The sequence below is a fragment of the Pinus tabuliformis genome, chromosome 4_2, assembly GCF_031772625.1.
Source record: "Pinus tabuliformis cultivar Carrire ecotype Pingquan chromosome 4_2, CPIR1, whole genome shotgun sequence".
In the NCBI taxonomy this organism is placed as follows: domain Eukaryota; kingdom Viridiplantae; phylum Streptophyta; class Pinopsida; order Pinales; family Pinaceae; genus Pinus; species Pinus tabuliformis.
The window spans coordinates 388,476,276-388,620,454 of NC_142304.1; the positions used below are offsets into that span (position 1 = coordinate 388,476,276).

At 38.9% G+C, this 144,179-nt stretch overlaps 1 protein-coding gene across 1 annotated transcript; it reads right to left on the minus strand.

Annotated features, from left to right (window-relative positions):
- Positions 1-15,902: 15,902 nt before the first annotated feature.
- On the minus strand, positions 15,903-95,755 carry LOC149169595 (uncharacterized). Its single transcript, XM_089425267.1, has 6 exons — positions 95,365-95,755; positions 94,882-95,171; positions 94,188-94,682; positions 16,679-16,786; positions 16,250-16,434; positions 15,903-16,146 (listed from the first exon to the last, which is right to left on the minus strand). The coding sequence occupies exons 1-6, from the start codon at positions 95,753-95,755 to the stop codon at positions 15,903-15,905; spliced, it is 1,713 nt and encodes a 570-aa protein (XP_089281393.1).
- Positions 95,756-144,179: the final 48,424 nt, after the last annotated feature.

Consider the following 144,179-nt stretch of genomic DNA (forward strand, 5'->3'; position numbering starts at 1 on the left):
TTCTTGTTTGAGTTTGTTGTCCTTTGTAGAACCTATGACTATACTGAAGATGAGCAAAAGCTGAAGCTTTTCCCTTCCACTCTTAAGGATGCAGCACTACGCTGGTTCATGGGATTACCTGGGAATAGCATCGCTACTTGGGCTCAGATGCAGCAAGCCTTCAATACCAAGTATAGGGATTATTGTAGGTCCAAGGAAACCAAGGGAGAGATCTTTCGAATGACCATGGGGAATGATGAGTCTTTAGAGGATTATGAGGAGAGGTTCCAACTTAGCTATAAACGGGCCAGGTGCACACTTGACCCTGAATCCCTCAAGTTGGTTCTACTCCGAGGAGTCCCTGAAGATCTCTTAGACACCCTTCACATGTTAGCTGGGGGGGACATTTACCAACTGCCTTATGAGGACATCAAGACTGTATTTCGAAATCATTCCAGGGCAGCTAGAAAACGAGGTAGAGGAAATCTCCTCTCCACTGGTGTCCCTTTCTCCAAACATGAGTTTACAAACCAATTAGAAGACCTTAAGAGTGAGGTGAGACAGACCATTGCCATGCAGCTGGACACATTCAGGATCCAGCAAAAGAAAGAAGAAGCTGAGAGAGCCTTGGCTGTCTTCTTTTCTAGGTGCACCAGAAGACACCCTAAGAACGAATGTCCATTGCATTCGGTTGAAGTGTGTTTCGTTTGTGAGGAGGACCACCCAACAAATCAGTGTCCAACCTTACCTGGGTTTAAAGCCATGTACCAAGGAACCGAAGCCCCCACTGAACCTCTCTACTTCATCAACCAAAGGAGGCCTCAAGGATCTAGACCTTATCAGCAGGGGATGCAAGGGGCATCTCAAGCTTATTACAACCCCAACCACTCGACTCCCATGCCTTCCTGGGGTCCCCCTGCTCATCCTTCTTGGTCCATGCCTCCTCCATGGTCTTATCCACCTCAGTACCCTACTCAACCTACTTCTCATCCATATCACTCACATACCCAGTCGCAGCCTCAATGGAGTGCTCCTCAGTCGGGGTGGAGGCCCCAATACAACACTCCTCCTGCCATTTTGCCTCCACCACCAGCTCAACCTCAACCTTTACCTCCTGCTCCTCCAAGGCAACCTCAAATGCCTGCTCAACCGAACCCGAACCCCAACAATAGACAGGCCCAGCAGGTATACACTGGGGAAACATCATGTCCTACCTATGCTGTGGAGATCCAGGAGATCAACCTTCGATCTGGAAAGACTCTACCAGATCGCCAACCTCCTCCCCCTGAGGATGAGGAAGATCTACAGGAAAGTGAACCAAAAGCTATTCCACCCTTTCCTGAGAGATTAACAGCCACCACACAACCTAACCCCGAAGAAGATGAGCTGTTGGGTGAGCTCAAGCAGTTGTGTGTAAAAATCCCTCTTCTCCAAGCCATCAAGGATGTCCCAATATATAACAAGCTGGTTAAGGAGAAGTGTTTCAAACACCCAAGCAGACGGAAGAAAGATGCCTCAACTATCAATGTCATAGGACAACTGTCTGACCTTATGCTAGGACAAGTCATCTGCCCAAAGTACCTAGATCCTGGAAGTCCTGTAGTAGATGTTCACATCAATGGCACCATTATCCCCCACACCTTGATTGATCTGGGGGCGGCCATCAATGTGATGACCAGGGATACCATGCAAAAACTCAATCTCCAGGGTTCTTTGAGGAAGACCTCTACAGTACTGCAATTAGCAGATCGCTCCACCGTGACTCCCGAAGGGATTGTGAAGGATGTCCTGGTCTCTATTGGCTCTTGGGAATACCCTGCAGACTTCCTGGTTCTGTAACCAAAGGCAAAGCTTACTGGATACCCTCTCATCTTGGGAAGGCCTTGGTTAGCTACTGCAGATGCTTACATAAGTTGTAGGGCAGGAAATATGACCATCAAAAATGGTCCCATGTCCAAGCAGCTAGTCCTATACCCTCCTGCCCAACCCTCCTTAGAGCATGACTTACCACTTTGGCTAGAAGAAGGAGAGGAAGACGAGGTGTACTCTGCACCTCTGTGTACCCTAGATACCACTAAAAGAAACCCTCCTACCGAGGATGATTTGATTGAGACCCTGATCCAGAATCCACCTTCCAGTGCACTATCTTTAGAGAAGTTGGTGGAGGATGCCCAAGCTAGCACCTTAGTGGACCTTTGTACAACCAGCCCTGTCACTCCCAGAGTCAAAAGTGTGGAGTTCAGCCCTGAGAGAGCATTAAAGATCAGCTCCTCCCTATCTCCTTCCCAGGAGAAGGAGTTATGTAGCCTATTGGCCAGCCACTTAGATGCTTTTGCTTGGAGCTATAAGGAGATGAAAGGAGTCCATCCCTCGGTCTGTACCCATCATATATACATCAAAGAGGATTGTAAACCAGTTAGGCAACCCCAGAGGAGAATGAATCTAGCCCTTAAGGACATTGTCAAGGAAGAATTGCAGAAACTGTTGGATGCTGGATTCATCTACCCCATCTCAGATAGTGAATGGGTATCCCCTCTGGTTTTGGTTCCCAAGAAAAATGGGAAATGGAGAATCTGTGTAGACTACCGAGAGCTGAACAAAGCTACCAAGAAAGACCATTTCCCTCTGCCTTTCATAGATCAAGTGTTGGATGGACTGGCAGGAAAGAAGTTCTTCTCTTTCCTGGATGGGTTTAGCGGGTACAACCAGATTCAAATCAGCCCGGAAGACCAAGATAAGACCACCTTCACTTGTCCTTGGGGTACCTTTGCCTACCGTGTCGTTCCCTTTGGGCTATGCAATGCTCCTGCTACCTTCCAGAGAGCTGTCTTGAGCATCTTCTCGGAGTTGGTCCATGATGCAGTAGAAATCTATATGGATGACTTTACTCCTTATGGGGCTAACTTCCAGGAAGCATTGTCCAACTTAGGCAAGGTCCTAACCAAGTGCATCGAGATGAACTTGTCCCTTAGCCCTGAAAAATGTGAATTCCTAATGACTGAAGGGACTGTGCTAGGCCATACCATCTCTCGCCAAGGGTTACAGGTGGATCCTAACAAAATCGCTCTAATCAAAAAGGTTCCACCTCCACAAAAGGTAAGGGATGTTAGGAGTTTCTTGGGATTAGCAGGATATTATCGAAGATTCATTAAAGATTTCAGCAAGCTAGCCTCGCCATTGTTCGGTCTGTTGGCAAAAGATGTGGAGTTTAATTGGACTGACGATTGTCAGAAGAGTTTGAATGAATTAAAAGACAAGTTAGTGTCAGCTCCAATCCTGAGAGGTCCAAACTGGGCCCTACCTTTCCACATCCACACTGATGCCTCGAACAAAGCCATAGGTGCAGCCTTAGGACAAGTTGAGCAAAAACTTCCATATGCCATTTACTTCGTTAGCAAAAACTTGTCCAAAGCAGAGCTGAATTACACTGTAACCGAGAAGGAATTCTTAGCTGTGGTCCATGCACTGAACAAGTTCCGACATTATATTACTGGTTACCAGACTTTTGTACATACTGACCATGCTGCTATTAGATATTTGATGAATAAACTAGATGTGAATGCTCGTATTATTAGATGGTTACTTTTATTGCAGCAGTTTGATCTAACCATTGTTGATAAACCAGGGAGAGAAAATGTTGTTGCTGACTTCTTGTCTAGATTGGATTTGTCTGCAGATGAAGATGGGACGGTGGATGACCAGATGCCTGATGAGCATCTGTTTACTATCTCAGTACTCTCTCCATGGTTTGCTGATATAGCAAACTACCTTGTTTCAGCTCAGTGCCCTCCGCACCTCTCTTCAAAAGAGAAGAGCAAAATCATCAGAAAGAGTGCCTAATTTACATGGATTGGGGGCAATCTGTTCAAGCTTGGCCCCAATCAGATCTTAAGGCATTGTGTAAGGGAGGAGGAAGTCTTTGACATCCTCCTCACCTATCATGATGGGCCTTGTGGAGGACATTTTGCAGCAAAGAGAACTGCCTTCAAGATCCTGCAGGCAGGCTACTATTGGCCCACACTTCATCAAGATGTCAGAAGATATGTCAGCCAGTGTGACCAATGCCAAAGAATGGGGAAACCGACCCAAAGGGATGAGATGCCTCTCCAACCTCAAGTGACTCTTGAGCCATTTGAGAAGTGGGGCATGGACTTTGTGGGTCCAATCAATCCCTCTTCAAGGCAAAGATCCTACATCATTGTGTGCACTGACTACCTGACGAAGTGGGCAGAGACCAAAGCAATCAAAGCAGCAACAGAAGAAAAAGTGGCCGAGTTCCTAAGAGAGAACATCTTCTATAAGTTTGGCTATCCAAGAGAGCTGGTCACCGATCAAGGGAGCCAGTTCACCTCCCACCTGGTTGAAGATCTCCTAGCTCATCACAAGATCAAGCATAGAACTTCCACTCCCTATCATCCTCAAGCAAATGGGCAGGTGGAAGTCATCAATAGAGCATTAGAAGGGATCTTGACTAAAGGGGTGAGCAGCAGCAGAAAGGACTGGGCAGATCGCCTGGTTGAAGCCACATGGGCTTACAACACCACTTGGAAGACCACCACCGGCTTCACACCTTATGAGCTGGTCTATGGGAAGAAAGCTTTGTTGTCCATTGAGCTTGAGTATAACACTTTGAGGATGGCAGCTCAGTTGGATCTAGATCTCAGCCATGCATAACAAGAAAGGCTATTGCAGCTGAATGGACTGGATGAGCACCGCATGCAGGCCCTCCTTCACTCAGAAGTGGTTCAACTTCAGAGGAAGGTGTGGCATGACCAGCATCTCCATGACAAGCAATTTCAGCCGGGAGATTGGGCTTTGTTGTATGATTCCAGATACAAAGATTTCAAGGGGAAGCTGAGAACCAGATGGCTAGGGCCATATTCAGTGGAAAAATGTCATGACAATGGATCTGTTCTTATCCGGACCATTGATGAGGAAGCCATCCCCATGCTTGTCAACGGGCATTGATTGAAGATCTACAGGAGGCCTCCCTCCAGACAAGAGTTCATCAAAACTATGGAGAAAGCAGTATTGGTCATAGAGAAGGGTCCTGCCCCTGCTTTGGGCACACCCTGAAGAATCTAAAAAAAAAATAAAATAATAAAGATCCTTGGGTGAAAACCTTTCTGAGGCACCCAAGGCAGGTGGTAGGGGTGAAAACCTCATCTGAGGCGCCCCTGCTATCTTTCAAAAAAGAGAAAAAGGAAATAAAGATCCTTGAGTGAAAACCTCTCTGAGGCGATTAAGGCAGGTGGTAAGGGTGAAAACCTCATTGAGGCGCCCCTGCTATCTTTCAAAAAAAAAAAAAAAAAAAAGAGAGAAAAAACAAGATCAATAAGCTATTATGTGAAATTTGCATGCAGATTGCAGGTGTTCTATGGAGGAGAGGAAGCCTCTCAAGTCAAAGTCAAAGGTCCTTCTCATGCAGCCAGGACACCTCACAAGCTCCTCCTCCAAGAATGCTTATGTTTTTCAAGGTATGTGCAATTTTATCATGGTTTGAATCTTCTACAGGAAACTGTTGTCTTTCTACAGGAAGGCACAGTTTTTCTACAGGAGGGCGCAGTCTTTCTACAGGAAGGCGCGGATTCTCTACAGGAAAGTGCAGACTCTCTACAGGAAGGCCGAACTTTCTATAGGAAGCTCTGTGTCTACAGGAAACTTCCTGTAGGAGTTTTGGGCGGCCAGAATTCGTCGTAAAAGGAGATTTCACGACCATGGCTTGGTTTGGATGCATGCAAGCCTCTGTTAAGCATCCTTGCATGTTGCTGTCACCATGCTCCACCACCTGTGTCGACATGCGGCCAAGTCCCTACACAAACAAAGGAAATCGATGAGTTCTCGTGAGAAAGCCATTTCCAAATAGAAAAATGATGGGATCTCATACCATAGGCATCAAGAGCTCCGGGATCGTGATCAGAACCACCATCGTGCAGCATGCACCCAAGGAGAAAGGACTGTTACGAGACCCCTCGCGGGGATCCTGTAACAGTTCAACCTGCTCAAGTGGATGCCATTCACAGCACCGTCATCTGAGATGAAACGCGGCCGCATGCAAGCAAATCCGTCCACTCCAGCGTTGGCATCAGTTACCACGAGCTTCCGGGTCTGTGTACGCCGCATGCAGCAGGTAGATCCGCTCCCCGTCGTCCAAAAACCGAAAAATCGTGTGCAGCCGCGCGCAGGTAAGTGTCTTCCCCTTCATTCCATCAAATCGCATGAATCTAACTTTGAATTTGTTTGCAAAGCGTAAAATTGAATGGTTGAGCGGCCGTATGGCCAGTCGACTGGCCACGTCAGCTAGTTAAAGTGTAATTGGGTGATTGGGTGGCGGACATGACAAAGAGAATGAACGGCATGCACGTGGGAGCACTCTCGTCAGAAGCATGAGTTTAACAGGAAAGGCGGCGGCAAATCTGAGGAAATGAATGCAGCAGTGAGTGAGAACGCAGGCGGAGGATGGATGACGTCGCCCAACGGTCCACGGGGACAGCTCATCCCCCCGCGCCATGGATTGCGCCGGTTCAAAATCCAATCGGCTAAATCAACCGCACGCATTTATCATCCAACACTTCAACTCGGCCAGCCATTCTGATTTCTTCTGCATTTTGATACGCCGAGTTGTTGGCTACCAGAACGCTGGTCAAGCACACAGTGAGCGCGGCCAACTACAGTCCTCCCCGAGAATTGCGCGTGGCTTCTACAGGAACGCAGTCCTACAGGAAGCAGTCTCTACAGGAACGCGGTTCTACAGGAAGAGGAATTCCTCACGTAAGAAAAGGTGGCAGAAAAAAGGTAACCCTGAAACTCCTTCCGCAATTGGCTTTCAAAGGTGGCAAGATCATTATTCACAGTCTGGTCATAAAAATATCGGATTGTTGTGCCTATACTATCGCTTCTACAGGATAGCAGTATCATTAGACTGTGTTTTGTGAATTGTATGCATGCTCTGCCTGGAATAGACCGAATCTCCTTTGCATTTGTCACCTTTAGTCAAAACCCCCGTGTCCATCATGCCGGGTGGGTTTATAAGATGGGAGCCCACTGATTCAAATACATTAAGGAGAAACCCGGCAGTGGTTAAGCTCTTCTCCAGAGCACAATGGATGCCTTTTTGTGATAAGCTACAGGGCTACGATGATGAAGTAGCTGAGGAATTCTTGCAGGCTCTGCAGCCTAAGTCCCAGACACTGGCCACAGTAACCTTCAGAGGTCTAAGCCTCAAACTCACCCCAGAACACATCAGTCGGATCACAGAACTTCCTATGGGCCTGCCGTGGGACAAAGACGAGAGAAAGCTGAGTCAGCAAGCCAAGAAGGAGTTCTTCCCACCTGAGGAAGAATTCTCTGAGGATAAAAACGGGGTGAGGAGGACCAGCCTGTCACCACCTTGGAACGAAGTCAGTTTGCACATTATGAAATATATCACTTGTGAGGGGCGTTACAGCATCATATATGCATATCACTTCCGGCTGCTCAGTGAGCTAAGACATCGGCTTGATCTTCCCGCAGAGCAGAGGCTGAGCATTCCTTACTTTTTACTGCAGTCCCTAATGGAGTGTGCTACAAAGCTAAGACAGGGCATCCCTGATCAGATAGCCCATCATGGGTTAATAAAACTGCTTGTGGAGGACGCATTGCACTCATATAAGGTACCCCTCTCATGGGAATCCTTTCGCAATCTGACCAAAGACGGGGATATTAAAATGTTGGTCGAAGAAACGGGCTCCTCTAGCAGTGAGGAACACGAAGCAGTGGCCGAAGAACAAAGGAAGGAGCATGAGGAAAAGAAAGGCCAAGAAAAAGGTGGCACACCTACCCCGTCAGCAAGGGAAAAGAGGATGAAGAGAAGAATGGACAAAACAGAGGTGGCCCACGTCAGCCCAAGCACCTCAACAGCACTTACACCCAAAGCAAAAAGCAAAATTCAAGCAGGCAAGCAAGCGGAAGTAAAGACCCCTGTGTCTACAGGGAAGCAAAAACAGGCTTCTACAGGAAGCCCAAAAATCATTGAAAAATAGGCTTCTACAGGAAGCCCGGAAGCAAAAACAAAGGCTTCTACAGGAAGCCCGAAGATCAGCAAGAAGCAGGCTTCTACAGGATGCCCAAAAGCAAATACCAAGGCTTCTACAGGAAGCCCGAAAATCGTTAGAGAACAGGCTTCTACAGGAAGCCCGAAAATCGTTGGAGAAAAGGCTTCTACAGGAAGCCCGAAAGTGCAACCACAGGCTTCTACAGGAAGCCCGAAAGTGCAACCACAGGCTTCCACAGGAAGCCCGAAATCTGAAAAGGAGGGACCCTCTACAAGGAGCTCTGAGAGAGCAAAACGCAAAAAAGAGAGGGCTAGCATTCTCGAAAAGAAGGCTGCAGCGGCGCTGGCTGCCCTCAATACACCTCCGAAACCGAAGGAGAAAAGGGAGAGGGAGACCCCTCTACAATCTGAAGCCAGGAGAAGCAAGAGGATGGCCATGGGCAAGCCACAGCCTCCACCCAGCAGCCAAACTACTTCAGGGGACGTCCCTACTTCACCCAGTGCAAGAACCCCTTCTAAAACATCAGCCACCCCCGAAAAGGGGAGCCCAAAAATAACTTCCTGGACACGAAGGATAGGCCAGTCGCCTTCCGAAGCCCGGCTCAAGGAAATAGGAAAGGAGAAGGAAGCATCACCTTCGTCACCACCAAGGGCAGCAAAGGCAGGGCCGCCAAAAACGGGAAGAGAAGAAGCGCCACCCTCGACAGAGAAGGCAGCACCACCAAAATCAGGGAAGGAAAAGCATGCTCCGGGCTCTAGTTCTTGGCCAAGGACGAGGAGCCAGGGCAAGGTTGCTCAAGGATGAGCAAATGGTTCAGCTGGGGGGTGATGATGAGCCCCAATTTTGGTACAATTCGGGCTCATTTTGGCCTATTCTATTTGCTCAAACCATTCACTTTTTACTGCTTATGCATGCATTTCTTAGTTTATTCGTGTTGTTTGTAGGAATAAGGGTAGACACTTTATCTACGTGACTAATGCATTATGATTTCAAGTTTTTTGCATTAAAAGGGAGAAAAGACCACGTGAAAAGGAGACAAGGAGGCAATGAGGTGGCACTGCTGTTTTTAGGAGAGGATGTCCACGGTCTTGGGGACATTCCTCGTGATTCCCACCAAGAACTCCGAGCTCCAATCCATCTTCCCTCCGAGCTTAGAAGCAGCCAGCTGTTCTACAGGAACAGCAGTTATAAACTGCTCTACAGGAACAGCAGTTATGACCGTCCTACAGGATCTGCAGTTGAACTCTAGTTGGACAGCCGAGCTCCTAAAATCAAGGACACCTATTGGATAGTCGTTTTTGCATAAATATTGAGGCCGTAGCCTTGTAGAGAAGCTTTTTGAACCTTGGCATTACTCTTGTAATTGGAAAGTACGAGCTAGAGCTCAGTTTTTGTTCCTTTTTGTAAGCCAATTTGGCATAACATCAGATTATGAATAAAGAAGGCAGATTTTGATCTAGCTCTGAGTTTTCTTAAGGAGACTATAGCTCTCAGGTTAGGGCCCAACCTGAGAGCCATAGATCCCCTCTGCTGTAGTGTTGTTTCCATTTCATTTCAGCACTTTGAGTTTTCATTTTCACATGCAATTCGAATTACAGGTTGCTAATTTAGTTGTTTTCATGAGTTTAGATAGGATTTTCTTATGGTGAATTGGTTTACTGTTGCTTAGGTTAGAAGAGGATAGATACAATCTCTTGGAGTTCCAGCAAAAAGGTTGTTAAGGCTCACTGCCATCTCATCTGGGATTGGAGTGCAGTCCATGACTAACCACCAAAAATACGCATTTATTTATTCCATGATTGCTGCAAACACAGTCACGTTATGTTAGATGCTTCCACGTGATTCACACCTGCACCACACTCCTTTACCACAGCTTCATGCACATTCTCCTTCGCATTTTGGATTGCTGTTCATTGAATTTACAAGCATAGGTAGTTTAGGTTAATGCATTTTCGGTTTGGTGATAGTCACAAGCATTTGTTCCATTTACACTGCTCTCTCTCGTTCCATTACTTCGTCCTCCATCTTGATCACACCTGCAAACACATATTTGACCTCTGCTCCGCTCTGATATCTCCCAAAGTCTTTCACTTCTCACGTGATTCCATCCTATAGCCCTTTTGTTGACCTAGCCCTCTATCTTCCAACCTACTCCCTACACTCACTCCCTATCCCATTCCTCCACTTCTACAGCCATCACCAGCTTCATTCCTACCTTACACATCTCCCCTTACCATTTCATCACTCCTCCATCACGCCAAACACTCACGGTAGGTCATCCTGTAGCTGTTTATAGACATCCTGTAGAAACCAGAGTATCCTGTAGGATCCCCTGCAGACTTCCTGTAGGAGGCCACTCACTCGGTTGCCGAGCTTCTGAATGTGAGGAACCTCTGTGGATGGATGCTAAGGATCCCTAGGGACCTCTCCTAGCCTCCCCAACCTTTCCCACGCTTTCCTTCCTTCTCCATCCCATCTGCACAACCAAACCCTAGTTAGCACAAGATCACAATCATTCCACACACTTAAAGGAAAAATACAAAAACATATCTTTCACGATGCAAGTAGTGTAGATCCATGCATTTGCACTTATTAGAGGTAACAGCAGCATTGGTAGAAGTTTCATTCACATTCTTTGCATTATAGAGGTTAGACTAGTTAAATTAGGGTTTCCTAGGTTTACATGCTTTGATTTGCTTTCAGTTCATTTTGTCAAGTCGAGTAGCTTTCCTTTGAGATTAGCTTTCGTCCATCAATTAGCAAGCTTCTTCTGAGAGCCTATAGAAGTTGTGAGCCCTAGCGGACTTGTGCCAGCTGACCAAGTGACAGCTGCGACAAGAGCTAGTACTTGTGCATACAGCACCGTCGCTTCCAAGTTTGTACGAACTACCGGGTTGATAAAATTAAGAGACAGGAAGCCCCAGGAGTTGTAGCATTATTGCTACAATACTGGAGCTCACCACTGAGAAACTGATAGAAAGGATTTATGTGCCTTTGACAAACAATCGAACTGTTGTGAAAAATTTAAAATTTTTTTCCTTGAGTGATAACAGTGGCTCCACTTGGGATAGTGTGCTCCTGTAGTACACTAAGAACTTGTAGCTCCAGTGCTTTATCCATTTTTGACAAACTGAAATTTGCTCGACAATCATCCCCTTCAAGCTTCTGGGGCCTTCACCTCGGGCTTAAGCTTGATGATCACTGTAGGAGAAAGAAATCTACATCTACTAAAAAAAAAATGCTCAGTCAACCTTGAGCTTATTTGCCTTTTCCTACCTACCTACCCTATCAGCTGCAATCTCCACTTGTAGCTCAAGGAACATGAAACTTCCAATGAAGCCAGTCATCGATCTGATCTAACACTTGAATCCTTTGGCTGTGCTTGAAACAAAAATAAACCAGATACTGAAGTAACCAAGGCAGTATGAGGTGTAACTGTTCTTCAAGATGAAAATATAACTGGAAGCCTGAACAGTAAATCTTTTCCATGTATTCAGCTATAGGGTCAAAAAACACATGGTTAGTTTGATGATTTTCAAAACTTTCTGTATTTTTAGACAACTTATCTTCAGCCACACCGAATTTATTTGATATGCTATCCAACTGCCTTTCTGAATGATGCTCACAAACAATGTAATTTTCCTCACTATTATGATTATTATTTGAAGTAAGCTGCTGCAAGGAATTACAAAATTGAACAAGCTTTTCCTCTGCCTGAGGGTTGTAAAAGCTATCTTCCACTTCTTCTTGCTGTGTGTAATCATTTTCATACTCTTTATGACCAAAAGACTGGGAAATCTGCTGCGTCTCTTCATTCATATCAAAGGATGAAACATGGTTTTCACAAGTAAACCCCTGCTGCTCCTCATGCTGCGTTTCATGGGATGTTATACCTTCTCCTTGGTGCTGGAATGCATTGTTATGAAGAGCCTCTAAAATTTCTTCATCCGTAAACTCATCATCATCATAACAATCCTTCAAATACTGAATAAGATTTAAAGAATGCCTACAGCAATCTTTAAGCAGCAATAAGGAAGGATAACCTTCTTTATACATTTCACAGAATTCATCATGAAAACTAGCAAGCGAATATATTGAACCATTTTCCAGACTTTTATACCAAGACCATGCTTTTCCTTCTAAAGTGGTCATAAACATTTTCATGAGACAATCTTCAGGGAAATGAACCTTAAGACTGCGTACATGCATATGGAATTTAACCAAATGGAGAGCAGCATTATCCTTCTTTTCATCTTTGAATATTGGAAGATCATCTAACCAATCAACCTTTGGCATAGGATTTGGAAAACCAGGGATATGAGACCGATTCATAGGAGCATACCTGGCATTCATTCTTGCAGTGGAATTCATCTTGAAACTTCATCAAGCTACTGATCTTCTAGCAGTGGAGTCACCTTCCAATTGTTATTTGATGTGTGGAGTCGCCAAGGTAGTTTTGCAGCCTCAAAAAGATGTCCGAGCTCCTGCTACCTTCAGAAGTTCAGCCATTGTAATTTCGGGAATGAGTAATCTTCAGGCTCCCGGCAGACGCACCAAAATGTTATCACAAAATCAAGAACTGAAAGGCTGCTGATCAGGTAGACTCTGTGTAACTGTTTCAGACCAATCTTTTGACTAAGGCTTAGCCTCCTTAGCCTGAGAGGGCTCTCTCAAAAGTTATTGATTTTGACTATTGAAAAGATGGCTAACTCTTGTAAAGTGAATTTAACAAACATGCTGGCTGGACAGACATTACAAAGACTTCCATTGGGCTTATGGAGTTAATCATACTTCAGTAAACTATAACACTGCTCATTCATAGAAGTCAGGGCATGTGATGTTTAAATACTCAACACATCTCATAGAAAACCTCAGTTTACAAATACACACAGGAAATCAGAGCAGCTTAAGTGAATTCTGAGTGAATGTGTATTTATACAACTGTAAAAACATTAAAGATAAAGCAAAACCACATATCTTGAGCATTGAAACACTGTATGAGTCCTGAGAAGAAAAGCAGCAAATTGTATTACTGAACTGAGTTTTACACAAGCCAAAAACAATACTCTGTTTTCTCAAATATCCAACCCTCATTACATAGATATTTCAGCTATATATAGAAACATAACTCTAACTACTTTGAGCTTCCTCCTCCAGCATGAGGGGAGCTCGATGACTGTCACTAATGACCCCTATCTGCTTTGCAACAAACTATTTAATACAATAAGTGCTAACTGAAATTCTAAAGAGTCCTAATTTGATTATAACTCTAAGTCTATCTCCTTCGTAGAATGATTCCTCCTTGCAGCTTTGACACCTGGCTTCCTTTCCGTTTGGCTGAGATGGCTGAGATGAGCAGTTAATGCTCCATGCTGGCTTTGAATGATGAAGGCTTTAATCTGCTCAACGATGTTAGGGAATATCCCTTGCTTTCCGGTTCTGGTCCCCCATCACTTCGAATATGCAGCAGCATGTCTTCTAGCCCTTTAATAATCCAAGGTATGGAACGCTGCCATGTTTCTGATGTGCTGTAGGCTGTATTGATGGACAGGTGTCTCTCTTTCAAAATTCCCGCTCATATTATCAAAATAGCTGCTCTGCGTTTAAAATCACCACCTACAGCAGTTTCGTAGCGCGCTACGAAACTGCTGAATTGTTTAAACCGCTTGTCTTTGCCCTGAGGTATTTACTTACCTCTAGATCAGACAATACTTTTTTGTCAGCTCAGCAAGAAAACGACCTTGAATGAGATTGTCTTGCTTTAGGAAAATTTCTCTGAGTCTACTTTGTCCACAGGGGTTATACTTCAAATTAAACTTATCAAATCGATGAAACGTATTCAGTGTCATCTGAGTAGCTGGTTCACCAATGGATTGCGCTGCAACACAGCCAATCATCTCACCTGGAGCAACTAAGGACTGCAGAAAACGAGATTCTATCTCACCAATTACCCATTCAAATGCTTCCCTTGTAAGGTGGTACTCCTTCAGCACACGTTTACTAGCAAATGTATTTCGAAGCAGAATGTTGAAAAAACAGAGTGGCATTCTTCTGTGCTTCAATACTCATGGGGTCATCACCGAGTGAGTTCCTGACAGTCCCATCATATTTAACCATGATATCCTCCATAGCTTTCACAAGACGCCTCTGTATGTACCCTGTTTCTGAAGTCTTCATAGAACACGGTTTCCATCCATTTTATATCCTCTTGCTGCTCAGAGTTGCCTTCACCATTGTTATCATCAGAAGAAACCAACTGCCCATCAGTCATAGTAGATTGGTTGGCACTCTGAATCTTTTTGTGAAAGAGGAAGTTTTTTCAACAAGAAGTGCACTCCAATCAAGTCTTCTGATTGGATCAGATATTTGACCCCCGAAAGATGAGGAAAGACGAATGTTTGAGCTCAAAATACTAAGAGTAGTCCCAACAGATTCTCGTACCTGAGCAACAGAATGATCCAAGCAATTCAAAACCTCCTTTAATAATTTATCTTGTAAGTTGATTTCTGAAGTTGACATGGAGGAAGGAGACACCTCTACTAAAGTCGCACATAGAAGATCAAACCTTTTAGCCACCATGCGAGTTGGAACTGTACTAGGTAATGGTTCAGCAAGGCAATCCATAATTTTTTTGCTGCAACAATGGTATAGTTTTCCCATCCCTTCCTTTTCCAGTAACTCTTCTAAAGGGCTCTGCAAGGATTGGAGTACTGTTTCTCCACACTCTTTAACAAGACATTTAAATAACTTGGCAAAACCAGGTACAAATGCTTCTCCTTTTAAGAGGTCAATCCAGTTTCTTGAGCGTGGCCATGGAGCATAAAAAGCTTCCAACCATCCATTCACCGATTTATCTCGAATACTTTGGGACATAGTCATTGCCTGGCTGTTTGGGTTGTTTGCATCAGGAAAAACATGATCATAAGATAAACCATTCAGCATGTCATTGACAAAACCTTCTACCTGAATGATTGGATTCAAAACACCCTTAAAGGAAGAACTAGCAATTGCATTTGACAATCCAGAATGCAACATGTTGTCACTAACTGATTTCCTGTTAGGAGATGCTTGCAGAAGAAGAACAAGGGATGCAACCGCAAGCACCCTTACTGGGGGCAGATGGCTATTGAGAAGCAAGCAATTTCCTCCCTTATCTTTGATGGCAAATCAAAATTATTACGTGAAGGAAGTGCCAGCAGCAAAAGCATTCTATGTGCCATCAGGTTATATCACCAATTCACACTATGCATATCACTGATGAGGGATCTTATTTCGAGTGATCAAATTCATGCAATCAGAATTGCCAGATGCCTCCCCAGGAAATCGATATTTGATACTCGGTATTCCAGTATAACGTATGTTAAACACAAGAAAGAGCTTATTAATGGCTTTTTGAGCTCTCAATGATCCCTGATGGGAACTTCCAAGTATTGCCAAGACAAAAGATGAAAATGCATCACAATCCTTCATTATGTGCCTCATTACAATAGCAGTATCTATTAAACCTTCACTGCCACCCGTTTGCGTGGAAAAAGAACTCTTGTGGAGCTAGGCCACGAAGATAAGAGTTCTCTACAAACCCACGACTTTCTGGGCCTTTATCATCCTTTAAAAACTGGGGAAGAGTTCTACCATCAAATCCATATGAAATTCGTTTCCCTTCCACATTTTGTTGTCCCACACAAGCAGTCATCTGTGATATGTTAATAAAACTTCCTTTTTCTGCATTTCAAATAATAACTTGATGTTATTCTCTGTCACAACACTTGGAGCTGGATTATTTTCGCGTCCAGTGATGATGATGCTAAATGTACAAAGTCGAAACAAGCCCTTTGTAATGCACCGTCTCCATAAGCCAGTAAACTACAAGATGCAGACATGAATGATGAGCTAATAAGGCCTTCCACTTGAAACCTCGAGAACTCTGAGCATAACCTGCAGCAATTTCAAGGCCAATGCAACTACATCTCTCTCTGGCATTTCATCAAACACTTGTGCCCAAGACATAAATGCTATTCCATAGGTGCATCCAACACCACAGTATTTACCATATCGAATTCCGAGAGAATTACAGTCCTGTACGACGCACACCCTGCTACAATTTGGCTGCGAGGTTCTGTTGGCCTTGGAAGCCCTGACAATTCCAAAGCAATGGAATACGTGAGAGGATAAAATTGTGACAATAATTATAATGAATATGTACAGTGGTTTGGAATAACTTGTGCCATTCCTCGCACCGCGTCCCAATTCCATCCTCCGCCTTATGCCTTGCGCTGTCTACCTTTTCCTTGATTGATTGAACAAGAGCCTTGTCATGAAACAGCACCAAGGCCCACCGAATTCCCCTACGAATCTCTCCAAAAAGACACTCCGAACTCCAACGGAAGCCTAGACCTGTTTGTTGAGAAGTCCGAACACGCAGCTACAGAGTTGTAAGCCTTAAATTTGAGAGTTGTAATATGAAGCACACAGACAGAGAGAACTTCATCAGTGAATCTCTAAAAATAGAGGTTCATCCAGGGAGCTTTCCCCTGTTTGTGTTGAGAAATTCACACATGCGCAACAAGATAGCTGTGAGGCCAGGGAAAGACCCCATCCTCGCCTTTTAGCACCTGGAACTGTTTCTAACACACGTGTTGTTTTACTGCCCCATGCATTTGGCAAACCATTCGCCACAGATCCTCATTTTTTGTCAACTGATAAAGACGCTTGCAAGCTGATCCAGCACTGTGACATGTTGAGTCAGATATTCCCACAGAATCCATAGGAGACAGCTGTGAAATATTGGCTATGGATTCGAACAATTCCCCAATTTCGTAGTGCAGCCAGTGCAAAATATGAATTATGCGCTACGAAATCACTTAAAACATGCTGCGCTGCGAAACTGATAGAAAGGATTTATGTGCCTTTGACAAACAATCGAACTGTTGTGAAAAATTTAAAAAAAATTTCCTTGAGTGATAACAAGTACAATCCTCACAGATGCTCACAGGAAATCTTGTCTTCTCTCTAGCCTTCCTCTCAGCCCTCCAAGCTCCTATTTCCTTGCGTTGTTCCTTATGGATGATTCTCCTTCAACCAAGTGGATGATCTCTTCCAAAACTACGCAATCCTCAAGGATTAAATCCTTGACTACATGCATAAGTTTTCTCTTTGAGAAAACACATGCAACTGATAGTACACTATCCTTGAGTTTAATCTCAAATGGGTCTTTCTCAGAATAGACATGCATGAGTTTTTGATGAGGGAATCTTAAGTTAACTAGAGTAGCACTAGTTGAGTGCATGGATGCATCAATAGACTGTTAACTCACTGTTAGTTCCTCAAACAGTTTGGAACTAATTTAACTGTACTTAACTCAGTAAACTGAGTAAACTAATTACACTCAAATATAACTCATTCTTATCTCCTTGATTTAAGGTATAACTCTTGCATGACTTCAGAAAGACTTCTAACTTGAATTTCTCCAACTAATTAATTTAAAATTAATTAATTAATTATTTCCAAGTCGCTGTTAAGACTAAATTCGATTTTAATTCACAATTTAATTCAAGGACAAATTAAATTGGAATATTCTTGTTGCCATTTTTCAACACTCCCTCTCAACAAGAAATGGATTATCTACCACCTCGATCATGTCTTTATGGAACTCGAATTTACACTTTGACAATGCCTTTGTCAAAATGGCAGCTTCTTGCTCCTCTATCGAAATATACTGCAACAACATGATCCTCCTCGCTATACAGTCTCTGAGATGATGATACTGGATGTCAATGTGCTTGGACCTATCATGAAATACTAGATTCTTAGAGAGTTTGACACAACTCTGATTATCACAATAGATCACAGTTGGATCCATCCTCTGATCAAACAAACAAACTAGGATTTTTTGCATCTAGATGGCCTCACATGCTGCCTAACGTGCAGCCATGTATTCTACCTCTGACGATTTGAGTGTAACCGACCTCTGTTTCCTGTTGTACCAATAAACTGCCACTAACCCAAGGTTGAAAATCCCTCCTGATGTGCTCTTCTGATCTGATGGACTCCCTGCCCAATCTGCATCAGTGAAGCCTTGTAGCTTCACTCCCTCTATCTGTCTATACCATAATCCATACTGAGATGTGCCTTTGAGGTATCTCAATACATGCTTTACCACCTTCCAAAACATCTTGGTAGGCTGAACCATCGCTTGACTCAACTGGTTCACCGCATAGCACAAATCTAGTCGTGTGTTCACTAAGTACATCAGTGAACCCACAAGCTGCCTATACACAATAGCCTCTTCCACTTCTCTTGGAGTAGCAACCTCCGTCCTCCAGTTACCTGCTAGAGGAGTCTGCATGGGCTTGCACTTCTCCATGTGGAATCTCCTGAGGGTCTCGTTGTCATACTTGCGTTGAGACACAAACAACTCCCTATCCTTTTTCCACACTTCCATGCAAAGGAAGTAATGCATGAGACCCATGTCTTTCATCTCGAATTCTCTTGCAAGGTCCTCCTTGCAAGACACGATAAACTGATCATCACCAGTCAATATGAGATCATCAACATAAAGTACGATGATCAACAGCTTACCTTTCACCACGATGTGGTATAGGTTTGCATCCGTTTCACTCTTTGTGAAGCCCAACCTGGTGAAGTAGTTGTCTATCCTGGTGTACCAAGCACAAGGTGCTTACTTCAGCTCGTACAATGCTCTCTTGAGTCGGCACACATGTGACTCATGACCGAAGGTCTCAAAACCTTCTGGATACTCTATGTACATGTTGGGTCCCTATAATACTAGTGATTACCCCATTACTATTGTAGTTATACCCCCTATTTATATTGTTGTGCCCCTATTACCCCCATATTTTTATTTCTGTGCCCCATAGAATCCCTCTATTGTTATTTTTGTGGCTTTATATTATTATTGTTAGGTCGGCTGGATTATATTGTGACTCCTTAGACTCCTATATATAGAAAGGAGGTTTTGTCATTTGTATCATCCAAGAATTGTTCATTTATGTAATGTAAAGGAGGTTGCCCCCTCGAAGAGGCTGAATTCTAAGGCGTTGATCTCTCTTTTCTATCTTTTCTTGAGCTGGTTTCATAACATTTGGTATCAGAGCTTTGGATTCTAGGGTTTCGCTGCTCCAAATAGGTCATCGTGGCATTTTCGCTATAACGTTTTTTCTGTGACGTTTCAGAAGTCGTAAAAAAAAACCCATTTGAGAAGAATTGGCGCTGAACTTTGGGTCCGAATTTCAGAGCTTTTCGCGCGATATTTTCGGAGATATGATCTGAGGAATTTGGCCTTTTTGCAGACTCCTGAATTACATTCAAAACAGGTGACCTGGGGAAAATCGTCATAACTCTCTCTCTGAGGATCGGATTGAAATTTCGTAAAAAGTTAAAGAAAGAGGACAGACTGTAGTTTCTTGTGGGTGAGTTTCAGATTAAAAGGTTGAAACAGTGACTCGTGGCACATCGTACAAGTTCGATCTACTGAACCAGTCTAAAAGCAAGTCACTGTGGGAGATTTCACATAACTCTTCCTTGGAGAATCCAATTTGGCTCAGACTTGTGGCATTGGAAAGAGGACACAGAAGGCTACTACAGATAGCAATTTCAGAACTGGATGATCCGAAATTACAGAGATACATCAGATTCAATATCAGGCTTCTATAAAGTGAAAAAAGGTGTGTAGTTTTTTTTTAAATTTTTGTGTAAGCTTGGTTTAACGGAATTCAAAGGGCATAGTAAAGCATTATTATCGGTAACTGATGCCCCGAGGAAAGAAAATTCAAACACCTAGTAAGGAACCTGAAAGCTCTAGCATGACTCATGAAGAAGAGGAAGAAATGCTACATGATATATCAAAATTACAAGAACAAGTGCAACAAATGTCACGCTCACAAAAGCTAACAGAAGCTAAGATAAGTGGCGTGGAATCTAAGATAAATGGCGTGGAATCTAAGGTAAATGGCGTGGAATCTAAGATAAAGGGCATGGAAGCTAAGATGGATGGCATGGAAGCTAAGATGGAAGCTAAGATGGATGGCATGGACGCTAAAATTGATGGCATGGATGATAAGATGGATGAATTGAAAAAGTTGCTACAAGAAAGGGTCACTAATGGTGAAAAGGTAGTAAAGGAAACTCATGATGAGAACAAAAGAAATGTTAATCATGATTCCATAGACTCTAATGTTGGATCGAAGACTCACCATGTTCCAAAAATCGATATGAGGAAGTTTGATGGCAAGGATCCCGCCACATGGATATTACAGATGGAGCAATTCTTCGATCTCAATAATGTGCAAAACCACAAAAGGTACGTATGGCAACTTTATATTTGGAACCAAATCAGTTTGTATGGTATCAATGGCTTTGTTCTCGTAAACAATTTATCACTTGGGCAATTTTTACGGAAGAATTGATAGCACATTATGAGGATACAAAAAGCAACACTTTTTTTAGCCAATTGATAAGTCTCAAACAAAAGGGTTCAATAATGGAGCACATTGAGGAGTTCCAAAAATTGAACATAAGGGTAAAAGATATTCCAGAGGAGCATAGGATTGATGTGTTCATAGGGTCTTTAAAGGATAATATCCAACATGATGTGCGCCTTTGGGAACCTGATTCATTAGAGAAGGCATTCAGGTTAGCAAGAAAAATGGAAAGCAAAATTATGGCAACTAGGAAGCATACCGTTCACAACTATAAAGACGGAAGTGTTGTTGCCCATAGTCTTCCACAACCTACAAGGTTGACACCACAACAATTGGAAGAAAAAAGAGCAAAAGGGCTTTGTTACAATTGTGATAGCAAATACACAAAAGGTCATAAGTGTGCTGAGAAGAAATTATTCTACATAGATTGTGAAGAGGAAGAAGAAAAGGAGCAAGAAAGGTCAAAAGAAGAGGATATATTCCAGGAACAAAGCCTAGATGAAGAACAAATAAATCCGACCATATCTTGTAATGCATTGGCAGGAATTACCACTCCTCAAACCATCAAGATAGAAGGACAAATCAAGAAGAAAAAGGTAATAGTGTTGATTGATTCAGGAAGCACCCACAATTTTATTCATTGTAGGGTAGCAAAAGAATTGAATTGCTTCCTATATCCAGCACCAGAGTGTCAAGTGATGATTGCAAATGGAGGAACAATAAATTGTTCTGGAAAGTGCCATAATATCAAGCTATCCATGGGAGAATATGTATTGACTAGCCCAATGCTTTCCATTCCAATGGGAGGTGCTGATGTTGTACTAGGAGTCCAATGGCTACAATCCTTGGGTACAATAGCTTTTAATTTTCAAGAACTTTTCATGAAATTTTCTGTGGAAGGAAAGGAAGTTGAATTAAGGGGTATTGCAGGGAAACCAGGAAAGATAATCAGCTCTAATGGCATGACAAAGCTTCTAAAAAAGGAGCAAAGAGGTGTAATTGCACAATTATGTTCGCTAGATGTTTCCACATTGGAATCATCTATTTCTCCAGATCTCCAAAAAGTCCTGGACAATCATTCCAAGGTATTTGAGACTCCCAAAGGTCTCCCACCTATGCGTGATCATGATCATGCTATTCATCTGATTCCAGGAAGTGTTCCTCCAAACATCAGGCCGTACAGATATCCATATGTCCAAAAAAGTGAAATTGAACGTATGGTTGCAGAAATGCTAGAGGCTGGTATAATTCAACCGAGTCAAAGTTCTTTCTCAGCTCCAGTAGTATTGGTGCACAAGAAGGATGGATCATGGCGCATGTGTCCAGATTATAGGGAGCTCAACAAGCTCACTATTAAAGATAAGTTCCCCATTCCTGTTATTGATGAATTACTGGATGAATTGCATGGATCAATTTACTTCACCAAGTTGGATCTTCGTTCAGGATATCATCAAATCAGAATGAAGATTGAAGACATTCCGAAAACAGCATTTAGAACTCATGAGGGTCATTATGAATTTTTGGTCATGCCTTTTGGCCTTACCAATGCACCTTCAACATTTCAAGGTTTGATGAATTCAATTTTCAAACCATTCCTTAGAAAATTTGTGTTAGTATTTTTTGATGATATACTAATCTACAGCAAGTCTTGGAAGGATCATGTTGAACATGTTGACAGGGTGTTACAACTATTGGAGGAGAAACAATTATATGCAAAAAGATCCAAATGTTTCTTTGGAGTCCAGGAGGTGGAATATTTGGGTCATATTGTATCTCATGAAGGAGTTAAGGTAGACCCTAGCAAAATTAAAGCCATTAAGGAATGGAAAATCCCCACATCCATAAAGCATCTGCGAGGATTTCTTGGGTTGACAGGGTATTATCGCAAGTTTGTTAAGAATTATGGGAGAATAGCAGCACCTCTAACAACATTATTGAAGAAAGATTCATTTTCATGGACTTTGGAAGCAACAAAGGCCTTTGAACATCTTAAAGAGGCAATGTGCCAAGCACCGGTCTTAGCTACACCGGACTTCACAAAAACCTTTATTGTGGAATGTGATGCTTCAGGAAATGGAATTGGTGCTGTTCTAATGCAAGATGAAAGACCCATTGCTTTTGAAAGTCGTCCAATCAAGGGAAAGTTTTTAAGCAAAGCTATTTATGAGAAGGAAATGTTGGCAATACTCCATGCACTTAAGAAATGGCGACCCTACCTAATGGGAAGACACTTCAAGGTAAAAACGGATCATGATAGCCTTAAATACTTTTTAGAACAAAGATTATCCTCTGAAGAGCAACAAAAGTGGGTCACAAAGATGTTGGGTTATGACTTTGAAATCATCTACAAAAAAGGGAAGCAAAATGTGGTGGCAGATGCACTCTCAAGAAAGGATGAGGATGTGGAAGCATTGTTGTGTGCCATTTCTATTATCCAACCAGATTGGATAAACGAAGCAAGGGAGGAATGGAAGAACGATGAAGAAGTGTGGGCACTTATTCAAAAGCTACAACAAGATTCCAGTACTTCTGATACATTTAGCTGGCAAAATGATTCGTTATGGTACAAAGATCGCTTATACCTCTGTAAGAATTCCCAGCTAAAACAAAAGATTCTTATGGAATTGCACACTTCTCCCTTAGGAGGGCACTCAGGATTTTTAAAAACTTACCACAGGGTTAAGAAGGAATTTTTTTGGGATGGCCTTAAATCAGATATTCAAAAGTTTGTGGCGGAATGTTTGGTTTGCCAGCAAAATAAAGTTGAAACAATTAAGACACCAGGTCTATTACAACCTTTATCCATTCCAAGCCAACGTTGGGAGGAGGTTTCAATGGATTTTATCACAGGTTTACCCAAGTCTGAGGGAAAGAGTGTCATCATGGTGGTAGTTGACAGACTTACCAAGTATGCACACTTTTGTGCATTATCACATCCATTTAAAGCCAGTACAGTTTCTACTGCATTTATGGAAACAGTTCAAAAGCTACATGGAAACCCAAAGATTATTGTAAGTGACAGAGATCCCATTTTCACTGGAAATTTTTGGACAGAATTATTTTCTTGTCTTGGTACTCAGTTAGCTCATAGCTCATCTTATCATCCTCAATCTGATGGGCAAACTGAGATAGTAAACAAATGTTTGGAAGGATATCTTCGTTGCTTTGTATCTGATAAACAGACACAATGGGTCAAATGGTTGCCTCTGGCTGAATGGTGGTATAACACTTCCTTCCATACAGCAACAAAAATGACCCCATTTATGGCACTTTATGGGTATCAACCACCATCCATCACATCATATTTAAGAGAAAATTCTAAGGTTCAGGCAGTGGAACATCACATCGAACATCAACAACAAGTCCTCCAACTCTTAAAGGATAACCTCGTGTTGGCACAAAATAGAATGAAACAACAGGCAGATCAACATCGCAGTGAAAGAAGTTTTGATGTAGGTGATTGGGTATTCCTACGGCTACAACCATATAAGCAAATGTCCCTAAAGCAAGCTAAGAAGGATAATAAATTATCACCAAAGTATTATGGTCCGTACAAGGTGTTGGAAAAGATTGGTACTATGGCATACAAATTGGAGCTTCCTGCAGCTTCTCGATTGCACCCAGTTTTCCATGTTTCATGTTTAAAGAAGGTTATAGGTGACAAGCTCCCAATTCAAACAATATTGCCAGAACTTGACGAGGAAGGAAAAATTATATTGGAACCGGAAGCAGTCACAGAAACAAGAACTCGACAGCTACGAAATCGATCAATTTCAGAGTATCTTATCAAGTGGAAGAACTTATCCGCTGAAGATTCCACATGGGAGGATGAGAATTTTATGCAGAAGTATCCAGAACTGCTCAAGCGTTGAGGACAACACTTTTTTGAAGGAGAGGGGCATGTTGGGTCCCTATAATACTAGTGATTACCCCATTACTATTGTAGTTATACCCCTTATTTATATTGTTGTGCCCCTATTACCCCCATATTGTTATTTCTGTGCCCCATAGAATCCCTCTATTGTTATTTTTGTGGCTTTATATTATTATTGTTAGGTCGGCTGGATTATATTGTGACTCCTTAGACTCCTATATATAGAAAGGAGGTTTTGTCATTTGTATCATCCAAGAATTGTTCATTTATGTAATGTAAAGGAGGTTGCCCCCTCGAAGAGGCTGAATTCTAAGGCATTGATCTCTCTTTTCTATCTTTTCTTGAGCTGGTTTCATAACAGTACACCTCTTCCTCAATCTGGCCATTGAGGAATGCAGTCTTCACATCGATTTGATGAATCTTCCAACGCATCTGTGCTTATAGTGCCAACATAGATCTGATAGATGAGTACCTTGCGACAGGAGCAAAAGTCTCATCATAGTTAATCCCCTTGACCTGTGAAAATCCACGGGCAACAAATCTTGCCTTATTCTTCTCCACACTACCATCAGCAGCTTTATTTACCTTGTAAAGCCAACAGGAACTCACAATGGACTTGTTCTCTGGTCTCGAAACCACGTCCCAAACACTGTTACGAACTATGGAGTCATACTCCTCCACCATAGCATCAACCCAAATCGGCTGCTGCATTGCTTCCTCAAAGGAGGTTGGCTCAATCTCAACACATTCCCTAGCAAGGTCCATGTATCCAGTGTACCTCTCCCGTGACCTCCTCTGTCTGCGTTGAGAAAATGGTGCTCCCACATTCTCTCTCGCATCCTCGAAAAATCTGTCAACTTCTCTTGTGTGCTTCCGTCCATCTCTGGAAGACTTTGCTTGAGTGGATGTCTCCACTCTTGGAACCTTTACATGTGGATGCTCCACATCAGCCTGAGGCTCCTCCTCCTTAGGAACCAACAGTTCCTCCACAGCCTGTAGTTGGAGCTCCCTCTCAAGGGAAACTCGCATGGCCTTCTGCTCATCAAAATTGAGATCTCTGTGAACCACTGTCCTCCAACTAGTAGGCAAGTACACCCGATAGTTATGAGGTGTATCAGTGTACCCCACAAATATTCCCAACTCTGTTGTCGGCTCAAGCTTCTTCCGTGCATCCTTTGTCACATGGCAATATAACAATGAGCCAAAGATCTTGAAGTGGCCCACATCTGGTCTCTTACCGAAGAAAGCTTCCTCTAGTGTCTTCATCCCATGTATGTGATGTGGGCTTCTATTCTGCAAATAGACCATTTCGTTGCATGCCTCGGCCCACAAGTGAAGTGGTAGGCCTTGGTCATGTAGCATTTCCCGTGATGCCCCCACAATAGTTCTGTTCTTCCTCTCAGCCACCCCATTCTGTTGTGGGTTATGAGGTGCCATAAACTCTCGTTTAATTCCTTCCACTACATAGAAGTCCTTAAACTCTTGAGAGACATATTCTCCATTGTTGTCGCTTCTCAAGGCCTTGATCTTCTTCTCTGACTCTTTCTCGACCAAAGCTTTGAACTCACAAAACTTTGTGAAAGCTTGGTCCTTCTTCTACATGAAATAGATCCAGCATTTACGAGAATAGTCATCAATGAAAATCACATAATACCTTTGATTCGTTGTAGATGCCGTCGAGAATGGTCCACAAAAATCAATATGAACTTGCTCTAAGATAGCCTTTGCTCGACTGTCTCAATCATGAAAGGAAGACTTGGTGTACTTTCCCAAGGTACAATGTTTGCATGTGTCAACTTGCTCAAGTTTACCTTTGGGAAGTCCTATAGATATATGTTGCATTATCTTCAAAGCCCCATGATGCAAATGGCCCAACCGCCTATGCCACAACTCACCAATGTCTTGGCTTTGCACCAATTCTGCTTTCGTATTGAATGCACCTGAATCCCTATCCTCTTGGTCTAACCCATGGTTATGTGTCTTAGGAACGCCTTTCCTTTATTGAAGACAATATCATAGCCTTTGTCCTCCAACATCACGACCGATACCAAGTTCTTCTTCAGTCCAGGCACATACTTCACATCTTTGAAGGTGAGAGGAGCTCCATGCTCCCTCTAAAAAGCAATCGTGCCCACTCCTAAAACACTATACCTTCCATCGTCACCCATCTCTATGCTCATCTTGAGGTCTTTCTCCTCCAAGGCACTGAATAAATTTTTATCACCGGTCATGTGGAATGAGGCTCCACTATCAAGATACCAGACACAACCCATCATCGATGACATCATGCATGCGATGAGGGTAAAGTCCATTTCGAACTGAGAGGCTAATGCCTCACCTTCTGATCCTTCCAGGGATCTCTTCTTGGACTTCTTCGATGGGAAATTAGTCACATAATGTTCCATCTTGTGACAATTAAAGCATCTTGCTTTAGACATGTCACCTTCTTCCCTCCATGAGAAGAATTCGATTTGAAATGGGAAGCCTTCCCCTTCCCTTTCCTTGCCTTACTTGCTAAGGCCAAATTTTCTTCATCATCGTTCTTGGATGAAGAACCATCTCATGTGCTCCTCCTGCATATGATCCGACCATAGGCGTTACCAATCCAATAGTTTCTCTCTTCCATTCATAGAGTCCTGGTAGCTATTCCAACTCTTTGGAAGGCCAAGGAGAGTGAGGCTCACCATATCATCATCGGTAGTAGTCATTCCCACATTGCCAAGCTCATCTCTACAGGTGATGAGCTTGTTCAGAGATGTGGAAATAGTATCGCCCTTCTCCATCTTGATTCTTTGAAGCTTTTCCTTGAGCACCAATTTCCTCTAGTTGCTACTATTCTCGTAGAGGTCCTTCAATGTCTTCCACATTGAAAATGGAGTATCCTTCCCATGGAGACTCAAGACAATATGGTCTCGAACTCCCTCAACGATGATCCATCTCACCTTCACCACACACTTCTTCCACTCAGCCAACTCTTGTGCATTAGTTTAAGTTTGCTTTAGGATTTCTTGATCAATGAATTCCTTCAAGCCATTGTCTTCTAATACAGTCTCCATTCTATCTTTCCATGCTATGTAATTCGAGCTACCTTCCAAGGCATACTCGAGTCTCAAGCCATAGAACGCCATTGGCCAACCTTGAAGTATGATATGAATTTGATTTGCACCTACAACCCCAAACTTCAAACTTCAAATTCTCTTCTTATTATATTGTTCATAGCTCCGATACCATGTAGAATAATTTCTACAAATCCTGCTCTGATACCGTGTAGAAAATCTGTTATAGGTAGGTTAACCTGATAATGCAATATAAATCAAAGAAGAATACTATAACCTACTTCTAATATCAATCTGCGAAAGCTTAAAGATCAAGTTGAACAATATAACCAGAAGAAGAAGAATCAATTGCACAATACACATGAAAATACTTTGGGGAAAGCCTCAACTAAAAAACCCCACACTATTGTATTATCATACACAATGGAAATACATAGGAATTATACAAAGCCTTAGCTCTCACAACTAGCCAGCTCTTAGTACAATCCTGACAGATGCTCACAGGAAATCTTGGCTTCTCTCCAGCCTTCCTCTCAGCCCTCCAAGCTCCTATTTCCTTGCGTGGTTCCTTGTGGATGATTCTTTTTCAACCAAGCGGATGATCTCTTCCAAAACTATGCAATACTCAAGGATTAAATCCTTGACTGCATGCATGAGTTTTCTCTTTGAGAAAACACATGCAACTGATAGTACACTATCCTTGACTTTAATCTTAATTGGGTCTTTCTCATAATAGACATGCATGAGTTTCTGATGAGGGAATCTTTAGTTAACTGGAGTATCACTAGTTGAGTGCATGCATGCATCAACTGGCTGTTAACTCATCATTAGTTCCTCAAACAGTTGGAACTAATTTAACTGGACTTAACTCAGTAAACTGAGTTAAATAATCACAACTCAAATATAACTCACTCTTATCTCCTTAATTTAAGGTATAACTCTTGCATGACCTCAGAAATACTTCTAACTTGAATTTCTCCAACTAATTAATTCAAAATTAATTAATTAATTATTTCCAAGTAGATATTAAGAATAAATTCGATTTTAATTCACAATTTAATTCAAGGACAAATTAAATTGGAATATTCTTGTGCCATATTTCAACATTGATAATCCTCTGGCAACACTGGCAGACACTAAGGCTGCTTTAAACAAAGAGTTTAGTAAGCCCAAGTCTGACTCACAGTCAGTAGTTGGATTTAAGGAGATCACAATGAGGGTTGATGAGACACCTTGGGAGTTAGATCAAAGGCTGAAATGTGTAATTCGAGAAGCTAATATGCAGCTCACAGATGGTCAGCACCGCGAGTGGTTTATAGCTTCACTTCTACCCCACCTGAGGATTTCTCTATCACAACAGAAGATAGGAACTCAGGCAGAAGCCCTAGAAATCGTGATGAGGTTGCATGCGATGCCTATTCAGGATGCGACCTTAGGGGTACAACAAATTCACTCTCAGTTACAGAGTCTATGCTTAGAATTGCAGAGATTGAAGAAAGACAAGGAGGCTAAGCCAGAGGTGCGCGCGGAAGTCTGGTGTCTAAAGTGTAAAAGCTAGGGGCATGATAAATACCATTGTCCTATATTTGCGAAATATATCATAGGAGGGGGACCAATTCCCTTGAGGCCAGAAGCTCCAACAGGGATGAGCATAGGGGCTATGCTATGGTGTGCTATTTGTTAGGTTGTTGGACAGAATGCAACGAATAACTGTCATGCTTCAAAATTTCATCCAAACACCTCAAAAGTTGTTTTGTAACTTCTACAAATCAGTGGGCCACGATGAATGCTATTGTCACAACTATGAGCTAATGATGGAAAGAGCACCCACCTACCAAATGCAAGCAGAAACTTGGCCTCCAGAGTAGGGCACTGGAGGAGCGCGTGGAAGATATTAGGAACGAGGAGGAGGACTTGGTAGAGTTCGGGGACAGGTTATCTGTTACAACTGCGAAACACCAGGGTACTACACGCGAGATTGTCAAAATCAGGCACGCCCATCATGTCAATATTGTAGCCAATTTGATCACACTATAGAAGAATACTCAATATTGATAGCTAAGATGTAGGAGAAGACGGCGCAACCTTAGGAACCTAGATAGGACTTATAGATGATGATATCTGAGCCCTGCGACAGGGATCAAAGAGTGAACATAGTGCTAAGAAGCAGAATAACAACTAGAGATGATAAAGGAAAACAACCTGAAGAGGACGGATGGGTCCACAAGGACCTAGAAAAGGAAGTTTGTTTTGAGATGGATCGCGCGAAGGAAACATTTATGGAAGCCAAGAAGAGCTTCGTTGAGGCCTCCACCTTAGGAAGCCAGAACAACGTACAAGAACCCAGCGTGCCTACAGAGGTTGATCCCTCTATGCTTACCACATTATTGGAGACCTGCATGAAACTACTATGTGATAGCAAAGCTGTGAAAGGTCTGTAGGAGTTAATAAAAAAATGTGCCAGCAAAGAGAATTTCCTCGATGGACACCGAGTAGTTAGAAAAATTGGAAAACATAAGGCTAGAACGGGGCGCGAGATGAGGCTCACCGCGTAGATAGGAGATTATGAGATGGACCAAGTCATCTTGGATCTAGGGTCCAATGCAAACATTTTTCCAAAACAAACATGGGAAAGAATGGGGAGACCTGCATTGCAGTGATCTCCGATTCAGCTCAGAATGGAAAAATAGAAAAATATCATTCCTATCAGACGAGTATATGGAGTAACAATTAATATAGAAGGTGCAAGCGCGATGGCTGACTTTGAAGTGATAGAGATCATTGATGATAGTAAACCATACCCTGTGCTCCTTGGAATTGACTGGGCCATTGACATGAATGGGTTCATCAACTTAAAGAAGAGGACAACATCATTTGAAGGGAAATCGATGTGGGTTGTAGTGCCACTAAACCCTACAGAAGGAGCACACTACACTGAATCGGTCTGCAACTATGAAGAAAGTGAGGAGGCTAGATCATATCTACAAAATAATAATGCGAGACTAGGACAAGATCAATCCAATGGTAGATGGACAGATTGCATGGGACCGCGAGAGTTCCTGTACCTCTGATTCAGATGAAGAGTTGGAGCACTAGCAAAATTGTTTGCATGAAGTATCTACATTGCGCTGCAGCATGATGACTAAATTGAGGCATTGTGTTTCATCAGAGGTAAGGAATTTACCTTATTATGATGGTTTAACTGACGTGAATAAGTTTTTGGATGCATTTGAGTGTGAAGTCCCCAAGCATATTATAAGGCATGCGATGTGTGTCAGAGAATGAGCAGATCATCGTGAAGGGATGAATTTCCATTACAACCTCAAGTATCGTTGCAGCCATTTGAAAAATGGGCGATTAATTTTGTTGGGCCAATTCAGCCCCTAGGTAAGAAAACTGGTGCGCATTATATCATCACCGCGATAGAGTATCTAACCAGATGGCAGAGGCATAACTGATTAAGGATTGTACAAGGGCTACGATAGCAAATTTTTTGTTTTAGTATGTCTTAACTAGATTCGACTACCCTGAACTGTTGATGAGAGATAGAGGTATGCACTTTTTGAATGAAATAATCAGCGTGTTAACAGAGGAATTCTAGATCTACCATCAGAAGAGTACACCATATCACCCATAGGCCAATGGAATTGTTGAGGCATTCAACAAGATTTTGCAGAACATGCTGACGAAGATCTGCAATGTGCAACAAATGACTAGGATGTGTGCATACCTGCAGTACTATGGGCATATAGGACTACTTGCAAGAAGATGATAGGACAAACGTTGTTCAAGTTGGTCTATGGGGTAGAAGCTATAAGACCAATGGAGTATATTGTGCCTAGTATGTGCATAGCAGCTCTCACAGGTATGGCAGATCATGAAGCCTTGGAGGAACGACTAGCACAGCATATGGGGCTTGAAGAAAACTAATTCTTGGTTGGATTCCATCAGTAAGTAAATATGGAGAATGAAAAAGCATGGCATGATCGCCATATCAAGCTTCGCACGTTTAAGGTAAATGGCCTTGTCTTGTTATATGATTGTAAATTCACTAAGTTTCTGAGAAAATTCTAGATGCATTGGCTAGGGCCATACATTATCATAGAAATTACAAATGGAGGCACAGTTCAACTCGCGAAGCTGAATGGAGAACCTTTTCTGGGAAGAGTGAATGGAAGTCGGTTGAAGTTGTATATAGGGGATCCTACGCAATGACTATATGGTGGCAGGACAGTATTAGTGCTCCAGGTAGTTGCAAGGGAGCGCGAGACTATAAACTACACTGCTAGGATTGGAGGACTACGCAACAGGTGGGTTGTGCAGAAGATGATGAAGATACAAACTATGAAGTTGCACACAGGAAGCTCCACTATGGAGGGAGGTACCACGCAGCACAGCAGAAAAGTGATTGTTGGAGTCATTGTTCATGACTTGACAGCCAGAAGACGGTTAAGAGGAGTAGGTTGGCGGCATTTAAGGCAAAAATATTTCAAGATTTGCCACCAAAACAACATTAATTGTCAGAATTTGGGGGGAACGGTTGGATTTGAATTCAAAAACCCCTATAAATTACGCGTGCCAATCCAACAGAGAACACTTTGCACCCTTAGAGTTTTTGTTGAGATGTGTTGTCTGTCACCTATGAAACGCACTGACATGCTCATTCATAGGATCATGCACCTACCATACGAGGGATTGAATCCGACCAAGGAGTTTGGCAGAAAGATGGGAGAAAAGGACTTAACGGAAAGTATGAAGAAAGAATTTGACCTCCTGAAGAAGGCGTGAGGATATTCCATCACCTCAATAAACAACCCCGTAGTTCAAATTTCTACCCTAATTTTAACTAGGAATGTGATGAGGAAGTGTAGCGCGAATGAAGTTTCGGTGCCTGTTGGGTGAAAATATTGTCGTTTAATTCTATTGTAGTATTTGCCCAACTATTTAATTTGTCAATCCGAGGTTCGTAGGCTTACGAGGCACATGCACTATATATGCAGGACCGAAGTGGAACTAATCCAATCTAATCTAATCTAAATTACTGAAATCAAATTAATCTAGGAAGGCATTGAAACATTAACTATAAAAGCAAGAAATTGCATAAGGGAAAAGCAATACAACATGTGAAGAATTTGAATGACAAACAACATATGTGAGCTCACAACAATAAAGATATCTTAAATTATATTACAAGAACCAAATAACAAATCATGAAAGTGTAACAATAAAAGAATATGAATCAAAGCTAAGAATCCCCTTCTCCTAATTACAAAACTATCTCTTATAGCTAATCTCTATCCTTTAAAATGAAGAGAGAGCACTCTCCTATATACATGAAGAAGATAACCATCTCATAATTACATATCCAATATTCTCTCAAGCACTCTCAACTACTTTCCCATTATTACAAAATATGATCCCTTTGAATCCTCCACACATCTCTCACATATCTTGGATAAGATATGCCAACCAAATCCTCCATGATCTTCTCCTTAGGAATAGACTTGAATAATTATCTCCTTAATATGGTGGAGGAGATATTTGAGAAGTCTCTTGGAATTAATTCTTCACATATTTCCTACACATCACAAAACTCACATATTCTTGAGATATATATAAAAATATGTATATTTTCTAATATTTAATCATAAATTCACTTGTAATACAAAAATGAATAAAATGGAAAATAAGAAGGTGAAACCAAAATGTTTTTATGAAAATGATATGATAAAAGGTTAAAAGGATGATGAAATGTAAGGAATAGTGAAGAAAAAGGTGGATGAAAATTTGACATTTCTGAGTCTCAACAGTGCCCATAGTCTCCTTAGCTACACAGTGCGCGAAGGGTGTGCAGTTCAACTAGTCCAGGTACCTGTGCCAAGAATTCCTCACGAATTTTCGTGAGGCCTAGGATGAGAACAAGTTGTTTCATTACAATTTCTTGTTGTTATCTATTGTTTTGGTTGCATCGGAGTTGTTGGAGGATAGTCATTTTCCTCCACTGAAAGAAGGACTACCAGAAGCGGCACAGTCTGCATCTCTATGGGCTACAAAGGACCCCGGGCAGATCACAGAGACAAAGATATTTTGGGTCTTGATGGAATCAAGCCTCTGCATGGCCATTAACCAGCACCCAAGGTTGTCCCCGACCTTTTACACACAGTTGTCAGCCTATGCAGCATTCAAGGTTGACTTCCACCAAGTATACATTTAGGCGCGGAAGGATCCACAACAGAAATGGCATGACTTGCCATATTTGGTAACGGAGACAGACATGCAGGAGGTGATCACGCGATGGCCAACAGAGTGGCACGCCCCCTCAGACTTAGATGTTGGAACCAGTAAGGGCACGGGAAGTTTAGCAACACAAAATAGAAAGGAAGCAGCTAAGCAGGCTGCGCAGAACCTAGCCACACAGAGAAAGAAGGAAGTCATAGAGAAGGCTCGAATGGAGAAAGAGCGTGCTGCCAAGGAGTAGATTGAATAGGAGCAACACGAATAAGAAATAAGTGGAAAATCACCTTCGCCAGAGACCGAGGAGGAAGAACTATCCAAACAAGGTGGCGGAGAAGATGAGGGATAGATCACCTCATTTCTTCTAAAGAAGCATAGAAAGGGGTAGAAGGAAGTGCCCCGGAAAAAGAAAAAATCGGACAAGTCGCAAGGTGATCCCATGGTCTTGATGGAGGGCGATCTCGATGAGATTAGGGATAAAATAAGGGACACTACGACTGAAGTGTTGCAGCAGTTTGAGCAGCAGTATATGCAGACGCTGGGGAGCATCCAAAAGGATCTACACGAGCTACAGATCCAGGAAAATAGGATACAAGTGGGCGCAGAACAAGTGACCTAGCCCCGAGGATGAGTCAAAAATCTGAGTTGGTAAGGACCCTCGACCTTAGAATAATTGCATTACCACAAGGGTCCCTTAGCGCAGATACAGTTGATGATCGTGTCATCCTAAGCACAATCAAGAACATTGGGTTGAACATGGCAGTGCTCCCCAATGAGATCCTCCACGCGCTACATGCAGGAATCAATGAGGAATTGAGAGCTCGAGAGCAGCACACTCTCAATCTCATAAGTGAATACAGGGTGAACAATGAGCAGATGTTCACCGAAAACACGTAGGCCTTAAAATAAAAGGATACGTTGTAGGCACAGATTTCCCAACTGGAGCCTGCAATCACAAAGGCAAGCAGAAGAATGCCTGAGATGCATATTCCTGAGGATGCACAACGAGAAGTGAAGATTAGAAAATTAGCCGCTGGAGTGTGCAATGCAAAGGAGGAGGTTGACTAAGTTCAATTTGAAATCAATATGAAAATAACTGAGCTACAGTTAAAATTTCATCCCACGACTCCGCCTAAGATCCGGGAACATTGTGGAGCCGCCATCAGAGAAGGAATGGCCACCCTAGATGCCACAGTCGTTGATTGTTCGTCATTATTTGAGCAAGCAATGGAGTTGGCGAAAACTCTGTAGGAAGACCCAAACCTACAAACACTGAATACAGTGGTCAAGGAGCTACAGAGGTAGTATGACGAAGTCAGGGCAATGGCACACTCCATTGCACCAAAGCAGCGCTTAGCCAAATTGCAAGAGGGGAAGCAGCTCCTCGCGCGGGTAGAGGCGGAACAGAAGAAGGAGACCTTGCTTAAGGTCAGACTATAGCCTTGGTTAGAGGAGGCTTACCAGGTCATGACTAATATTTAGGAGAAGCTAACAGACTTGAAAAAGACACAGTAGTCAATGAGGTTGGTCGCAGAAGGACCAGCTACAAAGAAGCTAGTCGAGGAGGTCAAGCAAGTAGCTACACAGAGCATTGCTGAAGTTGATGTAGTTCAAGTGGAGCTGAGGGATCTTCACAGCAAGATCACAACGCCAGCTGAGTGACTCGAGGGCAAGTCACAACCTTTGTGTTGGGGGCTTGTTGGGATGGGGTTCCCCGGGTCAATTTTTGGGTTAAAATAACCCAAGTTTCGATGTAATTTTTGTAAGTAAGGTAAAGTCTCCACTATTTTTGGATGCGGAGTGCGTAGATGATTAGGAGTCAAAAGGGGTTTTAGCCCCTTGTTTATGTAAATTTTGAGTCAGTTTGGAGATCCACCCATGGTCCGCAAACAATGCGATTGTATGTAAAAGGCTATAAATAGGTGTGTCTTAGAGAGTCTAAGGCATAATGATGGATGTAATGGGTCAATAGAGAAAAATATTAGTGCAGAGAAGTGGGTCACATAGGAGAGAAAGGCTCTACAATTGAGTTTGCATAGTCATAGGTAGAGTCTGCAACTGAGTGCGTGGACCCCTACAGTTGAGTGCGCAGGGTAGTTTTGAGTCTATAATACCATATTGAAGATCAATAAAGAAGATTATTGAAGAATTCCTGTGTATATCTGTTTATTTCTGTTTACTTATATTTACGATATATGATGTGGATGAATAATTTGTTTATGAAATATTGATCTAATGATGTGCGATTCACTTGAATAAGTCTTAATAGATGTACGCAATACACGTTAAGTACTTTCGCGAAGACTGTGTTGAATTCTGTTAAGTTTTCTAATTAACCTAAGTAGATCTACGCGAATGCTAATCTATAATTGTCCTCTAATGCATGTAAGTGGATAAATCAACTGATAAGGGTCCGAAAAAGCTAATCGTAGACCTTCACGAAGATCTAGAGGCTATTTCAGTAAAGTTGCAGTACCGAACCCTAAGTGCTTATCGATCTGCACAAAGGCAGATCTAAGGCATTAAAAGACATCACACTCATCTCTAGATGTAGAAACTTAGTTCTTTCATCCCCCCATACTTATTCGGGTGACACTATAGCCTGTGCTACATGGGTTGTTGCCGAAAGGGCTAGTAGTGTAGGTATTTTTTGGTTGGCGCAACTAACTCTGAACCTAGGTCAGGACCCCTTAGGCTAACACATGGTATCGTGACATGTCTATTCATTGTGTTGTACTTTTTGTATGTATTGTGTTGTGTTGTATAATGGATGTAGGTGTATATATTTTGTTGTGTTGTACACTGGATGTAGGTGTATGTGTTGTATGTCAAGTGTAGGTGCATGTATTGTATGGTGTTGTATGTCATGTGTGGTTGTATGTGTGTGATGCACACTATGTGTATGTGTACGTAGTTGAAGAGAAGGCATTGGGTGTTTTTCAAGTGTGGAAACCGATTTGGTGTGTGTGCAGAAAGGAAAAAGGATAAAGGTAGAAGCAAAGAACCGATTAAAGGATAAGTATTAGTATTTTATTCTAGTTTTACTTATGCATGCGATCTATGATTTTGGTTCACGATGGTTACATGTGATCTACGAATTTGATTATGATGGTTTCATTTTGAGCTAACCGGATGTGATATGTTTATACATGATGATTCGATCAAACCACTGGTTTGACTTGTTGTTATAGGAAGTGAACAGAATTGTAAGTGTACCTTGTTGACGGGCCACCAATGAGGTATGATGTGAATTTATTTCAATTTATTTTGAATCTAATGGAAATTATGTGCTTGGTACAGGAAAGCATAAAAATTCCCTGATGGGTGGTTGAAAATGACTGCAAGAATTAGCCGCAACAGCAAAAGGAATTGGAACATGCAACAGTATGTTTGTAAAGAATTTAGGAGCAAGGCCATTGTGGGACACTGGTGCCCAATAGTTTCCATTGATTTCCATGAGCATTTTAAGACTGGTATTGTGGTTGTGAGGTAGGTACATGCCTTGATTTCTTGATCTTTCGATGCAAGGAAACCTTGCAAAGGGAGGGGTCACCTGAGGGACTATATCGCAAAGAATGGGATGCCCGCAGAACTTGGAAGGTGTGTGACTGCACAGAAGGGGGTAACCAGATTGCATGAGGGACTATGTAACAGAGAAGGGAAGACCGAGGATGAATTTTTTTTTGTCATTAGCATTTCCAAATGGAATCAAATGCACATTGGGAGTGTGCCCTAGAACAATGAGTAGCTAATTGTTCACTGAGAGGAAAAGTGGCACAAGATTGTAGCGTTGGACCTTGGATGCAACTTTGAATTTTTCAATGGATTTTGGACATCCTGGGAAGGAGGTGAATCCCGATATTACTTTGAGGGTGGAGTTGTGAGCCTCTGGATTCCCTTGTTACTGATACGAGCATCATATCCTTATTTACTGGTTGATAAAATTTTCATATGTGTATATGTTTATATTATTGTAAATATTGTACCAAGTTGTGTTTATAAAACTCCATAAATAGTATGTTTATTGGCTGGTTGAATTAAATGTGCATAAGCATATGTATTGAGTTGTGTTAGTAAAGCTCCAGTATGTGGTATGTTGTCATGTTTTTAGTTGATGATATTTTAAATACTGCAACGAGCTGTGTTATAAAGCTCCATAGGCAATATGTTTTTTTTTCAACAGTTTGTTGGTTTATAGATGTCACTGAACAATGAGGACGGTGTTCCCCCAAGGGGGAGGGTTCTGTAAGAGCCCCAGTTAAAAATTCATGTAAAAAATATAAGACCGAGGTCACGGGACACATATTCCAAGATGAATTGTAACCATCCTCCTTCGATATCTACCCAAGTAACCGGTAAACTGGGGTAAACATGTGACGAGAGGCTACTATTATATGATTCAACCTCCTAGGTGTCCTTAAGGAAGTGGAATGGATGGAAACACATCAAACATACCTTCCAGATCAGCAAGAACACTCCTAGGATCCATCCAAACCACACAGGTATCATGTCCCCGGGTCCCACTGAGTTTTTAAGCTATTAAACCTCTGGACGCTCCCATACTATGGGTATGCCAGCATCCAGAGAGCTCTGGATTCTCCCACAAGCCTGCATTCTTGCATCCAGGGACTATTTCCAGTAGACCTGTGCTAGAGTCTGCAGGATTTAAGGCACTTTTCAAGCCCAGAATTCTAGCCACTACCCAAAACTTGTTGTAACTTCTGGAATCCATTAAACACATGATGATAAGACTAATAAACTAGAAACTAACTCCAGGACTAGGCCTGACAATCCCCAACCGGGACTGACATTTTGTCAACACTTGGCACCAATACAATCTATAGTTCTAGGATACAAAACAGAGCATGAATGGATGAAAAATATTATAAGATGTGACAAGAAGGATCACCAACTTCTCCTTTGAACTGTTATGACATCAATTAGGTCTTGCATACATTATCCTTTTAGTTACAAGTAAAAACCTACAATAACCATGACAATAACCACCCATATAACCATGCTTATAACCACGTACCACTCGACCATAGATATGGATGAACCAACTCTTTCAGCCAGTCACTCCCATGCCGTATTCTAAGCGTGAATGTGGGATCTCATGGATAAACCAATCCAAAAAAAACCAAGGGAATCTATAGGTTAAACCACCTCCACCCTCACCAAACTTTTATCGCACCAAAACCAGTGCTCTGATAAAAAACCGAACCGAACATGGAATGCCATATGAAATCCATCACTATCCTTGAGGTATTTTCCATCTCCTTGTCTCTCAGGCTTTACCACAATCCAATCCCAAGTCACTAGGCCCTAAACTGAGACACCTCCCTCAAGCTTTACCATGTAACCCACCAAAACCGATCAAGGGATTCCTAGGCCTTTGGGATTGAACCTTGAGACTAACTCTGCCTTGGATTCTGAAATCCATCCGGCAGTTCCAAAGCTCAAAACTGAGATCAACATCCCAGCACGCCATGACATTCAGAAAAAGGCAAGGCTATGCAGAAAACCACTATTATAACTCGACAAAACCATGCCACTAACAGCAAGAGAACCATACATCAACAGGAAAAGCCATGCATGTCAAAACCAGCTAGGAAATCACACATGCAATATGTTACCTGAAAGTCTTCCTGCTGAAGTTGCTTGATCCTGCTCTTCGTTGTTTGATCCTTGCTTTCTTTCCTTTCCCTTTTCTTTATTTTCCTTCCTTACTCCAAAGTTAGAGTGCTCTAAGAAAATTATGTGTCCAAGAGTGAGAGAGAGAGAAAAAAAATAATGAGAGAGCTCCAAAACTGAACTGACCAAGCTTGCCAACTGATCCTTAGAAGCTTTTTTATCAATGAGGCCTCTATTTTCTTAAATTTCCATTACTTTCCTTCATTTTCCTCCTCACATGCAACTTGTGACCTTTCACCTCCCTTTTCTTCTATTTTGCTTTATTATCATAAATAAATGTGCCAAAAATGCCTTTTTCCTTTGCCAATTTCCTTTAGACATAAACACATCTAGTGATTCCCACTAGGATATCTTTGCCCAACATTCAGCTTGGAATAAGTGTCCCTTAACGATGGTCTTATTTTGCATTTATTAACTTTTATTACATGGAATTTTCACCAGGGCTATTATAGAACCCTTCCCTGTGGGGAACACCATCCTCGGTGTTAAACCACACCAAGACCTCAACAAAACTATTGAAAAGAAAACATACTGCCCATGGAGCTTTATAACTTATCTCGTGCAATATTTACAATGAATGACCTGCTCAAAAGAAAAACAACATGACACCATGACAACATACCACATATTGGAGCTTTATAACATAGCTCATTATGGTATTTACAATAACCACATATACACATATGCACATTTGCTAAACCAGCAAATAAAAGAATATGATGTTCATATCAATCAACAAGGGAATCCATAGGCTCACACCTCCACCCTCAAAGTAATACGAGGATTCACCTCCTTCACAGGAAGTTCGGAATCCACCGCTACAATCAAACTACATCCAATGTCCAGCACTATAATTCTGTGCCACTTGTCCTCTAAGCAAATAGTTACCATCTCATTGTTCCAGTGCACACTCCCAATATGCATCTGCTTCCATCTAGAAATGCTAATAACCAAAACAAATATATCCCTGACCTTCCCTGCTCTGCTACACAGTCCCTCGGGAAAGGCTTCCTCGCATTGGAAGTTTAACAGCCAAGGCATATACCTGCCTCAAAACTATCATATCGGTCATAGCATGCTCATGGAAATTAATGAACACTACTGGGTACCAGTGTCCAACAATCGCCCTGCTCTTGAATACTTTACCATCATACTACTACATGTTCCAATTCCTTTCACTACTACTTCTAATTCTTGCAGTTGGTTTCAACCACCCAACTAGGCATTTTCGTGCTTCCTGCACCGAGCATATACCTTCCATTAGATTTAAAATAATTTCACATCATACCTCATTGGTAGCTCGTCAATAAGGTACACTTGCAATCTTGTTTACTTCTTGTTACAACAAGTCAAACTAGCATCTTTGACCAAACCATCATAACATATCACATCAGGTTAGCTCAAAACATAACCATCATAGAACAAAATCATAAATCACATGTAACGATCATAAACCATTATCATAGATCACATGTAATCATCATAGACCAAAATCATAAATCACATGCATAATAAAATTGAAATAGAATACTTATACTTATCCTTTAATCAATCATTAGCTTATACTTTTGTCTTTATTCTGTACGCACACTGGCTTGGTTACCACACTCGACAAACACCGAATGCATTCTCCTCAACCATGTGCATATACACAGTGTACATCACACACATACAACCACACATGACATACAGAACCATGCACCTACACCTGTCATACCACACATACACCCACACCTAGTGTACAACACAACACATACATACACCTACACCCATTGTACAACACAACAAAATACATACATACACTTACACCCGGTGTACGACACAACACATATACGTACACAAAGTACAACACAATGAATTCATATGTCATGATACCACGACTACACAATGCACATACATAGTACTACATGCTCGCAACCCAGCGTGTATCACATGCACACAATACCACATGTACACCAGTGCCATATGTAAAACATGTGCACAGTACCATCTGTACACAACACCACTTGCACAATATGTACACAACATCACATGTACACGGCACCGCCTGCACAGCGTGTACACAATGCCACATGTACATCGTACCACCTGTACAACATGTATGTAGTGTCCCCTAATAATAATAATAATAAAATAAATCATAAATAATATAATATAATATCAAAATATAAGAAAATAAATGATAAGTAATAAAAAAAAATATAATAATAGTAAATAAATAATGAAGAAAATATAATAATCTTAAATAAATAAAATAGTAAATAACAATACTAGAGTTCTAAATAAATATAAGTAAAATAAACTATAAAAATAGTAAAAATAAGTAAAGTTAACAAAAAGTAAAATAAAATAAGAAAGAGTTAAATTAAGAGAACTATAAAAGTAGTAAAATAAGTAAACTTATAAAAAAAAAAAAAAAAAAAAACAATTATATTAAGAGAATTACTAAATTAAGTTAAACTTAAAATAAAGAAATAAAAGTTGCATGTTGACACATGTAATGTGTGCATGCGGTTCCCCTTCCAATATTTGTTATATGTAATGGACCGTGAGGAAGATGAGAGATCATTCCATGATTCCATCATCCATTCTCTTGGGAGAAAAGTGTTGTGATACAAAGGATTCCCTAGCAGTAGTATGTTGATTAAGAGCTCGGGGGTGGCCAATTGTAGCAAGATTTTGTGCAACTGAGCCTACGGTTGGGTGGAGAGTCATCCCCAAAACTTTGTTGTGGTTAGCAGGATTCAAATAGCGTTCAACTCCGAAATCACAAGGAATATCATTGCCACAGGTAAGTTGTCTCTGCTCATATTTCCGAAATTTTATGTTAAATAGTTGATAAATTGTGTGTTGATTATAAATCGCATAATTAATCTAATTAGTTGCCTGTTTTAATTTTGAAATTGTTACATATGGTATCAGAACCAAGTTGCAACTCTATTGGACCTTTAAATTATTGTTTTCATACTTAAATATTACAAATATTTTTTTTCACAATTATTGAATTTCTTTTATATTAAAAAAATAAAAAATAAAAAATTCAATAAAAAAATAATCTATTTTCAAAACTTATGATGTTGAGTGGTTTACCTCTAGATAATCTCTTTATATTTATATGAAAACTCAACCACAATTTATTTAATATTTGGGTGAGAATCAAAAAATAAACGCATGGTTCCATGATTCCACTCCATAATCTTGAAATTAAAACTACATCGTAAACAATGTGTGATCTTGTGCCAAATAAGATATATGTTAGTGCCTATTTTACGATCGCAAAAAAAAAAAAAATATGACCTTCGTGCAAGTATTTCCTATATAATTTTTTGGGTAAGGTTATACCCATATTACACCCTCCTTTAAAGTTTTAAGTGAATAGCATGGATATGCTCTCCGATATAGCCTACAGGCATACGCGTATGGGCCACGGTTATTGAGATCAGAAGCTAACATTAAAGTGGTTTTATTCACTTCATACATATGAATGAGCCTAAAATAAATAGGTAACCAATAAATCAATAGGTTATGCATGTGGCTTCGAACTTCAGAAATTGTGTGATGTAATTCGCATTTAACTAACACGTGTCGTTGTAAACTTCAATTTAAAAATAATATGCCATGAAAAAAAAGGGTGTGTAACAAATAAAAATTCATCGACCAAATTTTGTATTTTGGGAAATTTTATAAGGTTATTTTTTGACTAATGTTATTTTAATAATTTTATTTTCTCTAATTTTTATATTATTATTTCAAGTAAATCAATTTCTTATTAATTGAACGAGTGTGACAAGTAGATTGATGAATAATAAATAGTTATTTAAAAGTGCGTAGTCTAACGAGGTAGAAGAGTTGTCCAGAAAGTTATAGAAATTCTGGTTATATTTAGAGAAAATACGACAAGGATTTTTGTAAATCCAAGTTATAGTTGTTAAACTTCAAAAATTTAAGTGTTCTAGACGTTTTTGATGGTGTTGAATTTATTTCCACCATCAAAAACACAATTCAAACATTGCCTCTACAAGATTTTTTGAAATTTTTTTGTCCAGATTCCGGCCACTTTTGGCCGCCCAGGCAATTCCTCTGCCTTATTAGATGACTCTATTTAAAAGTATAATATATATTTACACCTGCATATAAAGGTATACCATTATAATATTAATTTTTATTAGTGAACAATGTGGGAAATGTAAATGCTTATTAAAAGTATTTCTAATATTTTAAGAGAGATAAAGTATATATGAAAATAAAATATATTATATGATGTTTGAAATAATAATAATAATAATAATAAAGATGATTTGAAAAGAAGTATGTTATTTTTATTAAATTTTTGTATAATAAATTTGTTTTTTTTTTATTCTGGTTTGAGATAGATCATTATTTTAATAGTAGTATTATTAGCAACTAAAATATAGTTTTATTAGAGTTATTGTCTCTTCAATTAGTTGCAATAAAAAAAATAGTAATGGTGATTTTTTTTAGAGTTAGAAAGTGTTTTTTCTTTTTTTTTTAATAAATTTATGTTTGTGATGAGAAACAATATATTTACATGAGTTAAAGAGGTAAGTGTAGTTTAGGAATTCTTGCAAAAGTGGATGTAACTTAAAATATTAAGTAAATTCAAGGAAAACAATTGGATGAAAATATGGTAGTAAGTGAATTTATATATTTGATCATATTCGTGCTCGAGAGTAAGTCATATATCAAAGAGGGGAAGAATAACAAGTAATAAATGAATTAAGAGGAATATCAAAATCATAAATGTACATATAGTTAATGATTAATTTTCATTAATATTTTTCTATCTTCAAAAGAAATTAACTAAAGTAAATGAGTTGTTGTTTTAAGGATGATTATTGTATTTATGAATCTCTATTACTCATTTGGTGGACCAAGAAATTCCAAAACTTTATGATGATAAGTGAATGATAGAAGCAACCTATGCCCTTACAAGATAGGCGTGAAACAAATGAAGATACGAGTAGACTTGTAGACACAAAATACAATAAAAGAAACTTATAGGAAAGAAGCAAAATCAACTTATCAATTTTCTAATGGTGATAATAAAGGGTGGCCCTAGTAACGATGACCAACTTGGAATGATGATATGAATATAGAAGAGTACAAGATAGGTACTAAGGGCAGACAGTGCAAGTTTCATAAAAGAGTGTAAAAAGAAAAGAAAAAGTAGTAGCATATCCTAGAACATTATGGAGGATTTTGGAATAACTTAGCACTTTAGAGGCATTTTGTGAATGAAGAACCTATGGTAAATAGATGTGGAATCATAATAGTATTTCAATAATAAGAATGTAATAATGATCTCCATTAAGTCCAAATAAGGACAATGCCTATTAGGAAGAAAATATTGTCAATAAATATTTATAGTCATGATGGACATTTTATGGAATTGTAGGAAATATGGTGACACTAAATTACAGAGCTGATAAACCAATGAAAATGAATAAGATAAAAGTAGAAATTAGGAATATTCCACAGGCGAAAAGGGGGGAATTTCCTTAGTATAAAATATAGTACTTTCCTGGTAGTTCCAAGATTATTGATAATTGAAGAGGATTTCAAATTTTAGGATTGAATTAGCTATTAAAAATCCTATATGTTTCATTTAAGGCTTATAAATTGAAGGGTGAAGGGAACTATGGAAGCATAATAATATCTAAGGTTAATTTATGTGATAATACTAAGGGGTCTCTCTATCAAGTGGAAAGTTATCTTAAGGATATTGATGAACGGATTGAGAAACATGATTGATGAGGTTCATAGTGATGACATATACAATTATAAGGCGTCAAGATGGAGAATTATGAAATGGAAACACTCACAATAGGCTCGAAGGTTTAAATAATAAAGGATAAGTAATTGTCTACCTTTTGGCAAGAGAATAGACTATGTAAACTAATGAGAAAACATCGAGTATGAAGTGTAGGAAGAAACATTGTTAGAAATTATATAATGAGACCTTTAGAAGGATTAAACATAAATTGAGAAAAGGAGTCAGAATCAACAAATAAAAGGTATACGTGACTAATTTTTACTCATTGTTTCATGACTAGATTGGTGATATATTAAGGCTTTTCATGGGTAAATTTATCAATTTTGTTCCATGGTAAATGGAAGAAGTTATTACTAAAGCAAACAAATCATACAAAAAAATTTCTATGGATGATAATGGTATTAGTGGTTCAAGTGTTTCAATTCAAAATTAATGATATCCTCCACAAGCCAGACGTGAGAGGGAACAATCTCTAGCCCAAATTGAATAAGGGTGAATCTATGATAAAAGAGATCAAGTGATGTTGAGACGAGAAATTGATGAGATAAGAAAATATTTTTTGAGTAAACAACAAAAGGACCAAGTGATGGATAAATCACTAACTACCCCATGTACAAATGGATTATGCATGGTGTAAGACTTAAATAAGGATGACCTCGTATATGTATGCCATTTGGATAAGCACAATATGTATAGCGATCATGAAATTTTAATTTGATATTGATGAGTTAAATGATTGTAGAAACAATAATATCTTAACAATGAATTTCTTTGAAGAAGGAAGAATATTTGACAAGAGATTAAGGCTCAAGATGATGAGACTCATTTGGAATTTAACAATGTACTTAGATTAGTATATCTATGGTGTAAATGGTTAACATCCTAATAGAAAGAACAAGAAATGATTATTGAAAAGTAACTGGTACCTTGATGAAAACATGACACTAATAGTACTCATGAGATAACATAGATCCTAGAGGGATGTTGAATAATCTTAATTCATAGTTAGCATTCATTGTTTATATAAGTAAATGAAATTAATTCATGATAAGAATGTTTATAGTGTATTTTTGTTCTATATTTGATAAGTATTGAGATGATTCTCATATTAATGATGTTTCATGATATGATGGTATGTGGTAAATGGATATTGTTATGATGAGAGGCTAATGTTGTATATGTGGTGCTTATTTATTTATTTATTTGTTATGATAATGATGTTGAATGCTCATGATGATATGAAATGCATAATGTGGCATATGGATTATGATGTTATGATATGAGGTTATATTGACACGTGGTTCATTTATTATGTGATGATATGTCTTTGATGTTGATATGTTGATATTATGATGTGAAGCACATGGTAATTATATGTAGATTTATGACATGCATAATTTTGTGATAACAATGATGTTATGTTCTCATGATGACATACAAGACTTGACATGTGGATTGATTTCTATGATACTATGGTTATTGCTAATTCATTGGATGCATGTTGAGATGTGGTGATGGACAGGAAATCCACAAATGGGCCGAGAGGGCCGGTTTATTTGATGATCTCGTAGGAGCCCATACCTACGAGGGAAAATATGTAACACCATATGGGCTAGAGACAAACACAATCAACACTACATATGCCAATGGTTCCTTTGTCTTGTATAACTCTTGATGGATAGCTCTTGAGGAGCTATGGGACCATCTTGAGGAGGCCAAGTGCCTGAGATTGTAGGCTAGGTGCCTAGTATTGGGTTGGGATGCCGAAGTCTGGTGGGGGTGTAAGGACTTCAATGCTTGGGGATGTGCGCCTTAGCAGTTGTGGAGGGAGTGGGTCAGCCTTGCGAGATGCCCGAAGTCATTGAGTACCATACCGGATGCCTGCCTTAGGGCAGATGAGGTCTGAGTTGGGCACGAGCCTTGGGGCCAGCCTTGGACTAGGATACAGACCGAGGAGGCTTATGCCTGGTTCCGAAAGTGGGAAAAGGGATAGATATTCCTTGAGATTTCCCAGGTGTTGTGAAAACTTTCAATGCCTGCTAATTATACTAGTTCAGCAAAGGGTGTAGGGCAAACATGAAGTAATAAATAGCTAAATAAATAAAATGTTAAATAATTTAACTTAACTTCGGGACGAAGTTCCTTAAAGAGGGGGAGTATGTAATGTCCCCTAATAATAATAAAAAATAATAAATGATAAATAATATAATATGATATCAAAATATAAGAAAATAAATGATAAACAATAAAAAATATAATAATAGTAAATAAATAATAAATAATGAAAAAAAAAATAATATTAAATAAATAAAATAGTAAATAACAATACTAGAGCTCTAAATAAATATAAATATAAATAAACTATAAAAATAGTAAAAATAAGTAAAGTTAACAAAAAGTAAAATAAAATAAGAAAGAGTTAAATTAAGAGAACTATAAAAATAGTAAAAATAAGTTATAAAAAAGTAAAAAGGAATAAAATAAGAAAGAATTATATTAAGAGAATTACTAAATTAAGTTAAACTTAAAATAAAGAAATAAAAGTTGCATGTTGACACATGTAATGTGTGCATGCGATTCCCCTTCCAATGTTTGTTATATTTAATAAACGGTGAGGAAGATGAGAGATCATTCCATGATTCCATTATCCATTCTCTTAGGAGAAAAGTGTTGTGAGACAAAGGATTCCCTGGCAGTAGTACATTGATTGAGGGCTTGGGGGTGGCCAGTTGTAGCAAGATTTTGTGCAACTGAGCCTACGGTTGGGTGGAGAGTCGTCCCCAAAATTTTGTTGTGGTTAGCAGGATTCAAATAGCATTCAACTCCGAAATCACAAGGGATATCATTGCCACAGGTAAGTTATCTCTGCTCATATTTCCGAAATTTTATGTTAAATAGTTGATAAATTGTGTTCATTATAAATCACATAATTAATCTAATTAGTTGCCTATTTTAATTTCGGGGTTGTTACAATGTACACATTGTGAGACGTACACAAAACCACATGCACGACATGTACACAACACCACTTGCACACAACACCATATGCACATAGCACTACCTAAACAACATGCACACAACACCATATGTACATAGCACTGCATATACAACATGTACATAGCACCCTATGTGCACAACACTACATATCCAATATGTGCACAACACCACATATCCATTATGAACACAATACAATATGTACACAACACCATCTATACTCGAGACTACTTATGCAATATGCACACAACACTATATGTACCGCCCTGTACATAACATTACAAAAACAACATGTACACACACTATATATACACAACACCACATGCGCACAATCATCACAGATGGCAACATGTACAACATATGCACAACAATAGTACCACACATCCAAAACCACATTGTCTCTACCAAGAAACCTTGCTTCCAGTGTCTTATCCATGCTTGTCCTAGCATGTCGCAGACCACATTGCTTTCATTTCACTGATATATCCCTTGGTATAGCTTGTCCATAACATAGACATAATAAAATCACATAATATCAACTCATAACCACACGGTACTGACCTCGTAGATTTGTCAAGACTACTCTTCCTACTTGATTCCTCATATGACCAAGAACCTCTTCATGCCATTCACCTACATAAGCAATCATTCCTCAACAAGAATGATCCATGATGACCCTATCAGATAATGACATAGATACATAGATACATGCATATATATAAACATTAGCATAAAACAATCATGATTTGGTTAGACAATGACATGCATACACACATATACATATAAACATTAGCATTAAACAACCATGATCCATGATGACCCTGTTAGACATGAGATACATACATGCATACATGTATACATATATAAACATCAACATAATCATGATCACAACATAATTACCAGATAGAATAAGGTCAAGGTTAAGAGAACTCCTTTTATCTGTGCACATCATGCACAACATTGAGAACAATCATTCCCAATATAGCCAAGGAATACGACACCTCAAATCCATTTACTTCACCTTTCATGTTACCTTTCCCATGATTTTCCTTCCATCGTCCATTTACATCAATGGACCCAACCAGTCCAACTGGCTATCATACTCTTACCTTTAGTTTCCCTTACACATGCACCAAATCATCCAAGTCTTTCATTACTTGTTGGGTTCCACAAAACTCTCCCAGAGCTCCACTCACTTTCCTCTTTTCCCAACCAATTCCCATGACTCTCAAAACATACAAGGAAATACCAAGAAGCAAGCAAGAGAAAACCAATAACAATACGACACCACAAAAAAAGTGGCATGGCCATGCACAAGACGTAAACAGAATCATAATCAAGGACAACAAATCACCAAAAGACCAAAAGCACAAGACTAGCATGACTTCATCCCCATGGTTCCCAAAGCCTCCAAGGGAAATCTCAACCTAAACCTTCTTTGAGATTTCATGGTAGCCAATTTTCCATGCAATCCCTTGCATCATACTGCCATCAACACATAATTCTCAGTGAATAAATAAACATAATAATACATTGGTTACCTTCCCTTGTTATGCCAACATGTTTCTTGCCACTGAACACATCCACGCCATCTCTCAAGGGACTCCAATTCTCTTGATAGATCCACATGTAACTAGAAAGTAACTAATATAATTTTCAAGTACATGTTCATGAGTCTAGCACATATCCACATAATTTCAGACAAATTAGCATTAAGAAGACTTCATGTATGAAAAACACTCATTTGTTTGGAATTAGGGTTTCTAAACCTAGACAAACAAATTCTTGCCCATTTCGTTTCTTTTACCTTTACCTTGCTGCAGCTAAGTCTCACTATGTATTGTCACATCACCCAACTGTTAGTTATATAAACACATCAACTCTTACCTTGCCATGCTAATACCAAGCATGTTTCCTTCAACTACTCACACATGTCAACCAAATGTTCCAAATATCAAGACAATCATATCTATCAATTTGAAATCAACCTTCACCAAGTCTAACAATCATGTCATAATCCATAGTCAACTCATAGTCATTAGACATAATGCTACAACCATCACCTACTTATACGCAAGTACATATTAGTTGTCTCAACACATAATGTGTTAGTACAACCATCTTAAAACAAGACCAATTCGGCAAGAAATATTATAGACACATACTCATATCATTCAAGTAATAAAACATTTAGACAACAGATAGATGACATAATAGACACCAAATAAACGACATAGTGAAACATTCAAACACTAAATAGACGAGATAAGAGAACTCATACCTTAATGTCTCTTAGGGGAGGGTATCTTTTCTACACAATCAATCAAGATTAGCATGATATAAATTCACAACATATCAACTCAAACATAAATAAGGTCATGACATCCATAACAGTAACTAGCTTACATGTTCACATCATAAACTCATAAACAATTTTCATTCATGCATAACAATCACATATGCACAATTAGTCTAGATTAGTACAACACACTATCACAAATAAGTTGACTCATACCTGAATACCATAACCATAACCATCTACACAAACCAATCCAAGTTAGCATGATACATATAATATCAAGTTCTTAAAGGAAATAACCCTAATCATCCATTTAACTAACATCTAACAACAACAAACTAACATATAACATACTCATCAAAAACATATAACATAATCATCAAGTTAACTAACGTATAACATCAACAAGAATACATATAACAACAATTTACTATCCTACATGACTATCTAATGCACGTGCATATGGACACACTTAATTAGCATCTACCATGAATGTAACCATAACAACAATAGAATGAAATACATATGCATAACCATAATGCATATAACAATCCTTAACCTACATACTAGTATGCCCAACATACAAACCTGTATGACGACATGCTCTTGCCTCGAGTCCAATGTTGCAACCTCACTTTGATGGTCTGCATCTCCTGCTCTATCTTAGCCAACACATCAGCATCATAACATACCAAGAGTATCATGATAACCTAATTATATACAATGACCTCACAATGCATGTTTGAACTACTATATATGCATACCTATAACATGACAATGCATGCATAATAAAATATAGACACCGACATGCATAACAAATAAATATACAACCATACACTCATGACGACACATTCCAGAACAACACTATCAACCTTCACATGGCGACATCACTACCACCATGATCAACACCACACAAATGCAACAAGCACATGGACTACAAGCATAAGGAACACATGTGCAAACGACATGAATGGATTACCAACACACTACCCATCCAGTCTGAGGATTTAACCATGCTTTGAGACCACTTTGTAACCACCCTCCTCCCATATCTACCCAAGTAACGGTCCAACCGGGATAAACATGTGACGAGAAGCTCCTATGGTAAGATTCAACCTCCTAGGTGTCCTTAAGGAAGTGGAATCGATAGAAAAACATCAAACATACCTTCCACATCAACAACAACATTACCAGTACCCATCCCAACCACACAGGTATCATTCCCCTGGGTCCCACTGAGTTTTTAAGCTATTAAAGCTTTGAACTCTCCCATGCTATGGGTATGCCAACGTCCAGAGAGCTCCAGATGCTCAAAACGAGACCGCATGCTTGCATCCAGGGACAATTTCTAGCTGGCCTGTGCTAGAGTCTGTGGGATTTAAGGCACATTTCAATCCCATAATTTCGACCACTACCTAGAACTTGTTGTAATTTCTGGAATCCATTAAACACATGATGAGAAGAATAATAATCCAAAAACTAACTCTAGGACTAGGCCTGACCATCCCCAACTAGGACTGATAATCTGTCAAACACTTAGCATCAATACACTCTATAGGTCTAGGATACAATACAAAGCATGAATGGCTGAAAACTCTTATGAGACATGACAAGAAGGATCACCAACACTAAACCATGAAAATAACAGTTAGATATCAGCCATTAAATCCACATATTAATAATTACAAGAGCAAGAGAACTTAGCTTTTATTAAACATAGGCAAATCTGACAAGGTTTGGGAGTTCCACGCACCACCTGACCGTAGACATGGCTGAACCAAATATTTCTTTCAGCCAGTCACCCTCATGCCATATTCCAAGCATGAATGTGGGATCTCATGGATAAACCAATCCAAAAACAACCAGGGAATCTAGAGGTTAAACCGTGTCCACCCTCACCAAACCGTGATCACACCAAAATTGGTGCTTCGATCACAAAATCGAACTGAACTTAGAATGCCATCCGAAATCCATCATTATCCTTGAAGAATTTTTCGTCTCCTTGTCTCTAAGGCTTTACCACAATCCAATCTCGTATCAATGGATCCTAAATTGAAACACATCCCTCGGGCTTTACCGTGTATCCCACCAAAACCAGTCAAGGGATTCCTAGGCCTTTGGGAATGAATCTTGATACCACCTCCGCCTCGGATTCTGAAATCCATCCGGCAGTTCCAAATTTCAAAACCGAGATCAACATCCCAACACACCATGGCATCTAGAAAAGGGCAAGGCTAGGTTGAAAACCACTGTCATAACTGGAAAAACCATGCCACTAATAGCAAGAGAACCATACACCAACATGCAAATCCATGCATGTCAAAACCAACTAGGAAATCACACATGCAATATGTTACCTGTTGTTACACAGTAATTTGTCACCATTGGTCACCGTCCCTATCGCCCCGTTTCCGTACGTTGGAGAACGCATTCCGGGACCTGTGAGCAGTGACATAACCTAAAAACACTTGCATTATGTTCCCCTGAGTATGTACTTCATGTTCCCTGAAGACACCTTCTGCAAATTATCCCTGAAAAGTGCCCTTTTTCCATTGGCGCAAGTCCACAGTGTCTTACCCGCGCCAATCCCTAAGATCCTCAAAAGGGGGTGCGACCATTGGCGCTCTGTCTTAGAACAACACTCGCGCCAACCAAGTTTGGTAATGATTTTTGACAAACGCGCGCCCATATGTTTTTTCCCTTCAGATCACGAAGTCTTTTGAGGATAAAATCCATCTGATAGAGGTCGAGAGTCATCATCTATCCTTGACATCTATCCACAGCGGCTTTTCAGAGATAATGTCAATCCACAATGGGTGTCCTGGTGCATTAAATCTTCCTCCCTTCTCCATCTATAAAAGTTTGTCCTCATGCATTAGACAAGCTAGTTTTTGGGAGTCTTTCAGTAATGCTAGTTGTGATTATTCTTGTCTTGAGTGATAGTAAGAGTCTTGAAGCATAGGGAGGTTATGCTGCCGGAAATCTGAGAGAGAAGAGGTCTATTGCAAGGCATACATAGCTGCTCGCCCAGCCAGAGGAGAGGTTCAACATCAGAACCTTGGTTGTATCTTTCTCTGCCTATTATTCATTAATAAACGACTGCTGTTATGGTTCCAATCTCATTGTTTATTATGATGATGTTTGATTTATTTCCTTTCTGACTGAAATATAGTTGTACTTTGGTGGATTTTATGCTTGTATTCGCTTCGTTCTTTGCATGTGCAGGTGTCCGTTCGCGAGGATCGCAAGGATTGTGACCTGCTGGAGCAAGGGAACGGGAGTATCAACTCTGCTTCGACATTAGCATTGGACTCCAGGTTGGTTCTCGTAATTCACCTTCAGTATACAACTAGGAACTTGCATAGTAGCGTGAATTTATTGTGGCTAGACTTATTTTAGGCTAGTGGGATCGCCTCTGTCCGCAGAGGGGATTTACCTATCCAACAATTTGGCGACTCCACTGGGGAAGCTATTTGTTGTTTGTCATGCACCTTGATCTCTCTTGTTTTCTTGCTTAGATGAGTTTTCTAAGTTGGATTTTTATGCTTGGTCTGCCTGTCTGTATATTTGGTTTGTCTGGTTTCTGTTAGTCAAGCCGTGGACTATTGGTCAAGCCGTGAACTGTTGGTTTTTATTCGGCAAATTTGATTAGCGCATTTTTAGGCCTGACAGTCGGGTCAATTGGCGCAATTTTCCAGTTTACAGCTCGCGCCAATGCTCAATTAGCGCAGTTTTCTTCCTGACAGTCGCGCCAACCCTGTGAACTTGTTCATTTTGCTTGTTTACAGCCTCCTAAGCTTGGGTTTCCTGTTTTGTTCAATCATCTGAATGTATCAGAGTCTTTTTTGGCTGGTTTTGAGTCTTTTTCTGGCAAATTATTAATTTGATTTCCTTTGATCATTACTTGGAGGTTTGTCTCGATCCTTTCACAATTTTGCATCTTTTTGTTTTTGTTTTTGCAAAAAAAATTCCCCCTCATTCGCGGGGGGGGGGGGGGGCTAAATTGTGTATGAGTGTTAATCGCCTTTGAGTGTTTTTAGTTTATGATCTTTGGAACTCTCACCCATTTTTCTTGGTTTGCACTTGATTGGTTCTTAGATTACATTAGAATCATCGTGTGTTTGAGAATTCTCTTGCATAGATCACACTTGCATAATTAGAATTCTCATTTTCAGGATATGAATGAAAAGTGCATAGATTACATTTGCATACTTTGGGTGTTTGCCAGTTTCTGTTTCGGTGTTCTCTTGACCCAGTCAACTTTTTGGATACTCTTTTACATCTGTCTAGTGGTTGTTAAAGCTTGGTATTCCGTGCTTCGAGTGATTCACCTCTAGCTTTTTTGGATTTTGCTTGACTTCATTTGAACTTAGATCACATGGTTCATTGAAAGTCTTTGTGCTTTTCCTTGCTTTGACAGTTCATCTTGGTGTTTCAGAATTGGTTCTATTTCCATTGAGTGAATTTTGTTTGTTTATGCTTGTGAATATCTCTTAAGATTTGTTTAAATGCATTATGCCATCTTAAAAGAAGAAAAACAAAAGATCTTTTTGCATCATATTAGTTAGCATTTATTGTTATTTGTCGCTTTTAAAAAGAAAAGGAAAAATTTTCATTTCTTGTTATTAGCTGCATTAGGATCTTTGTTGATTGCTTAGTGATCATTTTGTTTGTGTAAAGATCTCAACTCTCCTGTAGATAGAATTCATTGAATGAAATGATATACTTTTGGCATATAGTTTGCATTTAGGAAGTTTTGAGAGATCACATACGGTAGGACCTAAAAACTGAAACATAATTGAAGATAAACTGTAAAATAAACTGAATGAACCTAACAACGCATTGGAACATAAATCAAACATTCTAGAGGTCTAGGTTAGAGACGTGTTCCGACGTCGTTAAACCTGGTAGCTTACCGTCGAGTGGTTGGGTGATTCCTCCACGGTGAAACGATAAGTGCCAGTACGGATTGTGCTCCCACGTACCGTCGAGTATACATTGGGAGACCCCTATAGGATTAAAACCTTTTATCCATAGGAAGCCGAGTCTGCCGCCTTACAAGCCGTAATGCACTGAACACAGCATTCGAGAAGATTGACTGCCGTATGGGAAGTCCTTGGTTTTCATCTGATTGCCAAGGTGTATAAGCAGTTTTATGGTTGTTTGGTAAACCTCTTGCCTAGTTCTCCAGAGTAGTCACTTTTGATCCTTTTCGGACTCTCTAAAAGAAAAGGTGCCAGTGAGCGTCTTGTCACTTCGTGCTCATTAAATATTTGAAGGAGACTAGAGTCATCTTTTTGTCCTTTTCTCGACTCTTAAAATATGAAAAGGTCAAGTTCAGTGTGGTGGGCTCCAGTGTTGTAGCAATAATGCTACAACTCCTGGAGCTTCCTTCTCTAATTTTATCAACCCGGTAGTTCGTAACAAACTTGGAAGCGACGGTGTTGTATGCACAAGTACTAGCTCTTGTCGCAACTGTCACTTGGTCAGCTGGCACAAGTCTGCTAGGGCTCAAGCCAACTTCTATATGTTCTCAGAAGAAGCTTTCTAAACGATGAACGAAGGCTATCTCAAAGGAAATTACCCTACTTTGCAAGAATGAACTGAAAGCCAACCAAACATGGAAACCCTAGTAAACCCTAATCTGACCAACTTAATCCTTACAATGCAATGATGGGAATGCAACTCCTAACAATGATGCCATTACTTCTAGTGATATGAGATGCATGAATTTAAACTACTTCCATTGAAGAGAACATGTTTTTATATTTTTGCTCAAGTGGTTGGAGTTATTATGATTGTGCTTCTTACTGGGTCTTGACTGTGCAGGGGTAGTTCAAAGGGAAGGAAGGCTTGGGAAAGGTCAGGAGGACTCGGAGAGGTTCCAGGGGATCCCTAACATCATTCCACAGAAGTCCACAACGTTCAGGTGCTTGGCAACCGTGTTTGCAGGCTTCTACAGGATGTCTGCAGGGGATCCTACAGGAAGCTCGGGATTTCTACAGGAAGTCTGCTAATTTCTATAGGATGTTCTGCAGTCGGAGTTGTGGGTGATGGAGGAGTGAAGGAGCTGTATGGGTGGATAGGTAGGATGAAAGGGGCGCTTGTGATGGCTTATGGGCAGAGAGACGAGATGGAGAGGATGGGTGCCAAATAGGTTGGTTGATAGAAGGGTGGAAGCAATGAGAGGTCAAAAAGATGGAGCTACGTGGAAAGTAGAAGGGTTGGAAGGCAAATGAGCTGAAAAGAGGATGCGTAGGTGGCTTAGGCATGGTTAAGAAGAAGAAGAAAATAATAGAGTGGTGCTACGCAGTGTAAATGGAACAAATCACTTCTGTCCTGCACAAAAACGAGAATTCATCAACCTATTCTAACTGTGTTATTAAACCAACGAACATCAATGTAAATTTTAGAGAGAAATCGTGCATGGTGCTGGAACAAAGAAGTATTGCTCAAGATCGGAATGCATGGACGGTTCTACAACTGAAATGATTGCGTTAAAGCTTGCATGAACATATAAGACTGCGTTTTTTGGTGGTTGGCACGGTCTACACCCCCAATCTCTAAACAGAGGTGGCAGTGAGTGCACTATCAACCTTTTCTTGGAGCTCTGATGAATTCTAATCCTCCTACTCTAATCTAAGCTGCTGAAAGCACTTTATCCATAAACTAATCCTACTTAATCACATCAAGGAAATTGAATCAGCAGACTGTGTTTTCCAAATGCATGTCAAGGCAAAGAAATGAAGTGCTGAAAGGAAAGACAAGTAACAATACAAAGAAAAGGAGGTCTATTGCTCTCAGGTTGGGCCCTAACCTGAGAGCTATAGCTCCTCTAAGAACTCAGAATTGAATCCAAATCTGTCTGCCTTTTATTAAAAGATCATAATCATGAGTCTAACAACATGCCAAAATTGGCTTACAAAAAAGCAAAAACAGGGCTATATCTCGTGATCCACAATCTACAACAAAAGTTCAAGAGTTCAAAAAGCTCCTATCAAAGGCTACAACCTCAATATTTATACATGATGAGGGCCAAGCTAGCCTCCTCAATTAGTGGAGCTTGGCTGTCCAACTAAAAGTAAACTATTGTTCCTGTAGAATCCGTTGGCTGCCTTCTAGCTCGGTGGTGATAGCTGTTGGAGCTCGGAGTTGGGGTGGAGATCACGAGGAAGGTCATTCAAGGCTATGGACAACCTCCCTATAAACCCGCAATGCCACCTTGGTTGTCTCCTTGTCTCCATCTGCGTGGTCTTTGCTCCATTTAATGTCAAAAAACCTGAAATCATCATGTATTAGTCACATAGGCATAATGCCTGCCCTTCTTCCTACAAATAACACGAATATACTAAGAAATGATGCATAAGTGATAAAAAATGAAGGGTTGAGCAAGGTAAGTAGGCCAAATGAGCCCAAATTGTTACCAAAAATTGGGGCTCATCATCACCCCCCAGCTAAAATATTTGCTCATCCTTGAGCAACTAGTCCAACTCTTCATCCTTCATTGCCTTTACTGCTACCCTTACATCCCAAGCCTCTGTAGTAGTGTCCTCCTTGCTGATATGAAACCCAGCTTTCCTGTTCACCTCTTCCCACTGTTCACTGTCATCCTTCTCTGTGCTGCCTTCCATCAATCCTAGCAGCAGTGGTGGGCTGAGTTTAAGGCCAATCCAGCTGGCCTGGAGGTTTTGCATGGATTTCTTATAAAGGGCTACCCGTACCAGAGCTTCCCTCATCCGAGTTGGGGTATGGTATTCTCGGATTTTCAGACTGTGTGCCAATGTATTCCATCTGCGTGTGCATGCTTGGACAGCGTTGTCTCCTAACAGTCTCTCCATGTCTTCAAAATGTGCTATGGCTTGGGCCTGTTGATCCATATATCTTAATGAAGCTGTAGGATCAGTGGACAAGTGTTGGTGTGCTGAGATGAGTGCAACTGGATCCTCTGGTTCTGCTCGAATGAGCAATGGCTCGTTCAGTTCTCGGTTCATGACCGATTTTGCTTCTGCTGCTCTTTGATCCTCATGGTTCAACCATGAGGCAAACGCCATTAATTGCATATCTCCCAAGGCAGTATTGGGATCCCATGAAACTACATTAGGCAAGGCCAAATTATGGAGGTAGAACTCCGCTAATTTGGCCTTATCCTCTGACGAACTAGTACTGCACAATTCAGAAAATTGCTGTGGGTCTTGGAGCTGAGAAATACCTCTTTGTGCCAAGGTATTTATTTGGAACTGCAGCCATTGGTCTTTCAGGTACAGGCCATAGGATTTGGCCGGTTGTCTGCACTGTATTGCCTCCATGGCCCAACTGGCCATGCAGGCCAATTGTGCCTCTTTCTGCTGCAGCTGTTGTTTTAGAGCTTGCACTTCAATTTGTGCTTGCTGTTCTGCTTCCTGTAGATGTGTCATTGGCTCCCCAAGACCGGTGTACAGTTCCTTTTCTCCTTGCTGTTCTGCTGTGGTGTCATTTGAGGGTGTACCTGTTCCCGTCCTCAGCTCCTGTAGCTGCAATCTAAGCTTTGCGTTTTCTTCCTGTAGGTACACTCTTTGGCAATTGGCCACGTGTTTAGCCATGGCTAATTCACTCCTGGCCTCCTTGAGTTGCTCTTGTAAAGGACCTATGTCCGCCACACCCTTTGACTTGGCTATCTTCATCCACGTGTGTGTACGGACTCTTTCTTCCTCCAATGCAAAAAACAGTGGCACAGTAAATTTCTGAGGTATAATTTTGCCAGCCTCTAAAAAGGTGTAATATGAACTCAGACTTGGCTGAGGACTAGGCTCTGGAATGTGCTCTTTTTCTACCTCTTTGGGTGGCTCTACCTCGCCCTCCCTCGGTGGTGATGAGGGTCCTTCTCCTTCCATCCTCTCTGTTTCCTTAAGCCGGGCCAGAGTTTCCTGTAGAACATCTTCAGCATCCTGTAGCCGAGCTTTTTCAGTCAATTGGTCTAACTTTTCTTGCCACGTAGTTTTCTTCGGGCTCCCCCTCTCATAGGTGACTGATATCCTCGAGGGGGACCTTTCCTTGGGCGAAGTAGGGGCATCTTCAATAATGATCGGGCTGCTGGACGGAGGCTGTGGCTTGCCCGTCTTTATTCTGACACTTCTTCGAGCTTTAAAATATAGAGGGGTCTCCCTCTTTCTCTTCTCCTTTGGCTTAGGAGGTGTGCTGAGGGAGGCCAGCATAGCTGCTGCCTCCCTTGCTAGAATGCCAACCTTCTTCTCCTTGGGTTTCACTTTTTCAGGGCTTCCTATAAAAGACCCTGTTTTAGTCAATTTCGGGCTTCCTATAGAAGACCCTTTTTCAGTTAATTTCGGGCTTCCTGTAGAAGCCGGTTTCGATTTTCCTGTAGACACAGGTGTTACCGCCTTGGTTTGCTTTGCTGCATGAGTTTTGCTTTTTGACTTGGTTGCGGTCGCTGTCGAGGCACTTTTGCTGATGTGGACCTTCTCAGCCTTATCCACTCTGCCCTACAACCTTTGTTCTCTGGCTGTCAGCATGGGTGTGTCACCCTTCTCTTTAACATCCTTTTTCTCGTGCTTCTTCTTTTTCTCTTTCTTCTGCACTGTGGTCGTGGGTTTCTGACCTTTTTCCTTCTTCCCTGCGGGCACTGGCTCTTTCTCCTCACTGCTAGATGAACCGCTTTCTTCGGTCAACATCCTTATGTCTCCATCTTTGGTCAAATTTCTGAAGGCTTCCCATGAGAGAGGAACCTTGTACGTGTGGAGTGCATCCTCCACGAGGAGTTTGATGAGCCCATGGTGGGCTACCTGGTCTGGTGTGCCTTCTTTCAACTTGGTGGCACACTCAATTAGAGACTGTAGCAGGAAATAGGGGATGCTCAGTTTGTTTTCTACAGGAAGGTCCATCTGGTGCCTCAATTCAGTGAGTAACCGAAAGTGGTACCCGTATACAATGCTAAAACGGCCTTCGCAGGTGATGTACTTCATAATCTGCAGGCTAACTTCATTCCACGGTGGCAGTAAACTGGTTCTACGAACCCCATTTTTGTCTTCTGAGAATTCTTCCTCTGGGGGAAAGAATTCTTTCTTAGCCTGTTGGCTCAATTTCCTTTCTTCCTTATCCCATGGTAATCCCATTGGGAGCTCAGTAATTCGACTGATATATTGTGGGGTGAGTTTGAGGCTTAGACCCCTGAAGTTAACGGTGGCCAATGTTTTAGATTTCGGCCTCAGAGCTTGCAAAAACTCTTCTGCCACTTCGTCGTCATAGCCCTGCAATTTGTCACAGAAGGATATCCATTGCACTCGTGTGAAGAGCTCCACCACCTCAGGATTTTCTCTTAACTTTGTTGAATCAGTGAGTTCCCTTCTGATGAACCCACCCGGCATGGTGAAAAACTGCTGCTTTAGCTAGAGGTGGCGAATGCGGAAGAAATACTGGGACAGAGCGTAGAATTACGCTTCTGTCGTGCATATAATTCACGAAGCTTATCTCCTGAGGACCTTAACACAGCTTAATTACACTGACATCCTGTAGGACGACAGTTTATGCACGGCAGACAACATTTGCAACAATTTTCTACGACCAGACTGTAGACGACGATTCTGCCACCCTCAAAAACCAATTGCATGGAGAGTTCAGGTTTACCTTTTTAATCCGCCACCTTTTTACGTGAGGAACCCGACTTCCTGTAGAAACAACCTTCCTGTAGGAGCAGCGCGCAATTTCTGGGGAATAATGCAGTGGGTCTGCGCTCTTGGTGTTGCTTCACAGGCGTTCTGATGGCCAAAGACTCAGAGTATCGAGCTGCAGAGGGATCCGGATGATCACTCGAGTCTCAAACGGTGAATGATAAATGCATGGGGTGGCAATCTAGCCGATTAGATTTGAATCGGCGGAATCTGTGGCGCGGGGGTGAGTTGTCCCTGCCAGACCGTTGGACGACGTCATCCCATCATTTGCCTGCGAGTTCCCTTACTGTCGCATCATTCCCCGCAGATCCGCCACCGTCTCTTCTGTTAAACTCGTTTTTTCCGACGGGATTGCTCTCACGTGTGTACTGCCCGTTTCTTTTGCCACGGCCGCCACCCAAACATCCGACTAGACCATTAACTGGTCGACGTGGCCAGTCGAATGGCCATACAACCGCTCAACCCATTCACTTCACACTTTGCAAACATTTTCAAAGTAAAATTCATGCAATTCGACGGAAGAAAGGGTCGAGGCACTTACCTGTGCGGCCGCAACACGATTTTTCGGTTCTTGGACGATGATGAGTGGATTTATTTGCTGCTGGTGAATTTGCACAGGCCCGGAGGTTCATATTCACAGGCCGCCGACGATGGATTTGATGCTTCGGCTGCATGCGCCCGCGTTTTCATTGCATATGGCAAGCGCTGTGAATGGTGTACACTCTAGCGGGCTTAACTGTTACGGGACTCCTGCAGGATGTCCTGTAACAGTTTTTCCTCCTCGGGTGCATGCTGCACGACGAAGGCAATGGCCTCACGATCACGCTCCCAGAGCTCATGGATGGCTGGGATGGATATGGTATGACATCTCAGCATTTTTTTCATCTTAAAAATTGCTTTCTCTTGATAACTCAATGATCTGCTTTGATGGTGCAGGTAACTTCATTGCATGTCGACAAGGATGGTAGAACGAGGTGACAGCAGTGTGTAAGGGTGACAACAGTAGCTTGCATGCGTCCAAACCGATCCTTGGTCGTTAGATCTCCTCATAAAATGAATTCTGGGCCGTCCCGAACTTCTACAGGAAGTTTCCTGTAGAAATACAGAACTTCCTGTAGAAAGTTTGCGTTTCCTGTAGAAAGTCTGCACCTTCCTGTAGAAAGTCTGCATCTTCCTGTAGAAGACTCAAGCCGTGATGAAATTGTGCACATACCTTGGAGAAAATGAGTATTCTTGGAGGAGGTGCTGGTGAGGTCTCCTGGCAGCATGATAAGGATCCTTGGCTTTGAGTTGAGAGGCCTCCTCTCCTCCATAGAACACCTGCAACCTGCATGCAATTTCACATTATGAACTTGCTGTCTTTGTCTTTTTTTTTTTTTTTTGCTTATTGTTTTTTCTTTTTTCTTTTTCTTTTTTTTTTTTCTTTTTTCTTTTTTTTTAAAAGATAACAGGGGCGCCTCGATGAGGTTTTCACCCTTGCCATTTTCCTTAAGCGCCTCAGAGAAGTTTTCACTCAAGGATCTTTTTCAAATCTCTTTTTTTTTTTTTTTTTTTGAAAGACAATAGGGGCACCTCAATGAGGTTTTCACCCCTACCACCTGCCTTGGGCGCCTCAGAAAGGTTTTCACCCAAGGATCTTTATTATTATTATTATTATTATTATTATTATTATTATTTTTAGATCTTTTAGGTTATGCCCAAAGCAGAGGCAGAACCCTTCTCTATGACCAACACTGATTTCTCCATAGCTTTGATGAACTCTTGTCTTGAGAGTGGTTTCCTGTAGATCTTCAATCGATGCCCATTGACAAGCATGGGGATGGCTTCCTCATCAATGGTCCGAATAAGAACAGATCCATTGTCATGACATTTTTCCACTGCATATGGTCCCAACCATCTGGTTCTCAGCTTCCCCTTGAAATCTTTGTACCTGGAGTCATACAACAGTGCCCAATCTCCTGGCTGGAATTTCTTGTCATTGAGGTGTTGGTCATGCCACACCTTTCTCTGAAGTTGAACCACTTCCGAGTGAAGGAGGGCCTGCATTCGGTGCTCGTCCAGTCCATTCAGCTGCAATAGCCTTTCCTGTTGTGCATGGCTGAGATCTAGGTCCAGTTGATCTGCCATCCTCAAAGTGTTGTATTCAAATTCGATGGACAGCAAAGCTTTCTTCCCATAGACCAGCTCATAAGGTGTGAAGCCAGTGTTGGTCTTCCAGGTGGTGTTGTAAGCCCATGTGGCCTCAACCAGGCGATCTGCCCAGTCCTTTCTGCTGCTGCTCACCACCTTAGTCAAGATCCCTTCCAATGCTCTATTGGTGACTTCCACCTGCCCATTTGCTTGAGGGTGATAGGGGGTGGAAGTCCTATGCTTGATCTTGTGATGAGCTAGTAGGTCCTCAATTAAGTTGGATGTGAACTGGCTTCCTTGATCGGTGACTAGCTCTCTGGGGTAGCCAAACTTGTAGAAGATGTTTTCTCTTAAGAACTCGGCCACCTTTTCTTCTGTTCCTGCTTTGATTGCTTTAGTCTCTGCCCACTTTGTCAGGTAGTCAGTACACACAATGATGTAAGACCTTTGCCTCGAAGGAGGGTTGATTGGACCCACAAAATCCATACCCCACTTCTCAAATGGCTCAAGAGTCACTTGAGGTTGGAGAGGCATCTCATCCCTTTGAGTCGGTTTCCCCATTCTTTGGCATTGGTCACATTGGCTGATATATCTTCTGACATCTTGATGAAGTGTGGGCCAATAATAGCTTGCCTGCAGGATTTTGAAGGCAGTCCTCTTCGCTGCAAAATGTCCTCCACAAGGCCCATCATGACAGGTGAGGAGGATATCAAAGACTTCCTCCTCCCTTACACAACGCCTTAAGATCTGATCAGGGCCAAACTTGAACAGATTGCCCCCGATCCAAGTAAATGAGGCACTTTTTCTGATGATTCTGCTCTTCTCTCTTGAAGATAGGTGCGGAGGGAACTGTGCTGAAACAAGGTAGTTTGCTATATGAGCAAACCATGGAGAGAGTGCTGAGATAGCAAACAGATGTTCATTGGGCATCTGGTCATCCACTGTTCCATCCTCATCTGCAGACAAATCCAATCTAGATAAAAAGTCAGCAACAACATTTTCTTTACCTGGTTTGTCAACAATGGTCAAATCAAATTGCTGCAACAAAAGTAACCATCTAATAATACGAGCATTCACATCTGGTTTATTCATTAAATATCTAATTGCAGCATGGTCAGTATGTACAAATGTTTGATAGCCAGTGATATAATTTCGGAACTTGTTCAGTGCATGGACCACAGCCAAGAATTCTTTCTCGGTTACAGTGTAATTCAGTTCAGCTTTGGACAAGTTTTTGCTAACAAAGTAAATGGCATATGGAAGTTTTTGTTCAACTTGTCCTAAAGCTGCCCCTATGGCTTTGTTCGAGGCATCAGTGTGGATGTCGAAAGGTAGGGCCCAGTTTGGACCTCTCAAGATTGGGGCAGACACCAATTTGTCCTTTAATTCATTCAGAGCCCCCTGACAATCGTCAGTCCATTTAAACTCCACATCCTTTGCCAACAGGCCAAACAATGGCGAGGCTAGCTTGCTGAAGTCTTTAATGAATCTCCTGTAATACCCTGCTAATCCTAAGAAACTCCGAACATCCCTTACCTTTTGGGGAGGTGGAACCTTCTTGATGAGAGCAATTTTGTTAGGATCCACTTGTAACCCTTGGCAAGAAATGGTATGGCCTAGCACGGTCCCTTCAGTCATCAGGAATTCACATTTTTCAGGACTAAGGGACAGGTTCATCTCAATGCATTTGGTTAGGACCTTTCCTAGATTGGACAATGCTTCTTGGAAGTTGGACCCATAAGGGGTGAAGTCATCCATATAGATTTCCACCGCATCATGGACCAGCTCCAAGAAGATGCTCAAGACAGCTCTCTGGAAGGTGGCAGGAGCATTGCATAGCCCAAAATGGAGAACTCGATAGGCAAAGGTACCCCAAGGACAAGTGAAGGTGGTCTTATCTTGGTCTTCCGGGCTGATTTGGATTTGGTTGTACCCGCTAAACCCATCCAGGAAAGAGAAGAACTTCTTTCCTGCCAGTCCATCCAACACTTGATCTATGAAAGGTAGAGGGAAATGGTCTTTCTTGGTAGCTTTGTTCAGTTCTCGGTAGTCCACACAGATTCTCCATTTCCCATTTTTCTTGGGGACCAACACCAGAGGGGACACCCATTCACTATCTGAGATGGGGTAAATGAATCCGGCGTCCAGCAGTTTTTGCAATTCTTCTTTGACAATGTCCTTAAGGGCTGGATTCATTCTCCTTTGAGGTTGCCTAACCGGTTTACAATCCTCTTTGATGTATATGTGATGGGTACAGACCGAAGGATGGACTCCTTTCATCTCCTTATAGCTCCAAGCAAAAGCATCTAGATCGCTGGCCAACAGGCTACACAACTCCTTTTCCTGGGAAGGAGATAGGGAGGAGCTGATCTTTAACGTTCTCTCAGGGCCGAACTCCACATTTTTTACTCTGGGAGTGACAGGGTTGGTTGTACAAAGGTCCACTAAGGTGCTGGCTTGGGCATCCTCCACCAATTTCTCTAAGGATAGTGCACTGGAAGGTGGATTCTGGATCAAGGTCTCGATCAAGTCATCCTCGGTTGGGGGGTCTCTTCTAGTGGTATCTAGGGTGCACAAAGGTGCTGAGTACACCTCATCCTCTTCTCCTTCCTCCAACCATAGTGGTAAGTCATGCTCTAAGGAGGGTTGGGCAAGAGGGTATAGGACTAGCTGCTTGGACATAGGACCATTTTTGATGGTCATGTTTCCTGCACGACAACTTATGTAAGCATCTGCAGTGGCTAACCAAGGCCTTCCCAAAATAAGAGGATATCCTGTAAGCTTTGCCTTGGGTTGCAGAACCAAGAAATCTGCAAGGTATTCCCAAGAGTCGACAGAGACCAAGACATCCTCCACAATCCCTTCGGGAGTCACAGTGGAGCGATCTGCTAGTTGCAGGACTGTCGAGGTCTTCCTCAAGGAACCCTGAAGATTGAGTTTGAGCATGGTATCCCTGGTCATCACATTAATGGCAGCCCCCAAATCAATCAAGGTGTGAGGTATGATGGTGCCCTTGATGTGGACATCTACTACAGGACTCCCAGGATCTAAATACTTTGGGCAGATGACTTGTCCTAACATAAGGTCAGACAGTTGTCCTAAAACATTGATGGTTGAAGCATCTCTCTTTCGCCTGCCTGGGTGTTTGAAACACTTTTCCTTAACCAGTTTGTTGTATATTGGCACATCCTTGATGGCTTGGAGAAGTGGTATTTTCACACACAACTGCTTGAGCTCTCCCAGAAGCTCATCCTCCTCTGGGTTGGGTTGTGTGGTGGCTGTTAGTCTCTCAGGAAAGGGTGGAATGGCCTTTGGTTCACTTTCCTGTTTGTCTTCCTCGTCCTCTGGGGGAGGAGGTTGGCGATCCGGAAGAGTCTTTCCAGATCGAAGATTGATCTCCTGGATCTCCACATCATAGGTAGGGCATGATGTTTCCTCAGTGTATACCTGTTGGGCCTGTCTATTGTTGGGGTTCGAGTTCGGTTGAGCATGTATTTGAGGTTGCCTTGGAGGAGCAGGAGGTAATGGTTGAGGTTGAATTGGTGGTGGAGGCAAAATGGCGGGAGGAGTGTTGTACTGGGGCCTCCACTCCGACTGAGGTGCATTCCACTGAGGCTGTGGCTGGGCATGTGAGTGATATGAATGAGTAGTGGGTTGAGTAGGGTACTGAGGTGGGTAAGACCATGGAGGAGGCATAGACCAGGAAGGATGAGCAGGGGGACCCCAGGAAGGCATAGGAGTCGATTGGTTGGGGCTGTAATAAGCTTGAGGTGCCCCTTGCATCCCCTGTTGGTAAGGTCTAGGGCCTTGTGGCCTCCTTTGGTTGAGGAAATAGAGAGGTTCAGTGGGAGCTTCTGCCCCTTGGTACATGGCTTTAAGCCCAGGTAAGGTTGGACATTGATTTGTGGGACGGTCCTCCTCACAAACGAAACACACTTCAACCGAATGCAATGGGCATTCGTTCTTAGGGTGTCTCCTTGTACATCTAGGGCAGAAGATAGCCAAGGCTCTCTCAGCTTCTTCCTTCTTCTGCTGGATCCTGAATGTGTCCAGCTACATGGCAATGGTCTGTCTCACCTCACTCTTAAGATCTTCTAATTGATTTGCAAACTCATGCTTGGAGAAAGGGACACCAGCTGAGAGGAGGTTTCCTCTACCTCGTTTCCGGGCTGCCCTGGAGTGGTTTCTAAACACAGTCTTGATGTCCTCATAAGGCAGTTGGTAAATATCTCCCCCAGCTAACATGTGAAGGGTATCTAAGAGGTCTTCAGGGACTCCTCGGAGCAGGACCAACTTGAGATATTCAAGGTCAAGTGTGCACCTGGCCCGCTTATAGCTAAGTTGGAACCTCTCCTCATAATCCTCTAAGGACTCATCATTTCCCATGGTCATCCGAAAGATTTCTCCCTTGGTTTCCTTGGACCTACAGTAGTCCCGGTACTTGGTATTGAAAGCTTGCTGCATCTGAGCCCAAGTGGTGATACTATTCCAAGGTAAGCCCATGAACCAGCGTAATGCTGCATCCTTAAGAGTTGAAGGGAAGAGTTTCAGCTTCTGCTCATCTTCAGTATAGTCATAGGTTCTACAAAGGACAACAAACTCAAATAGGAAAGTATCAGGATCTTCAGTAGTCAGTCCATGGAAGTGAGGTAGAGCGGAGGGACTAATGTTTTTCATTTTCATATCTCCATTGGTTTCTCGGATGGGGAAGGCACCTTCTATTCTCTCATCTTCTCCTCTATTGTCAGCCATAGCTTCAGATGGGATGGTCTCTAATTCTTCTTCTGCTATAGGATCTTCGTATATCTCAGGAGGTTCACCTATAAGTTCTTCTGGATCACTGTCACCGAAGAAGAGAGAAGGGTGACTCAGTGATGTGGTGGGGGTGTTGGGTAAGAATTTGCCTGTTTTATCTCGATTCCTACGAGGCATGAAATGGAAAGACTTTTTTGATTGCTTTTGTTTTTTTTTCTTTGGTACCTGCAAAACTGAAACAGATTGATCTACAACTAACTATCTTACTGAAATAAAGATGCATAATTGAATTGAAAGCAGGAAAGAACTAATCTACTTTGCTCAAATGAAATTGCAGGAATGGAAATGCTAGTCTACGCTTGCAGAATTGAAATACTAATCTATGCTTGCAAAATTGAAATTGCGGAATTGAAATGCTAATCTATGAAAGCAGGAAATGTCTATGCTACTTTTACAGAATGGAAATGAAATAAACTACTTGGCAGAAGGCAAGAGTAGGAAAGTAGAAGAAAAGCAACAATTACTAATACTCTGACGCTTCCCCGGCAACGGCGCCAAAAAGATGGTGGGCTCCAGTATTGTAGCAATAATGCTACAACTCCTGAAGCTTCCTTCTCTAATTTTATCAACCCGGTAGTTCGTAACAAACTTGGAAGCGACGGTGCTGTATGCACAAGTACTAGCTCTTGTCGCAGCTGTCACTTGGTCAGCTGGCACAAGTCCGCTAGGGCTCAAGCCAACTTCTATATGTTCTCAGAAGAAGCTTTCTAAACGATGAACGAAGGCTATCTCAAAGGAAATTACCCTACTTTGCAAGAATGAACTGAAAGCCAACCAAACATGGAAACCCTAGTAAACCCTAATCTGACCAACTTAATCCTTACAATGCAATGATGGGAATGCAACTCCTAATAATGATGCCATTACTTCTAGGGATATGAGATGCATGAATTTAAACTACTTCCATTGAAGACAACATGTTTTTATATTTTTGCTCAAGTGGTTGGAGTTATTATGATTGTGCTTCTTACTGGGTCTTGACTGTGCAGGGGTAGTTCAAAGGGAAGGAAGGCTTGGGAAAGGTCAGGAGGACTCGGAGAGGTTCCAGGGGATCCCTAACATCATTCCACAGAAGTCCACAACATTCAGGTGCTTGGCAACCGTGTTTGCAGGCTTCTACAGGATGTCTGCAGGGGATCCTACAGGAAGCTCGGGATTTCTACAGGAAGTCTGCTAACTTCTACAGGATGTTCTGCAGTCGGAGTTTTGGGTGATGGAGGAGTGAAGGAGCTGTATGGGTGGATAGGTAGGATGAAAGGGGCGCTTGTGATGGCTTATGGGAAGAGAGACGAGATGGAGAGGATGGGTGCCAAACAGGTTGGTTGATAGAAGGGTGGAAGCAATGAGAGGTCAAAAAGATGGAGCTACGTGGAAAGTAGAAGGGTTGGAAGGAAAATGAGCTGAACAGAGGATGCGTAGGTGGCTTAGGCACGGTTAAGAAGAAGAAGAAAATAATAGAGTGGTGTTGCGCAGTGTAAATGGAACAAATCACTTCTGTCCTGCACAAAAACGAGAATTCATCAACCTATTCTAACGGTGTTATTAAACCAATGAACAGCAATGTAAATTTTAGAGAGAAATCGTGCATGGTGCTGGAACAAAGAAGTATTGCTCAAGATCGGAATGCATGGACGGTTCTACAACTGAAATGATTGCGTTAAAGCTTGCATGAACATATAAGACTGTGTTTTTTGGTGGTTGGCACGGTCTACACCCCCAATCTCTAAACAGAGGTGGCAGTGAGTGCACTATCAACCTTTTCTTGGAGCTCTGATGAATTCTAATCCTCCTACTCTAATCTAAGCTGCTGAAAGCACTTTATCCATAAACTAATCCTACTTAATCACATCAAGAAAATTGAATCAGCAGACTGTGTTTTCCAAATGCATGTCAAGGCAAAGAAATGAAGTGCTGAAAGGAAAGACAAGTAACAATACAAAGAAAAGGAGGTCTATTGCTCTCAGGTTGGGCCCTAACCTGAGAGCTATAGCTCCTCTAAGAACTCAGAATTGAATCCAAATATGCCTGCCTTTTATTAAAAGATCATAATCATGAGTCTAACAACATGCCAAAATTGGCTTACAAAAAAGCAAAAACAGGGCTATATCTCGTGATCCACAATCTACAACAAAAGTTCAAGAGTTCAAAAAGCTCCTATCAAAGGCTATAGCCTCAATATTTATACATGATGAGGGCCAAGCTGGCCTCCTCAATTAGTGGAGCTTGGCTGTCCAACTAAAAGTAAACTGTTGTTCCTATAGAATCCGTTGGCTGCCTTCTAGCTCGGTGGCAATAGCTGTTGGAGCTCAGAGTTGGGGTGGAGATCACGAGGAAGGTCATTCAAGGCTGTGGACAACCTCCCTATAAACCCGCAATGCCACCTTGGCTGTCTCCTTGTCTCCATCTGCGTGGTCTTTGCTCCATTTAATGTCAAAAAACTTGAAATCATCATGTATTAGTCACATAGGCATAATGCCTGCCTTTCTTCCTACAAATAACACGAATATACTAAGAAATGATGCACAAGTGATAAAAAATGAAGGGTTGAGCAAGGTAAGTAGGCCAAATGAGCCCAAATTGTTATCAAAAATTGGGGCTCATCACAGTGTCTTAAAATTTATTTGCCCACGATAACATATTACCCGGTTAGATTTTGTTTGCGTGAGTCTGAGTAGGGTTCTTTCTCGTTTTCGATGGCATCCTTCCCTGAGTCCACCGACCAAGGTGTTCCCCCGGATGGAAACCCTAGTCCATTTCCTTCTTTTGGAAATGTCGGTGCTCTGTATATGGCAACTTTGTCTTTGCCTGGGTTAACCATCAGTTTGCCCGTATGGTTGTTTTCAACCTCGGTGGTCCCGAGTGTGATGACTCCTGTTCCACCGTCTCCTCCACCCGAACAACATCATGTTGATTCCAAGGTGGACCTCTCCCCTTCTTCTCCTGTTTCTGCGTCCTCATCTTCTACTTCGCCTGACGAAAGTCTGGATTCAAGTAACCAGGTGGCTAAGAAGAAGAAGAAGAAGACGAAGAAGAAGAAGACTCCTAAGCGAGAGGTTAAAAGTACAACTCAAGTTGAGACACCTTCTGCTTCTCCGCGGAAGGTCAAATTTCCTTGTAAGTTGTGCAAGGAAGACCATCTTCTTCGCGATTGTCCTGGTATTCCCAAGGTCTTAGAAGTATGGTCTCACGATTCGGCCCGCCCCTCATCATCCTCTGGAGATCATGGCGATGTTACCTTATCACCTAAAAATGTTAAGGGAAAAGGGAAGATTCGAAACCCCTGTAGACTTTGTGAAGGCAATCATCCCCTTCACCTTTGTCTGCTCATGGATAAAGCCTCTGTTGTCTTGGAAAGTCTCACAGCTCCTTCACCCCAACTACCCATTGGCTATCAACGTCTCTCTGCAGCCGCAGATCGTTCCCCTGCTGACAAAGAGATCGACCAAGATTCCTCTCTTGTCCAGCCTCCTCTTCCTAAACCTGGCTCTGCCAAGCCTGTTCCAGACCAACCATTGGTCGGAAAGAGTGTCGACTCGAGTTTACCACCCGATCACTCTGTTTCGGGAGAGCATAATTCCCATGTTCTTCTCGTCTCCCCAGATTCCCCTAAGTCTGGAAATGACTCTCCTATCCCAGCTGCTCCCGAGAGTCCTGCTTCGGTTCCTTTAGAGCAGGGGGGCAATCATACGATTCCCCCACCAAGTAGTTCAGTCGTTTCCTTCGACTGGAGTCGTTTGACCACCTCCCGCCTTCCATCCCATGTGCCTTTTTGGGTTACGGTACACGCCTATGATAAGGCAATACCTGGCACTGTTTTGGATGAGGGTGCATCTGTTAGTCTTATGCCTGCCGCTACTTGGCAAGCTTTGGGTTCCCCACAGCTTGTGCCAGTCGCATCAAATCTGACGGCTTTTGACGAAGGAACTAGTCAACCATTAGGGATCCTTCCAAAGTTCCCTATTACTTTGGGAGGCAAAACCGTCTATATAGACGTATCGGTTACCCAAGGTGCTTTAGATTTCAGTCTTCTCCTTGGCCGTGACTATGTTTATGCCATGGGGGCCCTTGTCTCTTCACTTTTCCGTGTGGTTTGCTTTCCACACGATGGAAGGATAGTGACTATAGATCAATTATCATTCGTTCGTCCCCGGGTGCCTCCTGCGCAGTCGTCATTCCCTCCTGGTTTTCATCCACCAGTTGCATCTGCCCCACCACAGATCAACTACGTGGCCACCTATCCCATGCCTGTATCCAGTGATGCCGCCGTCGTGCATAGTGTCCTGGGGGCATTGGGTCCTGACTTCCGAGATGTTGACCTCCCACAGGGAGAGGCACTCTTGGAAGCCCCGACTTCCTGTTCATTATGATGAAGGTCGGGTGGAGCATAGTTCATTGTCCTATGTCAAGCTCCTTAAAAAATGAAACTAGGTTTGGTCGGAGCATAGTTCCTTTCCTGTGTCAAGCTGCTTAAAAAATGAAACTGGTACTAGTCGGAGCATAGTTCGTTTTCCTATGTCAAGCTCCTTAAAAAATGAAACTAGGTCTGGCCGAGCATAGTTCCTGATCTTGTGTCAAGCTCACTAAAAACTGAAATAAGGGTTATGAGGATAGTTCTTTTACTGTGTCAACCTCATTAAAAAATGAAACATCTCCCTTTCCAAATCGAGTCTTTTGATTAAGATCTCGTAAAATACAAGTCGAGTCTTTCCTAGATCTCGAGAGTGAAACTTCATTCCATCCACCTCGTTGAATGCAATGAAGCTTGGGGGGCATGTACCTCGATTTGCATCATTATGTTGGGGGCATGCGAACTTATAACAAGCATAGTTTTTCGTTTCAAGCTTGTGTAAAAATGAAAACGAATCCAAGCAGAGTTCTCCATGGTTCAAGCTTGTGTAAAAATGAACCCATACCTAATTCACATCTTGTGATTGCCGCCTATCCGCTAAATTTGTTAGATGAGCCTTGGTTGTTTCATTCCATCGCCACCATCTCTTTGGCCGATCATATGCTCTCACTTGGTTGTTTATCTTTTCCTGAGGAACCGCAGCGATGAGTGGTTTTATTAGCCAGCCTCTCGACCATCATATGTTTTGAGCAGTTCCGCCATTACCGGAACCAGTTGCTACCCGTTATACCACTCGTTCCTCTAGGACGAGTCTCCTTTAAGCTCTTTTCTGACTCGTAAAATATGAAAAGATTGCCGAGTATTTTTCCCTTTTTTACTCGTTAAAGAGAATAAAAATGGAGGTCTACTTTCAACTCTTTTCCGACCGTTTAAAGAATAAAAGATTGCCGAGTTATTCCTCTTGACTCGTTAAACGTAAATAAGAGGCGGTCGTTTTAAGTTCTTTTTGTTGACCGTTAAAACATAAAAAGATTACCGGGTTTTTGTCGTTTCAGACTTGTTAATGGTTACGAAACGACGTGGTTTTGATCGTTTTTTTACTTTTTCAGGTCGGAATCACTATTTATGAAAAGTACTCCTCGATCGTAATGGTCAGGCGGTTCTTTCGAGCATTGTTTTATACTTTTTCGGGCTCGAGAGACAACTTTACGAAAAAGGACACCTTGGAGTTTCCTTTTCTGCTGTCTTTTCAAACTCTCTAAACATGAAAAGACGCCGAGTTCTTCCTTTTTCAAACTCGCTAAAACCTGATTACATTGGATTTTGTCGAAATGACGCACCACAAGCATATGCTATCCCCATCAAGCTTGTTAAAAATAATTGGGGTGTTATAGACATTTTTGTGCCTTACAGCATGAAGCATGAAATGTCCATAATCTAAGGGATCCAAAGTCCCTAAACATGTTGTTCCTACCCCTAGAGGAACAAGGTCAGCAAACCACAGCAATCCAAATCAGTTCTCCACTGAAAATTACCCAAAAACAAGTCAATTCTGGATCATGTCAACTGCTCCACTGAGCATCTGCGTTGAATGTCAACTGCTCCATGGTCTACCTGCGTTGAATGTCAACTCCAACAAAGGCTACCTGCGCTGAGCGAGATTTGACATGTGGAAGTCTCATTCCTCAATGTGTCAGTGCCCAAGAAGCTTCCAAAGTGACACTTGGATCAGGGAATTCGCCTAGTGATGAGTAAGAGGTTCTTAAACTCCAAGTGGAAGCAAGGATCTCCAAGTGGACTCAAGAACTGAAGAAGAACTGGAGTTAGAGAGGACACTAGTCAGCTTCATACCAGCCTCAAGCTGACTCATGCTTTCTCCAAAACTCTATATAAGGATCTCTCCCCTATGAGATCAGGAGGCTGGAATCTTGTGAATGTAAAGAATTGTTGTTGGTTTGAGTTTAGAATTATTGAGGTGATTTGCTTTGAAGGAGGTGAAGAGGAGATTTCTTTCTGCTGGGAAGGTGATGCTGGATTAGGCCTCTTATGGTTGTATCACTTCCTGAACCTTACTTCTTCCATTAATAAAGCATTTTAGGTTCTTCTATATGCATGTGTTTCAATGATGTATTGTTGTACTTGTGTATTTGATTTATTCTGATCCTTGAATCAATTATGAATGTATGCTTCTTGTAGTTTCCCTCTCTTGTCATTTTGCAGGATCTTGGTGTAGCTGGGCCCGTGAAAGAGCAAGCAGCAAGGAGAGAAGATTGGATCAACCATTAGCGGAAGACATCGGTTAGTGGATCTCTTTCTCCCTCCTTTTACTTTCATAAAGAAGAAATCTTAGATAGCTTTGCTTCGATTGTTGCTGAGGAACTATCACCCTTAGAGTGGGATAGGGTCATTCCGTATTGGATACTTTTCCCTACAACATGGGGTACTCGCCAGAAATGGTGGGGGAAAAGAAAATTTTGGAACCATAATTATTGTCGTGTCGGCAGTATGTCGCTCTTGAACATGGAAATTGTCTGCTTTCGTGTCCGGGTGGGGATATCTCATCTCATTTTTCACTGGCCTCCGTGGATTTGGGTAATCCTATTTGACCTCTCATCTGCTCATTGCCTCGTCACCATGACCTCTGATCCATTAATGTCAAATACTGCCAATTCCACTGTCGTGCTGCCGATATGTTCAAGAGAAGTTGACCTCTGAAAAGAAACAACCTCCATCTGATAGTTCACATGATCTTGATTCACAACATTATCTCTCTGTCTCATGTCGATGATGTGGGAAACATTATGGCCCACCTTCGATCAAGGTCACTTCCTGTCGACTTCAGCTCATTATCCAGGAAGCTGATCTAGAGACTCCCTTTCGGTGCCTTGGAGCCTGCATGCCTCAATGGCAAGTTCTTCGTGTTCGACGTGAGGTTTTCATCATTGGCCTCCGATCGAATGATTCTATAGGTGTTCAACGTCAGATCACTAATTCGCACGCCGTAGATTGTACCTGTAGTACCTTGAGGGCCATTGTCATTATTGGTGGTACCTCTCGCGTCTGTTAACAGTTTCAAATATTGACTGGTAATCAGACGATGTTCATGCATGTTCGACTTCAGCTCATATATTCGCATGTTTGAACTTGTACTTTTGTTCGAGTCGAGATGGAGCGCAAGACCCTGGATTGTGTCTGTTGTAATCTAGGCGTGATTCTTGATACATGACTCATTCACTGGATGGCTGCGACCATGCCTGAGTCGATTCATTGATCCTAATCAGATGGCTGCGTCCATACTATGGATCTAGATTATTATGTACTCTCTTATGGATGGCTACGACCATACCACGTACATCATGTACTTGAGCTATGAGTCGTATCTCTCAATGCAGATCCTCGGCGGCAGCTACATGTGTTCTTGTAAAGCATTTCACCCCTCTCCCTCTCTCAGGCCTCATGCTTTAGGGGGCATCTGTTACACAGTAATTTGTCACCATTGGTCACCGTCCCTATCGCCCCGTTTCCGTACGTTGGAGAACGCATTCCGGGACCTGTGAGCAGTGACATAACCTAAAAACACTTGCATTATGTTCCCCTGAGTATGTACTTCATGTTCCCTGAAGACACCTTCTGCAAATTATCCTTGAAAAGTGCCCTTTTTCCATTGGCGCAAGTCCACAGTGTCTTACCCGCGCCAATCCCTGAGATCCTCAAAAGGGGGTGCGACCATTGGCACTCTGTCTTAGAACAACACTCGCGCCAACCAAGTTTGGTAATGATTTTTGACAAACGCGCGCCCATATGTTTTTTCCCTTTAGATCACGAAGTCTTTTGAGGATAAAATCCATCTGATAGAGGTCGAGAGTCATCATCTATCCTTGACATCTATCCACAGCGGCTTTTCAGAGATAATGTCAATCCACAATGGGTGTCTTGGTGCATTGAATCTTCCTCCCCTCTCCATCTATAAAAGTCTGTCCTCATGCATTAGACAAGCTAGTTTTTGGGAGTCTTTCAGTAATGCTAGTTGTGATTATGCTTGTCTTGAGTGATAGTAAGAGTCTTGAAGCATAAGGAGGTTATGCTGTCGGAAATCTGAGAGAGAAGAGGTCTATTGCAAGACATACACAGTTGCTCGCCCAGCCAGAGGAGAGGTTCAACGTCAGAACCTTGGTTGTATCTTTCTCTGTCTATTATTCATTAATAAACGACTGTTGTTATGGTTCCAATCTCATTGTTTATTATGATGATGTTTGATTTATTTCCTTTCTGACTGAAATATAGTTGTACTTTGGTGGATTTTATGCTTGTATTCGCTTCGTTCTTTGCATGTGCAGGTGTCCGTTCGCGAGGATCGCAAGGATTGTGACCTGCTGGAGCAAGGGAGCGGGAGTATCAACTCTGCTTCGACATTAACGTTGGACTCTAGGTTGGTTCTCGTAATTCACCTTCAGTATACAACTAGGAACTTGCATAGTAGCGTGAATTGATTGTGGCTAGACTTATTTTAGGCTAGTGGGATCGCCTCTGTCCGCAGAGGGGATTTACCTATCCAACACCTGTAATTATTCTTGCTGACACTGCTTGATCCTGCTCTTCCTTGCTTTCTCCTTGCTTTCCTTTCTTTCCCTTTGCTTGCTTTTCCTTCCTTGCTCCAAAGCTCGAGTGCTCCAAGAAAATTCTAAGTGTCCAAGAGTGAGAGAAAGAGAGAATAATGAGAGAGCTCCAAAACTAAACTAACCAAGCTTTCCAACTAATCCTCAGAAGCCTTTTTATCAATGAGGCCTCTATTTTCTTCAATTTCCATTATTTTCCTTCATTTTCCTCCTCACATGCAACTTGTGACCTCTCACCTCCTTTTTCTCCTATTTTGCTTTATTTTCATAAAAAAATGTGCCAAAAATGCCTTTTGCCTTTTTAATTCCTTTGTCTTTGCCTTTGCCAATTTCATTTAGCCATAAACACATCCAGTGATGCCCACTGGGGTATCTTTGCCCAACATTCATTTTGGAATAAGTGTCTCTTAACCATGGTCTTATTTTTCCTTTATTAACTTTTATTACATGTAATTTTCACCTAGGTTGTTACATGATTGGTGGGAAAAACATCCTAGTGGGTGTCACTTTCGATTTATTATGGCTAACAAATTAGCAAAGGCATTGGAAAAGGAAAAGATGCATTAATTGGCATTTTATTTATAAAAAGAATGGAAATTAGGAGAAAAGGAATGTGAAAGGTGATATATTTGTATGAGAAGGAAATTAACAGAAAATAATGGAGAATTGAAGAAATTAGAGGCCTCGTCGATAAAAAGGATTATGAGGATTAGTTTATAGACTTTAGTCAGTTCTATGGTGGATCTCTCTCTATTCTCTCTCTCTCATACTCTTGGACACTTAGAGTTTTCTTGGAGCACTCTTGGAGTGTGGCATACTTGGGATTTGGAGAAAGTAGGCAGAGGAAAAGCAAGAAGGTGCAAGAGGACATTGGGATCAACAACTACAACAAGTTTTTCTTGCAGGTACTGAGTTGCATGTATGATTTTCTTGCTAGTTTTGGCAAGCATGGCACATGCATGTGGTTTCTTGGTCATGATCTATAATTGACATGGAGGATATCTTGGATTGATAATTTATTTGCTTAGCCTTGACATTTCCTCGATAGCCATGGTGTTGTGGGTCTTATCTTTTTTTTTGGTTGGTGCTCATGTTCCTTTGGTTGTGGGTTGAGTTATTAGTTCCTAGAAGCCTTGGTTGGACAAATGCTCTGGAATCCCTGCAACAGCTTGGATTAATTTATTAGTCCTGGAAGCCTTGGTTGGACAAACATTGTGGAAGCCCTTGGTGGGTTGAGTTACTAGTCCTGGAAGCCCTAGTTAGGAAAATGTTATAAAAGCTAGACAACAGTTATGGGTTGAGTTACTTATCCTGGAAACCCTAGTTGGAACAAACACTCCGGAGCCTTGGAAATATTGGGTAGAGACAAATCTAGTGTTGGTTAATGATGTCCGATTATGAGGTGGAATAACTAGTCGAGGATTGAGGTGGATTATTCTATGGAATCCGTAGCTTGGTTTTGATTGAGTTGTTTTATGAGATCCCACATTCATGCTTGGAATATCGCACGAGGGTGATTGGGGAAAGAAAGGTTTTGTTCAGCCAATCTATGATCGGGTGGTATATGGAAGTCCCAAACCTGGTTGTATTTTGCATATGTTAATAAGAGCTCCTTTCCTCTTTTATTTGATGGGTAAATATACTTGTTCATATGTTATTCTTATGGTTGTTATATCCATGTTAATTATGTTGGTTATATGTTGGGTATGAGGATGTTTTAAGGTAGTCTTGATGTATGGATCTCAACATGTTTTGATTAGAAAATGAATGAACAATGAATATATTACCTAATAGATGATACTGCAATTATTTTGATAGAGTAACAATGCCTCTTTATGAATCTCAAATAAGTATGAGGCCCCTATGCTCAGATATGTTGGTATGACCTATAGATTACATATTGGTGGCATGTTTGATGAAATGCCTGTCATGGCTAGTAGGGGTCTAGTCATGTCATTAAACAAATGTTTTCATTAGTACTCTTGCCTCAATGTTATTTATCATTTCTAGAAGTTTCATGAAGTTCTAGGTAGTGGCCTAAGTCTTAGCCCTGAAAAAGTGGCACACAATCTGGGTTGTTGGCACAAAACTGCCTAATAAAGGCCACAGTCACATGGATGCTTTGTTGTGAGAGAGGCTAGAGGGTTGTAATCGCATGTATGCCTTGTCATGGGAGTGACTGAGGCTCTAGGGCATTGAAAAGGAAAGTTGTCTAAAGTTTTGGTCACCTGGAAGGGTTGGTTAGCACTTGGAGGTTATGTGGCATGTATGTAAGGTTATATTGGTCTTGTCATGTTGGTTCCACTTCCTTAACTGTACTTGGGGAGTTGAATCATATCATAGTAACTCTTCCTCACATGTTTACCTTGTTAGGCTAGTAACTTGGGTAAATGTGGGAGGAGGATGTTACACCATCAAAAAACCTCCTTTATAGAACATCTCAAGTAGGGACTTTGTTTTCAATGATGCACCATATAAGAATTTTTTCTTTTGTAGGGAAATGATATTTCCAAGTGATTTTCCACCACCATTTGGGATAAAATAGAAATCTGATAACATCTATATAAACATATCCCATCTTTGGAGTATAAATTCGAGGTAGAGAAACATACCAAACCATTTTTTCAGCCCTATTTGATAATCAGACATGACCATATTACAAATCTCTTAAATAATTGTGCCACGATTCTTGAAAGACCACTGGAGTTCCCAAATCAGTGGAAAATATCCAACCCTATCACCAAATGGATGTAGATGTTGGATTGGTTATTTGAGCCAGTTTGGTGATGCCACTAATTCTAAGAAGTTTCATTAAAGGAAGAGGAAGAAGATGGCCCCGACCACTTCCAGGTTAGGGTTCCTAACCAATATGAATAGTGTAATAGCCCTGGGGAAAATTCCATGTAATAAAAAGTAAATAAAGGCAAAACTAATAACCACAGTTGATGGGACACTTATTCCAAGTTGAATGTTGGGCAAGACATCCTAGTGGGTACTCATTTGATTATTTATGGCTAGGGAAATTGGCAAAGGCAATGGCTAAGGCTTTGGAAAGGAAAAATGACATTTTTGGCACATTTATTTATGAAAATAATGGAAATTAGGAGAAAATGAAGGTGAAAGGTCAAAGGTTGCATGTGAGGATGAAATTGAAGGAAAATGATGGAAAATGATGGAAAATAAAGAAAATAGAGGCCTCATTCATAAAAAGGCTTTTGAGGACCAGTGGGTAACCTTTTGTCAGTTGAGTTTTGGAGCTTTCACATTATTTTCTCTCTCTATCTCACTCTTGGACACTTAGAGATTTCTTGGAGAAATTTTGGCATTGGAGCAAGAAAGGAAAAGAAGGCAAGAGGAATCAAATATCAAGCAGGGAAAGGTAGGATCAAGCAGCTACAACAGGCTTCATTGTAGGCATCGACTTGCATGTGTATTTTCCTTGCTACATTTGGCATGCATGGCATGGGTTTGGGGGTGGGTCAAAGTCCCTTATCTTGTAATGGGTATTAGGTATTAGTCCATTGTTTAGTTGAATCCATGGTTTGTGGACCATGGTCTTGTAGTAAGGAAACCTATATAAAGAAGATGTAATACTTTGTCGAAGATAACTAAGCATAGATAAAATTCATAGATTGATCATATTTTCTATCTTGGATTTGTATTTTTGGAGAGGCTCTGCAGTTGAGTTTATGGAGGCCTTGAAGAGTTTATGGCTGAGTGCGTAGACCACCTGTAGCTAGGTGCGCAGGTCAGATAAGTATATGTATTGAAGATCCTTATTAATAAAGAATAAGTTTTCGCAAAGTATTGTGCATATTTCTATGTTCATTATCTATTGTTATAAATATCTCCATGCATGTTTTTTATTGAATTATGAGGAAGAATAAATAATATATTGTCATCTATTATGTTTACGTGTTAAGTACCTATCTGTGAAGTTAATCATCAGCACGAAGTTATTCATGTATGCTAAGTTGTAGATAGTTATAAGACATAAGTGAACACAAGCGCCACACCGTGGATATACATATGGCTGTAGAAACCTGGTTCTAAAACCTCCCATAAATACTTCGAGTGAGACTACAATCTACTTGCAGGTCGTTTCCGAAAGGGCCAGTAGTTGAGGGTTTTTTTGGTCTGCAGTACACTTTGAAACTGGGTCAAGCCCCCTTAAACAAAAAAAAAAAACAAAAGGTAAAACTAACAACCCCATAGTTATCCATGAAATGGAAAGGCTGTGAAAAAGCATTGTCAATCCTAGAAATCCTCCATGCCAATGATGGATCATAACCAAGAAACCACATGCATGTGCCATGCATGCCAAAACTATCAAGGGAATCATACATGAAACTTGGTATCTACAAACAAAACCCACTTTATCTGTTAATCTCATTGTCCTCTTGTGCTTCCCTGATTTTCCTTTGCTTTCTTGCTCTAAATCGCAAGTATGCCACACTCTTCCATGAGTACTCCAAGAAAAAGCTAAGTGTCCAAGAGTATGAGAGAGAGGGAATAGAATGAGAATGCCAAAATACTGAACTAACCAAAGCTAACACTAACAAAAGTTCTTAACTGATCCTTAGAAGCCTTTTTATTAATGACGCTTCTATTTTCTTCATTTTCTATTATTTTCCTTCAATTTCCTCCTCACATGTAACCTGTGACCTTTCACCTTCCTTTTCTCCTATTTCTGTTATTTTCATAAATAAAATGCCAATAAATGACTCATGGATTTCCAAAGCCTTTATCATTCTCTTTGACAATTTCCATAGCCATTAATTAATCACAAGTGATCCTCGTCACTACGTTTTTTCCCAACATTCATCTTGGAATACATGTCCCATGACCTTGGTTATTATTTTTCCTTTGTTAACTTTATTACATGCATTTTTAACCCGAGGTTGTTACAGACCCCCCCCCCCCATCAAAACCGTCTTCAATGTTCAATGACACCTACAACCAGCAAAACCGTTGAAAAGCAAAACATACTTCCCATGGAGCTTTATAACTTAGCTTGTTGCAGTATTTACAATGATCAACCTATTGAAAATAAAACCAACATGATAAACATAAAAACATGACACCCATATCGCTTATTGGAGCTTTATAACACAACTTGTTGCAATATTTATAATGACAACCATACATCATCATATTTTTTTCTAAAAAGAATACCATCAATTAATTGATACTTGGAACATTTCAGACATAGAACTCTTTTATGTTTAACTGATAAATGGTCAGGAGCAATACCATAAATTAAGAAATGTTTATATCTTTGTACCATGTATTTGTTGGAATAGGTACATACATGATTTCTTATTGATTCATTTCAAATTCATTGTAACATCCTATTTTAGAAATAGAACTTTGATCTTCATTTGGATGATATCCTTCTGAATCAACTGATAATTTACATAAACCCTGTCCTTGGATGACCTTAGATGGTTTAATTTCTAAATCATACTCCTGTAATGTAGTCATCCAGTTCTTTCATACGGATAGAACTTCTTCTTGTGAGATATTTTGCCGTAACCCTTGTATAACTGGAATATATTAGATTGATATGAAAAGGTATACTCCTACTCCTAGATATAATATTTTCTTGCAACGTCTCCATCATTTCATTATCCTATGTAAAAGCCTTTTCATCATCATCATGAGGAATATTATCCTCACTATGATAATTCTTAACATAATTATGAAATTCATCACCATCGTTGCTTGGAAAATATTCATTACCATCCTCACTTAAAGGAAATTCTTCACTACCATCGTCTGTGCTTTTGAAATCCTCGCTCGAACAAAATCATTCACCATCTTCATCCACGTTTTTGAAATCCTTGCTTGGAGGATTCAATTCATCATCACCATGACTGCCTTTGAAATGTTAACTTACAGAAAATGCATTATTCACATATGTGCCTCTAAAATTATCATTTGAAAGATATTATTCATCCTCCCCTTCATCACTAGTGCTCTCATAATCTCAAGATTGGGACTAAGTGGAAAATATGACTCTATTCATAATAAAATTATCATTTGTAGGAAATTTTTCATCACTGGTGCTCTCATAATCCTTAGAATTAGGACTAAGTGGAAAATTTCACTCTCTATTCAAAGTAAAATTATCATTTGTAGAAAATTATTCATCCTTTATTTCATCAGTGGTGCTTTCGTAATCCTTAATATTAGGACTAAGTGAAAAAATTGACTCTCTATTTACTAGAATTTCTTCATTCTCCCATTCGTTAGTGGTGCTCTCATAATCCTTAGGATTAGGACTAAGTGGAAACTTTGACTCTCTATTTACTAGAAATTCTTCATCCTCCCCTTCGTCAGTGGTGCTCTCATAATCCTTAGGATTAGGACTAAGTGGAAAATTTGACTCTCTATTTACTGGAAATTCTTCATCCCCCCCTTCACCAGTGGTGCTTTCATAATCCTTAGGATTATAACTAAGTAGAAAATTTGACTCTATATTTACTGAAAATTCTCCATCCTGCCCTTCGTCAGTGGTGCTCTCATGATCTTTAGGATTAAGACTAAGTGGAAAATTTGACTCTCTATTTACTGGAAATTCTTCATCCTACCCTTCGTCAGTGATGCTCTCATAATCCTTAGGATTAGGACTAAGTGGAAAATTTGATTCTCTATTTACAAGAAATTCTTCATCCTGCCCTTCATCAATGGTGCTCTCATAATCCTTAGGATTAGGACCAAGTGGAAAATTTGACTCTTTATTCATAGTGAAAGAATTCATGTTATATTCATCAATATGAATAGAGTTGTTACGTGATGAAGATGTTGATGTTCCAAAAAGAGAAACTTCACTATCAGAAGAATCCATGACTTTCAAACAAAAGATGTTGAATGATACAAATGCACTCTCCCAATGACAATTTATAGCTTAGAGATTGAAAATTTCCCTCTAAATTTTCCCCCAAAAAAATTTGGCCAAAATTTTACCTCCAAAGTTCCCCCGCCCCCCCACAAAAAGTTTTGCCGAAAAATTTCCCTCCAAAAATTTCGTTTGAAATATTTCCCTCCAAAATTTTTCTCTAAAATTTATTTGAAAACATTCTACTAAAATTTTGGTCTTGAAAATTTTGACCCTATTTTCTATTCAAAATTTCCACAAAAATTTTCCTTTAATGCATTCCTTTGAAATTAAAATAAATCTTTTACTTAAATTATTTAACATTAACTAGGTAACTAAATTAATTTTTTATAATTTATATTTTATTTTTTATCCCACATTGAATAAAAGTTAATATAAACCTATAATGTTAACTATATATCATTTTTTCTCAATTTTTAATCCCACATTCAAGAAACGCTAAAGTAATCCTACAATCTTCGCTATATAATAATTTTGTTGTTTCTATTCCTCACATCACATCAAGTCTTCTGGGTTTCGTTAAAAAATTTGGAGCGATTTTGCGAAGGAGTTGCATTGTCATTGATAACACATTCAACAAGAGTTTTTCACATTTCAAGGGTTAGTTTTCCTTCTATTTTGACCATTTTAAGAGGAATTTGGGGAAAATTTGTTGTTTTATGGTTTTGATATTCCAAGACTATTTTTCACTGTTTTTCTTTTTCTCTTCAAGATTTTTTTAAATATCTTAATTTTGGAGAAAAACCACATAAAGCAATCAATTTTTTTTATATTTTTATATAAAAACAAAAAAAAAAAATAAACAAACAAACAACCTCAAATTTGTAGAATTTTTAGGAGAAAAAATAAGAAAATTCATATTTTTTAGGGCTTTGAGATGGAAAAGGCAGTGTTCAATTTTTTTTGGAGGTTTTTTTTTTTTTTAATTTGTCTTGGGGGGCATTTCAATTCGTTGAAACAAAGTAGACCCAAGTACAAATCCCCTTGAGATGACCGATTTGTGGCAAGGAGAGCAATTTGTAAACCCCTGAATTTTACTAGTAGTTACATATCAAGCGGGTTCTTGGGTTCATCTAGGATACCAATAAAAAAACTTATTCCTAAAAAAAACCTATTCCTTAAAAATTAGTTTTTTTTTTAAATAAAAATTAAAAAAATTTGTGCCCAAACGGGGGCTAGCGGACCCTTGACCCCCTACTGAGCCGAGGGGTTGATTCCAGGAATTGGGCCTTCCATCCAATGCGAGGCTAAGGGCCTGCGAGCGCCCGTTGGGCACAAGACACCTTAAACCAACAAGACAACATGTGCTTACTGAGACTAACTCGAAGGTTGAGAGCGACAAGTGCGAAAGTATATGTCTCCGAAAGACTGTGATGACACTTGCGCGACAATGTTCACAACTTTGTGTGTGAGTGTGACTGATGTCAACAAAGCGAAAACAAATCATAAACACAAACACAAAAGGGGAAGTCGACAAGGGTGTGAAAACTTGACAAGAGCTCATGGGATGAGCCCGAGTGTTTGCGACCATCAAGGAGGAAAAAACCAAGGAAGGCTCTGAAATTTGGATGCAGGCCAAAATTTTGGAGTGTGTTATAGCCGCTACAACATTACCCTATTGGTAACCCATGTCATGTCAATAAGCCCCACGTTGCTCAAGTCCTTGAACACTGAATTTGTTAAACATAAATTTATTTTAAAAAAAATGTTTTAATTTATTTTTGTTGTTTTTTTCTCTACTTCAAAATTAAATTTTAAGTGTTTTTTTTTTAGAATTAAATTTTAAGGTCCTTTTAATATTAAAAAAAAAAATAATAATAATAATAATAATAATAATAATTATAATATTTTTTTTTGTTTCTCTTTTAATATTTGGAGTGTTTTTTAATTAAAATAGGAAGAACATATTTAATTTTTAAATGTTTTTTGTTTTGCTTGTTTAATTAAAATATTTTTTTTTAATTAACACACACACACACAGAAGGTCTCTATGAATGTTTCTGGAATAAGGGCAGCAATTACATCATCTAAAGTTGCAGTTGGACACTTTATGAATATTGTTGAAAATATCCGAATTGAAACACATGATAAAATTCAAGCAACTAGCTTATCAAATACATTGAGATTATTTCAAAATGGAAGAATACACGATAAATAAATAAAAGAAAATTCATATGGCATGTTAAATATAGAGAAAGCAATGAATGTGTACATATTTATCTACATTGTGGTATGATTATCTTTGGTGAACCATATGAGGTGATGGACAAAGTACGAGACATATTTTTAATGTCTAATACATACACTATTTATGTACATACAAAACTACCCAAAACACGTGAAAAAGTTATATATCATCTCTTAAAAGCCAAGTATGACACATATGAAGAATCTACAAAGTTGTGTGAAAAAATTTCACCCAACTTTGCAAATAACGTTGTAAGTATACTTATTATATTTGTGTGTTATGCATCATTGTAATTATCATTATATTTTTTATAATTTTTTTATCATTGACATATTATATTTTGTTTGATATGATTTTGATGAGAGTCTTTCAATTATGTTGAAGAGTATTTATTATCTAGAATCAAATATTATGAATGTGACTAGCAATTTCCACACAAAGACAAAAGAAGAAAGGAGAAAGAAGAAAAAACAATAGCTCATGAAACTACAATAATACATACATGAGATCGACAAAGAAACACTAAAGTGGATCAATCTAGTAAAGTTAGACATGTTACTTTTGAAGATGTGGAAGTTTACGTTGAAGCTTAAAGATTCGTTGCCATTAATGAAGATGAGATTAGCATTGTTGTTGAAAAGGAGAAAAGTTATAAAACACCAAAAAAATAAATTCACATGGATGTCTCTCTACCAATTGATGAAGAGGAGATTGTTTATCTACAAGAAAATATGTTAACCGGTAAGAGAAAGAAACCAAAATGTGGTCAATCTATAAAATATGTGGGCACCAGTGAAGATCAGAGTGAAAACTTTAAAGGCATCAGGGAAATCATAACACCGAATGTTGATTTAGAAGATGGAATTATTAAAACAAAACAAAATGTCATTTGAGATTAGTTGATGAAGAATAATTTAATTAATGGCGGCAAAACATTTCAACTCAATGTTAGCCAATTCTATAAGTCAAATGAAAGACAATCTAAATATCAAATTAGAAAGCCACATCACCTACATGTCCATAACTTGAAACATCGATTAGGTATAATCCATATGCACATGTGGTTGATTATGTGGTTCTCGTTGATATAATTAAATTTCCTAACAAAGAGCCATTTGAGAAGACAATATGTTTTGAATACAAATATTATGTAATTGGGGGGCACCATTTTGCAGAGGCTAGAATACAATTGATCGAGGAATATCCCAATAACTTGCTTTTTAAAATATTGAGATGTATCATTTATGCGAGTTTAACAGAAATAAAAGCAAAGTTATTGGCATGGGATCATAATACAAATAATGAGTACATGATTTCTTTGACTTTCATCCAAAGGGTTGGATTTATTCATAGTGAATTTCAAGAAAAATGTGGTGGGAACAAGGAAAAAGTCAGTCTAGACTTTCAAAAGGAATGTTGTATGAAAATAAGTTATCAAATTGAAAAAAAATCAATTCAAAATGTGGAAAAGTAAATTCAAATTTATTCAAAGGTATGTATAATATTTTCTAATTGGCAGTTAGAACTAGGGAGTTATGTGAAATGATTGATGAGATTTTCAACATGTGGGAGAATATTTCCATAAAAAATCAAAAGGTTCAAAAGTCTAAACCCTTAATATGTACCAACAGTAAGATCGGTCCTGAAATTAAGCATATTCCAGATGATATGGCTATCACACCTTAGAGAACAATGCAAAGAGTAAAGGATGTTAAACATTTCAAATCAATATTATCTCTTGTGAAGTCGGGTGAATTATCATTGCATGAAAAGTGCTTGGAATTTCAAAAGTAAGTTTGTTGAATTGTTTTTTTTTTTTATTATTATGATTTTATTTTAAATATAACATATTGTTGTTGGTAGTATTTGTTATATATATATATATCACTATATTAATAATTTTTATTTTATTTATTCAATTATAAGGTTTATATGAAAATACAAGAACATATGGTTAAAATGTTGAATAAAGAGAGTTGGGATGATGTTGTATACAGCTACCTAGAATCAAGTTTTACAACAATACTTAAATATTTTTATCTTGCATTCAAAAAAGTGTGTTGATTTATACATTTATTTTATTCATATGTAAACTATTTTTATTTTATTACTTATACATATATTTGTTTATTTCATTAAAAATGTTGAAGAAGGATGCAGATAGAGTATCGAATAGTTTCAAAAGTTTATTGAAAAAATTAAGTTTGAAAGGTTGAGAAAGCAACATCTTAGGAATGTTGAATTTGATCCTCGTCTTAGTCATTTCATTTAGAATGGGTTCAAAACTATCCATGAATATCAAATAATACAAGGTGATTGTGAAGACATTGCAAAACTCATACCTAAAAGGGAAAATGCCCTACTTATTGCAGATAGTCCTCATGGTTTCAAATTTTCAAACATTGGATATGATAGTGGGCCTTATATTTATTGAAGTTTTAATAAAGTTTTTACAAGCTTTCAAGAAGTCACAACATCACCACTTTGGAGATTTGTGACATTTCATTAAGACACAAATTTTAATGTTATTATCAAGCTTCAAGGGAAACACAAATTCAAGGATGCAACTTACATGCTAAGACATTGAAATTGTATGTTTGATTAATGTTAAAAAAAATTATTTATGTAAAAATTAATTGAATTTTTACTATGTCATGTTATAGGCAAAAGTCAAATCTTATTGGTTGCGGAGATCAACCAATTATGAGTTATTGTGAGTTCATCCATGTTGAATGTTTGACAAAAGACTATAACTAAAAGCATATTCTTCTAAATCGAATAGATGGAAAGATTCCTAGCCAAGTATTGGTTCAAGAAAACTAACATATGAGAATAAATATGCAAAATGAGAGATAGTTAACATTTATCAAAAACCACATGCATTGATTAACTATCTTATAGATTTATTTTAAAATGAAGGAGATTGGGTTTTGAATTTATTCTTAGGTTCAAATAAGTTTTATTATATAAAAATGAATTTCAATATTTTTTTCATGTATTTATACTAATTTACATAATTATTTCTTTTTTGCTTGATGATTAGGTACAACACTAGCATGTTGCCTACAAAAAGAAATAAATTGCATTGTCATTGAAAAAGGCTCACTACAATGCAGTTTTATTCAGCAAAAAAATAATTCTCTTCAATTTCTTCCAAATGCAATGCAAAAAGTTGGTTTGAGGAAAGGAGATTTTAATAAATCATGTATGGTAGAAAAAGAAAAGGAACCTCAACCACCGTTAGATGGAATGATTGGAAAATGAAACTTTGGGAGATTTGCAGACATCAAAGATCCATTAAAAGAGGAAAATGACCAAACTAAAGCACAAAATATTATAGAAGAAGACAATAATGAAGCTCTAGAAGATGATGAACACGGACTATATTAATTGACTGATTAAATTTAAGTTATACTTGCGAGAACTATCCATTAGTTATACTTGTAATGTTTTGACTTTAAAATTTTATGACAAAAATGAGTATTCAATTATTGCTATTATATATCTAATATCTGTATTATTTGATTTTCACTTTAATTTTAATGTGAATCATTAATTTTTGTAAAAAAAATTGTGATTGTTATTAACTTTTGACATAAAATTCATAAAATATGCTATTTTTTAAAGTTTTTTTTTGTTAAAATTCTCATAAATATTGTTTATTTGACATGTAATTTTTAACAAAAAAAAATGTCTTAAAATGTGTATTTTTTTATTATATCTATATTCAAAATGTGTATTTTTGTGTTAAATGTTTAAAGTTGTTGTTTTTTTAGCAATAATTATTTGATATGCATTGAAATATTAATTATAGATACATAAATATATAGAAAATCCTAACTTTAAAATATTAACCCATTTTTTTTAACTATGCGAAAAACAAAGATTTCATTACCAAAAAAATTGAAAAGAAAAACAAAAAAACACAAACTTGAAGAACACTTAAAAACAATTATCTCAGGGAAGAAGAAGAAGAAGAGGACGACATTAGAAAATTTAAAGTGTCAAAAATAAGTCCTCTAAAAAAAAGAGTTGATGTTACATCACCACTTTTCAAAATCAACATGAAAATCACTAACATTTAAAAAAATGTGCATACTTGATACATAAGAAAATTTAAAGTGTCAAAATATGCTCCAAAAAAAGTGCATTGTGAATCAACTCTTTTCAAAATCGGATTATTTTTTTGCTACCTCAAAAAAATTGACACTTGGTAAATTTCTCATTTCATCGATAACTATGTTACTTGACAAAGAAAAGATTACATATTAATATAATATATATAAACATAATATTTAAATTAGTATTTTTTTAATTGATCACCTGAACCAATATACACTTAGAGTCAATACCCCTATTGCCACTTTTTGTCATTGGAAACCAAACTAATTGTGAAATCTAATATTTTTAGTAATATAATCAACAAAGATTAAACAAACACATAAATAATGAACTAATTAGTGAGCTAGGATGTGTTGAGTATTGAGCATATCTAGTCTATATAATAGTGTACAAAAATAGCCTAGAGGCCTCATATGAAACCATAAAATACTAATAAAAGCCAAACAACTAATTGTTGTGCAATGAGTAAGACTAACACTAGCCTACATCCATTTTAACGTTGGATCTACCAAGTCTTGAGAGGAATCATATCTCTTTCGACTCTAAAAGAGGTTTGCATGTCAAAATATTTGATCTCTCTCTGCGCTTGGTAGATTTGAAGTTAAGATGGATCTAAAGTGGTTTAATTTCCCATTTTAAATAGCCTATGTTGCACATGAATATCATGGTTCAATACCATGTGTCATTTTAATTTTTATTATTATTTATTTTACAGAGTTATTTTTATTTTTATTTATTTTGACCAAGTCAGAGTGTTTACAATACATTATATTACATTACAACATCTCTACCATACTGGGATGGAAATTATCTCTCGGCACAATGAAAACAAAATATGTTAGCCATTGAAACCAGTTGGGAGGAAGTGGACATGTTGATCGAATCTGTCCGAGAGCCCAGAGAGGCTAGGCAGGCTAGGCATTTCCTACGAATGACGAATGATTCAATTCACGCTAACCAAAGGACCATATTGCAATGCTCAACCTACAAATCATCCATCTATAAAAGAATCTTGTGTTTTTCCTCATGCCTCTCAAGGAGGACTTTGGTGTCCCTGGTATCCAACACTCGGTCGTAAATAGAAGCCACTACTTTAACATCAATGAATTTATCCTTGTCATCTAAAACCTATGTGAATGCTTGTTGAATTTCCTCTTGGATCTCATATGGGTTGTGCAAGTGAAAACATCAAGTTTTTGTATGAACTAAAACCTATGTGAATGCTTATTGAATTTCCTCTTGGATCTCAAGGGGGTTGTGCAAGTGAAAACATCGAGTTATTGTATGAGCCCGAAGGCAAGCCCAAGCACTGTCTTTGGCTCTATTCAAGGCTCCTATATGACTACGAGGTCATTGTCCAGGGCGGGAGGAAAAGGCAAAGAGTTACCATTCAAAACGATGAAAGGGTGGCAAAGCAATTGAGATGGATCCATAAACATAATCCAAACAAAAAAAGAGCGATCAAGAGGTAAAAGCCTCGAAAAGAGGACACCATTGAAAAAATAGGGGGTTGGGCAGACGTTACCAAACAATTAAAAAAGGACTAGCACCGAAACGACGAGAGTGTGCCAGCAAGAAAAAGAACAATGCTAAATGCCCGTAACTCAGCACGATTGGTAGGCTTCCGAGGCAATCTATTTGTGAATGCATTGAAATAGTCAAAAGAGAAGGTTCGTTTAAAGTGGACTGTTTTTCCATGACAATGAGTTCTGTGAATGGGTGGTTATTTTCATTTTATAGGATAACACCACCGAAACTTGAAACTAAAATATTATTTTTTCTATTAGCAAATTAAAATCATAATAAATAAATTTTTAATTTATTTTAAAATATCAACTTTTTTATTGATAAATTAAAACCATAATAAATAAATAATCGAGAAAAACAAAAGTACAATATCACTCCCTTTTAATTAGATGAACCGTAACTACCAATCAAGGAAATTCAAACAATAAAAAATCTCTGCTACAGTTGCCACAGAAATGGACAGTGAATTAAAACATAAATTGGTAAAATGAGATATTTTTGAAACCTTTCACAACGCTCAAACCTCAACCAAACAGGTCAATTTGTGATTAGGAGAATACGATGGCAAACGGCGGACTCCAAAAAGTGAATCCATTCATTGCTTCTTATTCTTCTTTTGGTACACGTGTAGTTTATGCCATGGGTATCAAAGCATAGTTTGCCACGTGTTAAGTAGAGAATCAATAAGTTTGGTCTGAATGCCGATTGGTGGTGATGTTTGGAAAGTGAAACTTTTATGGTACACCATTACGCTCGTTGTCCAAATATCAAAATAAGAAAATTATTAATGGCGTTCTTGGTTTAACAAAGAAATAATATTTTTTTTTGTTGTATTTAAATGTTTTTTTAATAGTGAAAATGGATTTAAAAATTATGGCTTATTTAAAATTTTGAAATTTCATAGTTATAATCTAGATTTTAAACATTTCCACGGAATTTTTGCAAAGCCATGGTAAATTTCTCTTTCTTTCCTATGCGAAAACATGGCATGTTTGGACTACCCTAATCATTTTCCTATGCGAAAACATGGCATGTTTAGACTACCCTAATCATTAAATTTTGAAGAGAGATTTTATGGATTTTTGAATGAAGTTTGGGTGGAGATATTAAAAAGATGATTTTGGGGTGAATTTTTAACATCAAATGTAAGTATTATTTTTAAGGATTTTAAGTTATATTAATACGATTTATCTATATTATTATTTTAAAAAGTTATATGATACATTGTATCTAAAGTTAAATGATATATTTATTATTATTTATAAAGTTTAAATCGCCTTGATTAACATATAGGTTCACTCAGAGGTGTATATGGCAGTGCGAATGCACCTATAACAACCCAATTATCAATATAGTGGTAATAGTGAGACTAGCGAATGGATTCACCTAAACATATATAGTGATAATAATGAGAATAAATTTATATCAACCCAATTGTCAATATAGTGGTGATAGTTGAAATAAATTTATATCAACCCAATTGTCAATATAGTGGTGAGAGTTGAAATAAATTTATATCAACCCAATTGTCAATATACTAGTGCTAGTTGAAATAAATTTAAAAAATAATATATTATTATGATTAATTTAAAATTATGTATATCATTATTTAAATAAGTTAACCAACACATTATACATTGTATTTAAGATGAAAGGATAATTTACTTACCATTGTATATATATATATATATATTAATAGAGAAGTAATTATATCAATATAGTATATGTTTGATTAATAAGGGGAGGTGTTTATTCGTGAAACCATTTTTATTAGTTTATATTTGATAAAGGTCTTTTATAGTGATGGTAGCCAATGAGTTGAGTAGCTATTGTTTTATATATATATACAGCTTAGTATCACTTCACTATCAATTCAATGCAGAACCCATGATTACGTTAGTCAATTCAAAACACCATCTCAATGATTAAGTAAAGACAGATTTATGTTTTTATTTTTAGTTTTTAAAATTATAAATTATGAAATAATTTTTTTTTCATGAGATTGAGATTAAATAGTTTTCTCATATAAAAGATGGAGTTGTTTTTAGTAGATTTTTTGGATTTTTCGGAATTGGTTGGAAAAAATTGAGGTGAAATCTTGATTTGTATTATTTAAATTAGTTTTTTGATTATATATGGATTCAGTATGTGGAAAACCCCTAGGACACTTCGATTGCACAAGATTATCAATCAAGCTTATGATTTCCACAAATTCTTGCCAGATTTTAGAGAAATTAGACCGGAAAAACCTACCGTAAAAGCTTCCAAAAAAATCGCAAGAAAAACAATTCCATAAAAATCAACCATTCTGGTTCTAAAAAAATAACTTTTCAGGAATTCATTTTATACTGACAATTTATTGCCCATACACCTTGAAGATACAAGCAATAAGAAAGCAAATCCCATCACCAACTCCACTTTCTAGAGTTTTAATATTTAGAATCAATTTACACATACGAGTGTTGTTGTTATATTTTCATACGATAACCCCACGTTCCCAAGGTAGCAGTTCAAGGTTCCAGTTTTCGATGTTGGGCCAGTGGTACATGTGCTCATCGGGCGCCGCCACTTCCATGTATGGATTCCAACATTTAAACTGCAGTGTCGATGATGGATTCCCACTGTTTTGCCTCTTCGCAGGGTAGACAGACGAGGCTTCTTCGCAGTTGAAACCCATTGACATTGACACGTGACTTCTGGTCTCGCAGGAATTTAAATGCTGGGGCAATACCTGGAGGCTGGACGACGGGTCCACATAGGACAGGGCCGCGTTGCTGGCATCTGACATGTCATGGCTCGGAAAGCTGTCCACAAACAGATCGTCGCTCTGAAACAGCCCAGAGAAGGAACTGAATTTGGGCATAACTGATTCTTGTGGCACGTCAGCAGGTGACGGGGCCTGCAGTTCTGGGTTCGAGAACACCCGGGTAGAATGAGTCGCTTTCTTGTATATCCGGCACAGCACCCAATCGTCCAACTGGAAAAACACAAGCCAGTATCAATTCTTGAAATTCCCATTAAAATTTTCTTTAAAATATATATACATATCTGTATGGTGATTCAAAATATATATACATATCTGTATGGTGATTCAATTGGTAATAGTTGTGATGTAAATTAAAAGATTTTATTTTTAAATCTGGTGAATAAAATTCACTATAAACAACAATTCTTACGCGCAGAGATCGCTTTCTGTTCGTTGGCATGGTTTCAGTGAGGCAGTATTCGTGCATGACCCAACTGGTTTTCAGGCCCTTTGCCGGCCTTCCCTTGAAAAACACCAGGGCTTTCTTCACGCCCACTATCTGCGACGAGGTGGTTCCCGACATGACAGAGATGGGCTTCTCTGTTCCCGTTGCTTTCCAATAGCCAGAGCCGGCGGATCTGTTGGGGCGCGACCCGTTGGGATATTTTCGGTCCCTGGGGCTGAAGAAATACCACTCTTGCTCTCCAAAACAAGCCTTCGCTGAAATCCAGTCAACACATATACACACCGTGAGAAAAAGAAAAAGGGTCTCGTGGAATGTAATTCAGAAAAAAATAACTAAAACCTTCGCGGTTTCAATTTTCTTTGGATGTAAAATTGATTAGGCCAGAGTTCAGACAATCTAGAAATGTTAAAATATATATATAAACCCGGGTTTGGAGGGGATACTCACCGGGCAAATCCCAGGGGTCATGTTTGTACACGTCAATCTCTGCAATAATTGAAGCAGGGAGAGGAGAACAGGAGACCTTGTTCTTCAGGTAATGGATGAGCAGCTCCTCGTCTGTGGGGTGAAATCTGAAGCCCGGCGGCAATTGTGGCAAGACACTGCTGCTGACACGTCCGCTGACAAGGACAGCAACGCGGAATCGATGAAAGTTGGCAACAGCCAACCTGGAGAAACCACGCGTGAGGGCTCCCAGGTGCATGGATTTGGAAAAGAAGAATATGCCGTGGGCACGTCGGGAGATTATGTTGTGAACGTCCAGTACGCTAGTGACAAGTATGCCACGAAAGGGCAATAATTTGATGATGATTGGTTTAAGAGTCCACAGTTTTGCCATGTCACCCTCAGTCAAAGGTCCAAAACGCTTTCTGTCAATCAAGTTTGTTCGATTTGACAAGAGATGCATGGGAAGCTTGATCGCTGACACGCAGATTTAGATTTTTATGTAGATCTCAATATTATGTAATTCTTTATATTGAAATATTGTATATATTATATTGATTTCTTTATTAGTGTTATTAATATTTTTAAAAGTTACATATTAATTTTATATTAGGAATTACATATTTCTATTTTATATTTTTTATTATCAATTATTTTTTCTTTTGTTGAATTTAAGTTTCTGTTATTTATATAATGGTTTTTGAGAAGATTTTATTGATCTGGTTATCTAGAAAGTTGACAGTGATATTTGATTGGGAAACGGCTGACCCGACAAGACCAAGTGATATGGACAAAAAATCATAATAATTAAAAGGTAAGAAATTAAGTTAAAAACCAATTATCATATTTAAATATAAATTAATTAATGAGAAATAATTAGTCGTTGAAATGACCTATATAAATAAATCTTTAGTTAGTTAGTTCAAAACTAGATAATGTATTTATTCAATAAGAACTAAAAATATTAAAATTATATATATATATATATATATATAAAAGTTATATAACTAAAGTACATAATGAACTAATTAGTAAACCTTAAATCTTAGGTAAGTTAGTTTTATTTATATTATATTAAAAGGGGGCAATATTAAATTTAGATATAGTTAATGGAAATTTTAGTTTAATTTTTATATAATTTTTTTTTTTTTTTGTAAGCTAAGGTAAAATTCTATTACTAAAATTGAAAACTATGTACATATACATATTGCCACCCGCCCAACAGGGAAACCGGGTGAACTCCTAAAAATATATAACCGCCATCGTAAAGAAATAGAAGTTCAGTTCCTCAAACCAGACTAAATATCCCGCTAATCTATCCAAAAACATACTATTCAACACTAGAGATAGATCCATACTGTTCAACACTGCTAACATTTAAACTACTACTATCTGGAAAAGGCACAAAAAACTCCATGTAAAAACCTTTTAATGTCTGCAACTGCTGTGGCTACGGATGCATGGCATCATTCTTTACTGCATTTGCTGCATTTTCTGTCTTCACGGCTATTCCATTCTCTTTCAACAACTTTATGAGCTGATCCATTTTCCTGTCCTGCATTAGAAGGGTCATTTGTATATTTTTCAATTCTCTTTTGAACATTGGCATTCCCTGTGCGAGCTCAACCATTTCTACTGCTACTTGCTCCAGGGCCTTAGCAAGTAAACGCTTCATTCCCCAATATACATGCAGGGACTGCTTATAGAGGGACATCCGCCCTCTTGTATGTCCAGGGTCAGGTAAAAAGGTCTCCCAATCAGCCATCTCTGGGTCAGATTGATCTTGCAGAGCCTCTTCTTCTAACTTATCTATTATCCTGCGGATTTTGTAATTAGTTTCCTTGGTATAAGCGGCCTCTGCATCCTGTAATTTCTGTCGCATATCCTTCTTGGCCCGACCGCGAACACCACGGCCGGAGCCCTCCTCAGAACCACGATTCTCTTCCCGTCCTACATACCTCCCTCTGCCCCTAACGCCTCCGCGACCCCTTCTCCCTCGACCGCGCCCTCTCCTTCCTTCATCTTCCTCGTCATCGTTCTCAGAATCTATCTCCGTGTCTTCCTTGGCCTCCTCTGGAACCGAGTGCCGCATCCACCTACCAACTTTTCCGCCGGAGGACGGGCGTGGAGTATCCTCTGCAAGAAACTCACGAATATCTACTTCCGGCTCGTCCGAGTCTTCAGGGATATCTAGGTAAATGGGAGGGAGGGATTCATCCACCACCTGCTTCCCTTTCTCTGCCATCGTGGCTCCCTGACTGCGAGTTCGCCTACCTTCAGGTCGGTTGAGATGAATGTCCATAGTAGTACTCAAGAAGTTTGATATCCTATACAACCGGATCGCCCCCCACTGCTTCCACACCAAACAACCGCCTTCACACTCTGGTCTCGTAAACAAAACGATGTTACGCACCCAGGCAATTATCCTTTGCAAACAAGTCTCCCACGGCTTCCTCAGTGACAGCAATTCTTTTTCCCACTCTGAGCTTATAAACAGGACAACTATAACCCTTACTTCCACTCGCCTAGCTTCAGGAAAGAAATTTGCCTCGCTGCAGCTATTATCATACCATCTCCTAAAGAGATCATGCAGCATAAGAACCTCGCTCGACCACCTTCCCACGTTCTGAATAGTTATTCCCCAGAGCAGCTCATTATTACACGTTTCATAGCCCAAATCCTGATGTGATGCGCTCCCTCCCCTCCGGACGCCACCGTTCTCCCACCTCAGTACCTGCCCTGCATTCAGCCTTGGGATGAGCATGCCTTCGCATGCCTGGATATATTCATGCCGCCCATTTAAATTTTCAATACATCTATTCATTAGGCTTCGTATGTCACCATAAATGCAGTCGTCATATTCGTTCGAAATCATCAGGAGAAGGTAGTTAAGCCGTCCTATCCTCCCCTCTCGCCTCATGATTCCATTTAAATTTTCAATGCATCTATTCATTAGGCTTCGTATGGCACCATAAATGCAGTTGTCATATTCGTTCGAAATCATCAGGAGAAGGCATTTAGGCGGTCCTATCCTCCCCTCGCGCCTCATGATTATCCTGGCGTAATATGGCTGCCAGGTCATGCCATCTCAGCTCCTCCTGTAAGGCCACCCAGCTTCCATCCAATACACAATGTGAACCGCCACATGCCCAATTTGCCAAATAGTCAGCCGCTCTATTACCTCGGCGCAGAACATGGGTGATTGTAATATAGTCAATCCTCCGCATTTGGTCTTCAATATCCTGAATAATTGCAGCCGTCCGCCAGCTCTTCGCTACATGGTCCCAGGCTTTACCCCCCTGCAATTTCCGCAACATTTCAATGACAATTTGGGAGTCACCTTCAATATCCAGGTTGCGATAACCATTCCTCGCAGCAATTCGAATACCATGATAAATTCCCCAGAGTTCCGCCTCATTATTTGACATTTCACCACCCCATTCAGCATATACCCAGCGCGAGATACCCCCACTATCTCGGAAAATACCACCCCATCCTGCATCCCCAGGATTGCCCTTTGATGCACCATCAAAGGATAATTTCATGCAGTTGTCTGCTGGGAACCTAAAACGATTTGGGCTCTGTATACTAACTCGACTACGCTTATCAGTATTAGGATATAGCATTGTATAGTCTATGCTCAGTTGGCGTAAAATTCGTTGCTCATCCAAGTTTAATTGCCAATCCTCCTCCCGCCATGGTTCAGACAAGATCGTCTCTTTAATCGAACGGCAAACCGCATCCCATATGCTGGCTACATGGCAGCTTCGATCTTTAAAAATTCGTCTATTACGTTCCTTCCACACCTCCCATATTACGAAACCCAGCGCCAAACTCCATATCCTCCTCACCAGTTTGCTATGGAAATGACCTGTTCCCCATTGTAAAATGGTATTTCTTAGACTATGAGGATCCCTATTGACCTGCCCGAAGAGAACTCGCAGCTCTTCCCACAAACTTTGAGTATACAAACACCTATTCAGCAAGTGTTCCTGGTTCTCAATATCATTATTACAAAGATAACACCGCGATGGACCAATCATCCCGCGTTTCTGCATATGATCCCACGTCAAGATCCTTTCTCTACACACTAACCATGCAAACATAGTTACTTTGGGCCACCATTTACCTTCCCAAAGTTTTTTCCACTCCACTGGGTCCTCCTGTCGATCCTCTCTTGTGAGCCAATAATAAGCTTCTTTAACTGTGAACATACCTTGCATGGCCTTACCCCAACGAAGAATATCACTGCCTGGACGGATCTTGATTTTCCTGGAGTCTAATTCTCTGATGAACAGGATTTGAGTCGCAGGACTGATTCTCTGCTGCCATTCCGTCGGGTGTTTCCATAACCTCCACAGTTCATTCGGATTAGCCGGTCTCCAGTAATCCTTAACATATTCGAGTCCCGCCCATTGCGCACCTACTTGAAGGTCATGTAAATGTGGATTACTTTGCAACTTCTCACGTTGTTGCCATCCATCCGTCCAAAACCTTGCTAGATTACCTTCCCGTATTTCCCAGAACGCAAACTCCCGAACTATATCTTTGTTGCTTCTTGCTAGCTCCCAGATTTGGGATCCTCTTGGAGTTTCTTGTACCCGGACGCGGCCTTCCACCGAGCCTGGCATGTTGTATTTTTGATTCCAGATACGTTTCCATATATCCACACCCCCCTGCACCCATCTCCACCAGAGCTTCGCCCCTAAAGCCTTATTCACTATTTCCAAATCGCGAACACCCAGGCCTCCTTCCTCTTTCCGCCGGATTACCTGCTGCCATGAAACTAAAGTCCATTTTCTTTGCTGTGTTGGACCCCCCCAAAGAAATTTACCAAAGATTTGTCGTAATTTACAGAACACTCCCTTAGGGGCTGGCATGATTGACAACGGGTATATAGGAATGGATAATAGCACTGATTTTAAGAGGACCACTCGACTTGCTAGATTCAACAATCTGAACGACCAGTTATGTAATCTTTGCTGTATCCTATCAATCAAATTTTGCCAATTGTTTATGCGCTTAGAATTACTATCTAACTGAATACCTAGGTATTTTGTCGGTAAAGCTCCCTGTCTAAAACCTAACACTCGAGTTAAATGGGCTTTTACAACTGCAGGAGAATTGAAAATAAAAGTACAGGATTTATCATTGTTAACTGCCATACCTGAAGCTGTCATAAAAACTTCCAAGATATTTTTAAATCCCCTTACCTCTCGAAGTGAAGCTTCACCAAACAACATCAAGTCATCAACAAACTGCTGATGAGTGATGATTAAATTTGACCCCCATAATCTCAGACCTTTGATTCTACGGTCCCTGACCTGCTGCTTAATTTTCCTGCTCAAGCCTTCCATTGCTAAAATGAACAGAAATGGTGAGATTGGATCCCCTTGCCTGATACCCCTAGTGGCATTAAATGTATCAGTAGGTATCCCATTGAGCAATATTGAGAAGTTCGGAGTAGAGACCAAACTACTTATCCAAGCAATCCACCTGCTTTCAAACCCAAAAGCCTGAAGAACAGCGCGGAGATAATCCCAATTCAGACGATCATATGCCTTTGATAAATCAAGCTTCATAAGCATTCCTTGCTTCTTCTGCTGTTTTAAAGAGTGTATAACTTCCTGTGATACCACTATACCATCCAGGATCTGCCTGCCTTCCACAAAACCAGTCTGTTCAGGCGCAATCAAATTAGGTAGGAGAGGTTTCAGCCGTTTTGCAATCACTGATGATATTATCTTATAGATTACGTTGCAGAGGGCAATGGGTCTGAAACCCTGTGGTTCTTCAGATGCATTACTCTTAGGAATCACTTAAAATTAAAAGGTTTGACATTAAAATTATATTAGAGCTATATAATTAAATATTTAGTATTATATTAAAATCATATAATTAAACATTTAGTTAATAAAATGTAGGTTAGTTTTTATATTTAATTAAAATCTATATATAATTAAAAATCTAACTGTAAGTTAGTATTGTTAAAGTTATTACCATAATGGGTCTGAAACCCTGTGGTTCTTAATTTTTATATAATTAATGTAACGAATCACTTAAAATTAAAAGGTTTGACATTAAAATTATATTAGAGCTATATAATTAAATATTTAGTATTATATTAAAATCATATAATTAAACATTTAGTTAATAAAATGTAGGTTAGTTTTTATATTTAATTAAAATCTATATATAATTAAAAATCTAACTGTAAGTTAGTATTGTTAAAGTTATTACCATAATTGAATGTTGTTAAATCTAATAATGGATCTTATTAATAAAGCTATAAACTTAATCCTTATCTAATTAACTATATTAATGAAATATAATAAGAATAATACTGAAAGGAAAACTCAATAAGTAAGGGAATAAAGGACCAAGGATAAAAATTTAATAAAATCAATGGGTAAGAAGATTGTTTTAAAGTAGGTTAGTTATTAGTTTTTACAATAACTAGGTAAAGAAAGTATATATAACACTATTTGTTTAATAACATCAAAGTATATTTTTTTAAACTATTTGTTTCTATATATATATATATATATATATATATATATATATAATTGATATTGAAATAAATTAGTTAATTAGCTCATTTCTTTGAGAAGAACTCCCATCCCACGCCACATGTGTCGTCATGCGCCATTGATTTTTGCATTAGACGATAGAAATAATGTTTGTCATCGGATTGATTCCTCTAAAAAACCGTAGAGACCGGTATTAGTTAGTTAAAGAGCTTCATTTGTATTATTCAGTCCAATATTAGTTCTATAGAGACATAACGAAAAGCTTTTACAATATTACCAGGAGAGGGTGCACTTTTAGAAGCATGAGACTCTTCCTTGCATTCTTGAAAGTTGAAGCAGCCACACACTGATGGCAGAAATAAGTAGAATAAGAAGAAAGCTAAAAGGGGACGTTCCTAGTAGTTTTGAAACTTTCTCAATAACATCGATTTTATTCTAGGTAACTTCAGGGAAAATTTTAAGGATGTAAATTTATTTTAAAGTTAAGAAACATTGACAAATCTAAATAGTCCATAATATGCAATCTGTAAATTGTTTGGCAATATTTTTGTAAAAATATTCAAACTTCTAATAATTTTATGTAGTCTCTATATAAAATTTTGGCAATTTTTAAGGTAAAACAATTTTATAATATAAAAATTAGGCGAATAATTTTTAGAAAAGTGGAAATTATTGAACATTTTTTTGGAAAAAGAATGGAAAATTAGCCCACTTGCGAATATTGGCCCCTAAAATTTTATGTGGTTAACTTGCTATTTTGTTCATGGTAGTTGTAGGTCAGTGGTTGCAGGTATTCCAATGTGGTTTGTGATACTCTACTATTTACCATTTCATCTAGGGCTTTTAGAGCCTCTACGCAAGACAACTATCTAATTCTTGCTCTTTTTCCATGCAAGATTTTTTTGGGTTATTGCAAAAAGAATAGTCAATTTCAAGGTTAATTCAAGGATCGTTCTGTCAAGGAGATAACATACTTTGAGTTCCAAGATCTCTCCCCTTCAAATTCACAATAAGTGTTTTTCACTAAACATTATTCTAATTTATTCTCTCTTAGTTTTATTTCGGGTTATGGTTGTTAATTTATTGGCTTAGTTATTTTTTTTACAGGTTATGGTTTACAATTTTAATGCAATTATTTCCCCCATTTCACGTATTTAATAGGGTTTCATCAATTTACCAATATGACAACTCCAGTCGAATGAAAACCTTCATCTACATTGTCTTTCAAAGGTAAACCCAACAAGCCACTGCTCTAACTACACAATCGAATGAAAACCCTCATCTGCGTTGTCTTTCACAGGTAAACCCACCAAGCCACTACTCTTATTACATAGTCGGATGAAAACCCTCATATGCATTGTCTTTCACAGGTAAACCCACCAAGCCACTGCTCTGACTACACAACCCCCCAAAGCCATTGCTACGACTATAGAAAGTCTCATAACATGTTAAGTGATGCCAATGATTCCATTGTATGATTGCCTCCATCTCAAATTGATTTACTCTTCCACCAGTGTCTTCTTTGGTTCCAGGGTTGTTAGATTTGTATGCCCATATATCTTCAACCATTTCCTTTCGATGGTGGCTCAAGTCTAGAGCTTAGAAAGGGAGAAGAAATGTACTTTAGTGTCAAGGGGTGAGTGGGAAGGGTCCTTATGGAGAAAGTTGGTATTTAAAGGTATAAATAGGTATCCTTGAGGGCATGGAATACAGTCAGTTTCTGTTTGAGACTATTTTGTAAGGTTCATCACATTATGACTATAATGAAGTCTAATGTCCACATTATAAACAATATTTTATATCTCTATTTTGTTGGCTATGAGCATGAGTGGACTCTACTGACTTTCGAATTATTTCCCAGATACCATCTAGACATATTTAGCTGCTTAATGCTTTGTTGAAATGATATATGTTTTTTAGGCCTCATCCACCCCATATTTTTTGGCTTTTCAAGATTTGGCATATTACCAGTGGTATGGATTCTTTCACCCTATTCTATAGCGACATAAATATGAAGCTTGTTCTCCTGGTTTTCCAGAATACCTTAGGGTTTATAGTCTAAAGTATGCCAGTTTACTGGGGTTGTGTCCAAAGTCCAAGGTTGATTTATTAAGGGTCAATCTTCCACCTCTAGATAACTATCTATTGCATCAAAGGTTTATCCTGTCCCCATTTTTGATAACATTGTTGAGATTGCAACAAGATGATGGAGCTTAGTGAAAAGAGTCGCCTTCACTAAGTGGGCCCGCAGGCAAATTATGGCGCAAGTTCTATTTTTGGACCACAACAGGGATGATGTGATCACAGCAGGAGTGATCAAAGTCTATTTTTAGACTGGCTGTCAAAAATAGAAAAGTCAAATATTATTGTCTCATAATAATATTTGGACTATAAACTTGATCTTATTCTCTTGGAGCACTTCAGTTTGAGCTACAGATGTGGCACATGCAGCTGTCAGAAGGAAGAATGCTTTCTTTGTGGGTCAGTTAAGTTGTTGCATGCATGACTTCAGTTAGAACTCAATCAGTTGAGTTTGGTGGAGTTGATTGTGGAGTTGAGGAGTTGTGTTCAGTTTGACTTGGTTAAACTAGTTGTAATTAGTCTAACTGCAAATAGACTAATGGTGAGTTGTTAAACTAATTATTAACTCATAATGAAACTATAGAATACATCAGTTAACTCAGTTGCATGTCAGTGCATGTTCAGTTCAATAGGGACAGGTGTTAGAGGATCAGATTGTTATCAGTTGTGACTATAGTTGTGCATGAGGATTTGCACAATCAAGGGATTGAGTATGCCAATGAGTATTGCCCAGTGATTGCCCAGTATTATAGCCTCTGCTCACGTCTTTCCCAGTGTGAGTGATTCTTTGGAGGTAAATACGAGTTTGGTTAATCCATTCTCGTTCATTCTTGAGCAGGTATTGAGCAGTGGAGGTAGGCAAGCAGTGGAATAGATTTGGAGATCAGATCTGAGTTGTATTGTGTGTAACAGGTGGAGCTGGTACTGGATTGCTTGTGATAAGCATTGTACTTTGTAATGTTACATGTTCTCAATCATTAATATACAGATAGTGTGGGGTTTTCAGCTGTAAGCTTTCCCCGGGTTACATACTGTGTTAATGTGTGAATGCTCTTGATGTTTTATTGTTATTGATGCTGCTAAATTGATGATCAACGTAGAGGAGATTATGTATTGTGTATGTATTCCGCAATACTACATGATCAAGATAATCTCCATTGAATATGTGGTAAATTATTCAAAATTTCTACATGGTATCAAAGCTGTTGATCATCAGATCTACTATTCAGGAATTGTTTACATTCTATTTCTTTAGGCAGAGTCTGTAATCGGGCCAGGTAGCCTCTGGATTCATCCTTTCTTTGGAAGGTGAGATATCCGGTGAATGCCCATACAGTCAATATCTGTACGAGAAATATTGTGTTCTCACGAATCTTAGATCCGAGGTGGTTGAGTTGGAGCTGGTGGAATTCGAATTTGCAGCAGTGTTTTCTTAGTGGCAACACAGCAATGTATTTCAACGGATTGCGATTGGAGTATGCTCTTGAGGGCAACTCAAACTATATTGCATGGAAGGACAGGAGGGAGGCAGTATTGTATGATAACGGGTTGAATGAGTTCATAGAGACGGATGTTCCAAAGCCCACTGATGCTGCTGAAGTGGAAGTTTGGCAAAAGAAGACTGCAAAACGTTGAAGGATTCTGTTGGAAGGCGTGAAGGATCACATTGTGTCTAGCCTGCATGGAAAGACTTCTCCATATCTGATGTGGAAGGCTGTAACATATCTATTCCAAAGCAAGAGCGATCAGAGGAAGCTGGCGCTCAAAGATAAACTCAGAAACATCAAATGCGAGAAGGGTGACATTATGCCCAAGTATCTCACGAAGTTCACTCAGTATCGAGATGAGCTGGGAAGTGTTGGGGTTACTGTCAATGATGAGGACTTGGTGAGCTTGGCTCTCCTTGGTCTTCCGAAGAGTTGGCATTCCTATCAGGACTCTATCAATGGTCAGGATAAATTGCCAGGATGGGAAAGACTGTAGTCAGATCTTTTGCAGGAGGAGATGAGGCGGAGTACCAAGGACGGATCTTCGTCAAAGGGAGCTGATGAAGAAAATTGCGCTTTGGCTGCCAAAGCAAAGAAAGGGAAGAGAAAGAAAGCTTCTCAGTCTGGTGCAAAAGGCAAGAATCAGGATATGTGCAAGTTGAAGTGTTTTCACTGTCACCAGCACGGACACTATGCCACTAATTGTCTGCAGAAGAAGAAGAACAAGCAGGCTGCTAGATCTGCAGCAGGAGAGGCTCTAGCCTCGCAGTTTGAGCTTGATTTTTCATTGATCGCATGCTTGGTTTCAAGTGTGATGGGATCGGTGTGGTTCTTGGACAGTGGTGCGTCTTTTCACATGACGGGAGATAGAGATTTGTTTTCTGATCTAGAGGACAAAGATCTTGGAGTGCACATCAAGATGGGCGATGATGGTAGATACAGTGCGACCGGTATCGGTACCATTTCCTTTGAGAGGGAGTCTAGTAAACCCTTCGTATTGAAGGAAGTCATGCATGTCCCACGATTGAAGAAGAATATTATCTCTGTGGCAATGTTAGAAGACAAGGGGTATGATGTTGTTTTCAGCGAGGGAAAGGCTTTCCTGCGCAGCAAGACAACTGGTGAGACCCGGAAGATAGGGGTTTGAGTGAGGAACCTTTATCAGTTGCATGTAGATGGATGCGCAGCAATGGCAGGAAAGGCAGAAGGATTGGTGAGCCGAGATGATGGCGAGTTGTGGGACAGGAGATTGGGTCACCTTCACCATGGAGCCTTGAAGATACTACAGCAAATCACTACAGGGCTTCTTAAAGGCACTCTTGCGCAGTCAGATCAGTGCAAGGGGTGTACTTTGGGGAAGTTTGTGAAAGCCACATTTCACGAGAAGGATAGTTGTGCCACGACGATCCTTGAGAGAATTCACACAGACGTGTGTCGACCTTTCTCAGTTGCTTCGACAGCAAAACACAAGTATTATGTGATTTTTGTTGATGATTTCTCTCATAAGTGTTGGATCTTCTTCATGCAGAAGAAGAGCGAGACATATTCAAAGTTTTGTGAATTCAAAGCACTGGTCAAGAAGGAGTCGAGGAAGAAGGTGAAGGCTCTTAGGAGCGATAATGGTGGTAAATACATCTCGGACGAGTTCAAGGATTTCTGCAAGGCAGAAGGGATTCGAAGAGAGCTCATAGCTCCCCATAACCCACAGCAGAATGGGGTAGCTGAGCGGAAGAACAGAACGATTGTGGGTGTTGCACGGGCAATGTTGCATGATCAGGGCCTACCCCTTCACTTGTGGGCGGAAGCATGCAATACAGCAGTTTATGTGCATAACCGTTTTCCTCATAGGATACTTGGCATGAGTACACCCGAGGAGGCTTATTCTGGTAAGAAGCCTGATCTTTCTCATTTGAGGATTTTTGGTGCTAACGTTTACATGCATGTGACGAAGGATGCCAGGAAGAAGTTGGAGCCGACCGAAGAGGTTGGGATATTTGTGGGGTACACTGATACGCCTCACAACTATCGTGTGTATTTTCCAGACAGTGGTAAAACTGTTGTGCGATGGAATATAAAATTTCAGGAGGAGAAAGCCATGAAGTGTTCGCTTGAGAGGGAGCTACACTTGCATGCAGATGAGGAGCTATTAGTTCCTAAGGATGAGCTTCAGGACGTGGATCAGCCACAGGATGAGGTTCATGGAGTGGAAGAGACCACTCATGCAGCGCCAACCATCAGAGGGCGAAAGCGCTTGACAGAAGCTGAGTGACTGGCTCAAGATGCATAGAAAGTTGTAGGACCACCTACAGCCCAACGCAGGCAGAGACAGTCACCTGATCAGTACATTGGATACATGGCTCTTATGAGCAAGTGTGTTGTGACTGAGCCATCCTCTTTCAAGGAAGCTGTGGAGGATCCCGCATGGGTAGACGCCATCGTGGAAGAGTATGATTCTATTGTCAGAAACAGTGCATGGGACATTGTTCCTAGACCGGAAGGGAAATCAGTGGTGGGTTCGAGATGGATCTACAAAGTTAAGCAGGCAGCTGACGGGAGTGTGGAGAAGTACAAGGCAAGATTTGTTGCCCGAGGCTTTTCACAAATAGAGGGGATCGATTATGAGGAGACCTTTGCACTTGTCACAAGGTATTCTTCCATACGGATGATTCTTGCTCTCTCAGCGTAGATGGGATGGCACATTCATCAGATGGATGTGAAGACTGTGTTCCTCAACAGAGTCATTGAGGAGGAGGTGTACATTGAGCAGCCCAAAGGCTTTGAGGTCTTCAGCAGCGAGTCGCATGTGTGCAGGCTCAAGAGAGCGTTGTATGGGTTGAAGCAAGCACCACGTGCTTGGTACACATGGATAGACAACTATTTCACAAGACTTGGATTCTCCAAGAGCGAGGCAGATCCTAACTTATACCAGATTGTGGTGGAGGGTAAGTTGCTTATCATTGTACTGTATGTTGATGATTTGATTCTAACGGGTGATGAGCTGTTGATACATTCATGCAAGGATGATCTTGCTAAGGAGTTTGAGATGAAGGACTTGGGCCTCCCTCACTAATTCCTAGGATTGGAAATATGGCAGCGCAGTGGTGGACTGTTTGTTTCTCAGGGCAAGTATGCTCGGGAGATACTGGAGAAGTTCAACATGCATGGCTGCAAGCCTGTTGATACTCCTCTTCCTGGAGGTTGGAGGAAGGAGGATGCCACTTTGGGAGACGAAGTGGATGCCACTATTTATCGACAGTTGGTGGGGTCACTGATGTATTTGGTTAATACATGACCCGATATATGCTATGCAGTTAACCAGCTTTCACAAGCTATGGTTAAGCCTACCAAGCTCTTCTAGAAGGTGGGCAAGCATGTATTGCATTATTTGAGAGGCACATCGGGATATGCTTTGTGGTACAGACAGGAGGATGAGGTGAGGCTATGTGGCTTCACGGATGCAGATTGGGCAGGGAGCCCAACGGACAGAAAGAGCACATCAGGAGGGGTCTTCAGTATTGGATCGACAACAATTTCTTGGTACAGTAGGAAGCAGAGATCCGTGGCACTCAGTTCAACGGAGGCCGAGTATATGGCAGCAAGTTTGGCTGCATGCGAGGCTATATGGATGAGGAAGATCCTGGTTGGTTTGTTCGGTTCTCATTTGGATCCTACTATGATTTACTGTGATAACCAGAGTTGCATTAAACTCTTGGCTAATCCTATATTTCATGATAGATCTAAGCATATTGACATCAAGTACCATCATATCAGAGATTGTGTGCAGCGGAGGATCATGTTGCTTCCATACATTCCAACGGAGGATCAGGATGCTGACATTCTGACGAAGGCTCTCACCAGGACCAAATTCGAATACCACCGAGGCAGGATAGGGGTTGCTGATAATCCATATCTTGTTGAGAGGGAGTGTTGAGATTGCAACAAGATGATGGAGCTTAGTGAAAAGAGTCACCTTCACTAAGTGGGCCCGCAGGAAAATTATGGTGCAAGTTCTATTTTTGGACCACAGCAGGGATGATGTGATCACAGCAGGAGTGATCAAAGTCTATTTTTAGACTGGCTGTCAAAAATAGAAAAGTCAAATATTATTGTCTCATAATAATATTTGGACTATAAACTTGATCTTGTTCTCTTGGAGCACTTCAGTTTGAGCTACAGATGTGGCACATGCAGCTGTCAGAAGGAAGTACGCTTTATTTGTGGGTCAGTTGAGTTGTTGCATGCATGACTTCAGTTAGAACTCAATCAGTTGAGTTTGGTGGAGTTGATTGTGGAGTTGATGGAGTTGTGTTCAGTTTGACTTGGTTAAACTAGTTGTAATTAGTCTAACTGCAAATAGACTAATGATGAGTTGTTAAACTAATTATTAACTCATAATGAAACTATAGAATACATCAGTTAACTCAGTTGCATGTAAGTGCATGTTCAGTTCAACAGGGACAGGTGTTAGAGGATCAAATTGCTATCAGTTGTGACTATAGTTGTGCATGAGGATTTGCACAATCAAGGGATTGAGTATGCCAATGAGTATTGCCCAGTGATTGCCCAGTATTATAGCCTTTGCTCACATATTTCCCAGTGTGAGTGATTCTTTGGACGTAAATACGAGTTTGGTTAATCCATTCTCGTTCTTCTTGAGCAGGTATTGAACAGTGGAGGCAGGCAATCAGTGGAATAGATTTGGAGATTAGATCTGAGATGTATTGTGTGTAACAGGTGGAGCTGGTACTGGATTGCTTGTGATAAGCATTGTACTTTGTAATGTTACATGTTCTCAATCATTAATATATAGATAGTATGGGGTTTTCAGCTGTAAGCTTTCCCCGGGTTACATACTGTGTTAATGTGTGAATGCTCTTGATGTTTTATTGTTATTGATGCTGCTAAATTGATGATCAACATAGAGGAGCTTATGTATTGTGTATGTATTCCGCAATAGTACATGATCAGGATAATCTCCATTGAATATGTGTTAAATTATTCAAAATTTCTACAAACATCCATTTGCAATCATTCATTCCATAATCATTAGGTTTTATAAATAAACCCTAATATTTAAATCCTTCCCAAAGGTTTGTGCAAATGTAAAGGAAGCTTTGATCCATTTCTAACATAAGCATATTTTTTGCATGTTGACTATAATTCTTATAGCTAGGAAATATAGGTCTTGTATATCCTTTAGCTTAATTTTATCTCTCTTAGTCCCATCGCCAAAAAAAAAATATCATTAACAAAGTAAATGGTTGAGGTTTAGGGCTCTTCCTATTTTTATACTTGTCAAGTTTACAGTTCCTTTTTACTCCATTATAGCTTTGTTGAGACCTTCTGCTCTACAATAAAAAGCGCAGAGGAGCCACTGGACATACCTACCCAAGGCCTCTTGTAGGAAAGAAAAAAGAATAGGCTGAGCCATTAATTAGAATTGCAAAAGACCATCCACACATATTTCGTTGCTTAATTCTTTGTTGAAATGATATATGCTTTTTAGGCCTCATCTACCCCATTTCTCTGGCTTTACGAGATTTAGCATATTACGAGTGGTATGGCTTATTTCACCCTATTCTATAACGTCATGAATCTGAAGCTTATTCTCCTGATTTTCCATAATACCTTTGGGTTTATAGTCTAATGTATTCCATTTTATCGAGATTGTCTCCAGAGTCCAAAGTTGATTTATCAAGGGTCAATCTTCCACCTCTAAATAACTTTCTACATCACCAAAGGTTTGTCCTATACTCCATCTTTGATAACAACCATTTTTAATCATTCATTCCATAGTCATTAGGTTTTATAAATAAATCCAAATATTTAAATCCTTCCTAAAGATCTATACAAATGTAAGGGAAGAGTTGTAGGATATTCCTAATTTGAACCATTTCTAGCATATGAGTAACTTTTGCATGTATATTGACATTCTTATATCTAGGAAATATAAGTCTTGTACATCCTTCACCTTAATTTTATCTCTTGTAGTACCATTTCCCAAAAACAAAACATCATCAACAAAGTAAATGACTAAGGTGTAGGGCTCTTCCTATTTTTATACTTGTCAAGTTTATAGTTCTTTTTTACATTATTATATCTTTGTTGAGACCTTGTTCTCTACAATAAAAAATAGTAGAAGAGCCACTGGACATACCTACCTAAGGCCTCTTGTAGGCATGAAAAAATAGTAGGTTGAACCATTAATTAGAATTCCAAAAGATCTACAAGAATAGTTGTGTCTGGGTAAATAATATGCATGGATCTGCTACAAGAATAAATGTTGTTTGAGTAGACTTGTATTTTTCATATTCAATGCATCATGAAACTCTTCCTAATAAAGACAACAGATGTTTCGTCACCAAAATTAGAACTGGTGTTTCCCTATTTATTATTATTTCTAAAAAAATGAAAATGAGACACCCAAGGATAGGGTAAGAACATGCCAAAGTGAGTGGATTTAATGCTTATAAAAGCATAACATTACTCAATGAGGTCTGAAGCGAAGATATTCAGTCCTATCCTCTTTTTCTATGGTGCTTTCCCTGTAATTCAATATTGAAGAAAATATCGGCCATTGAATTCCCTCACATGCAAATGGGAAGGAATTTTCATTACCTTCCCATACTAAGATGGTGTGCACATAGAAACTGGACTATTCATTTCACACCATACGTTGAAATCCACCTTTTTATTTTCCATATTGAATGCAAAATGACATTCTTCCTAAGAAAAACAACAGAGATGATCACTTTTTCCATGACCATGTCTTTCAGAAACACTGAAAGCTTAAAATTTAACAAAAATATTTTATGGAGAGTGGGTTAGATCCAAGAAACATGAGCCTTTGTTAGATCGCTTGCATGATGGCTAAAGACACCTTAGGAATGTGTTGAAACTTTTTGAAATACTTATACAATGAGTGAAACACTACCCAGGCTAAAACAATCCCAAAGTTGACTGGAATGTCATTTAAAGGATTTTTGGAGGAATTCCCAACTGTGTTTTCTGGTTTATCATAAATTTAATGTAATGTTTAAATATGTATTTTAGATTTTATATTCCAAAAAAAATCTTGAGGAAAAGGAGAGTTGATAACAACGTTTATGACACTATATAGTGTAGACCTTCAATTTCAAGTGGTGAGGTGCATTGTTGCATTGGATTAGGGTTATAGAATGTTATAACCTTTCTTTGTGTACTCTTCAATTTTGTATGACACAATCAATTGTTTATTCCCTATTCAACGTGATCTCTAGTTTGCAGTTATAGTTAGGTATATGTAAATTGTTTTCAAACTTCCATTTGGTGTTTGTGAAATTGTCAACATTTCATCCTTTTGTAAAAAAATTGATGATCATAAGCTAATATTTAGTTTGTAGTCCATGCTATGTTCAAACTCAGTATTGATCATGAATTTATATGGTGGGAGAGACATGTCAGTTGTACTCTTTTTGAAGTTGTTTTTCTATAAAAAAATGTTGATTTATGGAAGTTTTATTGTGGGTTTGCTATTGATTTTTAATGTGTGGCCCTTTTTGTTTCTAATTTTTTTTTGCCTGTGCTTGCCCCCTTATTTTTGTTACCTTGTCATACCACATTTTAGCAATTATATTGTATTATTTATTTGTTGATGGTTTGTTCCCCTTTTTAATTTTATTTCTCTTTTCACTATTGTAGATTTTTCTTTCTTTCTTTTTTCATTCATCCTTTTAAGGAGTTTCCTTTGGAAATCATGCATTATCGTTATTTCCTGATATATTCTTCGAGTCCTATCAACCAATGTTTGTCATCTATGTAAAAAAAGTGCTTCAAATCTTGCAAATGTTTCCCATGGAGCTAATCATATAGATGTATTCTGCGCTAAACCCTTATTATTAGTATGGAAAGTGGCAGTTCCAGTCTGATATAGACTTATAACTAGTGGTGTTTATCAAATTTATGTATCCCAATCTCTATGGCCCTTGTGCTTTCTCAATTTCTCCTTGCATGTCTAGCGTTAGAAATTTGAAGCTCCATGAGTGAGCACAATTAGTCCCTGGAGTAACATTCTGTTTTCTCCCATTGTCACTTTTAATTTCATGGATATCAGTCTACTGGTAGGTATCCTATTAGTGTCATTAAAATAAATTTTTTATTGAGGATAAGCTTATCTAATACATGTGATCAGGACAACAAAAAATTCTCACGAAACTTGCAGCAATTTTGGCATTTGTTCACTAAAGAGGTTGTTTGTTAAGTTTCCCCTATGGTTGGTGGGATAGATAACCTCAGGCATAGCATCCTAGTCAAAGGTCGTTTGGTATTTGTTGTGAAGGGCCAGCAGGGTATGCCTTCATAAGACTTGATACTTGTGGTGAGATAAGTGAGAAAATCCATTATTCCCTAATAACAATATTCAGGTTTTCTCACCCCTATTGTACACTTTAAGGGCATTATATTTTATTGGAAATTTATGGGTACTTGGAATGCATTCGTACTTAGTCATCTAAGGTTCATACTTTTCCCAATGGCTCTAGTAAAGGGCCAGTTCAAGATCGGTGATTTCTGATTCTATTCTTGATATATGTTGGACTTTGTCCTATGGACATAGTAAGGGTCAGTTCAACATCTGTGATGTTTGATTCTATTTTGGATATATTTGAACTAATTCGTTAGAGAAATTCCTAGAAAACTAAGTAAAGTGAAATTTAGTAATGATTTCTCATTTTTCTCAAATGATTGAAAATGTATTCTCTTAATGTTCATTAACTCTTTCAACTATGTGCCTACAATGCATACTTTTTAAGGACTGGCACAAACCCATGGAAGTTACAAGAGCCCCACAAAGCAGACTGTGAGGGAACCAAATCCTAGAGGGCATGGAATACAAGAGTTTCTGTCTGAGACTATTTTGTAAGGTTCATCACACCACGACTATACTGAAGTCCTGTGTCCACCTTATAAACAATATTTTATGTCTTTGTTTTCTTCGCTATGAGCATGAGCTGGACTCTCTTGAATTTCGAATTGCCCCAAAGACCATACATACATATTTAGTTTATTAATGCTTTGCTGAAATGATATATGCATAAGTTTTACGAGTTTAAGAAAACAATATAAATGATTATGGCAATCCATCTTCCATTCTTGTTTAAATCAAACACTACGTTGCTCTTGTCTTGGCGGTGTGGAATAAGGTTGCTTACTTGGATCTAACAAAAAACCTCGCTTAGGAGTCTGTTTAAAAAAATGGATTTGTAACATGGATTCATTCACAAAATAAGGCAAATAAATTAATTTTCATTTCAATAATGTTAAGAAAAGTGACAAGAACATCTCTAGTATACAGAATTTCATCTAAGATGATTGTAATTTAACATTTTCACTTCCAATTTCTAATCATTTAGATATCTAAAAATTTTCATTTTTCATTTAAATATTCACATGATAAAGGAAAGATAGAGGTCCCAATTATAAAAGGTTACCTAGTGGCAACAACATTAAGATTTCTCTTTTACTCAAATTGGGCTACATGTGGATCGCATAACATATAACATCACTCCTCCTCTATGTTCTTTTTTCATATGCTACACACTTACAACGTTTCCTTTGCAATATTTGGTGCAATTGCTAGTATAAATATTTTTACAATGAAATATTTTTAAAAAGTATAAGAACTATGCATCTTCCTAACACTAAAAAGTGAAAATATAAGGTTCTTTCTATTTTTTTAATTACTTTATCTTTCTCTAAAATTAATATAAAATTAATTTACTTCACACGGTTATTGAAATATTTTATTTATGGTAGAGAGTGAAACTGAAATATTTTTACCACATCTCTTTTATTCTAATAACGAAGGGAGAGTGAAATATTTTTATCACATCTCTTTTATACTAATAATGAAGGGAGAGTGAAATATTTTTACCATGTCACCTTCATATTAGATTATAATACTTTTAGTTAAAACTACCTAAACATTTATATTCGTTTTTATTTTTTATAATAAGCAATATTGTTTTTTCATTTAGATTTTTTTTTTTTTTTTAAGGGGCACATCCACATTGAGGATGGACAAAATCATACATTTCCCTCATATTGGGTTATAGAGTGCACCTCTCCGTGCAATGAGAATCCATAGCTAGAATAAGTATAGTGAAAATATGTATAGGCATAAGTGATTTTGTGAGGAAACACAATGAAGTCAATAACTTTTGTTTTGAGGATACACTGCCTTTCAGGCAAGAATTTCACACCACTTGATCCCAATGTTAGGCATATTAGGGAATCCTACTTTCTTAGGGGCCCAAACCAAACTATGAGATTCCATACATCTAATATTAAATCCAAATGAATATTGATACCTTGATGTCACATATATGGTGGAAAAGTAGAAATCTTGTGATATGATGATGTGATATTTTTAGATATTCTTACCAAAGAGACTTTCTCCCATAGTTCCATTTGGGATGTACTCTAAGCAAGCAATCACATTCTCTTGTTGCTCAAAGCAAAAACCAATTATCCCCAACAGATTCTTATAGTGAATGTGAGAGAGAAAATCAATCATTTTTTAATTTGGATCCACTCTAGATGAACCCTCATTTGGACCTTTTGATAGCTACCATTTCACCTCCATCTAACATTTCTTTGTATATCTGTAAATTCCAATGAAAAAGATAAACACTCTCTCTAGATTAATTATCTAAAGTTTCATCTTGTGTTATGTATGTCACCTTCATATGGTTATGGTTTGGTGTTGTCGTGGATTATTTCCTATGGATTTTCATAATCCTATTTAAAGGAATTTATTACACTATTAGTAACCCATGCCATGTCAATAAGCCCCACATTACTCAATCCTTGAACACTGAATTCGTTAAACATAAATTGACATATGCCATGTTTTTAAATAGAAATGAAAGTGTTTATCATCTACTTACACATATTGGATATTAGTTCATTGCGATAAGTCTCGAATTGAATCCTCCAATTTATTATTTTGTATATGTATCAAAACAACACAACATCAATACACTACATTGAGTTGCTAAAACAAAGTTAAATTATCAATATCTCTTTCTTCATTTTCTTTTCAAATTGTGTATTGAGTTGGACAAACAATTATAATAACTAAATCATCGAGGAGAAAAAAATTGATATTATTAATCATAATACAATATACTAAACTATCTTGGTCTTATTTAGATCTATGGGCACTTCCCTTGATGAGAATGATACCCAAGATCAATTATGTTTTTTCAATGAAGAATGAAACTATTATTCATGTTTAGGTCCTGCTATCTATTTTGAGGTAGGTTCAACAACTCTATTACAAGTTGTGTACTCTATTTGTAACTAATTATCCTCACCATAGAGACAATGAATTTAATGTGAAAACAATATATAAGGATCAACGCGTTAGTTTTAATCTATGGTCAAAGATTTTGATTCTAAATCTCAAAGCCCAAATATAGGAATATTTTTGTAGTTGAAAGAGCATTTGTAGGTCACTAATGTTGGATGGAATCGAACCAGTGAAAGAGTTTTTGTCAAGCATCCAATATCTGAGCCTGGAAAATAAATTTATATAAACTTTGTTTGACAAAACCAAACAAAGCATTAGTACATGTTGTAATGAAAATTTGATACTCACGAATTCTCTAAGGGTTTTAGAAGTCCCATAGTAGTGAGGATCTCTTTGGAAAAAATCACTACTATCGAATAATCTACACATGAAAAAGAAAAAAAAAAAAAACCTTCAAAACTTCTTGAATTATAGCCAACATTAACCCTAATAAACTTAAAATTATATGGTCTTACTTTACTTACTCCTATGTTAGATTAGGAGTTATTCAGAATTTCCATATATTTCATTCAAATTAGATAATTCTTGCAGTGGTTATAGTTTAGTTTAATTTTCCCCAAATTGATCCTCAAATCCTATCTTCAAGGATCTAAATTGAATTGATATAATTTTAAATATTTATTGATTAATGAGAAACTCAAGGAGAGAGTATAGAGGTGTGCTCATTTTTCCTATGAAGAGATTTGTATTCGAAAACCGGTCCTTCTGCAATCTTTCTTTACACACAGTTTGTCAGCATTGTATTTTAATAAGTGCACACGAGATCCATAACACACCAAGATCGCATCAAGGTGATTGAAGGAGGGCAGAGGAGGGAAAGGAGTTACCTTAAATGTATTGCAGAGCCAAGAGGAGAGGCCCAAAGGGTGGAGAGGGTCAAGAGGAGTTGGAGTATCGAAGCTAGTTTTAACATTGGAGAGGCCAACACTTAGCCATTTTTTCCTTTCAGAAGAGACTGTCAATTGTTGGAGCCCGAGATCGTTTATCGCCAGAATCGCATAATAGAATTGTTAGCCCAAAGGCCTACAAAACCTAGATCCCATAACTTATTTTAATTGAGTGTTGGGGAGTCAGTCAAGTGACAGAATAGGGATCGTTAACTAATGAAATTCCGTAATATAATTCCTATCCCAGAGGCCCAAAAAGCACGAAAATCCTGGAATCTCATAAGTTAATTGAGTGTTGGGGACCAAGGGACCAGGGAATGTCAAGCGATGGTGACAAAAACACGTTTTGTTCCTCAAATTCGTAAAGCGATGGATATAGTGGTGCCCTCTATAGAGTGAGCATGTTGGCGAGCTTTTTCTTTGTAAAATGTACGTGGGCCATCCCGGAAGCCTGTATCTATTTCTAATTGCAAATTTAAAAGAGCTCCAAGGACTCGGGGTCACGAGATTTGTACGGACAAAGAGAGCACCCAGAGTTTTTTTTTTGCCCATTTCCTTTATAATCCTCCCACTATAATTAACCTTTTTGCTGCGAGTTTTTAATAGGGATTTAGTCCTCGGGGTTAAAGGAAGTGCCGTTTTAGAGGAACCAACTCCTAGGGACTGAATTTAGGAAAATATTTGATATATTTGCATCAAGTGGTATAAGAGCAGACCCCACATCTACTTCAGGAATATGAGAAGGAATCATGTCATCCAGAGTTGAGATAGGCATTAGATTAGGTGCAATAAGACAATGACATAGATTGGTTTCCAACATAGAAGTATTAAGAGTGATGCAACGACTGGAGGAAAGAATGGAAATGATGGAGAATGGTTGACATAGAGAACCATAAGAGAAGAGTCCTGAAGAGGAAGAAACTACAAAAGAAGAAGTAGCAGAAGAACCAAAAAAGGCTAAGTTTCGAAGAAAAGTTTTGGGTTTTATCATGAAACCAAAATCAAATCTATCTTCCTACTCAATTAGTATGAATCCAAAGGATTTGATCGACTGGATCATAGAGATGGATAAGTTCTTTGAGTATGAGGAAATATATGAAGAGAAGAAGGTAAAGTTTGTAATGAAAAAGTTGAAGGGACATGTATCTCTCTGGTGGGATGGTGTTGTAAATCTTTACTATAGATTCAACAACTCATGTGATATAGTAAAACATAAGACAAGAATCTACTCTACTCTTTACAGCGGAAAACAATAATGATCGATTAAGACAATAATCAAAAAAAGGAAGAATATCAATTGCACATAACACAATATTTATCTGTGGAAAGAAACTACTCAAAACCTCGACTATCTATATTGTATTAATCATAAATCCAAGAATAAAATACAATGCTTGTTCTCACTAGAACAATCCCTACACAAGTATGATCAACACTCTGCCTCGCAAGCCCACTCTAGCCAACACTTAGCCAACTATACTGCCTTCCAAGCCCATACTTCCTTATGCAATTCCTAGAGGAATTAGCCTCTGTTTAATGAGGAAATACTTCTTCTATAATTGCGCAATCCAAAACTAGGTCCTTAATGGATTGCATGCACAATCTGTACAACTCGGAAAATTATACAATTGATAGTAGACTGTCCCTTCACTCTAGTCTCAACTGGGTCTTCCTCTGAACTGACATGGATGAGTTATTATTGAGTGAATCTTCAATTAGATGGTGTGGCACTAAGGATGCACTGGTGCACTAACTCACTACTAAACCTCTACTAGTTCCTCCAACAGTTAAAACTAGTTTAATTGACTATAACTCAGTTAGACTTAGTTATTTAATTAAAACTCCAATAAACTCAATCTGGACCCTTAAAACTTAGGGATCACACTTACATGACTCCAAATAGACTTCCAACTCGAATTTCCCAAGCTAACTGGGTCAAATTAACTTAGTAACTATTACAAGCTGCTATGAGAAAAGAATTACAATTTAATTCTCAATATAGTTCAAGGACAAATTAAATTAGAATTTCTAGATGTCATTTTTAACATTTCTTGTTTCTATTTTCAACAATCCCTCTCAACAAAAAATGAATTCAACTTTGTCTTGATTCTGAACCTTTGGAATGTTCTGCATGCAACACTTCTCTCTAGTGTTGTAGCTACTGCAACTCCTGGAACTGACAAAAAAAAAAAATCCAACTTGAATCAGTATGATGCATCTATCACCAAAGTTTCTAACTGCTACTAGCTCTGTCTCTGTCAACTGAAACTCTATGCTTTTGTTGACTCTTCCTATCTACACTGTTTTCAACTCTGCTCTACGCTCTTCAGTATCTGACTGCTACTAACCTCTACCTCTGTCACTCTGATATCTAACTACATCAACCACCACTGATACATCCTACTACTGTGTACTATGGGCTCCTCTAGCAAGGTATGATCCAAGAGACAACTTCTCAATGGATCCTACCCAATTTTTTCCCTCTTGGGACTATCACTTCACATTGCCCCCCCTCTCACCTGGAGGTATGGCTGCATATGCTCCCTCTACCCACTTGGCACGAAATTTCCCCCTACTAGAGGTCTCTACTTCAGTGGATGCCTCCACTCGGTCTCCTCTATGCTTCTCCAATCGTGGTTTCTCCACAACTTTCTAAGTCGGATTTTGAGGCTTCTTACGGGGCTGCATGTTGAGAGATAATTCACTCTCCCTCTCAACAACCAAGTCTCTAACCTTTGCCTTTATCCTCAAGCCTTTGCATGCATTTTTTACCTCAAGAGAATACAAGTTCTTCACTTGTACGATGGTTTGTTTCACCAATATCATGGCGATGTGTCTAAGGAAAACCTTTCCCTTACTAAAAATTACATCATAGCCATGCTCTTCCAATATCTCAACGGAAACAAGATTTTTTTTTAGACTATGGTAAATTTTAGGGGTTAATATTCACAGGTGGGCTAATTTTCCATGATTTTTCCAAAAAAAGATTCGCCAATTTCCATTTTTCTAAAAATGATTCACCCAAATTTTACAATATAAAATTATTTTACTTTAAAATCGCCAACATTATATAGAGACTATATATAAAATGATTATAAAATTGAATAATTTTACAAATATATCATTAAGCATATTATAGTTTGCATATTAGGCACTAGTGAGATTCACCAATGTTTTTAAACTTCAAGATAATTTTCAATCCTTATAATTTTCCCAGCTTTAGTCTTGGAATATACATCACATCTGTGATCCTGACATGGGATACAGAATACCTTTGAAAGGTAACTATACCGATCCCAGTAGCGTTGTACCTCCCACCATCTCCAAACTTTGTGTTCTCCTTAAGGTCTTTCTCCTCTAAATTAATAAAGAGATCTTTGTTCCCCATCATATGGAACAAGACACCGTTGTGAAGATACCACATGCCTCCCATTACAGTGTTGTCCATGCATGCAGTGAGATTGAAATCAAGTTCAAATTGTGAAGCTAGAGCTTCACAATCTGCAACTATTGTGGGCTCCTTCCTGCTTTCTTTCTTCTGGGCAATTCATGGCACAGTGCCCATACTCGTGACAGTGAAAACACTTGACTTTCAACAAGTCCATCTTCTTGTCGCCTACCCCGCCTTGGGACTTGTTTCCCTTGGCTTTATTTTCCTTACTCAATAAGCAAAAGTCCTCTTCCACTTCTTTGGTAGAGCTCCCATCTTTGGTGTTCCATCGAAACTCTTCCTATACCAAATCCGACCATAGTTGTTCCCAATCTAGAACCTTCTCCCTTGCATTGATAGAGTCCTGATAATTGTGCCAACTCTTGGGAAGTCCTAAAAGAGCTAGTCTCACCATATCATCTTCGGCAACAGTAATCTCAACAATTCCAAGCTCATCCCGACAATGGGTGAACTTGGTCAAGTAATTCGGAATTGAGTCACCCTTCTCCATATTGATATTTTTAATTTTTTCCTTTAGTGCCAACTTCCTATGGTCACTGCTATTCTAAAACAAGTCTGTCAATGCCTTCCAAATTGAATATAGAGTATCCTTTCCATGGACACTCGAGAAAATGTGATCTCGAACTCCCTCAAGGATAATCTGCCTCACCCTTGCCACACACTTGCTCCATTAAGCCAGATCTTTAGTATTCGATGTTGGAGGCTTAGGAATGTCTTAATCAATGAATTCCTTGAGACCATTGTCTTCCAGCACTACTTCCATCCTATCCTTCTAGGCTATGTAATTTGAGTTTCCATCCTAGGCATACTAAAGTCTCAAGCCATAGAAATCCATTTTTTAACTCTGAAGTATGAACTGCAAATTCAAATTTCACTTGCACAACAAACTCGAAATCTTCTCTTCTATATTGTCTTCAACTCCGATACCATGTAGCTTTTTACAATAGATTCGACAGCTCATGTGATATACTAAAACATAAGACAAGAATTTACTCTACTCTTTACAGTGGAAACCAATAATGATCTATGAAAACAATAAATAGAAAGAGGAATGATATCAATCGCACATAGCATAATATTTCTCTAGGGAAAGCAACTGCTCAAAACCCCAACTATCTATATTGCATTAATTAGAAATATAAGAAGAAAATACAATTCTTGTTCTCACTAGAATAATCCCTACATAAGTATTATCAACTCTTTTCCTCACTAGCCCTCTCTAGCCAACACTTAGCTAATTATGCTACCTGCCAGCCTCTATTTACTTGCACAATTCCTAGAGGAATTAGCCTCTATTTAATGAGGAAATCCTTCTTCCATAACTGCACAATCCTAAAATAGGTCCTCAACTGACTTCTTGCACCATCTGTACAACTCGGGAAATTATACAAATGATATTACATTGTCCTTTCACTCTAGTCTCAACTGGGTCTTCCTCTGAACTGACATGCATGAGCTATTATTAAGTGAATCTTTAGTTAGTTGGTGTGGCACTAAGGATGCACTGGTGCACTAAATCATTACTAAACCTCTACTAGTTCCTCCAACGGTTAGAACTAGTTTAACTGATTATAACTCTATTAGACTGAGTTATCTAATTACAAATCCAATAAACTTAATCTGGACCCCTAAAACTTAGGGATCACATTTACATGACTCTAGATAGAATTTCAACTAGAAATTCCTAAGCTAACTAAGTCAACTTAACTTAGTTAACTATTACAAGTTGCCATGAGAAAAGAATTACAATTTAATTCAAGGACAAATTAAATTAGAATTTCTAGATGCTATTTTTAACATTTCTTGTTGTTATTTTCAACAGGTGTGTAAACAGAGAGGAGGAAAATGAACAAGCAGAAGATCTAGAGTTGGGATAGGATGGTGGAAAACTTAAGAGGGAATTTTTTTCCAAAGGATTACCATCTAACTTTGTTGGAAGTATGCAAAACCTTAGACAAAGAAGTATGATAGTCATATAATACATAGAGGAGTTCTACAACGTGAACATTAGAGCTAGATATGTGGAAGAGTCTACAACTAAGACTCCAAGGTACATTAATGGGCTTAGATTGGACATTCAAGATGAAATAAGTGTATTGTCTCAAAAGACAGTAGAGGAGGCATACCAACTCTCTCTGAAACTAGAAGAGAAGCTTTCAAGGAAACAAGTAGAAAGAGGAAAAGGTGTTGCTAGAAGTAGAGGACAATAACAGAGAAGAGGGAGTTCTACTGCATCTAAAGATGGGGCTAGTAGCTCTAGTCCACAATGATAACAAGAGGGAGATTCCAGAGGCCAAATATACTTTTCTAGAGGATGAGTAAGAGGAAAAATAGATGTTCATTGCTACAGGCATGGAAAACTTGGACAAATGGCGTATAATTGTCCAAAGAATAGAGAACCATACCAAAGGAATGTTGTTGCAGCTCTAGTAGAGGAGGTGGAGGCAGAGGTCCAGGAAGCATAGAATGTGTCAGCGACAGGAGAATCCATGATGATGAAGAAGGTGTTGATCAAGTAGAAGAAGGAATTTTTTGGGCCATCTCTGAGGAGAGCCTTGTTATGAACTATTTGCAAGGTCCAAGGTAAGTTTTGTAAACTAGTGATTGATAGTGGTAGCACAGACAACCCAGTGTCCACATAAGTTGTAGATAAACTTCATTTGAAGAAGAAAAATCATCCAACACCCTACAAGGTGTCTTAGTTGCAGAAGGGACATTATATTTTAGTGAATTAACAGTGAGAGATAGAGCTACATATTGGTAGCTATAAAGAGAAGATTTTGTGTGATGTGATGCCAATGGATGTGTGTCACATTTTGCTTGGAAGACCATCACAGTTTGACAGAAGTGTGGTGCATGATGGCAAGAGGAACACTTATAAGTTCCATAAGGATGGCATAAAGCATACTTTGTTTCCATTGCAAGAAGAGGGGACTTCTAGAAGCAACAATTCAAAGGCATTGTTTATGAGTAGCAAGGAGTTCCTACAACATGTGAAGATAGAAGAGGTAATTTTTTCTATTGTTTGTAAGCCTAAAGTAGTTCTTACTTATAGTATTATCTTTGGTTTTCCTATAGAAATTCAAGAGATGCTGGAGGAGTATCATGATATTATGGTGGATGATCTTCCAAGTGAGTTGCCACCAATGAGGAGTATCAATCATCACAATGACTTGATACCAGGAGCTAGTTTTCATAATAAAGTTTCATACCACATGACACCTAAGGAGAATGAAGAAGTCGGAAAAAAAGTGGAAGATTTGTTGGATAAAGCACTAATCAAAGAGAGTTGTAGTCCATGTGCAATACCTATAGTATTGACTCCAAAGAAGGATGGTGGATGGCGCATGTGTATAGACTCCAGAGCCTTGAACAAAATTACAATCAGGTATCATTTTCCCCTACCACGTATTGATGATTTATTGGATTGTTTGAGTGGTTCCTGTTGGTTTTCTAAAATTGATTTGAAGAGTGGATACCATCAAATCATAATTAGAGAGGGAGATGAGTGGAAGACTACATTTAAAACTAGTGAAGGTTTTTATGAATGGATGGCCATGCCATTTGGTTTATCTAGCACACCTAGTACATTCATGAGGTTGATGAATGAAGTGCTGAAATAATTCATAGGATTTATTTTATTGTTTACCTGGATGACATTTTGGTGTACGATTAGTTAAAGGAGGAGCATCTGAGGCATTTGAGGTATGTATTAGAGAGTTGCAGCAAGAGAAGTTGCTTGTAAATTTGAAGAAATGTTCCTTTTTGAAGTTAGAGTTGGTATATCTAGGATTTGTAATTTCTAGAGAAGGATTGAAGATGGATCTAGGTAAGATGAAATCCATCCTTGAATTGACTTCCCCCAAAAGTGTTTTTGAAGTTAGAAGTTTTCATAGTTTGGCGAGTTTTTACAGGAAATTTATTACAACTTCAGCAAAAATGAACGTGCCAATTATAGAGAGAGTGAAGAAGAAGAAACAACCATTTAGGTGGACTAATGAATCTAGAAAAGGGTTTCATATGTTGAAGAGGAAGATCACAGAGCAGCCAGTTCTTGCTCTTTCAAATTTTAATAAGCCTTTTCAAGTAAAGACTGATGGTAACAATGATGCAATTGGAGCAATGCTTAACCAAGAGCACATACCTATAGCCTATTACAGTAAGAAGTTGAATGAGGGTAGAATAAAGTACACAACCTATGACAAAGAATTCTATGAAGTGTTTTAATCTCTTAAGAAATGGAGGCATTATTTGTTGTCTAGAGAATTTATTTTTTACACTAATAACCATGCTCTACAGTATATAATGCAACATCATAAGTTGAACCAAAAAAATATTAAGTGGGTTGAATACTTACAGAGTTTTGAATTTGTTTTAAAGCACATTAGTTTCCAATCTAATAAAATTGTATATGCTTTGAGCATGAGACAACATTTATTGCAGCGATCTCTTACAACAGGATTGTAAAATTGACAACCATCGATCATTCTCAAGTATCCTTTCTAGTAAATGGACATCGTCTTAGTTTGTATCATAAACCTACCTCTAAGGATTCATTTGTGAACATTATCTCAATTGCAAGTCCAGGCCTTGAAGTTGTTCAGGCAAGGGAGGTTCCTCATGTGTTGCAAATTACTTAGTTTTTTTCAATAAAAATAAAAGGGAAAAAAGAAAAAATAAATAATGATAATGATAATGATAATAAATAATAAATGAAGAGAAAAAAGAAAATAAATGTTCAATGGTGAAAACCCCTTTGGGGCACTATTGGATGATTGTGATGATCGAAAACCAGCTTGTTGGCGGTCAACACCTTTTTATTTCTATGTAACAACAATGTGATAATTCTTCATAATCATTTATTTATTGTTTTAAGTTTTGTTGTTACAAATATTTCTTGGGACTCATTTGGTTCATATATTTCAGCTTTCATTAATAATTTGTTGTTACAACTGAATATATGACTAGATGTCAGCATTGTTTTACAATTTCATATGGTTGTTACTGACATCCCTATTACATTGAAAGGCCCTTTTGGAGATCCATTGTTGCTGCTTTAGATTAAAAATTTGGTCTCACAGCTGATACAATATATGTTGTCATAACATGGATCCTTCATCTCATCATACCAATAGAATTTCACTTTTGAATTTGTGCCACAAGGAGATCTTCACAACATCATTTGACTGGTACAGTCCCATGTCATCATAACGGTAAGCCAAGGACAAGTTTGTTCTTTTGTCATTTATTTGTGGGATTCATACTAAATTAGATACATCATTACCCTAATGTGAATATGTCTATGATTTTTTTACAATATGTTGGAGGAGGAGTGTATCGTTTAAACGATACACTATGATTTCACCCTAATCATTAATCATTTGATGGACAATCACCTCACCCTATTATAATAATGTATGATTGGACTTTGCAAACATCATTACCTTTTACCTTCACATATAATTGGATCAAGGTAACCTTTGCTATAATTTCCATCATTAACCTTACCATTATCACCTTTATTGTCATATTTAGAAATTGATGCAATCGTGTGAAGTCCTTTTTGTACTAAAAAAACTCAATTTGGTAATAAAAGAGTGTAATTATTGTTAATTACAATATCTCAACATTCTCTCCTTAGTAATTATCTCTGTGAACTGAGGAAACTCTATAGTAGGTCTCTAGCAGTGCTGAGTAGTTACAGCCTTAGGAAAACATGGGAGGAGTAGCGGTAAGCCATGAACCTAACTATGTCAACATGTTGTTACAAAACTCGGAGGCTCTGGAAATTTTTCGAAATGAAAGATGGTTGAGTTATTTTGAGAAGTTTCAGGGTTTAGTGAGTTGGTTGCTCTAAAGTTTGCTCAAGCCCTAATTGAATAATACTCTTAAGTCAGGGGATTTAGAATTATTGTTACAAAGGAAGTAATTGTAAGTGTAACAAGGTTGCCACAGATAGGGACTCGATGTTGAAAATAATACTGAGAGGGGGGGTGAATCAGTATTATCAAATTCTTTTCACTATACCTTCCAGATTTATAATTTAATTTGTTCTTCAAATGTTTACCATTAATTTGTATGTCAGTACCATATAATAATGAACAGGAACAAGAAAAACAGACAGTCACACCAAAAACACCACATATAAGGTGGAAACCCAATGTGGGTGAAAACCACTTGCTGCAATATGTATCTATCTTCTTTCAATTAGAAACTTCTTTTTATAATGATTCTGTACTAGTGCAGTCCTTTACCAGTATGCTGGCTGCAACCTGCAGAGAGCTACAACCCTCTCTCGTTTTCCAGACTCTCTTGGAAGGGAGCTACAACCCCCTTAGCTCTTGTACTAGCTGAGCTACTAGTACATAGGTGTTCACCTACTGAAGGCTTCAACCTTTTCTTTTCTTCCAGGGACCACGTTTCATAAATTTTCAGACTGGATCCATGAACATCAAACAAACATCAAGTACATGTGTATCAACCAATCTCCTTTCCACAATCAACTATTGAATCAACCACTATCTTCTCAGAATGCAGTAACCAAAAAAAATACCAGTAACCAGACACATATTCTGAACCTAGAACTATGCAGTAATAGACAAAAGCAGCTAAAATAAGTTTCAAGAAAAGTCCGCAACTTCACCAATAGAAACCTGCGGATATCCGCACTTGGTCTGTGTCGAGCCTGCGGACCTCCACACCTACACCTGTCGCTGAACTACGCACCTCTGCACCTGAACCCATATCTGAATTGTGCACCTCCGCACTGAACCCGTGTTTGAACTACGCACCTCCGCACTAAACCCGTGTCTGAACTGCGTACCTCCGCACCTACGTTGTGGTTTGCCTGCAAACCTCCGAATAGAGCCAAATTATCAGTCCTCCAATGTGCCCTAGACTGTCAAATCCACAGATCTGATCATGCGTCAAAGTAGATCTTCCTTCTAATGCTCAGGTCTCTCCTTGATTTATCTATCACTCTCCAATCGATCACCAGAATTTTAGATCTTGATTTTCTTTAGATATTTCACATGCAAGATTGCCCAGCCAAATGATCTCCTTTCCTTTTTATAGACTAGCCCTTACTCAAACCATGGTCCAAAACCATAGAATTCCAATACAAGGGACCCAAAACCTGGGTTCAATACTTTAGAAGCAAAACCACGGACCAAAACCATAGGATCAAAAACGTCAGACTAAATACCATGGATCACCCGTAAGTTTTCCCACGTGCGTGAGCTTTTCTCTGCATGAAAGTCTGTGAACTTTAGGTCCGCACCTTTTGTTCAGAACACCTACGAACATGTCTGCACCTTTTTGAACAGTGCACTTGCGGACCCAGCCTAAGGCTGCATCTTTGAGAACAGGAACCTGCAGGTCTTTCATTTTCTACATTCTTTGTAGTCTGATCATCAACTTTTTGCTACTGCCCTGCTGCACTATGATCTGTCATCTGTGTGAGTTGCCATCAAGGACAATACCTGTATCATAATTCCAACAATCTCCCCCTTTGGACTTGATGGAAACAACACCAAATCACTCTCCCCCTTTGACATCAAGAGCAAAGGGCGGACCAAGATATTCTCTTTCCTTGATAACCAACCTATTGAAACCTCTTCTTCTGCTGAAGTGTGCTAAACATGCTCCCCCCGACTGTAAGCAAGGTCTGCAAAAATATGTTCTACAAGAAAGAACATGACTTCATACATGATAAGAGACCTTCCTATCACCTAAGACTCGTACATACAACTCCCAATCAAGTGGGAATACATAATAAGCACATTACATTATCCATCCCAGTCATAGTGGGGAAACCAAGATAGGCCGTTACATGACCTTGACAAAAGAAATATAAGACACAGAGACAAAACATTAGCAGCATTATTCATATCAGCATCCATGTTCTTCATCTGTACTTGCTCCTCCAAGATCTTCTACCGTAATGCCAACAATGCATATTTATAAGAATATATGCTCCCCCTGAACCTATGCCAACTGGTCTCTGACCAATCCATGTATGCGTATACCCCATATGAAATTCGCGTACAACAGACAAGATTCAACAGCAAGATGATGCATCAACTACTCCCAGCTTTTGTCTGAGGTATTCAAATGTTTCCCTGGGCAGTGGTTTGGTGAGTATATCAGCAACTTTTTCCTTAGAGGGAACATACTCCAACTTGACCTTTTCACTACAACAAAACAAGTAATTTGCGCCAGATTTAGCACCAGATTTTAGTGCATTTTTTTCTCAATTGGGATGAGCATCCTGGCGCTAAATCTGGCTCTATTGTACAATTTTTAAAGTGTCCCTTTTTGCACCAAATTTTGCATCTTTTTTTACGCCAAATTTTCCATCATTTTTTGCATCGTATTTTGCACCAAGATTTGCATTTGGTTTTACAACAGGTTTTTCTTCTAGTTTTGTGCCATTTTGTGAATCTATTTTTGCATCATTTTTTGCTTCCTCTTTTGTGGCATTCTTTGCTTCTAAATCTATTTTTGCATCAATTTTTGCTTCCTCTTTTGTGCCATTCTTTGCTTCTAGTATTGTGTTGTAATTTGCATCGAGTTTTACACCATCTTTGGTATCTGATTTAGTGCCTTTTTTTACATCCAATTTGTGCCAATTTTTGCATCTAGTCTTATGCCATTTTTTGCTTCTAATTTTGTACTTATTTTTACATCTATTTTTGCACTAGTTTTTCTGCCTTTTTTTACACCATTTTTTCCATCCAATTTTGCACCATATGTTGAATCTAATTTAGTGCCAAATTTTGCATGCGTTTTTGCACCATTTTTTGCATCCACTTTTGTGTTTTATTTATATCCCTTTTTTTCTTTCTATTTTGCACCATATTTTGCATCTAATTTTGCATCATTTGTTTCATCCAATTTAGCATCATTTTTAACACCATTTCTTGCATCCAATTTTGCATCCTTTTGAGCATCTAAATTTGCATCCTATGTTGAACCATGTGTTGTGTCCACCTTTGCATCCCATTTTGTGTCTATTGTTACATTCAATTTTGAGCCATTTTTTTCGTCTACTTTTTCATTTGTTTTTGCACCAAGTTTTGAATCATTTGTTGCACCTCATTTTACATCCAATGTTGCATCTCAATTTGCATCCAAATTTGAGCAATTTTTATACCCATTTTTGCACCATTTTTTCTTCTTTTGTGTCCAATTTTGCACCATTTTTTATGTCCAAATTTGCATCCTTTTTGGCATCCAAATCGGCATCCTTTTTTCTGCCACATTTTGTGTCCACATTTGCATTTCATTTTGCACCTAGATTTTTGTTTGAATTTTCATCTAGTTATGCATCATTTTTTATATCCTTGGTTTCACCCTTTTTTAGTCCCATTTTGCATCTTGTTTTGTGTCTTTTCTTACATCTTTTTTGCACCCAATTTTGCATCCTAATTTTACACCATTCTTTGCATCCTCATTTTGGTTTCCATTTTTGCATCCTTGTTTGCACCCAATTTGGTATCGTTTCATATGCCCTATTTTGTTCCCTTCTTTGTGTCTAGTGTTGCACCCTTTTTTAATTTTACTTTAAAACCCTTTTTGTGTCATTGTTTGCATCTTGTTTTGATGGCTAGTTTAACATCCAATTCTACTCCCAATTTTGCATCCATGGTTACATCCACTTTTGGCTTCTTGTTTAGAGTTTTACTTTTATTTCCATTTATGACCCCCTCTATGTGTTCATCTTACTAATTTCATTTACATAGTGAAATATATTACAGTTTCTAAATATCATTTTGCTGTAGGATTTAATGCACAGTTAGATGAACATAAAACCCTCTCAGTTTATCCCGGAAACCTAGGACAGACCAATTAAGAGAAAGGTTGTTCTAAGGCTCAGGATTCTTAGTAGATCAAGATGTAGAGTATATATTAAGAAAAAGAGAAGGAATTCTTGTGAGTCCTCGCATGCAGGTCTTCTTGGAGTTTTTAGTGTAGCTAGGAAGTGCTCCTAGCTAGCTCTAAAGCTTGGTCCTACACATAAGAGAGAGAATAAAGAAACATTCACAACATAATATCTTGATAATCGAAAATATAATAAACATATAAATATTATTAAATAAATAAATATAAACCAAAACCCCATACATTCATTAGTTAAATAGAATAAGTAAATAATGAATAGAAACATATGGAAGAAAAAACAATTGATCTATATAAATAAAGGAGTTGGAGGAAAGTTACAACAATCAGATGTAGTTGTAGCAGCACCTCCCCCAACTCCTAGCTCCAAGACTCTCCCTCTCAAGATAGATCTCACCAGCGTGACAATACAAGAATTCCCATCATTTTCTCAATGGCCAAGCCTCCAATATATAGGAATGTGAAGGCTATGAATATTTCCCAAATTCCTCATTAGTTCAATTTGGGCAAAATATTTTGGGTGCATAATGTTTCCTCATATAAAAATGGCCTTCTCCACTTTTTAGATGCTTTTGTGCTTAGGAAAAATCTTCCCCATGCCTTATGGCTCTTTCTCGCTTTTGTATGCTTTTATTTTTTAGGAAAATGCTAAAGATGAGGATAAAAAGATCACATTCCACCATATGAGCTTCCGAAAGTGAACAAGAGTGTCAAATTCAAATTCTAGTTTGCTTATGTTTTAGTTTTTTTTTTTAATATATTTAGTTTAGTATTTTTTATTTTCTAAAAAAATATACTTAGTTTTTGGTATTTTTTTTCTATAACAAAAATTATATTTTTGTTTTTATAAAAATGGATTTTAAACATTCCATTCATGCTAAATTTGTTATTTTATGATAGGAGTTTAAATTATATATATAAAAGTAACTTAATGCCATGTGTTGTGTCGTTGAGATGGGTATTATACATCTCTTCCTTGCTAAGTTATATAATGTGCTTGAGTTTTCCTAATGCAATAAAACTAATTATGTTCCTCATTATATATTGAAATGTTCATCTTGAACCTAATAAAACAATAAAGTTAAAATAGGTTTTCCTTTGTCCTTTGTAGATCTTTGTCCCCATTAATCTTGGTCTTAATAGATTAATTGTCTTATGGTGGCCTTGAGTGGTCACTTCCATTAGTTGCATGCTTTATAGTTTTCTGTTAGTGACATTTTTTAGGCTTGTTAACATGTTATTTAATTTATCAAAATGTGTTATTGTCCATATTATTGTTAAATATTAATATTAAATATGTTGGTTTTTTAGCATAGTTTATCAAAACTTTCCAAAAGGTTTATAGATTGTATTTTATAATGCAATGATTCATTGCTTGATGAAATTGTTTTGGATATTGTTTTTTTATGATTCATTGATTGATGAAATTGTTATGGATATTTTTTTAGTATATTAAATTGTATGTGATAATGTCAAAAGTCACCTCTTCTTTAGATTTTCATTGGTCAATTTCCCTTAATGCCATCAAGTTCACCATCCGGTCCCAGGTTAAGGAAATATAGGAGTCATGAAGTGGAATTGTCCAAGCACTTAAATCTTGAGACATGTTTTTTTTTAGTCACATTATACTTCCTTTCTGTGTAAATTCTCGATGAACATAGTCTCATGGAACATGAGGAGCCTCAATAGTAAAGGAAAACAAAGACTCCTAAAAGAAAAATGGTATGCAAAGCACCCATCAATAATGTTGATATAAGAAACAAAAATATTAAGTGAGGTTCTACCTCATATAATTAGCAAATGGGGGAGGAATTTCCAAGTAGTAGTGATTGATGCTTAGAGATACCTGGGTGGAATGGTTATTATTTGAAATGATCAGGACATCAAGGTTACCACTATGTTCACCTATTTTCACATTATGAAAATACAATTTTAGTTAATTGACATCGAGGACTACTACCATGTATCCAATGTCTATGACTCCAATATCGCAAATGGAAAACTTCTATTTCTCAATTCTATTTCCAGCACAAGTAATTTATACTCCCCATCTCCATGGATTATTGGGAGTGATTTCAATATTATCAAGTGTCTCGAGGAAAAGAAAGGATGAATCACAATGTTTAACAAGATATTTTGTAATCTATATCATTAAAGCCATAAAGTAGTCTCCATTAAAGTTTTCAAGCAATGAGTCTCCAACCCACACATGTGGATCAATGAGATGTAATACATGTGTGTGTGGTGACTAACTTAATACATTGTTCTAATAACTCCACAAACTTATGTATTTCACTCTGTCACATAAATTGACAGTAGTGTGACATAAATAAACCAAGAGTAGACATGAAAACCTTAGGCAACAAACATTCCCTAGATCCTCAATTAGGTGCTTAAATAATGAAGTGAAAATGCAAGGGGAAAAGAGGACTTCATGATTTAACCATCACAAACATGTGATCAAGTGTGACTAGGAGTGTATATATTCATATGTTTTCCAAAGAGGGAGTGAATACATGAGTTACCATTCATTGGGCCTTATTTTTCTTTCTTTTTCTTTTTCTTATATATAGGACTTAGGGAATAAGGTTTTCATAAGTTTGGCACAACTCATAGATATAACATTTACATGAATTTTCACTTCAACCTTAGAGTTTAGACTTAGATAAATCATTATAGTGTATCTTTAATGATTTTGGCTTTCACTTTTTGATTTTATTTCATCACAAATGAAAAAAGGGGAAATATTTTGCCACAAATCTATGAATGCTTAATCATAAAGGTGTCATGCGATGAAAACAAATTAATGATGTTATTCTCTATGAAAATGATGGGTATTCTTGAGAAAAGCTTATGCTTGTGGATGTCTCCTCTCTGGTTGAGAGGGAGTGAGGGTAGACACCATATTATCCATGTGTCATGTACTATGGCCAAGACTAACAGTCGTAAGCCTAGTAAAGACACTAGTAGGGAGAATGGTGGATTGGATAAACATCTGGGACCAATATTCTTTGAGAATTTGTAATTTTACTAGGACTAACCACCATAAGTCAAGTACATTAATCCAAGATAAGAATAGTGATGAGGATCGATATTTCCTGGTGTCAAATATTATGATAGTGGATTAGGAAATGATCGTGTGAGGACATACCTGGTGAACATCCTGGTGGGGTAAGTGCCTAGAGACGCAGTGGTGTCCAAATTTATGCCTCCCAACATTATGCTCTGATCTAATGGAGAGATAAACTTATTAGTCAAGGCCTTGTTATTTTGACAATGTTGGCTATGATGATGTAAATCATCATTGATGCTTATCAATCCAGATCCCTTCTTATATGAATATTTCAACTTGAGAGTACTTTTTTGTCTCATTATGAGTACCTCCCTAGTTTAGAGTGAGGGTCATCATCTTCATTATCGCCATCATCACCACCATCATCGTCATCGTTATTGTCATCATTTCATTATCTTCATAATCGCCATTCATGTCTTCATCATCATCATCGTCGTCATTATTATGGACATTGTCGTCAATTGTTCATAATTATAGGTATCGTAAGAAATATCATCAACCCAAAAAATGTTACGAGTGCTCGAAAAGGGTTGTTAGGACACATGATATATGCAACAGAAATAACAACTTTATTTCTTAGAGATGATCGATGATGATCATCATCGCTACCATTATCATCGTCATTATAATTATCATCATCCCCATCGTCATAACTAATACAATTTTTATCATAATTTTTGTCATCTTCATCATGAATATCATAATCATCATTCATGTCATTATTGTTCTTGATGATGACCAAGATGAAAATAATGATAATGATGATCAGGTGATGATGACTTGGAAGACGACGCCAAAGATAATGGTTATGATTATGACCATGACAACATTTAAAAATAAGGAAGAATGACCAAGGTCATTAGCATCATCATCATCATTGTCATGGTAACCCCCATCGTCTTTATCATCATTGTCATTATCATAACAATTGCAATTCATGTCATCGTCATCATCTTCATTATCATCATCATCATAATTATTGACATTGTCATCAGTTGTTCATAATTTTCAATGTCATAATAAATATCATCAAAAGTGATGCAAAAGTGAACAAAAAAAATGGGGGTGAAAATAGACGTAAAATTGGATGAAGAGTGGACACAACATAAGTAGATACAAAACAAGACAGAAAAATTGACACAAAAGTGGATGAAAAATTAGATGCAACAGTTGATGCAAACTTGAACACAAAATAGGATGCAAACATGGATGAAAAAGTGGAAGAAAACATGGAAGCAATAGTAGGCATAAAAATTAGCATGAATTGTGGTGAAACAAATGTGGATACAACAACAAATGTAAAAAAAAAAAGACACAAACTTGAATGCAAAAAGGAGGAAAAGTTGGATGCAAAAAGGGATGTGTGGCAATAGTGGACACAAAATTAGTTGCAAAATTGGACGAATCAAAAGTGGATGTAAAAGTAGATTCAAAATGGGATGCAAAAAACATAAACAATATTTGATGCAAACATGGACACAAAAGAGGATGCAATAATAGAAGAAAATATAGGTTACAACGATAGGCATAATATGTGGCACAAATCATAGCACAACAAAAGTCGATGAGAAAGTGGATGTAATAATAGACACAAAAAAAGATGGAAACTTAGATGCAAGACAAGATGCTATAAGGGATGTAAAAGTGGATGAAAACATAGGTGCAATAGGAGAAACAAAATTGGATGCAAAATATGGATGCAATGGAAGTACATGCAAAAGAAGATACAAAATAAGACGCAAAACCCAACACAAAAGTGGATGCAAAAATAGATGCAATATTTTAAGCAAAAGAAGATGCGAAGATGGATGCAAAATTGGAAGCAAACGTGGGTACAACAGTAAGTACAAAACATGGCACAAATTGTGTCACAAAAAAGTGGATGTAATGATAGACGCAAAAAAAGAAGCAAATGAAGATGAAAAATAAGATGCAAACAGGGATGTAAAAGTGGGCATAAACATGGATGCAACCATGGATGTAAAATAGGATGCAAAAGTTGAGGCAACAAAATTCGATGCAAAAGTAGATGCAATATGAGACACAAAACCTGATGCAAATCTTGATGCAAAAGTGGATATAAAAAGGAATGCAAAAATAGATGTAAAAGTCAATGAAAACCTAGATGTAATCGTGGATGAAAATTTAGAAGCAAAAAAGGGTGCAAAGGGAGGTGTCAAACTAGGTGCAAATTATGGCACAAGAAAAACGGATGCAATAGTGGACACAATAACAGATGAAAAAGAGGATGTAAATATGGATGCAAAACAAGATGTAAAAGTCAATGCAACAAAATTAGATGCAAAACTAGACACAAACCTTGATGAAAAACTTGGCACAAAGGGGATGCAAAAAATATGCAAAAATGGATGCAAAAAATGATTTTAAAAATTATGCAAAAGAGGATGCAAGAGATGATGCAAAAGTTGATGCAAGTGTAGGTGCAAAAAGTGGATGTAATAGAGGATGCAAAAGTTGGTGAAACAAAATTAGGTGTCAAACTTGATGCAAAACATGGTGCAAAGGATGGCGCAAAACTTGGCATAAAACCTAGCGTAAAAATTGGTGTAAAATCTGGTGCAAAACCTATTACAATCCCTGGTGCTAAACTTGATGTAAGACTTGGTGCAAAACTCGTTGCAAACTTTGCATCAAGTTTTGCACCATATTTGATAAATGGACACAAATAGCACCAAAAATGGGCTCTAGACGCAAAAAAGGAAGCAAAAAGGGATGCTAATCACAGGGTTTTGTTGTAGTGTTTGTTCAAGCACTTGTTCCCGAAGAAAATGATATTTGATAGGTATATGCTTGGTCTTTGAATGCATGAATGGGTTCTTTGAAATGTTGATTGCACTTGTATTATCACATAGGATGGATATAGGTGGAGTACAAGTGATTTGAAAATCCTGCAAAGTTTGCATCATCCAAAGAAGTTGTGTGAAACAAGATGCAGCAGCCACATACTTTGCTTCAGCTGTAGATAATGCTATTGAAATATATTTCTTGCTGAACCAAGATACTAATCTGGAACCCATAAAGAATGCACCACCACTAGTGCTTTTTCTGTCATCCACGCTTCCGGCTCAATCTGCATCTGTATAAGCATGAAGTGTGAGATCTGTATCTCTAGGATACCATAAGCCATAGTTTTGAGTTCCTTGAAGATACTTGAAGATTCTCTTAACTGCCTGAAGATGAGTTTCCTTTGGATTTGCCTGAAATCTTCCAACTATTCCCATTGCATGCATGATGTCTGGTCGGGTTCCTGTCAAATAAAGCAGACTTCCAATCATGGATCTATAGGTTAGTTGATGCACTGCTGCTGATTCATCATTTGCACTAAGGCTGCATCCTGTAACCATAGGGGTACATACTAGTCGAATCTTCCATGCCATATTTCTTCAAGATCTGCTTGAGGTACTTGGTTTGAGATAAAAAGATACCGCCTTCATTTTGTTGGATTTGTAGACCAAGAAAATATGTCAGTTCTCCAAGCAATGACATTTCAAATTCTTTCTGCATTGCCAAGGCAAATTTTTGACTCATAGCTTCTTCATTGCTGCCAAAAATAATATCATCTACATACACAACAAGTATTAGCAATTTGTCATTTTCAACTTTTATATAAAGATTGCTATCTGCTGATCCTTTTGAAAAACCTTGTTGATGAAGGTATTTGTCCGAACGATAGTACCAAGCCCATGGAGCCAGTTTAAGACCATAGAGAGCCTTTTTTAGTCTGCATACAAGATTTGGATCATTCCCAAGGACGAAACCATCTGGTTGCTCAATGTACACTTCTTCCTCTAAGTCTCCATTCAGAAAGGCTGATTTCACATCCATTTGAAATAATTTGAATTTTTGGAAGCTAGAGAGAGCAAGGAACATTCTGATGGCCTCAAGTCTAGCAACGGGAGCAAACGTTTCTTCAAAGTCAATTCCTTCTTGTTGAGCATACCCTTTACAAACCAGTCTGGCTTTATTTCTAATAACTTCCCCATTTTCATTCAACTTGTTTTTGAATATCCATTTTGTCCCTATGACATTCTTATCTTTTGGTCTATGAACCAACTCCCAAGTGTTATTTTTTTTTATCTGCTCAAGTTCTTCATCCATTGCCTTGACCCAACATTCATCTTTGCATGCCTCTCTTACATTTTGTGGCTCAGTGGAGGAGAGTAATGCCAAGTAGCTTGAAGCTTCTGCAATTGTTCTTCTTGTTTGTATACCAGCCTCTTTCTGCCCCAAAATTTGAGATTCTGGATGATTCTTCTGAACGTACCTAGATGGAGTCTTTTCTTCTATCCTTATCTGTTCTTCTGGCGCCTCATGGGTTTCTTCTTCATCATGAATCTGATTTGATGTTGATGGATAGTCCTCATCATCTTCGAAATCTTCAGATCTTACCTGCCTAGGAGTGCTTTCTTCTTCATCAACCACTACATCAATACTTTCAACAATTTTTCCAAGCCTTTTATTGTAACACTTGTATGCTTTGCTGTGGGGAGAGTAACCAAGGAGAATGCCTTCATCTGCTCTAGGTTCAAACTTGCCAAGATTTTCATCAGTATTTTTGATGTAGCATTTACTTCCAAAAATTTTGAAGTATTTTACCGAAGGAGTCTTACCATACCATAGTTCGTGAGGAGTCTGAGTGTTGTTCACCCGGACATTTGTCTTGTTGAGAATAACAACTGCAGCAAATGCAGCTTCGCCCCAGAAAGTTGCGGGAGTTCCAGACTCATCCATCATAGCACGAGCCATTTGTTGAACTGTTTTGTTCATCCTTTCCACTACTCCATTTTGCTGAGGAGTCCTTGCAGTAGAGAATTCTCTTCTTATTCCATGTTCTTCACAAAAATCGAAAAATTCATTTGAGGTAAACTCCCCACCTCTATCAGACCTGAGGCATTTAATTTTGTGATCTGATTCGTTTTCAACCAAGGCTTTAAAAGATTTGAACTTTTCGAAGGCTTCGTCTTTGTGCTTCATAAGTCCTATCCAACACATCTTGGAAAAGTCGTCAATGAATAATATAAAGTATTCTTCTCCTCGAGGTGACCTTTTCCTAGATGGACCACATACATCAATATGGACTAGTTCAAGCGGCCTGCTAGTTGATCCTTCCTTCTCAGGGAAGTTAGTTCTAGTTTGCTTACCAAACTGACATGATTTGCATATTGTATTGTCTGGAATTTTGATGTCTGGAAGACCACGAACTGCATGGTATTTGCAAGCTTTCCTTATCTGTGAGAAGCATAGATGCCCCAATCTTCTGTGCCATAGCCAGTGTTCATCATTCTTGCTTAGATAGCATTGATGTTTTCCTTCTTTGAATATGTATAAATTATTTGGAGTTCTTAGGCCTTTGATCACTGTTTTTCCTGTATCAAGATCACGAACACTACATCCATTTGATCGAAATATTGCCTTAGTTCCTTGATAGTACATCTGACTGACACTCAATAGATTATGCTTTAAGCCATCAACATACATGACATTTCCAGCTTTGACCTTTTCCTTTAACTGAACAGAACCTTTACCTTTTATGAGAGCAGGGGTGTCATTTCCAAAAGAGACCTTCTTCTCCTTCTCTAAGGCACTATATGACTGAAGTTTTTCTTTATCACCCGTCATATGTTTCGAACATCCACTGTTGATGTACCATTGATTTTCTTGCCCTTCCGCATATAAAGCTATACCACATATCTCTGTTTGTGGTTCCTTCATTCTCCATGTTTTGGCACTTGAGGCTTGCTCCTTCTGAGTTGTCTGCCGAAACCTGCTCCTGCATTCAGAATCTTCATGACCGAAATTGTTACAAATAGAACATTCTATTTCATTTTCAAGAGAAGAAAAGTTATTGTAGGTTCTTTTCATGATCCCAGTCATACTCCTCTGTTTTTGAGCTTCTCTAGTCATGATTGTCTTATAGGCAACACATTGAGCTGCTTTGTGGCCAAAGTTATGACAAGAGAAACATTGGCCATTGAAGAAATTCCTGTGATTATCAAATCTACCAACCAAATGATTGTAGTTTCTATTGACATCCATTCTTGAGGCAAATTGAGAAGGTTTTACCTAAGGCTGGTTGTAGCTTCTGTTTGTCCTTAAAGTAGATTGCCCCTGATTTACCTGGTGATTTCCATTGGGTCTTTGTTCACTTCTCCTTGCTACATCAAGATAACTTTTGGAGGTAGATGGTTTCTGTGCTTGGGTTGTTTCTTCATTATATCCCAGACCTATCTTGATTAGTGGAGAATGTTGCACTTTGATAATCTAATCTAACGTTTCAGATCCTTTAACAAATCTAAGATTAAGAGCTTTAGTTTTCTCAATCTCTTTTCTAAGTCCCACTATTTCACATTCTAACTTTTCATGATGTTTTTCCCTTTCAGCCAGTTGACATTGCAGAGTATCAATAAGCATATTTTTCTCTTCTAAACAAATTTTGAGTTTAGAAATCTCTTCATAAGTACCTTCTTCATCTATAGCATCCATGAAATCATCATCTTCAAAAGCCATTAAAAGTCTATAATTATTACCTTGTTCATCTTCATCACTATTTGAAAGTCCATCACTGTCTTCATGAGTGTAATAGCTTTTCTTATTTACATTTTGTTTCTTGTTCCATCTAACAGGTTCCTTACCTTTGTCAAGCTTATCTTTATGAGGACACTTGGCAGCATAGTGACCGACTCTTCCACAAGCAAAGCATTTGAAAGGCAACTTACCTCTGAATCTTCCAGCACCCCGTTGAAGGTTCTTAACAAAATTTGATTCTTCCTCTTCTTCTGACATATGTCCTGACTCATAGTAATCTCCTTTGCCTGAAGCCTTGAATGCAGCTTCTCTCCTGTCTGATGGTCCTCCTTTCCTCATTTCGTAAGTAGTTAGAATTCCGTGCAGCTGTGACATGGTAAGGTTTTGTAGATTCTGTTTTTCTTCTATTGCAGAAACTTTTGATTCAAACTTAGAGGACAAAGATCTTAGAACCTTTTCAACCACAATAGCCTCTTTTATTTCTTCACCTGAGTTTTTCATACAATTAACAATCTCATCTATACGTAGGAAATAGTTATCCACACTTTCATCATTGTACATTCTGAGATTTTCATACTAAATTCTGAGGGTTTGAAGTTTTGCTCGTTTTACCTGTTCATCTCCTTCATAGCTCAGAACGATCTTATCCCATATTTCTTTTGCGGATTTGTACTGCATAACCTTGACGAATTCTGATTGAGATAGACATCCTAATAGAGTATTGACAACCTTTGCATTTGTTTCATATTGCTCCTCACCAGCCGGATATGTAGGAGTTGCTGAAGGAAAAGTGTACCCTGTATCTATGATATCCCAGACTTCTGTACCAAGAGATTGAAGATAGGTTGTGACTCTTACCTTCCAATAGACGAAGTTGGTCCCATCAAAAATTGGTGGCCTAATTGATGCTTCTCTCTCGTAGTTGCTCATGATGATAGATCTTCCTTCAAGCGATCAAGCTTCTTTTGAAGGACCTGCTCTGATACCAATTGTTGAAAATAATACTGAAGGGGGGGGGGTGAATCAGTATTATCAAATTCTTTTCACTATACCTTCAAGATTTATAATTTAATTTGTTCTTCAGATGTTGACCATTAATTTGTATGTCAGTACCATATAATAATGAACATGAACAAGAAAAACAGGCAGTCACACCAAAGAACACCAGATATAAGGTGGAAACCCAATGTGGGTGAAAACCACCTGATGCAATATGTCTCTATCTTCTTTCAATTAGAAACTTCTTTTTACAATGATTTTGTACTGGTGCAGTCCTTTACCAATACGCAGGCTGTAACCTGCAGAGAGCTACAACCCTCTCTCGTTTTCCAGACTCTCCTGGAAGGGAGCTACAACCCCCTTAGCTCTTATACTAGCTGAGCTACTAGTACGTAGGTGTCCACCTACTGAAGGCTTCAACCTTCTCTTTTCTTTCAGGGACCATGTTTCATAAATTTTCAGACTGGATCCATGAACATCAAACAAACATCAAGTACATGTGTATCAACCAATCTCCTTTCCACAATCAACTATTGAATCAACCACTATCTTCTCAGAATACTGTAACCAAAAAACAATACTAGTAACCAGACACCTATTCTGAACCTAGAACTCTGCAGTAATAGAGAAAAGCAGCTAAAATAAGTTTCAAGAAAAGTCCGTAACTTCACCAATAGAAACTTGCGGATATCCGCACTTCGTCTTTGTTGAGCCTGTGGACCTCTGCACCTGCACCTGTTGCTGAACTGCGCACCTCTGCACCTGAACCCATATCTGAACTACGCACCTCCGCACTGAACTCGTGTCTGAACTGCGCACCTCCGCACTAAACCTGTGTCTGAACTGCGTACCTCCGCACCTGCACTGTGGTTCGCCTGCGGACCTCCGAATAGAGCCAAATTATCAGTCCTCCAATATGCCCCAGACTGTCAGATCCACAGATCTGATCATGCGTCAAAGTAGATCTTCCTTCTAATGCTCAGGTCTCTCCTTGATTTATCTATCACTCTCCAACCGATCCCAGAATTTTAGGTCTTGATTTTCTTTAGTTATTTCATATGCAAGATTGCCCGGCCAAATGATCTCCTTTTCTTTTTATAGACTAGCCCTTACTCAAACCATGGTCCAAAACCATAGAATTCCAATACAAGGGACCAAAAACCTGGGTTCAATACTTTAGAAGCAAAACCACGTACCAAAACCATAGGATCAAAAACGTCGAACTAAATACCATGGATCACCCGTAAGTTTTCCCACATGTGTGCGCTTTTCTCTGCATGAAAGTCTGTGAACTTTAGGTCCGCACCTTTTGTTCGGAACACCTGCGAACATGTCCACACCTTTTGAACGACGCACCTGCAGACCCAGCCTAAGGCCACATCTTTGAGAACAGGAACCTGCGGGCCTTTCATTTTCTACATTCTTTGTAGTCTGATCATCAACTTTTTGCTACTGCCCTGCTGCACTATGATCTTTCATCTGTGTGAGTTGCCATCAAGAACAATACTTGTATCATAATGCCAACACTCGATGGTTTTCAAAGGTGGAAAATCCATCAACCAAGGTTGTTCTTTTGAAGGAAGGAGAAGAATTGAGGACTAAGGGTAAGGATCTTGACAAAACATCTCTTCTCTGCCATTGGGAAGATGTATACATTTTCATTCATAAATTTATTACCTGCAAAGGTCATTTTGGAGGACAGGGAAGTTGATAAATCTTCCATATTATTTTTTGAAATATTTTCAACGTATGGCATAGGGAGTGTGAGGGAAAAAAAACTCGGAAACTTGCCTGACTAACCATGAACTTATCAAATTAAAAATAATTCATTCGTTACAGGAGTAAGGAATTTCATGGCATGGCCTGATAGCAAGACCTTGTGTTGGTGCAAAGGATGATGAAAGTGAGGAGCATAAGGAGAGTGTTGAAACAAAACTCAAAAGTAAAACAGCGATACCCCCTAGGAGTAAAGTTGTTACACCCCCAAAGAGTAGAATAGTTGCAACTTTTAAGAAAAGTATGGTTGACGCATCACTTTGATATGGTTGTCGAAACTCTAAGATGTGGAGTTCTATTAAAACTTCTGTTGGTACATCCTCAAGAGGAAAAAGCATGCGAACAGAGAAGCCTATGGAGGTGTCTAGTGAATCATTTGACAAGAGACATCATGGGTTCCCTATTGAAGAAGAATAACTAAAAGGAGAAATTGTTGAAGCAAGAATGGTACCCGAGACAACAACTGAAGAAACAAATATATTTGAAGAAACCATGGATTCCTCAAGGAAGGTGAAGGTGAAAAAGAGAAAACTGAAAAATCCAATTGGTGGAAGGACCCCCAAGAAAAGGGTGTGAGTGGTTGTTGCACAAAAAGATACACCAACATATTAAGAGAATACTATTACAATTGAATCATAGAAGCTTGAGGAACAAAAGGATGAGAGGAATCAATAAAATCCTATAGAGGAAGACCCCTCTACATTTTAAGCCCCTTTTGTTACACCAGAATTCAAGGA

Bases quoted from the DNA above. Each gene is read 5' to 3' on its own strand.
- LOC149169595 (XM_089425267.1), bottom strand. From the start codon at position 95,755: ATGGCAAAACTGTGGACTCTTAAACCAATCATCATCAAATTATTGCCC. The intron at 94,683-94,881 runs GTAAGAATTGTT...GTGTTTTTCCAG, and splicing joins ACAGAAAGCGATCTCTGCGC to TTGGACGATTGGGTGCTGTG. The intron at 16,147-16,249 runs GTGCGAGGAATG...TGGAATTGTCAG, and splicing joins GAGGATGGAATTGGGACGCG to GGCTTCCAAGGCCAACAGAA.